The 144,179-nt window shown below is 37.4% G+C and overlaps 1 protein-coding gene and 2 pseudogenes across 3 annotated transcripts; 1 reads left to right on the top strand and 2 right to left on the bottom strand.

The window, feature by feature from the left end:
* Positions 1–6,330: 6,330 nt before the first annotated feature.
* Positions 6,331–8,483, top strand: LOC149820403 (protein IQ-domain 26 pseudogene; annotated as a pseudogene).
* A 37,977-nt stretch (positions 8,484–46,460) lies between these two features.
* LOC149820402 (putative pectinesterase 53) lies at positions 46,461–53,016 on the bottom strand (annotated as a pseudogene).
* Positions 53,017–61,889: 8,873 nt separating this feature from the next.
* VTE1 (tocopherol cyclase, chloroplast / vitamin E deficient 1 (VTE1) / sucrose export defective 1 (SXD1)) lies at positions 61,890–128,666 on the bottom strand. 3 transcript variants are annotated; one of them, XM_089982512.1, is made up of 10 exons: positions 128,190–128,659; positions 127,437–127,681; positions 126,915–126,994; positions 89,548–89,624; positions 88,808–88,980; positions 88,403–88,500; positions 73,776–73,883; positions 72,354–72,470; positions 71,796–71,945; positions 61,890–62,136 (listed from the first exon to the last, which is right to left on the bottom strand). In XM_089982512.1, the coding sequence occupies exons 1-10, from the start codon at positions 128,429–128,431 to the stop codon at positions 62,014–62,016; spliced, it is 1,413 nt and encodes a 470-aa protein (XP_089838638.1). In that variant the 5' UTR covers positions 128,432–128,659; the 3' UTR covers positions 61,890–62,013. The 3 variants fall into 3 exon arrangements, with proteins under 3 accessions (XP_089838638.1, XP_089838637.1, XP_089838636.1); XM_089982511.1 differs by lacking the exon at positions 61,890–62,136 and adding an exon at positions 62,545–63,188 and having other exon boundaries at positions 88,808–88,977; positions 128,190–128,666; XM_089982510.1 differs by lacking the exon at positions 61,890–62,136 and adding an exon at positions 62,545–63,188.
* Between the last annotated feature and the right edge of the window lie 15,513 nt (positions 128,667–144,179).

Here is a 144,179-nt window from a genome sequence, read left to right as displayed (position 1 = left end):
TTTTTTTTTTCATTTTGGAATTAAAGAATTTGTTTTTCTAAGTTTTATAATTTGGAATGTAGAGGTCTAGCCATCAAGAAGGGCCCACTAGGGTGGGTCATCCCACCCTAGGAATGCCACTTTCTAAATTACTAAATCCATAAAAATCTTGTCCCCTATTTATTTGGTTTAAGTAGTCACTTTTCATTTTTGAAAATTTTCAAATCCTAAGAGCTTTTCTATTTTGGATTTCATCCCAAATTCACACTTAATTCAAACTTAAATTAAATCTTAAATGTAATTCATTCGTACTGACTTAAATCCCACATATACTTTAAATCCAATTTAACCATGAGTTAAAATTTGATTTTAAACCTTAATTAATTTTGAACCCTTTTAATATATAAATTCAAACTCAGATTGACATTAAATAAAATTCTAATTTCATCTTATTTAAACACAAAATTCATATTTTAATTATTTATTAAAATAATTAAAATTGATAGTGAAATTTAAATTCATCTAAAACTGTAAAATTAAATCCAAATTAAGTTCAACTTAAATCAAGATTAAATCCAATTTAAAAATCAAAATATGATTCAAAATAAATTCTTAATTTGAAATTCACCTCAAATCTAAATTGGAGTTTAATTTTCAGTTAAATCCTAACTTATGTTTAAAATAATATTTTAACATTAAATTCATATTTATTTCTCATAAAAATTATAAAAAATTTATGGGTTTTACATGACCTCCTTGATTGTTTTGAAAATTTTCAAGACCTTTGCCTCTACCAAAGGAACCATCTCTTCCATGACCTCTGTTGAAAAAGAAGGTCATGGTGGATGACTCTTCTTGTAGAGATTGCTTGTTTAACATTTGTAACATCTTCTCTTGATTTAACAAGAGTTCATAAATTTTTACAAAAGTGGGCAACAAACTACGAGTAAAAATTGATGTAACAAAACTTTCAGTCTCTCAAGAGACTATTCAACGAATAGTGAACCAATTTTTTATCAGATACATAAACAACACATAACGAGTCAACAAGAAATTTGATATGGTTCAGATACTCTACCATATTCTTTTTTTTCTTTTCGTGCATCATGAAGATCTTTCTATAGTTATAGGATGCATATGCTAAACTCAGAGGTGTATGATCATTCCAATGTGATCCAAGCCTCATATGCAGATGAAATATGTATAATTTGCCCTAAGTCAGGTTTTGTGACAGTTGCACAAATCCAACTAAGAGTCAACTGATTTGCTTGTTTTTACACTATAAACTCTAGATTTGGTTTCACTTATTTTCCTTCTGTAACAAACTAGCTTGGCGCAAGGTAGGATACATCAACATACTTTATTAGATCTTAAAAAAACATAATTGACTCAATCGATAGTTGTGTCAATCAAGCTTGATTGACAATAATGAAGAAAACACATTTCACTGGATAGCCAAATTTAGCATAAGGAAAGAGAGACTCGAGAAGGACAAAGCAGAATTGGATGCCATACGGCCATGACCGAATAGATAGGATGTTACACACAAACAATCACCGAAGTTTGAAGGGCATGAAGCTCTAATACCATGTAAAGAGGGCTCACACGTTTGGAATAAAAAACACACACATAGAAACACAAATTTAACATGGTTCAATCAGTGTGACCTACGTCCATGAATAAACTCTCTCTCTCTCTTAATTCATGCAAAGAAGAGTGTGACTCCCTTTATTTATAAACCCTTTCATGTCTGAGTTACATTTCGATAAAAGAACTATTATTTTTAATCTCCTTAGAGTATTTACACATATGAGAGTTATAATTGAGGTGAATCATTTCTCTTGTAGGAGTCCTACTTAGCTCAGACTTCTTTGCACAAGCTTCTTCAACATGAAGCTTCTTGAAAGAACTCTTGTTTAGAGGCATAGACTCTTAAACGTTCCATCTTGAGGCAGACTCTTGGGTGTTTTCTTGAGATTTCTACCGAATCATGAATTTGGATATGATCTTGGATTTATTGTCTTAACAAGATATTTTAATTGATTATTTATAGTCTCATATATTAATTTTAAATATTGTTTTGATCATAGAGATTTTATTTGTGTATTTAAATTTAAATATCATAAATCATGTATAAAAGTGTATAGCTTCTATCATAAGTATAATTATTCAAATAAAAACTAAAAAATAGGTATAATTATTTCTTATATAACAAAATAATGGAATTTTATACTTAATTGCAATTTTATGTGGATATGACATACTCACTTGATAATATTTATTATACTATTTGAATTTTGTAAAGTTTATAGGTTATTTATTTTATCCTGAGAACATTCTTTAAACCTAATTTTAGCCAAAGGGGGCTCCGCTTGTCTATCAGGAGCAATTAGTGAACGTCACTTTGTGTTGGGACGTTGCAAGTTCAAATCCCAATGGTATATGGTTGTATAACTAGTAGGGGTCTGCCTACCCCCAGTTTTCTTTGTAAAAAAAAATAAAAAAAAACTTTCTTAACTAACCCAAATAAGTGTTAGATCCCGTTTAGGCCAATATCCTACTCAGGTCTCACAATAAAAGTTTTGAATCCCGTTAGAAAACGTGACCTGCAATATGGGATCTACCAAGAAAATGTAATACCTACTGATTTCCACGTGAAAAATTGGTTGGGTTAACCTAAATATATTTGTACTGGATCTGACCTACATTTGGACAATTCTTATCCAAAACTGAAATATGGACAAATATTTTGAGCCTAAGTCTGATCTGTTTCATTCATTTGTAAGTTTCTAAGATATAAAGGCCGTTGGACGTAAGTTCAAAACATGTAAGAGCGTTGGTATATGTGTATTAGAAGTGGTCACATGTTTTTAAATAATAAGGATAAAATAGGGATTTTGGAATAGCAAAGAGTTTTTTTTTCTGTTGCATGCTGAAAGGGTTAACTGAAGGTCTTTATTTGACCATTGTGAGAAAACATTAGCCGGTGATAAGAATTTCAGAAAAAGGTGTACCTGATCTGGAATAACAAGTAAAAGATTGGTCTGCATAAGGAAATTACCCATTAAGGTATTTACCTGATTTAAATAACCTCCTTGGGACTGATATGTTACTTCTTTTCTCCCCCTTTTCCCTGTTTGTTTTCTTATTGGTGTAGCAGCTGTTTTTGGGGCATAAATTATTGAGGCTGCTTTAAATTTGAAAAAGGCTTAATGGTTGGAGGGAAAGGGCTGGCCACACCATCTCTCTCTCTCACTCTGTCTCCTGCTTTTTTGAAGAGATCCTGAAATTACTGAGGTGTACTCAGGGTTCTGTGCCTTGGACATTTTTGTGGTGTTGACTGTGATGCGTCACTGTTGCGGTTTAGGGGTTTAAACTTTAAGCTGCAGTTTTCTTCAGAAAAACTGAGACCATGATATTGCAGGGTGTTTGAAAATTAAAGAGTTAATAAGATGGTATTCACATGCACCAACTTATCCATAAGAGAGAGAGAGAGATATGGTATTCACATGCACTACTTATCCATAAGAGAGAGAGAGAGAGGTTCAACTTGGAAGCCGGAGTAGCTAGATGGTGGTGGTCATTGGAAATGTCCGGATTGATCCCATCTGGATCCCATCATGATACTGATATGTCTTGTCAACACCATTTTTTAAGGCTAACCTAGCGTAGGGTATATGCCCATAGGATGCGTCAGTGCTAGGTCACTAAACCTTCTGCCAACTGGGTTAGTCCACACCAACTGTCACTGTCCCAGCACAAGCAAAGTGTGCGACTTGATTGGAGCTTGGAAAAGATGTTGAAGTTTCATCCAGCGGCCTAGTTTTTCTTGTAAGGCCAGTGTCCTTCAAAACTGTGGGGTCTTGTTGGGTATTGAAATTATGATAACGAGTGGGTGAAGGGTATTTTTGTCAACTGATGTCTCTTTCTCGAGCAGCCATGTGCTTGGTTCTGCTAGATGATAATATTATATGTACAATAATCCAAACATATATGGGAGCATAATAATAACCCTTGTGCAACCAAAAAAACAAAAACCGATAAACCCTAATTCTTCAGTGTCTCCTTCATTCATTCGGCCCTTCTTGCTTTCCTTCTGTTTTTTAAGAGAGAGAGAGAGAGAGAGTGTGTAGTAGGACTCAGCACCATTTAACCATGACCAACCATTGGCGCCACTGCCACACGGGCTCAAGCAAGTGACTCTTCAACATGTATGTGCTCTCTCTCTCTCTCTCTCTCTCTCTCTCTAGAAACCTTCATTTTTCTATCATTATCATTTCATCAAAATCATATCCAGTAGGAGACCATTTGGGGGTATTTTTCTGCAACTCATCTGCATGAATCATGAGTGGTGATTGAAAACGAAAGACTGAATGCTCTCTCTCATTTTGGGTTATGGTGGAAATGGTTTTGTGCTCATGGTTTTGAATTCCTTCTCCATTGAGGGACTCGGGAAGGTATGCAGATTCAGTGGGTAAGTGAGTCATCGTTTTGGGCTCTGCTTTTGGCAGTGGGTTTGAAGAGATGGTTTGTTTTGGTGAACCAAGTTGAGCTCAGGCTAAGGCTAGACCAAGTTAACCGAGAGCACAGTTACTCAGCTAGCCTTGCTCGAGCACAGCTCGACCCTTGGTTCTCCCATGTGGGTCCTGGTCCGGATCCATCCTTTAACTTGTTACTCTTGTCTTTTAATTAATCCTTGATGCTAACTTATGGGTGAAAATCGTTTGAAAATGTCGTAAATTGGCTTTTGGGTCCAAATCCGGTTTCACTCCACTTCCTAGTTGGCCTGGCCTTTTGAGCCTATTGACCATGTGCCCTACAGTATCGGATCAGGTTGGTTTGGATTTGGTTGAGCTCTGACCCATTGACAACCCCCAAGGGAAGTTTGGTGCCATGCATCGCTTGAGCAGATCAAGTCTGGACTTACCCGGCTAGCTTTTCATGTAGCCGAAGTACTCGTACTTGACTTGGTCTTAGTCAATCACTTGGTTCAAATCGAGCCCACCAAGTGGGTCCGTACTTTGGACCAATATGAAATACATTTTCTTCTGTTCTCGACCAATCCGCTCGCACCACCTGCTTAGAACTGGGACCTTTTTACCAAACTACTAATTTCGAAGAAAGAAATAAGAGACATGGTGGGCCCAGCTCTTTGGGCAATCTCACTCGGTAGAGTAGAGCCTTGGGCTTGGCGTTGGTTTCAAGATGGCTACATGCATGGTGCTTGCCTGATATGTGGATCATCGTCCAAATCCCATATTGAACGGCCTTGCTGCGGTTTGGGCAATTTTGTCTGCCAAAATGTGGGTCGTCCCCCACTTCATGTGATCACTGGACTGCTGTCCTTGATTAGAATTTGTTGATAAGCAAGCAGTGAGCGTCATCATACATCATTCCTTGTGCTTAATACAGTTTTAAATCATAACAAATATTAAAGATTTCACAATTTAGGAGGCACGGTTCCGTATGCTGCAGCATTGCCTTCAGCAATCCGTGTCCGTTCATCCCAAGATAGATGGTTGATAAACACTGCATAAATCTTGTTCTCTGTATTATCAACACTAACGCCACCATTTTCAGTTTAAATAGCTAGGTTCTTACTTTTCTTAACTTTGTCGTGGGGGGAGGGTGGGGGGTTTGTTGGGATGAAAAGATGAGGAGCCTTTGATTATCCATATGCTGTCAGACCTAGTTGGGCTTTGAAAATTTTTAATCCCTTGTGGGTAGTATCTTGGTGGGTCCCATTGGCTCGATTGGCCCCACAATGATGTTGGTTGATTTGAGTCATTGATCCATAAAGTTTGTATTACACCATAGGTTCATTTTTATCAATGAAAGCTTTCTTAAACTAGTGCTAGTGGATCTCAAATTCTTACAAATATTTTAATTGCTTGCATTAAAAAGAAAAAACTGAGGATGGTATGCGTGGTCCCATGCCTAGCGATACACCAAATCTTCGTTTTGTCATCTTAAAATAACTATTCAATTTCTTCTAGCTTGCTACAATCCAATGGGCACCCATCAACCACTACCATAAAAGAAATTGCACTAATTTCAAATTATTAAGGACCACTATCTTGCTTGATTACAAAAGCTAGTTAACACCACACCAGAGCATCACTTTTATAAAGTTTTAGCAACTACAAGTTTAGACTAGGCATGCCATTCACATATTATAATCTCTCTCTCTCTGTTATATATTTAAATGAACCTGTGCATACTTATCTTTCTTTTCTTTGTATTAGACTGTGAGTTCATAATTTTATTTCTTTGTCACTTAGACGTACGGCCACTGAAGATTAGTAGAATACATTCATTTGGTCCATTTTCAATTTGAATCTTGGAGTAAGGATGGGAAGAGCAACAAGGTGGCTGAGGAGTCTATGGGGAGGGAAGAAGGACCAGGAGAAGAGCACCAGTGACCTGAAAGAGAAGCGAAGATGGAGTTTCGGGAAGCCTTCGAGTAAAGGAACGGCAGCATCGTCGCCGATGGTCTCCGAGTCATGGGCTCGGTCCTACCGGGATGTGTTCTTCACCGAGGCAGAGAAGGAGCAGAGCAAGCATGCCATAGTAGTAGCAGCTGCCACTGCTGCTGCTGCTGATGCTGCTGTAGCAGCTGCTCAAGCTGCTGCAGCTGTGGTCAGGTTAACTAGCCAAGGCCGGAATACCGTACTCCCGGAGACTAGCCGTGAACAATGGGCTGCCATCAAAATTCAAACGTTGTTTCGCGGTTATTTGGTATGCAAAAAGACTCACCTATAATACAAATTGGTCTATCTAACTTCCATTTTGTTAGTTGTTGGGAAAGTTACATGCTGGTTGGAGCTAGTATATCTATATTCCCTCCAAGTATCAGCCTACAAACCCGGTAAAATTTTAACTTAATTAATGGTATCTACAAATTTTTACTGATAGAATCACCATTTATGCTTGATGGACCAAAGAAAGATGTTGGCGACTTGATCTTTCAAAGCAACCTTTTCCAAGTCGATAGAACTACCAAGATGCATTTTATATTTTGGCTAGCATGCTGAATGAGTTCGGGATGGAACTTGGAGGGAGTTTCATATGAAGTCTTTACTAAGACCAAACACCATTTTCAACTTACTAAGCATCCCTATCTTTGATTGATCCTAATTGTAACTTTTCTTTACCATGTATTTGCATTTTTCATGTTTGTATCTTCATTCTCAAAACTCTCTCTCTCTCTCTCTGGTTTAGTGTCAATCAGTGTTTGGCATTAACTTATTCCATTTTTTTTTCCAATCACCTTTGCCTGATTGTGTTGGTATCTCTTCTGCTGGTGATGGTAGGCAAAGAAGGCACTCAGAGCTTTGAAAGGCCTAGTGAAGTTGCAGGCACATGTCCGAGGCTATCTGGTCAGGAAAGAAGCAGCTGCAACACTTCACAGTATGCAGGCACTCTTCCGAGCTCAAGCTACCATTCGCATGCATCAAGCACGCTCTTCTCTCTCTAAGGACACCAAGTTTCACCATGAAGCTTGTCCTCGTCGACCGATCGTGAGTCTCTCGGTTTCTCCTCTTTAATTGTTGCGGTGGCTTGTTCAGATGAGTGATAAGATGGAATATTTGTGCTGTTAACATACTACGATTTTATGCATCCTCACACCAACTTTATTTGAATAAGTTGGGATACTGTATGAGGGAGTTGCATTGCATTGTTTGTATTCAATTTTGCTGGATAAGTGAGTGCATCTAAACATCCTCTAAACCTAGTTGAAGCTCAATTTTCTGGTTATTGATACATTGTCATGCAATGTCCAGGAGAGATTCGATGAAACCAGAATCGAAAATGCGCCAAGTATCCACAGTAGGCGCTTCTCTGCTTCAGTGGAGAACAGTCTAACTGGACCAGAGAGTCCGAAGATCGTCGAGATCGACACCTTCAGGCCAAAATCCTGGTCACGCCGAAGAAATTTGTCAGCTTCAGAGTCATTCACATTTTCCCCTCCTTCCGAGCCGTCTTCCTATCACCCTCCATTAATTATCCACGCTTCCTCGCCGTTGATGCCAGTTCCGGGACGGCTCTCTGTGCCAGATACTTGGTCCCTCAATTGGGCCATACCCGGTGATGAATGCGGCCGGTTCTCCACTGCACAGAGCACACCTCGCTTCATGAAATCCAGAATGCAAGACATACGGGCTACACCAGCAAAGAGTGTGTGCGGGGATGAGATCGGAAGAAGATACAGCAGCAGCCCCAACTACATGGCTAACACTCAGTCATCCAAGGCTAAGGTGCGGTCGCAGAGTGCACCAAAACAACGACCGGATCCGCTCGCGAAGAGAAGGCTATCTCTTCAAGAAGCAGTTGAAGCCCGGGCCAGCTTGAGTGGAGTGAGAATGCAGAGGTCTAGTTCTCAGGCTGCAGAGCCCTTCAGTTTCAAGAATGCAGTGGTCAATCGACTGGACCGGTCTACTGAGTCTGGCCCTGCTTCGGGCCTAGACCGGGACTACTTAGTCTCTCTTCAGACTCACTGGTGACAAAGAAGAGGGTAAAAAATCCATGATTGTAAATTGTGTTCTTTTCTGTTTCCCTGTTAAAATTTCCGAGCTCATGAGCTCCTTTGTTAATTACTAAGCAAGAAGAAAGTTCATTTTATGTCCATGATGGCTTTGTAGCTCACATGTTTCTTTCAATTGAATCATTAGAATTCAAAAAATAAGAATTCTGATATCTAGTGGGGTTGCTTCAATGTGGTAGACATGGCATGGCCTATTAAGGTTGTTTAAAGGGGGTCTACATCATGTGGTCATAAAAATACACCAGCTTTTCGGTTATGATCATTCAATACCATATGCTTTCTAACTGTAAGGGTCCGTCTGTTTCATGTTGGTTTTTTATAAAGAGAGAGGATCACACGTCAGAGGTGCAGTGCCCTTGGATGTCACTCATCTTAAAAATGAACGACACCCATCAAAACAGTGAATAGACTCATTGTGAGCCGCTCATCTCGATGTCATTCATCTGAAACACAAACGACATCATCGGAAAAAAGTGGGGCCCCATCCAAGTAATGGCCATCTCATTATTACAGGTTTTGGTTCATCTTGAGATCAAGGGCATCTAAAGGTGTTCTGACAGATACCCTGAGAGCAGGCTCTGACATGATCCCATCTGTTTTTTTATAAAAAATTGCTCGGCATGAAATTAAGTTTTTTCAGAAATCTGTGCTCTTAATTTCTCATGAAACACCCTCCCCTTCGGTGAAACTGAAACAAATGCTAAGCATGTTAGGGGCACTTTACTCAGTTCCTTGTGATCTTAGACTAATGATTGTTGTCCTTCTTGACTGATCTTAACAAGCAATGTGCACCATTTTTCAGTAATGGTACAAATTTTGAGATGGCCACATAGTAGCCTTTTGGTGTTGGTTTAGGGCTTGGTGTTTTGTTTTCTCAGCAATATTTGGCCTTGTTTACAATATTTTTATGAGTAAAAAGGAAGGTGTGACCAACTTTTTTGGTAGTCAAAACTTTTTGATACAATCCATATGTCGGCCACCAAATGACTGGTCTAACCACAACCGACCCATACCTTAACGTGTAATCCTTATTAAAGACTTGCACTTGACTCGAGATGCAAAGTGGCCATGGCCATTGAGCCTAAACTCAAAGTGGTGCACACACCTCATGCTATACTTCAAAGGCAAGCAAGTTAATGATATTCACCACAAAAGTAGAACATGCAATATCCTAGATTATCCCATTCGTCAGTGTATCATGTTTGAAAGCTTTTTCTATAGATGAAGTTTCTTCTTAAATCTCAGGCATTCGCATGATGTGGGGCTCTGTCTCCATTATATTCTTGCCAAAAAGATACATACGAGGCACTTAAATGTGATCTTTATGGTCCCTTTCTATTTTCACAGGGCTCCAATTGCAGAGCATGAAACAGTAATAGCGTTCTAGGATAGCTTTCTTAGGGACCTTCATTTGCATTTTATGGGACATGGTTAACAAAAAAAGAGTGGGCTTGGACTGCTTGTTTTCAAGTGTGGTGAAGGGTTCATCCTGTTAGGAAAACCACGAGCAAGAAACAACCAAAAGGAAACAAAGAACAAGAACAATCTAACGAAACACAAGAAGAACACAGATTTACGTAAAAAAACCACGGCCGCTCAGAGAGAAATCTTATTACTCTTATCAGACAGTTACAAGCTAGGGAAAGAAAAGCGAGAATATAAACAAGGCAAGGGCGACAACCCTAACCCTAACCAAATCGGGTCGGATCCACTGAAAACCGGGTCCCAAACATAAGTCCCAAAAAAATTTCTTTTTTTTTGGGGGGGGGCGGACCCCCCTTCCTGCAAGGGCAAAAACAGTGAATCAGGCTCCACAACTCATCACATCCATGCTGCTCGAGGACAATACGCGTTCTCTCTCTCTCTCTATATATATATATATATATAAAACTTGCATTGTTGTTGCTGAGTGGTATTAACAGATAGGCACTCAACATTCACTTATTATAAAACAATTGCACCTATTTCAATTAATTAGGTAACACTACCGTGCTTGATTATAAAAACTAATGAAAACAACCCTAGGTTATTATTATTTTATAAAAGTATTTTAACCCTCATCATAGGTTACTGGAGTTCGTTTATCAAATTGAAAAGCGGATTTGAATTAGTAATTCTCATTCATTAAACATGCAATGAAGTTCAATTTTTCAAAGAACATGATCCAATAAGGGTGAGTTAGTGCAAGGTCACGCAAAATAAGATTGAAGTTTTAATATAGCATTCAAAGTTTACCAAGGTTTCCCCATTGGCAGAATGTAGAATGCTCACAAAGGTTGATGTACATACATTGCGTTTTTCACACGCAACCGAATCACACCTGTTTAATGCTGCTCGTGCTGTATGGTCTAGCGATGATATCTCTTGGTTAGGATCCTCTTTTCTGGGTTCCTTCTTTTATCAGCTAGTTTGTGTCACTACCATCACTATGTAAATTCTTTGTATCCTCGACGATTTCTCTTCCTCGTTTCTGAATCTTGTTAATAATATTTTTTCTGTTCTCTCAAAAAAAAAAGTTAGCCATAAAAATGAATTTAATATATCCTCAAGTACATAAATATCATAGAAATCATTTATTGTTGCAGCATTAACAAAATGTGAGAGGTTCAGGAGATTAAATCTCCATAAATACTTGACAATGCTTTGATTGGTTAGTTAGGTTGTTTCATAATAATCTCATGATTCCGTTTGAATTCAAATTCACTGAAGCAGGTACACTTAAACTTAAATGAAAATATTTATTAATGAGGAGCAAGTGAAAAAATATGACATAGTACATGAGAACATTAATGAAATTTAATGATCTGTTTGAAAAATTCATAACTTACTAATATGCCTGAAAAAAAATTGTAAGCCATGCACACTTAGCATAACATTCAGAAATAAGCTTGCAGCAACAGCCATCCAATGTTGCCCATTGCAGCCAGCTAATATTCAACAATTTTGTGGGAAATGGAAAGTTGAATGAATCAACATTTTGCCAAGAGTAGGGTAACTACAATTTGGATTGTCCCAATGCTTCAGTTAAGACTGTTGGGGTGGAGGGACATTGGTTTAAAATGGAATGGCAGAACAATGGTGGGTGAGAAACTACTTTCATTGGTATTAAACTTCACCTTAGATGCTACGATTGAATTCAATTATGCATATTCCAGATACTAGTTTTCCTGATAGGTAGACCATCCAGATGCCATAGTGGGCATGCAGTAGTGTATATTGGTTGTCCATGTTTAAAATGTCAATACTCTGCTAGGTTTTCCTTGTGACAATTGTATCCATGCTATCTTGAGACAACTCCAAGCTGAAACAGGAGCGCCACATGCATTTCTCATTTGTGCATTTATAAGGTTATCAAACTGAGTTCACGTTGAACAATTGCCTGACCTATTGATGCAGATTGAGAGTGAGACACAAGCTGGTTCTGTAAAATCAATTCAGATCCATATTTGGTATTTACATTTTTCTTTGGTTCTTCAGTTTTTCATATTGGATCTAATATTTGATCCATATTTAAGATAGTAGAGAGTTTTAGGGAGGTTTTGAGAGAGATATTTATTATTTTCTTTCATTATTGTTATTTTCTGTTTTCCTTGAATTATTTTTTTGATAGGGACAGCTTCTGAATTTCACCAAGTTGACGGGATGTCACAAGTTCTAAATCCCTTGCTGTAAGGCTGATGCAAGTGTAGTTTCTGGTGGGCAAGGAGGACCTCAGTGTTGGGACATCGGCTGTTTTTTGAATAAGATTTGTTTCCTTATTCTTAGCCATCCGTTACCTTCTCTTGTGCTTATCCTTGGTTGGTTACTACCTTTAGCTGTATGGTAGTTATCCGCCTATTTATTCTAAGGCTGCTGTAACCACTGTATGCATGAATCTATGAGAGAAAACAAGAGTCTGTTCTCATCGTGGATGTAGGCATATGCCGAACCACATATATCGTGCTTTCTTTGTTTCTTGTGTTTTTGAATGTGCGTTAACATGGTATCAGAGCCCATAGTTGCCTGATTGCGTTCAGCCTGTGGTTGTTGCCTTCCTTGCTGTTGATCGTCCACATCCGTGAGAGCCCATCGTCACCTGATTGCGTTCAGCTTGTGGACATTGCCTTCCTTGCTGTTGATCGTCCAGATCTGTGAGGTACTCTTCTATTCCCTGTTCCTTAATGGAGTCAGCATCTCAAATACCGTCTAAAATGGTGGTTCAAGAAGCCAACCCCACGCTTAAGATTATGACTGTTCCATTAAACGAAACCAATTATATTAGCTGGTCCAAGTCGGTCAGTCTGTTTCTTAGCGAAAAAGGGAAGCTCGGCCTTGTCACTGGAAAAATCCATCGACCTGAACCTGATGACGCCCAGTATGATGATTGTGAATCAGCCAACCACCTGGTTATGTCGTGAATGCTTAACTCTATGAACCCTAGCATTGCTGAGGGTTTCCTCTTCTTAGAAACCGCTCAAGACATGTGGAACAACATTCGTGATGTATATGGAGAGCAAAACAATCTTGCTCGCATTTACCAAATTCAACAAGAAATCTCGGTTCTTGTCCAACAAGAAAAACCGTTCCATGCTTATTTGGGGGGCTCTTCGAGGTCGATGGGATGAATTGGCGCAATACCGTCCCATTACCATCAATTCTGAAATCATTAAAGCGTGTATAGAGGAAGATAAAATCTTCAAATTGTTATCATGACTCAAACCTGAATTTGAATCCCTGAGAAGCCAGATACTTATGATGACACCATTACCATCCTTCAACACTATGTGCTCCATAATTCAGCGTGAAGAAACTAGACACAAGGTGATGAATTCGGGTAACATAAACTCAATGACCACCGAATCCTCTACTGAGAAAATGGCTTTTAAGGCATCACACCTACTCAAACCCATTGCTATTGGTGATCAGAAGGATCCTCTTAAGAAATCCAGATTTTGATGCAACTATTGTAAGAAGACATGTCACACGAAGGAGAGATGTTGGGAACTTTATGGCCGTTTGTCTAAAGGCACACACCAAAGGGACTCCTATGCTACAAATTTAGCATCCATTGCCAATCTTGCAACTGCCCTGCAATAATTTAATAAAAACCACCTGGCGGCCCATACGCCCACCGATCCAACTCATGAAGACACAACATGTATTGCATGTTATCTATCTTTCAAAAATTTTCCCAAAAAGTGGATTGTGGATACCGGTGCTTCCGAGCACATGACAGGTCAAGTATTGCAACTTAGCGATATTAAAAATGCTATGGAAAAATATGTATCTATAGCTGATGGCAGCCAAGTTCTAGTTGAAGGAATCAGTACAACCCACTTTGTTGATAATCATGAATCGTCAACCATCCTTTATGTTCCTAGATTTCCTGCAAACTTGCTGTCTGTCAGCCGCATCACCAAAAGCCATGCTTGCATAGCTATTTTTTCGGCTAACAATGTGATTTTTCAGGATCAAAGGACACATATGGTGATTGGTAAATGGACCCAACACGATGGATTATATTTCTTAGATGATAATGCTAAGGCTCTAGTGGCCTACAACTCTAAGGAAATGAGCCTGTTGTGGCATACTAGACTAGGCCATCCCTCTCAAAGGGCTCAAAACAAACTTTTGCCTCATTTACCTTTTTTTTCTAATACGTGTAATGCCTGTGAATATGCCAAATCTTTCTGCCTACCATTTTCTCACCAGCATAGTAGATCTGATGACATGTTTCAATTGATTCATTCTGATGTCTGGGGACCTGCACCAGTAACATCATATTTGGGATATAATTATTTTGTTACATTTATTGATGATCACTCTCGTGCCACTTGGATTTATTTTCTTAAGAATAAAAGTGAAGCTCCAAAAGTCTTTTCAGAATTCTATCAACTTATTTTCATTCAGTTTGACAAGAAAATTAAAGTTTTGTGGTCTGACAATGGAGGTGAATTTGTCAATTCCACTATGACCAATTTCTGTGGTAAACATGGGATCTTGCCTCAACTGTCGTGTGTCAGGACTCCCCAACAAAATGGAGTCACAAAATGAAAAAACCGACAATTGCTCAATATTGCTAAAGCCATAATGTTTGAAAAGAATGTTCCAAAAATTTATTGGCTGGAAGCCATTGGGACTGCTTGTTACCTTTCAAACCGTCTGCCCAGTTCTTCTGTTGAAGGAAAAGCCCCACTGGAAATTGTTTACAATAAACACCTATCAATCTCTCACCTATAGGTTTTCGGATGCAAAGTGTTTGTTCATCTTCAAGCCCCAAGCAGGGATAAACTCGAACCACGATCCATGAAATGTGTTTTTCTGGGATATTCAACGGTAAAAAAGGGCTACCGATGTTATGACCCTCATCAAAACAAAACTTATATTTTAAGATACGTTCATTTTTTTGAACATGAATGTTTTTTTTCAAGAAACTGTTGGATACTTTGATGAACTTTAGCCTGAGGGGGAGATCAGTACGGGGATCAAAGTGGCCCTTCCAAACATTCAAAATTCTGATGAATTATCTGTCCTTGTTTTGAATAACCCATCTAATTCAAACCCCAATATCCAAATTGAGGATAATGTCATGACCAATGAACCATTGTCCACCACCAACATTGCTCCCACTAGAAGATCTAGCTGTATCTCTAGAATGTCTGAACGCCTAAATGATTTATATACCTACTTAGCCACTTCCTCACCTGAAGCTTCCACATCGCACCCCATCCAAAATTACTTCTCCCTCAAGGGTCTTTCACCATCCTACACTTCCTATGCCTTGAATGTCTATGCTCACCGTGAACCAAGTACTTTTCAAGAAGTCAGTCTTGATCCAAAATAGAGGAAAGCTATGTCTAAGGAAATTCAAGCTCTAAAAAAGAATGGCACGCGGGAGATCGTCAGTCGTCCGGAAGGGAAAAAACTTGTAGGATGTCGCTGGATCTATAAAATCAAGTACAACAACAATAGTTCCATCGAACGATACAAAGCAAGACTGGTTGCGAAAGTCTACACTCAGATAGAGGGAATCGACTATACAAAAACATTTGCTCCTGTAGCAAAAATGAATTCCGTCAGAATTCTTCTATCAGTTGCTGCTAACAAGAACTGGAAAATGTTACAATCTGATGTAACAAATGCTTTCCTACACGAAGATTTAGATAAAGAAATATACATGGAATTACCCCCAGGATATCAAGTCCAAGACAAGGAAAAACTTGCTTGCAGGTTAAAAAAGGCTCTCTATGGCTTAAAACAGTCACCTCGTGCTTGGTTCGCTAAGTTAAGCACAACTCTTACTGAAATGGGTTTCAGACGAAGTGCAGTTGACCACTCCATGTTCATCTCAGCACAAGGATCCCAAACTGTGATCATCCTTGTATATGTAGACGATATTATCATGACAGAAAACGATGAAGCCCTGATCAAACAAGTGAAGAAGCGACTGCACCAAAAATTCAAAATAAAAGATTTGGGAGTACTAAGATATTTCCTTGGCCTAGAAGTTGCCCATTCAACCAAAGGGGTATTCGTCTGTCAGAGAAAATATGTCCTGGATCTACTAAAAGATACAGGGATGCTTGGCGCAAAACCAGCATACACTACGTTCAACTTCAACAGCAAATTAAGAAAATATGATGGAAAAACCATGGAGAATATTGGTGAGTTCCAACGACTTGTAGGTCGACTTATTTATCTCACAGTCACTAAACCAGATATAACATATGCGGTCAACCTAGTGAGTCAGTTTATGCATGATCCTAAAGAATCTCACCTTGAAGCAACCTACAAAATTCTCAGGTATTTAAAAGGAACGATAGGAAAAGGGATTTTGATGAAAAGGAATGACAATTTAAACATTGTCGGATATACAGATGTAGATTGGGCCGGTGACCCAAATGATAGGCGGTCTACGTCTGGATATTGCGTGTTTGTTGGGGGCAACCTTATATCGTGGCGAAGTAAAAAACATACCGTGGTTGCACGATCTAGCGCTGAAGCCGAATACCGTGCTATGGCTCTCAGAACATGTGAACTGATTTGGATAAAATCCCTATTATTAGATATGATAATTAACGTGAATGAACCTATGTAGTTAAGGTGCGATAACCAAGCTGCAATTCACATTGGAGTCAATCCCGTGTTTCATGAAAGAACCAAGCACATCAAATTCGACTGCCACTTTGTTCGAGAAAAAATCCAGGCTAAAGCCATCAGAACTCCCTACGTCAAAAGTCAAGATCACTTGGCCGATGTTTTCACTAAAGCCTTGGGAAAGGAGAAACATGTCAATATTATAGACAAGTTGGGACAGATTGATATATGCACACCAACTTGAGGAAGAGATTGTTGGGATATCGGCTGTTTTTTGAATAAGATTTGTTTCCTTATTCTTAGCCGTCCGTTACCTTCTCTTGTGCTTATCCTTGGTTGGTTACTACTTTTAGCTGTATGGTAGTTATCCAAAAAGGTTGTGTTTGCCTATTTATTCTAAGGTTGTTGTAACCACTGTATGCATGATATCTATGAGAGAAAATAAAAGTATGTTCTCATCGTGGATGTAGGCATATGCCGAACCACACATATCATGCTTTCTTTGTTTCTTGTGTGTTCTGAATGTGCGTTAACACTCAGAGGTTTTACCAATAGGAAGGCAGCCAATGTGTGATTGGTGATGTAGGGAAATCTGTACATCACCAATCATGCACACCTATCCTGCCCATAAACACTCACGAATGCAATTGTCACACCGGCACGATCACCATAGGCATGAAAGCCTGAGCTAGAGCATCTGGGTCTTCATGCCAGATGAAATTTCTTCGTGTTATAAAAAAAAACATGAACAGTTATGCAAAAATCTTGAAATTCATGAACTTAGTCACATTTTATATGCCAGAGGTTCTTTACATGAAATGTGTTTCAGAACTTCTCTTTTGTTTAAAGGTCTACCAAACACTAACCTACATTGTTGAGATTCATTAATAACAAAATCTAAACAAATTAAAAAAAAAGAGCATTAATAGTTCTAGAAATTTGTCATGCCTATGAACAATTGGGAAGCTCTTCACTATTAAACAAGCACCCAAATGCTACCAAGTTGGCTCTTTTTTTTATTCCAACCTTCTTGTTGACTTAAACCGAATCTTTCCACTACTTGCAGTTAATGCATCTACAGATGCTATAATCTATACCGGTTTCAGGTCAACTGCTGCTTAATTTGACACTGGCCCAGTGGAAATAGTGAAAGTCTGAGTCGGAGGTAAAAAGAGTCTGGATTCAAAACAGTATAATGGTAAACATGATTTGTACCATGCTTTGATGATTCTATTCACTGACCTGCCCTGTAGCGACAAAAGTTAAGAAGGTTCAACTTGTAATGAGAGGCCACAAAGTAGTTGGATATTTGAGTCCATGAGCCTCCTTGAGCCTACAACTTGGGGCACGTTCTGTGTACTGTATAAGCGCATGCAACGCCATGCATGCATTTGTGTGTCCCAATGCGATGATGCAAAGGTGAGCTACTCTTTTCCTACAGGAAGAGGAGCTCGTTTTCAACATGTGGAAATTACTTGGTACATTCGTGTGGGTAAGAAAACTCAGTGGGAGGTTGCTTTTGTAAAAACATAATTCATGGAACACGCACATACATGCACAAAAAAATACGATTTACAGTAGTTTGGTCTAAGGTGACCTGTGTCCACTGTAGAACCTCTCTCTTTAGGGTTCACGCCCTGAGAGGAGACTCCTGCTTTATGTATATAAATTTTTGAGAGTTACAATGTGCGGACAATTCTCAAAATACAAGTAGTCTCATTGGCATACAAAGTCTTTTTGTTCTTTACATTGTCCTTGAAGAGGATGAGTCTTTGCTTTGAACAACTACTAAGATAGGACTCTTGAATTTATTTTTTTCCTTCTTAGCCTCTACATCTGTCTTCACATGCCCCCTCAAGCTAATCTTTTAGAGATTGAGCTTGTCTTTGAAATAATGAAATTTTAGTCCTGATAGGGCTTTAGTGAGGACATCAGCTGCTTGTTCCTCAGATAAAACAAAACATAATTTAATATCACTCTGTGTAGTTTTCTCTTTGACAAAGTGATATTCAATTTCAATATGTTTTGTTCTAGCATCAAATATGGGATTGGTTGTGAGATATGTAGCACCTATGTTATAAAACCACAAAATTGGAACATTAGTAAAACTGGCACCCAAATCCTTTCAAAGTTACTTAAGCCACATTAATTAAAAACCACAAAACTCCAACAATAGCTTTGTAGTTGATCCCGCAACTGTATGTGGTTTAGAAGAACTCCATGACAATAAGTCGAACCCTAAAAAAGTGACATAGCCACAGGTGGATTTCCTGTCATCAGGGTAACCTGACTAATCTACATATGAAAATGCAGTCAACATGAGATCTGTGGACCTTTTGACATGTAAGCCATAATTAATAATTTCTTTTAGATATCTTAGAATACATTTTACATGAGTCCAAATTTCCTAAGTGGGCTCATGAATCAACTGTCATACTTTATTTACCACAAAGGCAACATTTGAGCATGTGAAAGTAGCATACTGTAGAGCCCCAAGGTTTTCCAATAGCTCTCCTAAATATCTTGAAAGAGAAACATTAGGAGTTGCATGAGTAACCATACTTTTACAATCTATCATGCCTGAATTGAGTAAAATATTTGTAATATATTTTCTATGAGTTATTATATATAATACCTGGTGTGCCTTGGAGAACTTAAATACCCAAGAAATAGTGAAGGGCTCTTAAGTCTTTTATCAAGAATTCTCTACCAAGATCTTTTAATGATATTTCTGACTTCTTAATGAGAGCTTTTTGTTACAATTATGTTATTTACATATATCAAAATATACAACTTTATTTCCTTTTCAATTGGAACAAACATAAAGGAGTATGCTTTAGACTCTACAAAGTTTAATTTTTTTAAGTGCACATTTAACCTCTCGAACCATGCATGAGGATCCTGCTTTAAGCCATATAGGGCTTGATCAAGCTTGCATACATAATCATGATGACTCTTATCTACAAATCCTAGAGGTTGTGCCATATAAACTTTTTTTTTTCAGAAACCCATGCAGGAAGGCATTATTAACATCTAACCAATGAATTTTCGATCACTAGAGACAACAATAGAGAGTCATTCTGACATATGTGGATTTGACAACTGGGCAAAAAGTCTCAAAATAATCTACTCCATTATGACTGTACCTATAAAATCTAATATGTTTCTATAATTTTGTAATATCTAGATAATAAAAATTTTGAGGCATTTTTCATGACCTTTGTGTATATGGTTGTATTCTTACATATTTTTTTAGAAGAACGATCTATATTTCATTGAAAACAAAGTTAAAATAAACATGAAGTGAGCCCGACAAGTTTCAGGGGCATTGTGAAAATTTTGAGGGTATTTCAAGGGTGTTTTGGCCACCGAGATCATAATTGTTCAACCTTAAGTTGAACCAGTAGGGTCAACTGAAAACCATTTTTGGCCATTTTTGGTTGACCTAATGGCATGTGGTGTTATTTTTAAACTTATGTAAGGGTAGAACTGGGTCTAGAGGACCCATACAATTTTCTTTTGGTATGCAAGGGCAATTTAGTTCTTACAATGCCTGTGTTGCCACCAAGTTTGACCAACCTCAACAGAAATGACCCTATAAGGGTCAGCTGGGTTTATCCAAGTGACTGAACTCATCTTTGGATCTGGTCCAACTCTAGTTGGTTTAACTGGGTTGGACCAAGTTACCCAACTAGGAGGGTTTAAGGCCAATGGGGCAGGATCTGAGTGGATCCTGACCAGATCTGGGTCAGAACCATATCCACCCCCATTTTAAACCCTTTCTCTCTCTTCCCCATGACTCTACTCTATCCCCTTCCCTTTCTTTTGCCCTAGACACCCTAGCTCTCTCTCTCTCATGTTCTCCTTCACCTCCACTGTTCAGTCACCCCTCTAACCATTTTTTTGCGCTATTACCATATCCATCTTCAACCTCTCCTCCTCGTGGTGTTGTAGCTCGTGGGAGCCTTGTGGGATGTCTATTTGTGGGATTTGAAGGGAGAATGACCCTTGGTAGGCCGTTCCCTCCCCTCTTCTTTTTCATTGTATTTCATTTTTTTTCCATGTTTATTGCATTGATTTTCTGTTTTTGGTTTGGTCTTGATGTTGTTTGGGACATCCTCAAGAAGGAGAACGATCGGCGACCGTAGGTGTGCCATAGAAAATACATTTTGCACCTAGGGATTGTGTTTGTCAGATTTATGAAACAAGGTAGGAATCTGATTGTAAAGACTCAATTTGGGGCCTCTCGAGCTCGGGTTCATGGACGTTAGTTCCCAAAGAAAAAATACTCAATAATCTCAAAAACAACTCAAAACCATTGCCAAAAAAATTATTTTTTTCATTTAATAATTGAAGCTCCATACAACCAGTTGCAATCTCATAACCATCCAAAGACAAAAGCAGAATAAAAAGTAAAGGTGAACCATACTACTGATGTGGCAGAGTTGTAGTCCGGTACTAGGTCCTGTGAGTGACAGTAGTTCCTGAACCTATAGTTGTAACCAAAAGAAGTGGTGAGTCTACAACCCAGTAAGATTCTATTTACAAATAGACACGACTATTACAACTATAGTGAGCTCTAAGCTCCTAGTCTTATTTTAGTTTGCTACTTATGTACACATGTTATTTATGAGTTTTATTCCCTTTTTACCGTATCTCTATTATCATTCTCAAATACATCGTCTACTCTAATAGGCTATTCCAGACATAGCCTCCTCGGGCGTAACAACTCATGTAGACAACTTTGAGTCTATGATGTTGGTCAGACTGTAAAACTCATGATTTTTAATGATTATTAATAAATAAAGAACTTATTTTTTATCTCAAAATTAGAAATGTGTTTCTAGCTTTTGAATTTCATTTATTGATATATTACATATTCATTTGTTTATTCAAGCCAATCCGGGCATAATTTACATTTATAGAACTATTTTAGACTATAAATCACTATATATATTATATTTAAATATATTTTTTACAGAGTTTATAAATTATTGGAGTGTATTTGTGTCTTATGTGGCTCTTGGTAATGGTATATAGAGTAATTTGCTATTTTTGGCTAATCATGTTATAATTGATATTTTTTTTGAGTTTTTGGCATTTGCGATCACACACAAAGGGTTCATTATATTACTTGGGTAGCAGTCTTTGCGGACTTTAAAACCCCTCGGTCTTTTGGGTATTGATTAATTGTTCTTCACCTTAATTGAACTTATAGAGAGCATGTTTAGGCATTAATTGTGTAAGCATGATGTTGTTGCACTGAGTATCTAACTGAATTACAAATGCAAGTTATGCTCACACACTTCACTTAGTTGTGGATATCAAGGACTCTTGTGATTGTAGTTCGGAGATCATGTTTGTCATGATTATAGTTAGCGAAATATAGAGTGTGTTTGCTCCAGGTACACCTGAGTGTGGGTTTGAATGCTCGTGCACTTATGAATGCATAATATGTACGCAATGTGTGCCATCATACTTTGGTTTACTCATACTATGTTGCTTTGTGTGTTTATATGAATTTGATACATGGTGCATATATAACTACTATGAATGTGTGTAAGTCGTGTTCGATGCATACTGCGAATGTTATAAATTATTTTGAACTTGTATGTCTTGTTTGCTTGAGAAATATATGCATATAATGTACGATGAGATGGTCAATGAGATTTTGACCTGCCCTTATACAATTATATCTAAGGTAATATATCGATTCATGTAGTAAAAAATTCATATGACTTTTATCGTGTGTGCAAATCTCAAACTATGTAGGAGTTATGTATATTGAGGTTTAGTTGCTTTGTATTATGAAATGTGCATGTTCACGTATGCATGTATAGAACTCATGTTTTGTTTACGCATGCTTTGAGGTTTAATTTACGAAATTCAATATTTCTTGTGGTGATGATATGATGCATAGGATAATATGCTAATGTATGATATGATTTAAATGTCATGTGATATAAAATTATGAAGGCATGCGATAAATATTTAAGTTTAATAGTGAATTATGGTTCATAGAACCTTATTGGTTAAATGTGTGATTTTATGATTTAAGTGTCATATGAAGTGATGCATATTAATTGTATACATGCTTGTACCATGTTGGTGGCTATCGACCCTGAGAGTGGTCAATTGTATTGATATATGTATCACAATAGTTTTTATTGGATATGGTACCCGTTGAAAAATTGTTCCCAAAGGATTCTCTGTGAGGGTGTGCATGACTAGATCATGTAATCCGGCTAGAGTGGTAAGTCTCTATGAGGAAGTGCATTGTCCAAGAGCGGGTAGCCCATAAAGATGGTATATTCTTGTGAGGAAGTACATTATCCAAGACCAAGCAGACCATTCGTCTAGGTAACTCCTTGTGAGGTTGTACATTTTTCAGACCAGGTGATCCGGCGTGGATCTTGTAAATCTTTATTATGATTAAAAAAAATATTATGATGAATTATGGTGATCTTCTGAGTTGATTGACATAGCCATTTATGAATCTATAGATTTGGCTCTTCTGTTATAGCATGATTATATGTTGAATTCAGATGTGAGAATCAAATCCTTAATGATTTTAGATCTTGATATGAGGTTATGATTGTAATGTTTATGTTAGCGTATAGGTGACATGCCTACAAATGACTAGTTTTGACTTATTAGGTGAATGATACATCACGACTACATAGTTTCATTGCAAATAATTGCATTATGATTGTCTGAGTGAATATATCACACCTATGTATCATGATTGATGTGTATCATGAATATCTAACTAAATTACTTAGAATGTATATGCATGTGTTTCACGCTAGAATGGTCAAATGTGATTTGACTTCTTGTTTATAAGAATTATGAATGCATATGAAAATGATGCAATGATCTGAATGTCTTAGATGCATATATATATATATATATATATATATGATAACTTGTATGACTTGAATGCATATAGATTATGCTTTATTGCGTGAGTTAATGTTGAATAGAATATTAAGTGATGAAATGCTTTATGTTCGAATGCTTAAAAGGATGTTGTTCCTTTGTCTATCACCTGATGATTGATGAATAATATATCATGTTTTTACCTTTAAATACTTCATATGTTTTCTTTAAGTTTGAATTTAGGTTGCTTTACCAGACTTTAGCGAGTCTGACCCCGTTTTATGGGGGACAAGTAATGCAGGTAAAGTATAATGAGTAGTTGGAGCAAAGGGTTGGTCGAGCTGCATCCTCGAGGGTCCACTCTTACCTTGTGATCTTGGTATTCATGATATTTTCATTTTAAGTACTTGATAATGTAGAGACTAAAGTGTTGTTTTTATACTCCGATTTAAAATGAAATTAAAACTCTTCATATTTCAGTCTTATATTGTACGTGGTTTGAAATGTATATATCCCGTACATTTTGCTTTGATTGTTATCTTTAGTGTAACCTCGCCCAAAGTCTTAACCATTTTTTAAAATTGTTTCTGCATTATAAGATCTGATTTACTTATACTTATAAAAAAAAATTTGACCTCGAAAATTTAAAATTTGAACAATAATTAAGGTTAAAATTTTTGGGGCGTTACACAGACATATAAACTACTCACAACAACGTAGTTCAAAGCATCCCAGACTACGAACACAGGTTTTGCACCTTCTCACCCGTTGCAAGGCAAGAGCAAAGGAGCTCAATCGATAGCTAGTCAAAGAGCCAGGGTGGCTATACCTGCCCCTAAAGTGTCTCAAAGAGCTATACCTGCCCCCAAGGTGTCTCTAGAAGCTATACCTACCCCCAAGGATTTGTAGTTCATGCTACATCCTACATGTGTCTAGTGGGTAATGTTTTAACCCCTAAGGGTCACCTAAAAACGTTTGAGATATTTTCAAGTTACACATAAGGTACGCATTTCAATGTTGCTCCAGACCATGCCTCCTAGTAGAGTTCATCATATTCTATGTGGTCATCCTATACACAACTTTCTCTCAATATTCATATCTTGAATTCAATACGTTATACAATCATCAATGTATGCTCACCAACTACTTTTTAACACATGTTCACTTGTTTGAACTGTTAAGGATGACAACATACTACAAAATAATTGACGACACTTACAATGCCCCTTCTAAGGCATAAGCATGATATTTTTTAGGGTAATACCTACCTTAAAACTCTATAACTCTACATTCAATTCTCACATAACTCATCAATCTCTTACATGCAATCATGTCATGCCACAATTATATCATAAATCAGAAAATATGCATGATCAAGTTTAGGCATCACACTTGAACTTTATAGGTTCCTAGCATGCTAAACAATGTCTATTCATAATAAACAAGACTAGCATACTTAAGCACTTGGAATTACATAAAAAGATGCCTAAACTAGCTAGCATGTGTTTTAATCAATTAAGGAGGAATTTACAAATGTTCACTTACCTAGAATGCTTAAATTCCAATTCTTAGTCTCACACAACTTTTGATATGAAATCAATAAATACCTTGTATCATCATCAAAATTACTAAAATACCCTTAAACTTAATTATCAAACTTTGTCTTCATTCTTTTAAGGTTTGTCCTCACATTCCCTACTAATATATTCTACTCAAGCAGTAAAATCTAAAGACTCAAGAATCACCTAAATCTAACTTTAGGGTACCAAATTATGCCTTGTCTATTTTGTAGACATATCAAGGGTAAAATGGTCTTTTTTGCTCTTTCGACCAATCATAGCTACTTTTATGTCATTTTTACACCACTTCTTTACACCATGTCAACTTCGTACTAAATTTTAGATCCAAATTTATACTAATTTCTAAAATTGATTACTTAGGTTTTTCAGTCAAATTTCCAATTAGATCTTGGATCCGGTACGCTCGGTCCAAAACTATTTGTGATAATTTGACACATGTATGGTGTATACCCTGAACATTCTTAGATTTTGGACTAAACTACACTAACTTCACTTAGTTTTGAATCCATTTGGGTGTTCATGATCCGACTTGAGCTTTGGGTCCAAACTAGGATCCAATTTGTAATGGAAAAATCGAGTCTTCGCTATATTGATTTTTTCACCGCACCCAATCAATCACGTGTATCCATATCTTTATATACCTCACAAGTCTGATTTATCTCGGTCTGACCCATATTGGGCTCGACTTTGATCTGGACCGAATCGATCCACAAATACAAATCTGACTCGGTCTGCCCAGATCGAGACGGTCTGTCACCATACATAGACCTTGACTCGGTCTATCCAGACCAAGTCAGTCTGTTAAAATATATAAACTCAGCTTGGTTCATCCAGACCGAGTCAGTCTGTCTAATAATACAGACCTGACTCGGTCTGTCTAATAATACAAACCTGACTCAGTTTGTCTAATAATACAGACCTAACTCAGTCTGTCCAAACCGAGTCAGTCTGTCGATTTACATAGACCGACTTGATCTGTGCAGACCGAGTCGGTCTGTCAACTTCTTCTTCTTTTTTTGCTTGGTCTAGACACGCCCAGACTGAGCCTACCTGGTCTACCTTGACCCAGCTCAATTTGGGTCGTCCAAACTGATGTTCGACTTAGTCTGCAGAAAATGCAAACCGAGTTTGCCATCACAATGTACAACAATTTCGACAACCCCCATTGTCAGACTATTGCAGGTTTCCCAACCCCACCCCTTTTTGTTTTCAATGGCGGTAGCAGAAGAAAAACCCTCTCCTACCCCATTTTTCTAACTGGTAGAACATGGATGGGGTTCTCCCTGTTTCTGTTCTACGACAACTCGTCGACAACCCCCGTATCAAAACAAAAGAGAGAGAGAGTAGAGGACTTACCTTTCGTCAATGGTCGTCTCCTCTTTTTCTCCTTCTCCTGTTCTCTTTGCTTCTCTCCCTCTCTCTAGATGATCGAATGGGGAAGGGAGGAGCCCCCCCCCCCCCCCATGATTAAGTTCATGGGAGAGGAAGGGGGTGGTGGTTCCCCCTCTTCTCATAACCACCCCTTGATAGGGACAACATTACAATTCCACCTCCCTTATAAGAAGATTCATCCTGAATCTTTCTCAAAAAATAACTAAAGAAACTGTGCGTGCATATCTGCCTCATTTTCCCATGTAGCCTCATCCTTATTGTGATGCTTCCATCTCACCAAGACCATCAGAACAACTCATTTCTGAGCTTGTGCTTCTTGAATTCAAATATCTCAATTGGTTCTTCCCGAATGCTTAAATTTTCTTGGATGTCCAACATTGAATCAACTGTATCCAGTATATGTGAAGGATCTGGTATACACTTTCTTAACATGGATATATAAAATACATTATGTATCCTGGAGAGCGATGGTGGTAATGCCAATTGATAAACTGTAGACCCTATCCTTTTCAAAATCTCGAATGACCTGATATATCTTGGACTTATTTTGCCCTTCTTTTTGAACCACATTACTCCTTTAAATGGTGATATCTTCAAGAAGACATGATCGCCTAACTTGAACTCCAACTCACGCTACCTCTTATCTGCATAACTTTTCTGATAACTCTGAGCTACTTGGAGTCTTTCATGAATGAATCTGATCTGCTCCTCTATTTGAAACACCAACTCAGCTCCTAAGGTTTTTCTTTCACCTACTTGGTCCCAACATAGAGGCGTTCTACAATGTCTCCCATATAAGGCTTCATAGGGAGCTATCCCAATACTGGCTTGGAAGGTGTTGTTATAAGCAAATTCAATTAGGGGCAGAATTTTGTACCATGAGTTGTGATACTCCAGTATACAGGACCGCAACATATCCTTCAGTGTCTGAATGGTTCTTTCTGACTGCCCATCTGTCAGAGGGTGAAAAGCGATGCTCATTTCTAACTGAGTCTTCATTGATTTTTGAAAGCTTTGCCAAAACTTGGAGGTGAATTTTGAATCTCTGTCAGAAACAATGGAGTCTAGCACTCTGTGCAATCTTACTATCTCTCTTATGAAAAGATGAGCCAATTATTCAAAAAAACATATTGTTTTATACACAAGAAAATGCACAGACTTAGTCAATCTATCGACAATCACCCAAATCACGTTTAATCCCTCTCTTGTCTTAAAAAATCCTATGACAAAATCCATCATGATATCTGCCTATTTACATACAGGGATAGGTAGTGGTTGTAATAGTCCACCCAACCTCTGATTTTCAATCTTTACTTGTTGACATATTAGGCACCTACTGACAAACTCAGCAACATCCTTATTCATTCCATTCTACCAGAAATTTTCTTCAAATCCCTATACATCTTTGTACTTTCAGAGTGAATGAAATACCTGGAATGATGTGCCTCGACAATCAATTGTTTCCTAAGTTCCCTATCCTTAGGAATACATACACGATCCTGAAATATTAGCATACATTGGTCGTCTACTTTGAAATTTGGATCTTCGTCATTAATTGTTATTGATCTGATTCCTTCTAACTCTCGATCTAAGAGTTGCTTCTCTTTGATTTTGTTTCAAATTTCTGACCCTAAGGTTGTCTGGACAAACATTAACCAACTTGAAAAACATTGCACCTATGCTTTTTGTTCTACAATGCTCACAAGCAGATTTGATATGCATAGTTTTGTGACCGATTCTGCTTTTTGACTGAGTTCTGCAACTACTACATTAGCTTTTCTTGGGTGATACTTCAGTTCAAAGTCATAATCTTTGAGTAGCTTCGGCCATCGTCTCTGTGTCATATTTAATTCTTTTTTAGAAAATAAATATTTTAAACTTTAATGGTCAATGAATACTTTAAATTGTTCTCCATATAAGTAGTGTCGCCATATTTTGAGTGTGAACACTACTACAACCAACTCTAGATCATGAGTTAGATAATTTATCTCATGCACCTTTAGTTGTCGTGAGGCATATGCAATAACCCTATCTTGTTGTATCAAGACGCAACCTAATCCTTTATATGATGCATCACTATAAACAGTAAAACCTCCAGTGCAAGAAGGCTAAACTAACACTGGTGCAATGGTTAATCGCTTCTTGATCTCTTGGAAGCTTTTCTCACACTTTTCATTCCATTCGAACTTCACATCTTTCTTTATCATCTTAGTCATGGGAGTTGCCAATATTGTAAATCCTTTCACAAAGTGTCTGTAATAACCAACTAACCCTAAGAAACTTCAAAATTTTGTAGCATTCTTGGGTGTAGGCCAGTTGGTCATTGCTTTAACTTTTGTTGAGTCCACCATCACTTCTTCTTTACTAATAATATGTCCAAAAAATGAGACCTGACCAAGCCAAAATACACACTTAGAGAACTTAACATATGACTTGTGATCTCTAAGTATTTATAAAATATTTCTCAAGTGTTTTGCGTGTTGTTCTTTACTAGCCGAATATATGAGTATGTCATCTACGAACACCACCATGAACTTATCTAGGAATGGTTTGAACACTCGGTCTATTAAATCCATAAATGCAGCTGAGACATTCGTCAGCCCAAAGGGCATGACCAGAAATTCATAATGACCATATCTTGAGCGAAACGTTGTCTTGGAAATGTCCTCATCTCGAATCTTTAGCTGATGATACCTAAAACGTAGATCCAACTTAGAAAAACAAGTTGCACCTTGTAGTTGATCAAATAAATAATCTATCCTTGGCAGATAATACTTATTTTTTATTGTCACTGCATTTAATTTTCTATAGACGATACACATATGCAATGACCCATCTTTCTTTTTTACGAACAAGATTGGTGCGCCCCAAGGTGATACCGATGGTCAGATAAATCTGATATCCAGCAACTTCTGCAGCTGATCCTTGAGTTCTTTGAGTACAGCAGGTCCCATCCTATATGGAGGAATGAAAACGTGTGTTGTACCTAGAGCTAGATCTATCTGGAATTTGACTTCCCTACCCGGTGAAAGTCTTGAAAGTTCTTCGGGAAAAATATCCATAAATTCTCATACAATCTCTACCTCTGTGACTGAGAGTTTATCATCGACCTTAGTCTTCATATAAGCCAAATATCTAATACAACCCTTTTGTAGATATCGGTTGGCTTGAAGACATGAGAAGATTATCAATTTTGCAAGTTTTCTAACACCCTAAGAGGTAAAAGTAGAGGTTTTGGGGTGTTGAAAATTGATGCTTTTTCTTTGACAATCAATAGTCGCATGATGGTTAGATAACCAATCCATGCCCAAGATAACATCTACTTCCTTAAAGTCCAATATCAAGAGGTCTACCAACAATGGACGTTCATTGACTTATGCCATACATCTTTGGATGACTTCATCTATGTACACTGAATTTCCTACTGGTGTCTCTACTTGGTATTTTGTTTTTAGAGATACAGGTGAAACAGGTAATAGTACCACAAAAGTAGGGGTGATGAAAATATGTGTAGCACCCGAATCAAAGAGAGCATATGCACTAACACCAGAAATTTGGAGTGTACCTTTCACCATGTCCGGGTTAGCCAAGGCTTCCTGCAGAGTCGCTGCATAAACTCAGCCTGGAGCAACTGGTTTCTCCCTGGGTTTTGCTCATTCTCCCTGTACTGGCTGAGGATATTTCTTTGCAATATGTCCCATTTGTCTGCAATTGTAACATTTGATATTCTTTTCATCACAATGACCTTCATGCCAGAAGCCGCAAGTCCTACAATTGTTGTTGCCCTTGGAAGGTTGTCCTTGGTATCGAGGTTTCTTAGCTTCTGGTTGTTCAGGTTTCTTTTCTTGCTGCTTATTGTTGTTTTCTGCACTGCTTCCCTCATGTGGCTTCAAAAATCTGTCATTGCCTTGCCTCTTCTTGAAAAACCTTTGGGACAACGAACTAATTTGTCTATGTACTTGCTTGGGTTTCTCCTACACCTTTGGTTTTGTTGTTCAAGCATCCTAAAACTCGTACCGAGATGCCATCACCAATTTGTCGAACCTTCAAATTTGCAGAGGTCCCAACATCCTCGGAATTTCAGGCTTTAGTTTGCGCTCATATAGCTTGCATTTTTTCTTTTCAATAGATACTAAAGCCTTCGCAAATCTGGATAGTGAATTGAATTTGGCGGTGTGAACCACTACACTCATGTTTTCCTATTTGAGCTTTCTAAATTCTTCTTCTTTCTCCATCCTCTCGATCCTGGAAAAAAATTGTTTATAGAATTTATTCCTGAAGGCGATCCAGAAAACAAACTCTTCACTTCTGAGGACATCTCTGATAGATCGCCACCAATACTCAGTATCCCCAATTAAGTTGGATGTTGTGACCCATGCTTTCTGGTCCTTTGAGCATTGTATCACATCCAGTGCTTTTTCTGCTTGCATCATCCATTTCTCTGCTGCTACTCCTCTAGGAGTTTCGTCAAATATGGGCACTCTCATATTCTTGAACTTCTCAGCCCAAGAATTGCTTCCTGACGCTACTTGGTTTTGACTTTGATGCAGTGAATTTTGTAACAACAAATACAAAATTCTTTCCATGGTATAGCCGGAAGGCACACCACTACCAACTGTAGCACGTTCCTGCCAAGGTGAAACTGGTGAAGCACCTCCACCTCCTGCTCCCATGCTCCTTTAAGGCAGGTTGCCTGATGTCTGTAGAGACACACGACTAATGGGGCTTGCAGCACTTCTCCTTACAGAACCCTCATTTACATGCCTCACTTGAGAAGGGCCTGCTTGTCTCCTGCTTACTTGGGAACCTCTTGACTGATACGATGTTCCCTGACGAGTCCTCATACTGCAACATGAGTAGAGTGATTACTAAAAGATTATATTTGCTTACTCATTAACATTCTCGCAGGTTTGCAAATTTGTTGTAAGAAACTTACTATTTATTAAGAAAAAACAATGTTTTTATAACTTTTCATAGGTTCTTCTGTAATATAAACCATTATTACGAACACTAAGCCACTATAGGCCTTTATTACAAGACTTAAACAAAATGCATAATAAAAAAAAACTAAGGTGTAGGGGTACTATGGGTGTAAATAAGGTCTTCTTCTTCCTTAGAGTAAGAAGGAACCCTAACTGGTGCTGACACTGTCATGCTGTTAAAAGCATATAGGTATGCATGCCTATTCATATGCCCCCTGCCTCTTCTTAGTAAGGCCATTCCTCGAAGTGGTTGTGCAGATTCTTTTATTTGTTTCTCTTCTATGACATTAGTGCCCCTGCCTTGTTGCACCATCAACCTTTGAATTTAGTCCGACAACGAGGGTTGCCGAAACTGTTGCAAGTTTCTGCAAGTATGGGGGGGGGGGGGGGGCAGCGCCACTGGCAATGGCCGATCACTGGCGGGTGCCGACCCCACCCCTTTTTATTTTCAATATTGGTAGCAGAGGAAAAACCCTATGCTACCGCATGGTAGAACAGGGACAAAGTTCTCCATGTTCTTGTTCTATGACAACTCGTCGGCAACCATGAGGTTGTCGTCAACCCCTGTATCAAAACAAAAAAAAGAGAGTAGGGGACTTACCTTTCGCTGGCGGTCATCTCCTCTTCTTCTCCTTCTCCCGTTCTCTCTACTTCTCTCCCTCTCTTTAGATGATATAATAGGGAAGGGAGGAGGCCCCCCCTTGGCTTTTATAGCCATGGGTGGGGGCGTCAGTTACTCCCCTTCCCCATTATCGCCCTTCTCTCAATAAATGGAGGAAACCGCCCCCCCCCCCCCCCCCCTTTCCTCTCCCACGATTAAGTCCGTGGGAGAGGAAGGGGGTGGCAGTTCTCCCTCCTCCCGTAACCGCCCCATGATTGGAGCGGCGTTATACTGACCGCTTTCTCATAATGGCAGCATGTTTAGGCACATAGGTGTTCAAAAAAAATATTTTTTAAGTATATTTTGGTTATGTATATGAAATCCAAAATGTGTATCATGCTTAAATTATTTTTCTGAAATTTGGAAATGGATCTCAAGGGTGAACCAATTTTTCTGAAATTCGATTCGTGGGAGAGGAAAGGGGGTGGCGGTTCTCCCTCCTCCCGTAACCGCCCCATGATTGGGGCGGCGTTACACTGACCTCTTTCTCGTAATGGCAGCATGTTTAGGCACGTAGGTGTTCAAAAAAATTATTTTTTAAGTATATTTTGGTTATGTATATGAAACCCAAAATGTGTATCATGCTTAAATTATTTTTCTGAAATTTGGAAATGGATCTCAAGGGTGAACCAATTTTTCTGAAATTCGATTTGCATGAGATTTTGTTTAGAAAAATAAATTTTTGTATGACCTATATGCAGGATGGGAATAAAATGTTTATTTTGTATAGAATATGCATTATGAAAATGAAATATTGCATGCTATAAATTTTTGTTTTAGATTAATGTTTTGCTAAGATTTTTATATTGAAAAACAAAACTCCATGCATAGTTGACGGTTTTGAATGAAATTTGCATGTTATAAAATTTTGTTTAGCGTAATGTCTTTGCTGAGATTTTTAGGATGAAAAATCCCTGCCTAGTTAACGTTTTTGCTGAGATTTTTCGGGTTGTAAAATCCCTACGTATTTTATCGCTTTTGGCTGAGTTCTTATGTTGATTTTTTTTCCCTTCACAGTTGATGTTTTTGGCTGAGATGTTTTGTAAAAAAAAAAAAATTGTTTCAGTATACGTTTTGCTCGAGATTTTTAGGCTGAAAAAGCCTTGTTCATTTTGACGTTTTTGGTTGAGATGTCATGTTGTAAAAATTCTGTTTTAGTATATGTTTTTACTGAGATTTTTAGGTTGAAAAATCCCAGTTCATTTTGACATTTTTGGCTAAGATGTTGTGTTGTAAAAATTCTGTTTTAGTATACATTTTTGCTGAGATATTTAGGCTGAAAAAATCCCTGTTCATTTTGACGTTTTTGGTTGAGATGCTATGTTGTAAAATTCTGTTTTAGTATACATTTTGCGGAGATTTTTACGTCCAAAAAAAAAATTTGTTTTGGGCTTGACGTTTTGGCTCAGATTTCCTGTCTTAAAATTCCCTGTTGTTGGCATGTTTTTTTAGAACTACTTGTAATCAGTTCTGGGGTCAGCTGAGTGCATGTTGTTATGTGGGCTGCACTCGTGCCGACCCCAGTATGTTGTAAGCTGAGTGAGTAAAGGCTGAGGGCATACAGTTGTGCACTCTGCACTCATGTCGACCCCAGCTCTTTGGTAGGTGTATATATATATACACACACAAAAATTTGTAGGTGCATGATCACTTTCGAAGGTCATGTTCGAAAGTGATCAATCATGCACCTACGCACTACTATATATATATATTCAAAGGGCCTTTGTGCGTACAATAGGAATGTTGTCCAATGATTTTATTTAAAAAAAAAAATTTATGTACATACGTATATGAATGCTGCCATGCTTATCTTAATTTTGGAAAAATAAATCTGTCATAACTTGACTGTTGCCCTGTTCATGTTCACTTTGAAAAATATTCTGTCATAACTTGACTGCTACCACGCTCATATTTACTTAAAAAAAAAACTTTGTCATGGACTGATTTCTGCCCTGTACCTATTAAACTTGAAAAAAAACTCTGTCAAGGACTGATTTCTGCTCTATTCATATTAAACTTGAAAAAAAATTCTGACATGGACTGATTTCTGCCCTGTTCATATTAAACTTGAAAAAACATTCTGTCATGGACTGATTTTTGCCTTGTTCATATTAAACTTAGAAAAAAAAAATCTATCATGGACTTATTTCTGCCATGTTCATATTAAACTTGAAAAATCTTGTGTCATGAATTGACTGCTGCCATGTCGTATGATTATGAAAAAAGAATTTGTCATGAACCAGTTGCTGCCATGTTCATACAATTCTTGAATTTTTTTTGTCATGAATGAATTGCTGCCATGTTTGTATGATTCTTGAAAAAATTTCTATCATGAACTGATTTGTTGCCATGTTCATATGATTCTTGAATTTTTTTTTGTCATAAAGCGATTGCTGCCATGTTCATATGATTCTTAAAAAAAATTCTGTCATGAAAGGATTACTGCCATGTTCGTATGATTTTTGAAAAAAATTCTGTCATGAACTGATTGCTGCCATGTTCGTTTGATTCTTGAAAACTTTTCTGTCATGAACAGATTGCTGCCATGTTTGAATGATTCTTGAATTTTTTTTTGTCATGAATCGAGTATTGCCATATACATATATAGTTGATAAATAAAGCTTGTCATCGATATGTATGCTGCCCTCTAAGGGTTAAGAACAGAGCTCGACCTGTCAAGAGGCCAATGAGACTTGGGCCTCAGATCCCCTGGGCCAAAAAAATTTTGTGGGGCTCATTTTTAATAGGGATTCTATTTTCAATAGAGACCCCAAAAAAATTGGAGGGGCTGCCCTCGAACTCCTACTATTAATAGGGGGCTCAAAAAATTCCGAGGCGCTGCCCCCGAACTCCTATTATTAATAGGGGGCCTATTTTTAGGGCGCCAATTTTTAATAGGGCTCAAAAAATTGCAAGGCCCTGCCCCCGAACTCCTACTATTAATAAGGGGCCCATTTTTTCCCTCCACCTCAGGCCCCATAAAACACAGGTACAGCCCTGGTTAAGAATATATAAAGCTTGCCATGTGTGTGTGTGTGTGTCCAAGAGTCCAATGAGGTGATTGGACTAGTTTTGCCCTCTCTCATCACGTTTTTCTCTAGGCTAGATAAGTGTGGTTGTAGCTGCCATTGAGGGTACTGAAGGTTGTTGGGCAAAGAGTAACAGCCACTGTAGGAGCGCGAGTTTGGTTCAAGCCAACATCGTTCGGTGTTCACGGTTTCGATTTGGATTTTTGGCACCTACAAGGTAGGGGTTCTAATCCGATACCCCTACGTAGATTAAGATTCACATACACGAGCATACTCCGGGTGCCAATTAATTTAAACTTGTATATCGATCCTAGTCTAAACCGGGGTTGATATCGGTTCATACCTATTCAGCACCGAAATCAGTTGCTAAACCGATACCTAATTTCATGGACTGATCCATACATGGATCAGCCATGCATGTGGGAGTAAGATTTGAATTTGAAAACAAAAAAAACATGCGACCTCATATGGTCTTAGGATCACCTTTTCGGTAATATTTAAGTTGGAATTAAATTGTATTTGAGTTACCCATGTGAGCCCATTGGGCTTGAAGAAAAGCCATGCTCGACCTTTATAGCTGATTTCTTATGCCCTTAAAATGGGGGCTAGAGCCTCAGTTTTGAGATTTCTGTGTATCTTGAATATCCACTAAAAACTGGGAACCTGGTATTGAATGTGCTGAAGCTCTAACTTTGGACCCAAAACCAATCCATCCCATGTTGGACATGATTACCTGTTTCTCTCCTTTGGGTAGCGGTGATCTGCAACCTGAAGTTTTGACCCAATGTATCAGAGGTTTTTAGCCTCCAACAATCAAAACCGCACATTGAAACAAATGTGTTGACTAAGATCTAAAAGCCATTGTGTTATTGTCTATTGCTAATGAAATTTCTAACTGCTTGCATTTCTTTGGCTCTAGCGATTTACAATCATACATGTTAACATTATTGAAATGGACTTCAATGCTTTCTTTCATTGTTCTTGTCTTTTGATAGCTAAATGCAGAGGGTATGGGTCTTGATGTTATATAACTTGGGAACTTGGTCAAAATAGTGCATCCCTACTGATGCATCAATCAAATTTGACTTAAACCAACTGTTAATAGAAACAACCTTGCTTTGTTTGTTTACAAGAATGACAGTTATGCGGCTTGGAGTTACGTGTTACACATTATGCTAGTGTAGTAAATTGATTTCTTTATACCATAACTAAAAGACGAGTATTTATTTGATTTTCATCTCAGCATGTTATTACTTACACTAATGCTGCGTTTTAATTTTTAGAATGTTATCAATATACATCATCCTGTGCTTTATTTTTTTTAGCAAGCTATTATACCCTAAATCATGCCATGGGTTACTTCAAAGTTTTGAGTACTTTTCAATTGTTGTCATTTGTTATATATATATATATATATATATATATATAACAGCCTTGAAACGGGCTGGGCCTGTTTTGTTTAAAGGGGATGTGAATCTTTGGGTTTGATCTGGTTATGGATCATACCTGAACCAAAGCCCTCTTAGATCAAACCACATCTCTATGGGGACTAGTTCTGTCGAGACTTATGATGAAAACAAAATTCCTGAACTGATCCAGCTTGGGATAGATCTGAGTCTAATCCACTAAGAAATAGTCGACAGGGTCAAATCGGTTGGTGAGATACTATTTTCATGTGTTGTGATCTAGTTACCATGACAAAATTCCACAAATTATTATTATCTCAAGAAGCTCAATTATTTAAATCAAGGCAAGTGATTTTGTTAAATCATAAATCAAATGTACGGAGTGTATTTCATTGATCAACTCATGCATAGACTTTATCATTGGCTTTCACAAAATGGATGTTAGTCTTAATTGATGTTTGAATTCATGGAAGTATGTTCATGTATATTAGTTTTAGTTTACCTGTATTGGTTTAGTACCTCCTACTTAGACTCGAGGGAGAGTCTGAACCTCTGATATTACTATTTTACATACACTATAGAATGAGCTACGGAGCAGTTGCGGAATTGTTGCAGGGAGCCATGCGAACCATCCGACCCTTTTTCAATACTATTAACATGGGTTATTTTTAATGTTTACCACTCTAATTGTTTTACCATGAATAAATTAATCATTGAATAAATAATTTCAAGTTTTGCATGGTGTGATTCATTATTTCAAATACTTGTAACTTGCCCAACTTGTCAGACTCAAACTAAAAGAATATTTTCGTTGTGATTTTAAAAAAAAATTGACACATAATTTTAAGTTAGAATTTTGGGGAGTTACAGTTTTGGTATCAAAGCCTAGGCTCAAGTTTGGAAATAAAATTGTCTTAGTATGAAAACAAAGTTAATTTCCAAGTGTTTTAAATGAACAAATATTGCATTCTTGGTTCATAGCCCTTCCAGCACTCCAATAATGCATTGTAAGTATGTTTTGACATACTCTTTAAATTGTACTATTGTATAATTGTGTAACTGAGAACCTAGAAAGTTTCTAAGAACTACACATGATCGACTTGGCGATGAGATCCAAGTCAAATTATATTTATTTTTATCGAAAAGTTAATGTCGGCATCTAGATATGTGCAGCTACATGTAAAGATGTATGGTGTTATGCACACTTGAGTTGGATAGAGAGCTCATGTAGCACGGAAGCATGTTATAGATACTGTAGATCCAAACTTGTTCTTGGTGATGAGAACGTACATACAAATATATATACACATAACAAATTGCTCATGAGATAGTTACAATACATGTTAAATTTTGTTGTATTCAATTTTGTTAAATGTATGAAAATTTAAAATAATTCTTGTTTACTTATTCTACTTTGCATGTTTTGTATAATTCTCCCTAATGAGATAAGTTTTGTCTGACCCCATGGATTTTAATGTTTTTTAGGAAGTGAGTGAGCTCATATGCGATGGCAGGAGGTTGCAACGGGGACCGAGCCATGCCTTTTCCAATCATCGATCGTTTTGGATTGAGAGCAAATTTTAGTTGCTCAAAGACTGATAAATTAATTTAATTTGTTATGTAGATATTTATTATTAATTTAGACATGTATGGACCTTTATTTCATTTATGAATGTCTAATTCCTAAGTTTAAATGCATATATGAATGTGAATGTAAACGAGAAGTAGCGCGCCAAGTTTTAGTCCCGTTTGATTTTTCCACTACATTTTTATAAATGCATTTAAAAGTGTTTCAAAAAAAATCATGATTTTCAAAATTTAAAAATTGGGTTGTTACAATTTGGACTCGTGTTGAGCCTTGGACTTAGTTGGGGTCCAATTTGGCTTGTCGACCTATCTGTGTTCGCTATCACAAGATGGGTGGTCATGTTACTTGCTGCGACATGTTGTTTGTCTCACCTCTACTTTCTCTCTTTTTTCAGGTACCCATAGGTAGACAAGGATGGCAGCAACGGATGTGTTGAACTGGAGGATACTTGGAGCCGGATCTTGGACTCTTCTATTCCTTGGGGCTATGTGTGTGTTTTGAGAATTTTATCAAAAATATTTGTAGTATAAATTTTGTAAAGACTTATTGAAGTTCGCATTCTAATTTTGTAAACTTATCATACACATCAATCAAAACATTGTTTTCTGAAAATGTATTACTTTCGCTGTGTGATGAACTCCTTCAAAATGATTTCAAAGATTTGAAAATTTGTCAAGTCTGTTGTGTGCTCTATTTTAAAAGAAAAAAAATTAGCTCAATTTTTTGAGGTGTCATAGTGTTTGTATCAGATCCGAGTTCCTAGAATGATCCAAGATTCAATCCAGAAGCTCGAGCTTCACATCTTGCCTATTGCCTAACCCTGTTGGTGTGGGTAGTGGTTTGATTTATAATGCTTTTGTGGTTACTTGACTTTGATATTGCACTGATTGATTGTTTGCTTAGTGCATCCTAATATAGCCGATGACTCTTGTGGTGATTAGTGTACTTATTTATTTTTTTTGTAGATGTTCTGGTATTCTAGAGATTGGATGAGCCAGAGGGACTTCATCCTGGATGCCCTCACAAAGCACACCCATATTGTGCTGACCCAAACCCAGGCGCAGTCATAGACAACATAAAGAGTTATGTACAAGAGGTTTATGGACTTGGATCCCCTTCCTTTATGGGAAAGTCATACCCAGAGCTGGCCGAGTTTTGGATTCAAAAGATCAAGGGAGTATTCGAGATCTTGAGCGTGCCAGATGAGAAGTCATGTTTTTGGTTATATCAACTAGTCAATGATGCAACGAGGTGGTGGAAAACCACCAAGGAGATTCGATTTGGAGGAGTCATCATCACTCCCTAGGAAGAGTTCAGGGCAGTCTTCTTAGAGACCTACTTCCCTGACTTACCGAGGGATAACAAGGCTCAAGAGTTCTTGAAGCTGAAGTAGGGTAGTTCTACCCTGTTGCAGTACATGATCATGTTTCAATATCTGGAGCGGTACTTTCCCAATATTTTCTCCACTCAAAAGGCTCAAATGCTAAAGTTTGCATGGGAATTTTGTGATAGATTACGTAGTAAGGTCCTTGTGGAGCACCCCCAAACATTGTTGGAGGTGATCGAGGCGACCAACATCATCGATGAGGACTGAAGGTCCTCAAAGAAGAATCAGAGCAAGGTCTAGACATCCCCATAATCCTCAAGATTGAAGAAGGATTCTTAAAAGTTCTTCAAGGAACCATTTCAGAAGAACGAGTAGAGGAAGAACCAAAGGTCAGCCTCTTGTAAAACTCGTAAATTTTTTAGATTTTAAATAAATAAAGAATTAGCTTTACCTTTGAGTTAAAAATGTGTTTTTATCTTTTAAAGGTCAATTATGGGCATTTTATATGCTTAATTATACCTTTATAACCAATAAAGGTAAAATGGTTATTTCAAGATTTTTTTAGATTAAATACTATTAAAATATTTAAATTATCATGAAAATTAGTTGTTTCAGAGAGTCAAAAACTCATCTAGGTGTTTTTGAATTTAACTAGATGCATTTTGGTGGTGTTTTGGAAGAAATTCTAAAGAAGGGTATTTTGGTCACATACTAGTTAATCGACCACTTAATTTTGATGTATATATTGGTTATTATAAATATTGTCAAAATAAATATTTAATAGGGATTAGAGGTTCTAAACATATTTCAAAGATTTAAAATGCAAATGGATTTTTAATATGGACTTGAGATTCAAGTGCGTTCGGACCCAAACGTGTCGACCCAATTTAATAATAATGACAATTGTTTCTTACAATTTAAATATTTATTTGAATACAAATTTTAGTCTTGTTATTATTTCAAAAACTAAATTTCTTGTTTCTGTTATAATTATTGTTTTGTATTTTTTTTGTGGGTGTTGTGTTATGCGGTTTTGAGTGGAAAATGGACCCAAGATGTTTTGTGCACAATGCTTTGTGAAGGTTGAGTTGGGTGAGGCCCACTAGGGCACCCGATTCAATCCAACTTGACTAACACTATAAGACCCACAAAATTTTGGTATTTCTAATCAAGGATTTTTTATGTTCAGTGCAGAATATTCCATTTCTACTGTTAAATTTATAAGAATGCTTGATTTGTTCGAAAACCTAAATTCAAGATTTAACTTAGGTACTGTGGTTATTTAGTGCTCAATTAATAATTAAGTTTAAGAGTTTAAGTAACTAACAATCTCAAATGATTATTGAGTTGTTGTTAATTAAATTGATAGCTTAATGATAATCAACTATGTAGGTTAATTATACTTTTGTTGTTAATAGATAAACCCTAAGTACTAAATGAATAAAAATTCATTAGGGTTTGTGCTTGGATTGGACCCAATTAGATTCAGGTCCAATTGGGGAATATAGAATTGAAATTTAACTTAGGAATTTCAAATAAATTACTAAATTCATGAATATATAATTAAAAAGAGATATATAAATAAATAATATATATAATATATTAAGGTAACCATAGTTGGTTGGACTAGTTGGGATTGAACCAACTAGCCAATCGGGAGGGCCGAGTTTCCCATGTGGGGCCCTCCCCTATGCCATGTCATATGGGGAGGAGGGACACCTTAAGATCTGCATGAGAGGATATTTCTCTCATGCCACTCCCAAGGTGATTCCATGTGTTAAAATCCCAAGGTTTGTCCTAAAGAGGATGAAATCCTTTGAAAGGACAAAAGGCACATTTCCTTTTTTGTGAAATTAGAAAAGAGATTTTTGGATTTTGTAAAAAGGAAGTCAAGCCCAAAAATTGAGTTCTTGGACTGAAGGCTAGATTTAATCTTAGCCCTCCATCCTCCCCCATGTGCTACACCACTAATCCTAACCCATTTTCACCCTGTAAATACCCCCTAAGGCAAAGAGAGAGTTCATCCTTGGATTTTTGAAAATCCTTGTTCTCTCTCTCTCTCCACCGATTTTTTTTGGAAGATTTGGGTTTGTTCTCCACCATTTTTCATATAGGTGTACGGTGAGGTACCATTGTGGACTTCATCCTACATGTCATTGTGGTTTTTGGTGTTATTTTATTTGTTTAATTTTTCTATCAAGGGTAAGTTTAATTACACATTAGAGTTGTTTAATGCTTGTTCAATTTATCTTTTTATCATTATACACATGTATTCACGTAATACATGTGAGTATAAGTATGGACATTCAATCTTGTTGATACTTTTCCTAATCTCTTAGTGGTAGTTTCACTTTTTAATTTATGATTATGGTTACTATTGTTGTTCTTAGAATATTAATGGTGACATTGCATTTTTAATTTATGCTTATGGTTCAAAATGATATTTTTAGTTGTCTAATGAAGAATTTGTATTTTTAACCCATAGTCATGGTTAAAAATGTTGTTCTTAGAGTTTTAATGATAGCATTGCATTTTTCATTTATGCTTATTGTTCAAAAATAATATTCTTAGATTTCTAATAAAGAATTTGCATTTTTAACCCATACTCATGGTTACAAATATTGTTCTTAGAGTTTTAATAGTAGCATTGCATTTTTCAATTATGCTTATGATTCAAAAATGATATTCTTAGATTTCTAATAAAGAATTTGCATTCTTAACCCATACTCATGGTTAAAAATGTTGTTCTTAGAGTTTTAATGATAACATTGTATTTTTTTCATTTGTGCCTAAGGTTAAAAATGTGGTGTTTAGATTTTTCATAGATTTGACATTTTTAACTTTTGTCACAGTTAAAAATGTTGTTCTTCAAATCTTAAGGGTGTTTCAACATTTTTCAACCCATGCCTAAGGTTAAAAACATGGTTTTTGGATTTTCATAAGAGATTCTACATTTTTAACTCTTGCCATAGTTAAATGTGGTTCTTAGTATTTGAATGGTGTTTTCAACATTCTTTTAAACCCATGCCTATGATTAAAATATTTTGTTTGGATTTTCCATAAGAGGTTTGACATTTTTAACTCTTGCTAAAAATGTTGTTCTTCAAATCTTAAGAATGTTTCAACTGGGTTGTAACCCATGCCTAAGGTTAAAAACATGGTGTTTGGATTTTCATAAGAGGTTCTACAATTTTAACTTTTGCCGTAGTTAAAAATGTGGTTCTTAGTATTTGAATGGTGTTTTCAACATTTTTTTAAACCCATGCCTATGATTAAAATATTGTATTCAGATTTTTCATAAGAGGTTTGACATTTTTAACTCTTGCCATAGTTAAAAATGACGTTTTTCAAATCTTAAGGGTGTTTCAACATTTTTTAACCCATGCCTAAGGTTAAAAATATGTTGTTTGAATTTTCATAAGAGATTCTATATTTTTAACTCTTGTCATAGTTAAAAATATGGTTCTTAGTATTTGAATGGTGTTTTCAACATTCTTTTAAACCCATGCCTACGATTAAAATATTGTGTTTGCATTTTCATAAGAGATTTTACATTTTTAACTCTTTCTATAGTTAAAAATGTTCTTCAAATTTTAAGGATGTTTCAACAATTTCTAACACATGCTTATGATAAAAATGTTGTGTTTGAGTTTTTAATAATGATTATATATTATTTTGACTCATGTCCACGATGAAAAAGAAAATAAAGAAACAATATAAGCTCATATGATTTTAAAACACTATGGTGTTAAAATACACATTTGTGCAGTTTTAAAAATACATAATTATGTTGTTGATTTCAAAGAAAAGAAATATATACATATTAATGTATGTTTACTCGTGTGTATATATATATATACATGGTGCAATGATACACATTCATTTATGTGGACAACACTTGTTTAAAAATGCGGTTCAAAACTTATACTTGTAGTCTCAAAGGAGTAAATTGTGTTTTGGCATTCCCATATGCATATATACATATGTTCATTTAGCTTGCATGCATGAAATGAATGATGTGCACTAAAACTGTATATTTTGATTATGCTATAAGTGGTGCTTTATGCAAATGCCAAACATGAGGTTACTATGTTATGAATGCACAATGTTGGAGATTCATGCTTGTGTGATTGTTTCTTGTATAAGCGTAATTGATTTAAGGAACCTTCCAACATTTATGAATACTTGTGTGGATTTACTTATTTATGCAATTGTTACAATTACACATGTAAGTCAAAGACCCATAAGGTATACAAGGATATACCATTACAAATGCATACATCCACACTTGGTTGATCTCTCGCTCTTGTAAGTGAGATGCACATATGGGCTAAAGGCACCCGAGCATCGTGAATGGGCTGAATACATAACTGTGTCATCACATGACTATTATCCTAAGAGGGTGTTAGGACTACTGAGCCCTGTTTGCCTTATGAATATAGGTACTTAGATTGATAATTATATTAATTAAGAAATACTTATAACCCATTCGCACTAATGGTCTATTGGAGAAGATAGATTGATACGACTTTGAGTGACCTGGTTGCATGTAGATTCACCTAGATGTTGCACCTCTTGTTTGAGAGCAACAACGTTCCTTGAGTCTTCAGTCATTTGAAGTTAAGGAGGTCGAGGTTGTCCATGAGATATACCTCAACTACTGCAGATAGTTTGGATTGCAATCCGTGTTAAATGTTAGAACCTTGTGAGTTTTCTCTCGATCACCGACTTCCCACTTAAGGATGAGACTCTGTCTGTTAGGCATTACGGGCAAACAAATCATATAGCATAACCAACACCTATAGCGACCTCAACAAATTATGTGACTCACCCTTCATGTACTAAGAGGTGTAATCAAGAGAAACAAATCTTACATTGACATATCTGTTTATAATTGTTTACAATGTTGAGCTATATAGTTCCTGAAGTTCTATTCAAGGTAGATCATGATTATGTCAAATGCTATGTTTTGTGAGATCATGATTGTGTTAAATTGCTAAGCTATGATATCTTATTGTGATGAATGTTCTGACATTGTTTAAACTTTATAATATGTAGTTTATATTACCTGCTCGAAAGAGTCTGACCCCGTTTCATGGGAATGCAGGTGATGAATGAACATGTGTGATGGTACAATGTGGTGGTGAGACCGGGGACCATGTTTCTATTATTTCTTATTGAACTTTAGAACTTTTGTTTATCTCAATTAGACTGAGATAATTTTTATTTTATTTATATTATGAACATGTTATTATCATTTTGAAAATGTCTGATATATTACTTAAGTTATGTATGGTTATGATTCTTGAAAGCAGTTATTCCGTTGAGATTACTTTGGGTGAGGACCTGGATCCAAGTCTAAATATAAATTTGATTCAGTCTAGCTTAGACTTCATATTTTTGTAACTCACTAGAGTTGTTCAACTTTAAACCCCAACTAATTCTGTTGTGTTACATTTCAAAAATAAAAAAATAAATTTGGGTTGAAATTTTATGTTATTTCGAGTTAAAATTTTTGAGGTGTTACAAACACCAGGGATGAAAACATATTCCACTGCATGGCTGAATTAGGAACGAGGTTGAACGAACTTGACATGATTCATGGTTTTCTATCATGCACCCTAGATCAAACTCACAAACTCTCTAGAGTGACATGCTCTGATACCATGTAATAATGCAATTCGTGGAACACGCACATACTTGCACACAAAAAATACATGATTTATAGTGGTTCGGTCTAACGTAGGCCTACGTAGAACCTCTCTCTCTCTTTTTATGCTTCATGCCCCTGAGAGGACTTCTGCTTTGTTTATATAAATTTTCATGAGTTACAATATTGGGAGTTCCCTAAATACAAGGAGTCACATTGCATGCAAAATCCTTTTTTAGTACAAACAAGCTCAGATTTAAGAGTTTTCTTTATGGTGCCCCTTAGGGAAGGAGTCCTAGCTATGAACAACTACTAAGGTAGGAGTCTTTAATGAATCTTTCTTCTTTCTTGCACTCTACATCCATTCCAACATATGGATCCAATTAGGAGGAACCTAATTCAACATCATTTGGGTCTGGACCCTAATCTGGATTTGTCTTCACAGTTTTGACCAAATCTATCCCATAGATATGTTCAGCATGGTCAAACTAATAGGATTCACTCTTGCAACATGTCTATTTGACATAAAAATATGATTTTATGCGGATTGAAAATTTGATACAATTTAGACCATTAACTTTTCAGCTCCAGCAAAATCTTACATACACATTTGTTTTTATATTTTACTCGGAGAATCTTCCTCAGGCATAGAGACATAGTGGTGCTGGCTCAGCCTATACTGTACTTACTATCACCGTCCTGTCAACTTAAAACTCCAAGGCTTATCCCTCGACCCCAAGGAGTCACCAAACTTCGGCTTACATACACATTGGAGCAACGTGATCCATGATTTCTGCTAAACCATATATGTAGGTTACATCTAGAGGGTCACCTGTGCAAAAACACATTGAAAATTTTAAAATATTACTGTTTTTTACCAGAGGGTAGCAAACATTAACCCTTCAACACACGCCCTTTCCACAATGACGATTCCCGTAGGGGTGTGCTTGGACTTGTGTTCTGCAAATGGGCACTCCGCAGCAGGTGGTCCTGGAGCTCTGATCTTTCGCAGCACAAATGTGCCCTTAGGGCATGATTGACGCATGGTACAAACTCGTGCAGGGACAAAGCGGTCCCCATGTGGGTTGCTGTACCGTGTTTGAAACGACGGAACAAATTAAGTGGTCCTGGCGGGAACCCCACGATCCGATGTTTTTTGACAAGGGTGCATCGGATGGCGTTTGTCCCATGAATCAAACGCGCCCTTATGGTTGCAACCAGATCTGATTCCAGATTTTCACACAGCATTGAGAAAAGAGACCCAGTGGCTAAGCGCCTAATGCTTCTTCTTTCCTTTTAATGAATGATGAATAAGGTCATGAACAAATGACAATGGTGACTTTGGCACTATTTTGCAGTGTATTTTTGGTAATGCACTATCAGATCTTGATCCACTCCGTGCCATCAATGAAGCTGAGATCAATAAAAGGTTTAGCCTCCTCATCTGTCAATTCTCTTGACCAAGCAACCCTGCCTGCATAGTTTGCTCCTGGCCCCAGGCACTTGTATTGTCCATAAAAAACAGTCCTGAAAATAATCGTAAACGTGTTTGACTATATTAGGATATTATACATTTGGTTTGATTTGGTTATGATCGCATGAAACATGACCAAGTTCATGAAGCTTGGAGTTCTTGAACTTGGTCATGTTTTATGCAAAAAGAGTAGTGGTAATGTAAGAAAAGAAGGGATTAGGGGAACTATACATTTGTCTAGTGGGATCACCCCAATTGTACCACCCTTGAGGGATGATGAGGAGGTTGTCCATGTATGTGTAAGCAAAAATGACCCTTGAGAAGGCCCCTCATGCCCTCCCTAGGTACACAACACCTGAGCCTGTTACCCTACAATTCATTCACAAATGAGAAGCCTGTGTCATCAAGTAGACAAGCTGAACCCCTGTTGGTTAAAATGGACTCACTCTTGTGGACACCAAAGTACACAACCCACTAGATCAGGCCGCGTGTTTCGGGCACAACTTCCTGCAGTATGGTGGGCCCAGCCCTAAGATGAATGACAGCTTTCTAAGTAACAAAACACATTTTTTTGTGTCTTGAAGTCACAACCGGCCCCGTCACTTCAATCACCACCATCCGTTTCGAACTGAGGATATCAGCAATTTTAGTGGGCCCACTGCTTTTACAATGAATGGTGGTGATTTCAAAACACAAAAAAAATTGTTTTTTTTGTCAAATCACCTGATCTGTCCTCATAGAAAGCTGCTAAGTATTGGTCTCGATTATTGGATCTGCTCTCCTTGTGGAATGAGTTGGATTCCCATAACAAAAGAGAAGAGACCCGGTCCAAGGCACATCTAAGTTCTAGCCACTCTTTTTTTTTTTTTTCAACCTTTTGTTTTATTGGTCAGAAATGCTTTTTATGCAGGACATTTTCAACCGTTCATTGCTGATATTCTTACTCTTGGGTTTTGTTAAATATGAGATGAACGGCTGCCAGGCAGCCTCTGTACAATGACACCATGCATAAAAGCATTTCTCCCTCTTCAAGAAAATGATTCCTATGGTCACTTTGTCAACAGAAAAGGAGATTGTCAAAGATTTAAAAAAAAAAAAGATGAAAAAGAAGAAAGGCTAGCTGAGTTTTCAACTTTTTGTTCACTTTAGATCCTATGAAATGCTACCAAGCCTACCACTACCTCCACTCAAGAAAGTTGCAGTGAAAGTTGAAAAAAAGAGAGAGACTTGAATGCTAAACAATTACAAAAGCAGGCTTATCCTAAGGGGAAAAGAATAATTCTTATTTAGAGACATATTTTAGCTTATATTGTCAAATAGGGATCTTTTTTCCCTTAAAATTCCTGATCTACGTCAGAAAACAATGGGTACAACCTGAAACACGACTCGGGTCTGAATATGAGAGTTTGAAATTTCTAAAAAAAAAAAAACACACGAGGACATTTTTTTTCAAATTTTTAATAGAAACTATTTTTGATATTTTAATATAAAATATACTTTTATTAAACACTATTAAAAAGTAATAAAAACCACTAAAAGTATGCCCATATGTGTAAAGACCTGCTGTGACTTACTGTTGCCCCCAACCACTTCACCATGGTTAAATTTTGAAAATACCCTTCCCATCCAACTTTAACTTGCAGGTGTAGTTAAGTAAAAGTGGGTCTGGACAAAAAAATTTACCTGAAAAGAAAACAACCAACGTAGAATCTGTGGACTACTTTGTTGTCGATTGTCTTGTCACATAACCAAAACACAGGACTAGATTTCACGGGCTAAGCTAAAAGGAAAGAAAGACAAGCCAAGAGAGTACATGAAAGAGAGACTACCAAGTACCAATGCGTTTTATTTTTTATCAGAAAAAGAATACTTGGTACTACTTTTTGGGGTTAAAAGGAATACTTGGGAGTTCAAAATAGGCCAAGTTGGGAAGAGACTGCTAACCTCAAACAGGTTGAGCCCATTCCCAAAGATGAAATCCACAGAGCCTTCAATGTAGCAGTCCTTGTAGTAGTGCCTGCCCACTTGATCATAGAGTGTGCCTTGTGCACCTAGAAACTTGCAGCCCACAAATGCAGCTGTGTCACCTGAGATCCTAAGCGCCACTGCTTGCTTCCCAACTGCTCCGGGTGCTGGAACTGGCGTGGTATTCTGCAGAAAAACATTCATGTTCTTGAATTAGCTTATAGAATTCACATTATATGCGGTGTCAGCGACCTGCTTCACAGCCACCCATCTTGGCATTTCTACATTTCCAGAAATGTTCATCAGCAGTGGAGCTTCCACTGCAAGCTAAGCACCGCTGCATAAAAAATGACCCCTTAGCTTATATGCCTTGAGACATCAGCCTTACTAGGATTATGGCTGGTTCTTAATTGGTTAGGCACAAGAGCTTATGGGGAAGTTCTTGTGGGGTTTTACAACGTAAGGGCACCAGAAGAGGACCACCATGAACGTGGTGGCACCTCTCGTCCTGTAACAAGACGTTTGAACTATAACGGTGGTTTCTTCTCTTTGTCGATAAAAAAAGAAAACTAATTATCTTGACTAGATCAATAGTCATGACCGTGACCATCATTATCATCATCACCACCATCAAGTTTTTTGTTGTGTTGTGAGATTAGGTGCATGTAGGTGGGGAATAAGCATAAATTCATGCGGCTTATCACAATCCGAGGACATATGGATCAGTCATACTCATACCACTACATCCAACGAAGATAACAAGAGGTCTTCCATTCTTTCCACAAAAAAAAAAGGTGTCCAACTCAAGATGCCATACACTATGGCTGTCACTCCAAAGTTAGTTTGAAGCACTTATTAATAAAGGGCTACGCAACAAAATGGACTACCTAGGGTTCCTAAGCCCCTGCCAACAGTTGACTCAGGTAAAGTTGTTTGAGTCCACACCACAGTGAAGGCTTTCACATTTTAAGTAGGGATGGCAGTGGACCGGGGGACCCCGCCTCACCCGTTTGGACAGGGTATGAAATGGGGATGGAGGCGGGGTTGAAGGTTAAAATCTATCTCCGTGCAGGGATGGACTTATGCTTTCTTCCGCCCCCTCCCTCTTCCCGTCTTAATCCCCGCCCCGTCCCCAATCCTTCAAGGGATGACTATAGATCGAGAAAAAACAGGGTCTCACCCCCGTTTGGACCGGGGATGGAGGACATAAAACAAGGATGGAGGTGGTAGTGGAGGTTAAAATTCATCCCCTTGCAGAGATGGAGGCGAGATGGAGGTTCGGATTTTGAGATAGGGCAAGGGTAGAGACCTTGTCCCCGGCCGGGCCCGGCCCCAGTCCACTGCCATCCCTAATTTTAAGACAAAGTTATGTGATAAACCTAATCCTATCTCACTATTGGAAGAACAAGGCACAAGTTCCAATGGATCAAACTGCCAAAAATTTGATAACAATTAATGTCCTTGAATGCGCCTGTTTCACATGAGAAAAGGAGCCATTTTCCAGGAAATCAATCGGACTTTTATCCCAGATTTTTTTTTATAGGCAAAGCTGGGGTTGTGCAGACCCCCACCAGTTATACAATATACCATTGGGTTTTGATCTTGCAACGTCCCATCAGAAGGTGACGTACACTAACCGCTCCTACCAAACAAGCCGAGGCCCCTGTTGGTGGGACTTTTTCCCCACTGGTGAAACAACAACCATACATGCCAAGTTTCCCACGAAACTCCTCACCATCCCCCACCATGGGGAAATGTTTTCGCGAGGAAATCCCACAGATGGAGGAAATTTTTTGAAGAGGCATTTCGTACGTCTCTTGGAAAAAATGGGTCCTGGTTACTCCAAAAAAGGCCTAGGGAAATCTTTTTGATGTCAAGTGGAACCCTACCAACACTGTAAATCTTTTTCAGTTTCTGAGGAACCCTTGACTCGCAGAACGAAATGAAACATGACCAAGCTCATGAACTCTAGCATTTTGCTACCATAAAATGGAAAACTCACCATCCAAATAAGAACTGACACTGCTTCAAGTGTGCTCCATGTACTTAACAAGCTTAGCCCAACCCCAGTTTCAGCCTTCAAACACTTCAGCCCCACCATAAAATATTTTTCTTTTGAACACAAAATAACTATATATTAGAGCAGTCGTCATATTAGAAGAAGTGCACAACTGATACATGCACAAATGTTCTTTGCTCTCTTCTATTTCGGTGATGGGAAATGTCATCCCACCCATTTTATTAATAAATTATAAAAGTTAGATTTGCATTCCCAAAATTTAGATGTTATTTGGTAAAACTATGATTATATGCGTGATTACATTAGATATTCAAAGTGTCTCACCCCAAGACATAACAAGTAGTGCTGGGGCCCACATGCCTGGACCTAAACTTGTCACAGTCCGGACTCTAAAAGAGTGCTGAATCCATGATTCTAAAAACTGACCCACAAGTAGGGGACCCGACCCGCCAACCCGCTTCTTAGCCGGGTTAGGGTTTGGCTTAAACGGGTTTGTGTCGTAAACAGGTTGACCCACCTAACCCGTTTATTAAACGGGTCGTGTTCATGTTAGGGGTATGCCAACCCGCCAACCCATTTGACCCGTTTAATAAACGGGTTAGGCAGGCGGGTCAACCCGTTTACACTAAGCCGTCAACCCGCAACCCGTTTATATATATATATATATATATATATATATATATATATATATATATATATATATATATATATATATATATATATATTATATATATAACCCTAACTCCTAACTTTACACTTTAGTCACCCACCTAACTCCTTCCTATCCAGCTGCAGCCGAGAGCCCGACTCTCCAGTGGTGGTGATGGTGTCTATGTTATCGGGTTGACCCGATTAATAAATGGGTCACCGTGTCGTGTAATTGTGTCGTGTCAACCCATTTATTAAATGAGTTAACCGTGTCGTGTCGGGTTACCCGTTTAATAAATGAGTCATGTTCGTGTTTGCCACATTCGACCCATTTAATAAACGGGTCATGTTCGTGTTGAGGTATTCTGACCCGCCGACCTGACCTGATTGCCACCCCTACCCACAAGCATATATGACTAATGATATTGAATACCTTAAAAGTAATGTTCTTGGCTATGAAGGGGCATTCACAGCAAAAGTAGCAGAGTTGAATGTTCCAATAGGCTGCCTTCTTGGTCCTAGCGTTTGAGCTGTGTCACCCCATTGCACCACTGTTCTATCTGCACCTGATCCCTCTATAGTTATAAAAGACTTCAGTGGAGGAATGTTCACCTTCTCCCTAAGAGGTAAAATAAAACTCAAAGATTAGCTCAATCTTAATGTCAAAAAACAGACAGCAGAGAACGTGCTAGAACTCTTACGTGTAGATCCCTGGATTGACTCTGATTATAACTCTAACTGAATTAATGGTTGGTAAAGAATCGATGGCGTCCTGTATCTTCGTAAAGTCCCCGGCCACCGGGTTCTTGTCGACCGTGAGCACGAATGAAGGGTACACCTTGTTCATGGCAGTTGCAAAGAGGGAGTGATTTAGAGTGCCTATCCATGTTACCCACATCATGAATTGCTCTTCCAGTTGCTGATTCCTTGTGGCATTGGACGGCATCCCCTGTGAGCTCTGTGGGGAGCGGTTGGGGCGTAGGCCCTTAGTGTGAGAGTGTGTAAGGCCTGAGTTCATGATCAATGAAAGGATTAGAATGTAATGAATTTGTTGGTGTACTATTTAAAGTCTCTCTCTCTCTCTGATGGGCAGTGCATGACCCCCCTTTTGTTACGCATTTTCCCAATCTCTCTCTCTCTCTCTCTCTCTCTCTCGTTTGTACAGTCCATCTCTTTTGTAGGTGTACTCTCTCTCTCTCTCTCTCTCTCTCTCTCTCTCTCTCTCTCTCGATTGGGATTTCCCTTAATTCCCTCACAACTCTCTCTCTCTCTCTCTCGAGGAAAAGGGATGAGGATTGTTAGTGGAGGCTAGGGCAGTAGAGGTCTCTCTCGCTGCTCTCTCTCTCTCGACCCAACAGAGAGAGAGATCAGTTGATTTACTGTTGCTTTGTTGCCTGAGAATAAGCACAGATTTAATGGCTGACCGATTAAACCCTCCCACAACTTCTCATCACCTCTCTCTCTCTCTCTCTCGGTGATGCTTCCTTTCTCTGACCACCGCCGCCGGTGACCTCACGCCCTTGTCCGGCCACCTGCAGTCCCCCTATCCCGAGCACCCCATGTTCTTGTTCCTTTTCTCCCCTCTCGTTTCTCGCCTCCTACGAATCCGGCCGGCGACCCACGGCCAGACACCCCTGACCTCTTGTCCCATTCGGTTCGCCGGAGGATACCCGACATCAGAACCCTCCTCGGGTGCTCTCTTCCCCCTATCCCGAGCACCCCCTGTTCTTGCTCCTTTTCTCCCCTCTCGTTTTCTCGCCTCCTACGAATCCGGCCGGCGACCCACGGCCAGACACCCCTGACCTCTTGTCCCATTCGGTTCGTCGGAGGATACCCGACATCAGAACCCTCCTCAGGTGCTCTCTGTAAGTCCAACCTCTCTCTGCTACCCAACTCTCTCTCTCTCTCTCTCTCTCTCTCTCTCTCTCTCTCTCTCTCTCTCTCTCTCGATGCTTCCTTTTTCTGACCACCGCCGCCGGTGACCTCACGCCCACGTCCGGCCACCTGCAGTCCCCCTATCCCGAGCACCCCCTATTCTTGCTCCTTTTCTCCCCTCTCGTTTCTCGCCTCCTACGAATCCGGCCGGCGACCCACGGCCAGACACCCCTGACCCCTTGTCCCATTCGGTTCGTCGGAGGATACCCGACATCAGAACCCTCCTCGGGTGCTCTCTCTAGGAGAGCGTTCAGCCTCGACTGCACCACCAACCCCACCGTCTCCTCGCTACGACCCTCGGTGCCCAAAGAGCTCTGGTGGATTCTCGGTTCCTGTTCGAGAGAAAAAGTTTCTCGTCTACCGCCTTCAGATCCTTCCGCGCCTTCATCACGAAGGCATCCTTGTCGAAGCAGCAGGGTAACTCTCTCTATCTCTCTCATCTCTCTCTCTCTTTGCTGATGATGAGAGGCAAGTTGCGGGGGTCGGATCGATTTTGGAGTCTCTCGTGTAGTCGGTCAATTTCACACAACAAAAAAGCTCTCTTGGAGTTAGCGAAGGGTATTAATGCTTGGGCCTTCGCGGTGTCGCTCTAGAAGTGGGGAGTTTCGGTTAGGGTCCCGTTTAGGCTATCTCAGGGATTCTTCGCATCATTATCTGGGTTTTTGGTCCGCGGTTTGTGTCGACGAGCGCTTGATATAAGGGATGTTCGGTGGTTTGTCAAGTCTCTTCACAGGGAAGCTTTGGAAGAAAATGAGATTCAAGGGTCGCTCAATGCTCCTTTCTTTCGACCCTACTCTAACAAGGATGTACTAGAGGGGTGGAATCTGGTTTGGCCGACATGGCACCCTTCTTTCTGCAGCCTTAGGCGACGGGCGGATACGTGTCGGGCGAAGTCGGGAGACTGGTGGTGTACTGTATGTTTCAATCGCAACTTCCGTTCAAGACTTTTCTGTCACAGGTGTGGCTCGGATCGTTCAAAAATTCGTCATATTATTTTCCTCTCCGGCAAGTCTCGTATGCCGGAACCTTCATCACACGCCAGGCACCGGGTCCATGACCCTCGTCGACCTGCTGTATCTTTCGGTGATGTGGCGCAGGTGTGTACCATGGAGGCAGGTACCTCTTCATTTTCGGCGGTTAAGATAGGTTCGCTTTGGGTACCGTTGAAGGCATCCAGTGCCGTCTGTCCATCCCATGATGTCGGTCGTTCGTTAGAGTTATACCGCTCGTATCCTAAAGCGTCCATCGAGAAGCGTCCTTCCAAGCCGACAATCTGTCTCATCCGCCCTGATGAATTAATGAGTAAAACTGCTTTCGAGATGGAGTGTGGGTCCACTTGCGTTGAGAATTTTTCGGGCTCTATATGTTCATCTGGTTTGCCTCTTCAACTATTGGGCCGCCAGCACGATCTTGCGTCTGGGAGTTGTGCTGCATCTGTCGCCCATGATGGATCCTGGGCCCGTTCATTTTTCGATCATCATGGGAGCTTGTGTTCAGTCGATTCTACAATTCGTATTCTGACGATATTCCTACCATGCAAAGGCGTCCTGGTGTGCATGGGGTCTGCCCCAACGTGTGTTTTGGGTTTTACCTGCGTGGTCTCGTTGTCATCTTGCATGCTGCACCCAACTCACTTTTTGAGTTCGGCGGACTGCTTGCCGGATCAAGACGGGGGTTGTCCCATGAAGGGTTTCGGAGCATCGGTTCAGGGGAACTCGGGGGCCTCCTGCTTGCAACCAGTGCATCCACAACCTTGCCCAGATTCGTCAAGTTCGGGGGGTGAGTCGCAGGGGGTCGATGACTTGTTTGACATATGGGGTATGTCATTCGTCGAGGCTGTGCAGGCACTAGGAGTGCAGATTTCAATCGGGCAGCTTTCTTCGATCCAACAACAGATTGTTCCTCGAGCACGATCGGCAGTCAGGGTCACAAATAGTCTTCGTAGAGCTAAATCATTGGCACGTTCGCAAGCCCAGATTCAGGCAGATGGCTCCAGCTCAGTTCGACGCTCAGCTAGGCAAAGGCGTACTAGGGTGTTGTCTGATTATTTATCATGAAGATGTGTATTTGGAATATTAGAGGCATGAATTGCCCCCGTAAGCGGTTGTTTTTAGCTAATTGGATTAGGTATGAAAGTCCGGATGTCGTTGCAATTTGTGAAACCAAAATGGAGGATATTCCATTATCAGTGGTATCTTTCTTATGGAGAGGTGCGGCATATGCTTTTAAGCCGTCCGTTGGGTTTGCTGGGGGAATCCTGGTTCTTTGGAAAGCTTCTCTTAAGGTGGCGATAGTAGATATTGGTCTTTATTCAATCTCCCTTTCTGCAAACTTGTTGTCGTCGCTGCAAGATGTTGTTCTCACCTTTGTGTATGGTCCTGTCGTGTCTACTTCGCGACCAATGTTTTGGGCTGACTTAGATCGAGTTCTGGTTACATTTGGAGCTCTTCAGTGTTTAGGAGGGGATTTCAATTGCCTGTTGTCCACGCAGGATTCTAGTTTACCGGTTCTTCTCAACCCCTCCATTAGGGGGTTTCAGGAGTTTGTTCAGCGGAACCAACTTTACTCAGTACCTCATGTGGGGGAGAAATTCTCGTGGTCAAATATGAGGTCTCGCCCTTGCTTGCGGATACTTGATCGTGTTTTTCTCTCCCCAGAACTATTTCACGTAGTTTCGGATGTCACTGCTTGTCTGCTGCCACGGACCATGTCCGATCATGGACAAATGACTGTTTCGTGGGGCGCAGGCTTCAAGGCGTGTCGTAGGTTCTTCTTTGAGGAATGGTGGCTTCGGGTGCCAGACTTTCAGCAGTTGGTAGGTCAATCGTGGGCTCAACCTGCTACGGGATCTTGGGTGGCCATCCGCATCCATGCTAAGCTTCTTCGTCTTCAGAAACGTATTAAGGAATGACTAAGTTTTAATAACCTGAACAAGTTTAGGTTCATCGGCCAGTGGGAAGCCGAGCTCTCCGATTTGGCCCAACGTCAGGTCGATCTTGTTGGTGTACCGGAGGGTCAAGTGCTTCAGTTGCAGGAGTGTATCGTCGTACTCTCTGCTCTCGTTGCAGAATGGAGAGCACGAGATGAGCTTAGATGGAAGTTGAGGGCTAGAGTTGCATGGTTGGCTAATGGCGATGATAATACACGTTTTTTTCATATGAACGCATCAAATAAATACAGTAAGAACCGGATACTCTCGATCGAGATCGATGGATGTCAGTTTGGTCCGCACAATTGCCTGCCAGCTATTACTTCTTATTTCTCCAGGTTGTATTCGGCCGACTTAGGCGTCGGGGGTGTCATCGGCGATATGGGCTATAAGCGGTTGGCGGCAAACCAATCAGTTTCTTTGTAGGTTAGATTCACTGAAGTGGAGATTTCGAATGCTATTAGCGAATTATCGGGATGGAAGGCACCAGGCCTTGATGGTTTTCACATCGACTTCTTTAAAGCATTTTGGTCAAGTGTTAAAACTGACCTGCTCCACTTGTTCGATGAATTCTATCATAATGCGAGGTTGCCTAAACCATATCATGTGGCAGTCATCTCTTTGATTCCTAAGAGGCAAGGGGCATCAGACATATCCAACTTCAGGCCGATTTCGGTGATGGGTGCTATGTATCGCATTATATCTAAGGTGTTGGCTAATCGATTGCGCGTTGTCATTGATCAACTTGTTTCTCCGAACCAGGGTGCTTTTATTCCAAGTCGAAGTTTGCAAGGATCTTTTATTTGTGCAACTGAGCTTCTTCACTCTTTACAGTCGACTGGATCACCGCACTTCATGCTAAAATTGGATTTTCACAAGGCTTATGACAGCCTGGCATGAGATTTTCTGATTGAATCTCTAACAAATATGGGGTTTGGCAGCCGGTTTATAGCATGGGTTAAGGAGTTGGTCACAAAATCCGTATCATCAGTTTGCATCAATGGAATGAGAGGAGAAGAATTCAAGTTGGCTAGAGGTGTACGACAGGGTTGTCCTCTAGCACCTATCCTTTTTAATATCGCGGTAGATGGTTTACCTATTCTCATGAAAAGGGCAGAAGAAACAGGCTTCTTGGAATCCTTGGGCATTCCTGGTTTTGTTGGTCACACAATTCAATATGCAGACGATACTTTAATATTTGGACATGCGAATGTTAATCAAATGTCCAGGTTGTGCTTCATTATTAAAGTCTTCGCTGCAATTTCAGACCTTCGCCTGAACGAGAGTAAGTGCGCTCTGGTCTTACTCAATGCTGATCCTCTTCTCCAATCGGCTGCTGCAAGGATCTTCAACTGCCCAATATTTGACCTTCCTGTCAATTTCTTGGGTCTATCGTTGCACTCTCTGCAGCCAGCAGGAATTTCTACTTGGATGTCTACCATAGAGCGGGTGCAAGGGAGATTGCAGGCTTGGAAGGCTCGATATTTATCTTTTGCGGGACGAGTGATGCTCATTCGCCATGTTTTAGCCAGATTACCAGAGTTTCGAATGAACATGTCTATTATACCGACGATAGTAGAGCAGACGATTAACCGTTTGCTTTTGCACTTCCTTTGGTCTGGGAATGTGTCGCACAAAAAGTACCCGCTTGTTTCTTGGCAACAGATCGTTCTCCCGAGGCAGCGAGGCGGCTTGGAGATTCCAGCTTTGAGAAAGAGGAGCATCGTTTTAGTCTTGAAGTGGGCTTGGGAAGCTTCCACATCTCAATCTTCTTGGGCTATGTTTGTTAGGCAAAAATATGGTAGTCTACATGAATCTCTTCTTTCCACACCCAGTTCAGTGTGTCACTCGTCCCTCTGGCTGGAGTGGCGGAAGACACTTCGATCCTTCAATGGCAGAGATCTTAGGCCGGTCCATGACCTGTCGTGGCTTCACTGGGCCATGGCGAGCGGAGATAGGTTCTCCATTAAGCAAGTTTACCATTCCTTGTTGCCGTCCGGGATGGACTGGTTTCCCAGGGATTGTATGTGGGGTAAGGGGCCAGCTCCAAGGGCAAAAGCTTTGGCGTGGCTTGTGGCTCTGGACCGTGTTCAAACCCAAATTAATGTCAGGAAACGGGGGATTCAATTTCCAAGCATGTGCGTTCTTTGCGAGAAGGCTGTAGAGGATACGACTCACCTATTTTGGCTCTGCCCGGTCGTTCTAGACTTATTTTTTCAAACTTGGGGTGCGCCACCTGTTCAAACTCGTCCGTGCTCCGTTATTCGGGACCTCTTGCTTGGTCCCAGGATTGTACGACACAAAAAAAAATGGAGATTATTGTGGCGGGTTTGGTTGCTTTCAGCATGGTGGGTCATATGGACCGAAAGAAACGACATCTTTTTCAGAGGCATCAAATTCGATTTCGGAAGGCTTCGGCAACGGGTCATGTCTGATGTGTATCTGGCTCTTAAGTTACATAGTAGGGGGGAGGGGCTGATCGACTTGTACTCTGATCTATGCACAATCACCATCTAAATTGTGGTTGTTTTGCTCTTATGTTTCTCTTTTGTCTCTCTCATCCAATATTCTGTTGGATGTATTTTGGTAATGTTGAATGGTGAATGTTCTCTCTCTCTCTCTCTCTCTCTCTCTCTATATATATATATATATATATATAAAGGGCATAGAATAGTGGAGGTATGATCACGGGTTTTATGACATCATGCGGTTCACAGGCTAAACATATTTCCTGACAAGCCCAGCTTTATATTTTTTTCTGTACCCGTGAGGTTTCCTCGTTCTTTTCTCTCGGTATTCTTGTGTAGGGATGGCAGTGGACCTGGGGAAAGCCGGCCCCCGCCTCGCCCCCCCCCCCCCCCCCCCCGTTTGGACAGGGGATGAAGGGCATGAAACGGAGATGAAGGTTAAAATCCATCCCCGTGCGGGGACTGGGGATGGAGGACATGAAACGGGTATGGAGGTTAAAATCTATCCCCGTGGGGGGTGGGGGGGTGGAGATTCAAATTTTGAGACGCTGCAGGGGTGGAGACCTTGTCCCCCGCCCCCCCCCCCCCGGTCCATTGCCATCCCTATTCTTGTGGCAGCACTTTCAGTGGACAGTGGTATCCCAACAATTCTTTTTTCTTCCTTGTTTCAATTTTATTCTTTAATACAAAGAGATAAATTACTTAACATCCCCCCACCTAAGAAAGAAATTACCTAAGAACACCTTGAGTTTGGTCAATCCACAAAAGGATCCCCACCATTTTTAAGATTTCACCCACTTGCAGAATGACAACTGACTTCTTAATAATGGCTTAATTCCTTTCTTCGAGTAATTAATTAACATTGAAGAATTTTATTTAACTTTTATTTTTAAAGTGATTTAACATTTAGCTGAACAAACACACGCATTAAAGTAGGGAAATGCATGCATTTTATGGCCTTTCCATAACTAATACTAAGTGCATTTAGAGGTAATCGAATCAGTATGGGCATTTGTAGAACATTTGACGTAGCAATAGGAAAAATGCTAAACATAGATGGATAGCCTTGCCTTTACAAATATCCAAATCCATAGTTGTATTGGGCTAAGGCATTTAATTGGTTGTGCTAGTCTATATTTTGATAAGTAATGCCTAAATCAACATTGGTATTTATCGTACATTTTTTTTAGCAACACGAGAATGGTTTTTAGCAAAAGCATAGAACAAAACAAGAAAAGCATAAATGTATTTTAGCCGACAAATGTCAAATATAACGTGATACCCTCACCATTCACCTTTCACCTCTGTGCATCATGTACCTTCTCTGTCATTTGGCATTGGCATTGAGCATGTCAACCTCCTATTATTAAACTGCTAATGATTCTGAAATTATAGTCAATCTTATTTATTAAACTCTTAATGATTCTATAACTATAATCAATTTATTTTTGTTAAATTGTTAATGATTTTGAAACTATAGTCAACTGATATATTAAATTGTTTATGATTATGAAACTATAGTCAAACTAATTTATTAAGTTGTTAATGATTCTACAATTATAGTCAAATTATTTTTATTAAATTGTTAATGATTATGAAACTATAGTCAATCTAATTTATTATATTGTTAATGATTCTAAAATTATGGTCAATATGATTTATTAAACTGTTAATGATTTTGAATTATAGTCAATTTGTTTTTATTAAATTGTTAATGATTCTAAACTATAGTCAATCTATTTTATTAAACTATTAATAATTTTGAAACTATAGTCATTATGTTTTTATTAAATTGTTAATGATTCTAAACTATAGTCAATATTTTTATTAAATTATTAATGATTCTGAACTATAGTCAATATGTTATATTAAACTGGTAATAATTATGAACTAATAGTCAATATGTTATATTAAACTGGTAATAATAATGAACTATAGTCAATCTTTTTTATTAAATTGTTAATGATTCTGAAACTATAGTCATTTTGTTTTTATTAAACTATTAATGATTCTGAAACTATAGTGAAACTATTTTTATTAAACTGTTAATTATTCTAAACTATGGACAATCTATTTTATAAAACTATTAATGATTCTGAAACTATGATTTTTCAATTTTTATTAAACTATTAATGAAAAGCATTATAAAAAAACCAAACAAACTAATTGTGTGGATGAGTAAATCCCCTAATAAAACAGTGTTCTAATGACATGCTTATGATACAAGCTACGCAACGTATAAACAAACAAAGAACTGAAGGTAAGTAGGTTGGAGACCACTGGTTGGGGAATATTGTTTGATTTAGTAGTTAAGGATGTCGTTAAAGATGTGCTTACCAAAAAAAAAATAGTTGATGGTTCAGTCATGATGAAGTGCCATCTATGAATAGTTGTCGAAAGGAAGCAGGTTAGGGACCACAAAGAACTCTAGTTTATGTGAAAATAGCCTTGGAGTGTAGACAACGAGTTTATATAGGATTCATGAACTCCGTAAAAAATAAAAAATATCACATGTCATAAATTTGCAAATATTTAATTAAAATATTTGCAATGTTACGACATTCAATTTAAATTTAAGTGGAGTTTCGTACGTATGTTTTTGCAAATTCATGAAGTATATGTGAATAAGTAGGATATTTGCGATGCTTTGTGTTTAATTTTTACAAAAATATTTATTTGAATTCGTGAAGTATATGCAAATACATAAGATATTTACGATTTTAGTAGTTTCAATTTCACCGAATGTTCGCAAATAAATTTATGCGAGTTGACGAGGTACAATCCACATAAGAAAATGTGCAATTCAATATTTAAGTGGGGGTTTGCACTAGCCGACAAGTGGTGCAATTTTATCGCAATAACTCATCAATCAAAATTGCGAAGGTTAAAAAGATCCTAACGAGATTAGGTAATTGTGATTTTGGACATCGGAACGATAACAAAAATTTGTAGGATTTTTAAGAAAACGTGTTGAATTAGTCACATTACCCTCATTTTCCATTTTTTTTATGGTCAATCAGCATTGAAATCTAGCATATCTGAAAATCATAGCAACGAGACCATCAGATCAGGAACATCCCGTGTCAAACATTTGACTACTATCCTACTTTCATTTGGTTACTGTGCTACAATAATTTCTTTCCAGCAAATCCACTCCCATCTGGTAGTCGCTGTTTTTTATCACTCATCCTACGTATGTGAATGATCCGTGAGGAACTCTAATAGAGAACTCCATGTGGAATTTGTAATAACAAAGGCTTTACATATTAATGTTGCTTTGTCCATTGTTCAGTGGAATCCATTTGTTTGTGCATAGCCATTTACGCTTAATAGGATGAGTAATCTCTTTGCATATACTTGGTTCTATGAATCTGCAAGGTTCTGTTATTTCTGGAAAAAATAAAGGTCCAACTGGCCCAATTCTGATATGCCTCAAGCCGGAGGGCTCAGGTCATATGCAATCAGGACAGTCTAAGGCCATCAAATGGACACAGTGCACACTAAGCCCAGAACCGATGCAACCACCAACCTGGCAAAATCTAGGCCTGGAACAACTGGCACAACTTGGCATGTCTTATCAGCTGAAACTTTCCAGACTAGTAACTGAAACAAGGTGAGAATAAGAATTAGTGGTTTTGATCAAACTAAACTGGGGAAATTGACAAGAGACAAGATGCAGCAAATACTTGTATAAAACATGCATGGAATCCTGGTGATCTTTTTCAAAGACAATTAGAAACCAAAAAAGTTCAAACGTGTAAAGATGTCAATTATTTCACCGGATTGTGGCTTTGAAAGTTCAGAAAGGGTTCCAAGTTTGAACTAGGATAGCAAATGGATCAGCTCCGGTTGGACATCTGATCTGAGTCTGACATGATTCTCGAACATTAATCTTATATCCGAATGTGAGTGCAGAATCAAATCCCCTTACAGCGCTTTTCAATAAAATGCTGAATCCTTTAATCTAACCAGGTGAGAATACCACAGATTCAAGTATCTCTCAAGCAATTGTAATTTGACGGATCATGTCCAGTAATCAGGACACTCTTTTATAGATCCCTTTGATAATGTAAAAACACATATAAGGAGAATTCCTTTATACAAATATACGAGCTCGAAGCTTCCTTCATTGTAACAAGCAGTTGATACAAGATCCCTATGTGTATCACTAGTTTGAACCCTTACATCAATAGCATTTGTCTTCTCTTTGTAGTCAAGAATAATGCCAAACATTAGCAGGAATCAGAAGACTGCAACGACTGAGCACATGCACATTAGATGGGCTTTTGACCCCCATTTCTGATAAGTTCCCAATTTCTCACTTTTAAATGTTTGATAAATGATGACAAGATTCTGAAAAATAGGCACACAAGCATCTTTGCTCGTGTAGCTAAGCCCAGATCAGCTTCGAGATTTTCCAAGTTTAACAAGCGAGGCAATGAGTCCACTCTAAATGTAGCTAAATATCTCCAAAAAAATTAAAGGCCAGGGGGTTTGAGTATTGGAACCAGATCAAAGAACCCATCCACGTCAACTGGCATTCTGAGCATTTGCTTGATAAGTTCAGGAGAAGAGCTTGTACTCTTCCATGTGGTGTACCATGGTCCACCACCCACCTCCATCGCCGACATATCACTTGTAACATCAAGTATGACCTGTATTGTGGAAGCATAGCCAAAATACTCCAAGAAGTCAGCAAGGCGCTAGTGCCATCAAGTGTGGTGCTTCAAAGATGATTTAACACAGATTTGTAAAACATATTTTTAAATCCACTTGCTCGAGCTTAAAGTTGCAACATTTGCTTTAAAATGCTGATTAACAGAGGCCAATCTCAAATAGTCACCATGTCTAATCCTTGAAAAATGATTTCACAACACATGACATGTTACAACCTATGTCACAAGGATACTCCATATGGGGTGAGGTACCCGTGTCGACACAGCAGGACACGGGTACGAGTACAGTATGGCGTGTGGGTACCCTAACCCGATCCAACAAAAAAGTTGGTTGTGTTTGACTTGTGGTCAAAGGGGTGGAACTATTTTGGTACCTCCTCACCACGATAAACCTCTCTCTCTCTCTCTCTCTCTTTGTAACCCCCCCCCCCCCCTTTCGCTCTCTTGTTACCCCATCCCTCTGGTTTACCCCGCGTGGTTTTTTTTTTTTGGCATTGACCTGGGTAGGGGGAAACGAGAGAGAGAGGGGGGCGTAAACGAGAGGGGGAACCAAAAGGAAGGGGGGAAACGAGAGAGAGACGTGGGTAACTACCTCATCCTGTCTTCTTCTTTGTATACACACATATATAGAGATAGAGAAGGAGAGAATATATATGTATATGTATATAGAGAGAGAGGCGGTGGGAACAGGGTTACAAAGTACCCCTTCCTTTTATAATAAAAGGAAAACACCCTTTTAGTTTTAAGAAATTTTATTTCTCTTTTTTTTACACTTTTTATGTTTTAAAATATTTTATTTTACCCTTTTTTTTCTTATACATTTAAAATATGCACACATCACACACACATATATATATAACATTTTTTGAACTTACTGTGTCGTACCCGTACCCGCACCCATACCCGCATGACATAGGTTACAACTATACGACAGTCAAGTAATGCTATAAAAAAATTGTTCGGAAGCAAAAGATCTATCTCAAATAATTCAATTATTCATAAAAAAGATCTTAAATAATAGCTGTATACATATTTTTGGCACGCACATGATCATGTAAGAACTACCTGACAGTGAAATCATATTACATGCTACCAAAAGATATGGTATGCAGAGCCTTTTTTCCCAAAAAGATGCATCATTTACTCGCATAAACCAACAGATTCTTTTCACCACTACACACCCCAATAAAAAATAGAACATCTCAAATAAATATCGAAAATGTGATATTAACATGTAAAAGTAACATTAATGCAACTTGTTCTAATATCACAAACATGCACAATTTCAAGGCACCAACAGATCTGGATTTAAATTGAAAAAAGGTGAAAAGTGGAAAAATCGGATAAAATATTCACGAATAGTAGTAGGACAAAATCTTTACAAAAATCAACACATACACATCCATAATCACATGCACAGTCAATTAATTGCACAGAGGAAGAATAACAACAAAGGAACAAGAAGAAGAATAAGAAGAAAAGGAGGGAAGAAGAATAAGAAAAGAGGAGGAAAGAAGACCCATCAGCAGAGGAAAGGAAGAAGAAAAAGGAGGGAAGAAGAAAAAGAGGAGGCAAGAAGAACAGGAAGGGAAGAAAAAGAAGAGAAGAGGAAGAAGGAGGAGGAGGAGGAGGAAGGAACAAGAAGAAAAAGGGAGGAAAGAAGAAGAAGCGAAAGCAGGAAGAAAAAGGGAGGGAAAAAGAAGAAGAAAAGGAGAGAAGAAAAAAGAAGAGGAGAAAAGAAGAAGAATGAGCAGAAGAAGAGACGAACAAGAAGAGGGAGAGAAATTACATACCTGGTGGTGGTTGTTGCTGTGGTGGCTGCTGCCAGTTGTGAGGAGGGTGGGGGTTGTGGAGCAAAAGGGAGTAGGGACGAAAGGGGGAGGGGTGCCCTAACATCGGGTCTCCATCCCCTTTTTTTATTTTATAATTGAGGTGTGTGCCTCACCTTGAGACACGCCTCGCTATAAGGCGTACGCCTCAAGAGGTATGAGGTGCACGCCTTGTAATATCTCACAAATTTGTCTGATATTTTCAAGTTCAAAAATACAATTTTTAATTAAATAATTATATTTAATATCTAAAATTGAAAATAATAAATTATTATATATAGGATAACGTCGATATAGGTCTGGACATGGTCCAAGGCCCATTGACAAGATCTATTTATGAAATGTAACACCTGCAAATTTTATTCATTTTAACTTTTAAATTAGAGTAAAATTCGAGCAAAATTCAAGTTAAAATCAAGTAAAATTCAAGAGTTTAAGTTGAATTAGGACTCTAGTTAGATCCGTTATAAGTCGTAAATCTAATAGAAAATCCGATTGGCGATTTTGGATATAGGTTCATTCAGAAAATGTGTTTTTCAAATTAGACCGGCCTCTATTTTGGTTTTTTTCTTTCACTTGGATCAAAGTCGACCAGCCTATATATATATATATATATATATATATATATATATATATATATATATATATATATATATATATATATATATATATATATAGGTTGACATCAATATGGATTTGGACATGGTTCAAGATCCATCTTGACTAGTGCCCATGAATGGGATAAAATCCAAATGGTTATGGATTTGGGTCATGGGTCCAACCCAAACCCATATCACATCCATAAATTTTTTAAATAAAGAGGAATTTAAAACTTCAATTTAAAATAAATATATATATAAGTATATATATATTAAAAAGTAATAATGATAGGGGTAGAGTTCTAACTCTACCTCAAGCCTAATTAGAATGGGGGTGTCACCCGCTCACACAATCAATATAAAGAGAGGACAAGCCTCCTTCTAAAAAAAACACCAAGTAGAGAGAGAAAGAGAGGGAAGAAAAGAGAAAAAAGAAGAGCGAGAACGAGAGTGAGAAAGAAAAAAAAAAGAGAAAAAGAGGATGTCACCTTCTCCGCCTCCTTTTTCTTCTTCTATTTTTTTCCTGTTTTTGCTGCAGTAAGGTACGGGTTCCTCTCTTTTTTCGATAGAACGAGGGTTTAGCATGTCTTAAATCGTATGGGTTTAAGGGTTGATCATGTCTGAAAATTTTGGCATGCATACCATGTATATTTTTAGTGTTCTTGACACTTAAAATTGATTTTTTGTATCCTTAAACATGTCTACAAATTTTTGCATGCATATTCTATATATTTTTGGTGTTCTTGATGCTTAAAATTGACTTTCTACGTCCTTGAACATGTGTGAAAATTTCTGCATGCATATTTCATGTATTTTTTGTGTTCTTGATGCTTAAAACTGACTTTCTGCATCCCTGAACATGTCTGTAAATTTTTGCATGTATATACTATGTGTTTTTTGTGTTCTTGACGCTTAAAATTGACTTTCTGCATCCATGAACATGTTTACAAATTTATGTATGTATATACTATGTATTTTTTATGTTCTTCATGCTTAAAATTGGTTTTCTGCATCCCTGAATATGTTTGCAAATTTTTGCATGCATATTCCATATATTTTTGTTATTATTATGGATGCTTACAACTCTGTTTATTTGTGATGGCAATCTATTGTTTGAAACTATGGTGTTTCAAAAAATTGAAAATTTTGATATTCTTTTCTGTGACATTAGTATATTCCTATTACAAGTTTTCTTACCTCGTGTGTCTTCTCCTCTTTATGCATTTTATTTGTCACTTTATGTAGACAAGAGATATTGCCCATCGGTGTGGTGAGGTAAGTGCACTCGTTGAAACTGATATCATTTATAAGAGACTTCGGAATATTAGTGTGGTGAGTTATGTGCACCAGTTGAAAGTGATGTTTACAGTTTTAAAATCATTTGTAAGGTGAGTCATGTGCACCTCTTGTGGATTATAGCTGATTTGTATTGTTAGGGAGCCTTGTATTGCTTGTGCATGGTTACATATGATTGTTGCTGACATTTATGATTGATCTCTTAATTTGTAGTGTGAGGGAGCCCTGTATTGTCTGTGCATAGTCACAGAGATGATTGTTGCAGACATTTGTAATTGTGATCTTGTTTTAGCAGTTGATACACTAAAATTTTGAGGTTTGGAGGTCTAGTGAGATGATTGCTTATGGTGGTCAAACTAGTCTTTTGATTTGCAAAATTCATTCATTATGATATATAAGATTTTCTAAATCTTTTCGTAATTTTTCTAAACTCATTTGCTATTTTATGAGAAATGATTGTTTTTGTGCATTTTTTGCACAAGTTTAATTAATGTCTTTCTAATCATTTTATTAGTAAAATCTTTTTTGTGTTGTATTGTGTACGCCCATAGTGGCTATTGTGAGCATTTGATTGCCCTTGAGATTGTTCACACTTTGTATTACTTTTGACAAACTAGTGCTTTTGCACTCCTGTTGTATTTGTGTGGATCCTCATTGGGATCCCTTTTTGTATTTTTGCTTGTTTCTAAGAAGGGGTTCTTGAAAGTTTGTTTATTGTTATCTCTTAAAATTTGTTCATAAGTAACATTTTTTGTTGTATGACTGATATTGCTTACAAAATGTAATTGATCTTTATGTATTTGACTTCTCTTAATTAAATGATAGAAATCATTTCTTGAGTCTTCTATTGTGTGAAAATGATTTGTAATCCTTTGTGATTTATTTCTTCATGATATCGATGATGTTGATATGCATTAATATGACTTTTTGTGATAGATATATATGTGCATGATTTTCATAAAATAACTTTATCATTGTTTTCATCTCTCTTAATATTATTCTACTATGGTCTCTTGTGAATTAAAAACTTTTGATTATCTATTAAGTTGAGTTTATCAATGACTATCATGTTTGATAGTTAATGACTCTTCAAAATCATTTCTTACTTTAAATGATTTTGAAAATGTTAAATTGACTTATTAAATATTTTCTACATATTGTATATTTGTGTGCTTGGCCATCCTCTCCATAATTTATATAAGTATAGTTATTTCTTGTTAGATTGCTCTTGTTAGATCTTTATGCAGGTTTTTTTTTCAAGCAATAGTGATATTGAAGATCCCATATGTAATGAAGTGTATGATTGAACACCTTTTAAAGAAAAACCAAATGGAAGAACTGTATAAAGTCTGCAAAGACATTTTATGTGATGGGGTTCTTTGTAATTTCAAACTTACAGTGAATCATTGTAGGTTTGAAGGGGGTGTTAAAATGGATGCAATCTTTATATATATATATATATATATATATATATATATATATATATATATATAACCGTGGGAGAGGCTCCGACGACTATATTTCAAGCCGTTGGATCCTCTCCAATGGCTAGAAGGGTTCTCTCCTTTCTCCCTTTCTCTCCTTATTCCCTATAAATAAGGGTGGGTGTGTAAATTGTAAAGTGGGAGAGTGATGGGTAGTATTAAGTATTTTTTATATGTTTTGAGAGTTATGTAATGAGGAATTTATGTAGTTTTTTTTAGTTTATTTATGTTCTTTATTAACGAAGATATTCATTCATATTCATTATGATTCACCTTTGTTGTTACGGTCTTGTCCAAATGCATTATGTTTAAACACTTAGAGCTATTTTTTAAAATAAGATGAGAGAGAAACGTTTACGGTGGTTTGGGCATATTCGGCGAAGGCCTAATGATGCTCCAGTTAGAAGGATGGAGAAATGGGAAAATATATTAGTTAAAAGAGGTCGGGGTAGGCCTAGGAAGACATGGATGGAGATGATAGGAAAGGATATGAATGCTTTAAACCTCACCGAGGACATGACATTGGATAGAAATGATTGGAGGAGTAGGATTCATGTGGAAGACCCAGAATGATTTTCTTTTTTGGTTCATATCGCCGACCCCAATTGTTTTGAGATGAATGTGTAGTTGTTGTTGTTGTTGTTGTTATCGGGATCTGCACTATTTTGTGACACCTCGAGCCCATCCCCTCATTAAAAAAATAAAGGGGTACCTCGAGGCCCCCTCTCCTCATTAAAAAAAGAATAGGTATCCATTAAAAATAATAAGGGATACCTCGAGATGGGGTAAAAATCTTATTTATATATATATACACCCTCCTGCACCCCCGCACCCAAGTTTTTTTAAAGTGCCACATTGCCGCACCCATACCCACACCCGCACCTATGCGACAGCTTCCCAACCATGCCAATATCATCTCTGATCTCCTACACCCTATGTCACATGGGTATATGTACGAGTACGACACGACAATTCCAAAAAATGTGGGTACGCAAACACGTCTATATATATATATATATATATATATATATATATATATATATATATATATATATATATATATATATATATATATATATATATATACAACAAACAAACAACAACAACTACGCCTTCATCCCAAAACAATTGGGGTCGGCGATATGAACCAACAAAGAAAATCATTATGGGTCTTCCACATGAATCCTTCTCCTCCATTCATTTCTATCCAATGCAATGTCCTCGGTGAGGTTCAAAGCATTCATATCCTTTCTTATCACCTCCATCCATGTCTTCTTAGGCCATTAACTCCGCCTGCGTATAACTGTTTAGTTATACACTGCCGGTCCCAAGCCCGGATAAAGGAGGAGGGTTGTGGTAGGCTTGTGACAGCCAGCATAAAAACTTAGTCATACCCTATGAATATGAACCAATATATATATATATATATATATATATAAAATTCAAAATAAAGTAAATCTAATATAAATATATATGCTATATCTAAAATATATATTATATACTGAAAAAATAAAGTTATAAGCTGAAAATATAATTATAAATTATAAATTAAATACAAACTTGCATGTAAAGAGGGTAAAATAGCGTGTCCGAGTCTCGACACGGGTACAGAGAAAAAAATGGAGTGTTTGGGTACCATAGCCTCCACCATTACTCAACAAAGGATCAAGGACAAGCTCTACTGGCCCAAAATGAAAGAGCACGTGATAAAGCTCATCAAGGAATGCCTCGCTTGCCAAGCCAACAAATACAAGGCCATCAAGTCCATCGGCACCTTATGGAATGGGATGTTGAGGGAGCACCAACTTGGGAGTTCGACTATAACCTCCGAAATCAGTATATTGAATTCTTGCCTAGTGGACTAGGCAAAACTCAAGGGGGGAGGGAATGATAAAGATCAGGTAGAACCAGTTCTAGGAACCCAGTAAGCTAGGTAACAGGGATTGGTGGGGCTCACACTTGGGGTGTCCCCTTAATTTTTGCCATACTAGAAGGGCATGGAAATAAGGGATCTTGGCTATTTTTGGAGATTAAGATTCCAGAAATAGCTGGAATGAAATGGTAGGCTCCACGAATGCACTTGAATCTACTCGAAAGGAAGTATCTAAAAGATAGTTTAGACAAGACCCATAAAAAGGTATAAATGGAAAAGCATAAAAATAAATAACACTTGGTCCTTGAGGTTTGAGTAAGTCTGAATTTCCCTTCCCTCATCTCCCAGCTATGATTAAACTCGTTGTGTCCCAATTAAGCTTACCTAAAACCTGTTGTCCATATAAAACTTGTCAAACTTCAAAAAAAATCCCTAGACCAAAACGTGAAGTGTCCGGTCCTGATTTTTTGACCTAAGGTATTTCAGAGTGTCCTTAATCAGCTCTCCAATTTTCAGGGCTAATTGAGTCTCCAGTGTAGAAAAGTAAATTTTTTAGTCTGGACTGCCAGAACCATAACCAGCTTGTCCTTGTCCAGACCTGAATATTCCAGCCACTTTAAAAATCTACAACTCCCTGTTCCCGCGTCCTCTGAACCAAAAATTTAGACAAAACCTACCTTAAGGTATCAAGAACCACCTCACAAAATTTCAGATTTTTCTGTTGTGCCATTAGGGAGAATCAAATTTTCTCCCAAACCCAGTTTGAACCCAGCCACCCTGTCTACCCGAGTTAACCAACTTTAGTCTTGATCCGTCCTGTGTCCGAACCCTTGGCTCACGCTCGCAACATAGTGCATGGTCCATGCTGATGCTTTGGAAATGGTGTTGCATTTTTTATGTCATTGGATTCCTAAGCAGTATAACTATGTTCCTTACTACCTAACTCAATTAGGGAACCTTGGTGTTGACCACATCCGGAAGGATAAACCACCAGATTGGTTTCCCTCTTTTTTGGATATATGTAGTTTTTATATATTTGTAATCTGGTAGAAGTCTGTCTTACCCCCAGCTTGGCCATCCAAAAAATAAATAGCCTAAAAATTCAAAAAATGTTTGTGATCAAAATGTGATGCTTTCAGCAATCACTATACTGAAGATATCAGGCACTGCAAACATAGATATCTATCCAACTTTCGTAGCTTAGCCATCTTTTCCTGTTTACTATGTTTTTAAGATCACTTTCCAACTATATTACACAAAATGCAAGCACACACATACACATGCATGCACACACATTTATTTATTTACTTATTTTCAGATGAACAACTCAATCAGAATAGAAAAACAAAGTATCAATACCTTTTCCTCAGTCCCGCTGTATGTCTTTTCCAACTATATTAACACAAAATGTCAGCACACACACATATACACATGCTTGCACACATTTATTTATTTATTCTCACTTGAACAACTGAATCAGAATAAAAAAGCCAAAATATCAATACCTTTCCCTCAGTCCCGTTGTATGTCTTTTCCCATATTCTTAACCTTAGATCACCCAGACAAGTGTCTTTGCAGTATGGAGTAAGTCCAGCCTCTATGGTTGGTGCCCTCAGCACGGTACCAGGAAACTTTGTAGTTCCCTCTAATTGAACCTACTCCAACACTAATTGTTCAGAAACAGCATAGCATAAAAAAACAAAATATAAGTCACAAAATCAAGAAATTATGCAACAGGTGAAGATGAAGCAATGAAAAAGCAGAGATTCAGAGATGGACATGTTGCATCAATAATCCTGACAGATCCAAATAAGGTTGTCAATTTTCTGCAGGTCAGAGTATTTGACAGCAACTGGATCCGCTCAGAAAGCAGCAGAAATTCTAATTGTATAATGGCACCATTTTTAGGTGTCAATGACACTACAGTAATAACCTAATCCCTGATTGAAAAATGCACAATTAAAAACTCTTCGATGCAGTTTTTATACAGATTATATATATACTACACAATATGTGCTTCCATTTTGGAGAGGAAGAAAGAGAAGGAAACTTAGACAACTTACTTTATATGCTTCATTTTCACCAAATATATGCCAATAACCCCATGGAGCAATCTCCCATGAAACAACACCAGTCCATGGTATAAATTCATAGAATGTCCCATTGTAGTGAATTCCAATCTGCACCGAAGGAGTCCAACATATCAAAAATACATAACACAGCAGAAGGTGATGCATCAGATTCTTTCTAGGTAGAGGACTTCAAGCACAATAAATTGATAAGTACACATAAAAGGAAAGACAAATTGTGAGTAAATTTGACTTGCAAAAGTTACCTCTACCGCCTTTTCTGGAACACTAAATATTTGAAATGCAGACTGAAACATTAATAATAATGGAAAGAAGGCTTTATGTATGCATTTTTTAACAAAACTACCATAACTTGGCCTAAAATATAACATCCAAAACTAAATAATGCAAACTTACTCTGCAGCTATCAGATTGGATCCATGTGAAAATGGCAATCTTATAACATGATACTTATTGGAGATGATCACAGGATTATTGCAAGTATAATGTAGAAGTTAATGAGGCTTCCAAGACTAACACTAACCAGGGAACCTAGAGTGCAAAGTAGATTTCTTTTTCATATCCAATTTCTTGGGCATGTAAGCAAGCAAACTTTGAGAATAATTAAGAAAAGATAGCTTCGGCCCAATACAAATCTTGAGCTCAATAGCAAAATCATTTTCTAATGCACCCACCCCCACATCTTCAGCTTTGTACATATTTATATTCTTTAATGTGCTCTTTTGCACATCCATTGGGTAGAGAAAGTTGCTTCTCAAGTAGTATCAATCAGCTCCAAATGGTGCACCTAATGGTCTACTTGATCCAAAGTACTCTGATACATGACTTTTGAAATGTTTAGGTAAATGAATGAAGAAATGTTCAAATCACAATAACCCATCTGAAGGACAAAGAAACAAGTGTACATCTATCTGTAATCCTAATCCTAAATAATATAAAGGTCAAGACAAGGGCAGTCGATGGCAAAATTTCAATTCTTTATAACTTCTAAAATGACAGTTTTGAATTGTATTCTGGGGACGCAATTTAAATTTTTTTGGGGGCATGTGTATATTTTCTCTCAAACTAAAAAATGCTACTTTCATGTCATACCTAACTATTCTGGATTTCTACTTTTATATTTAGGACTGTAAAATTAACAAACTTCAACTTAAACCACCTAAATTATAATCTTTCTTTATCTGCACAACTTTTTTACCAAAAAAGAAAGCATTCATAAGATTACATGACACACCAAATCATGAAATTCAATCAAGTAATGAAAATTATCTTGTCAGACAAAAGGCAGACAAGTAACTTTGCAAGATAGATAATGACACAATTCATAAAGTGAAGAATTATGACCCATCAAACTCTACTGCAATAGTAATAAAAGTTCCACTTGATTTCACAAACCATGGCCACATCCTCGTATGTGTCAGAAAGTCCAGATATCTTCCTCCTTCCACCACCTGCAGTCAATGCAACTTCACCAATTGCACCTTCAAAGACATTACATTGAACCTGAAACAGCCAATTGAGCATTGATTCACATAAAGCATAAAATTTACTTGATAAATAAAACTTTAGCCACTAAATATCTACCAACAGCTGAAAAATCAAAGCATCCACAACTCTAGAATTTGATAGAAATGATGGCCGAGAAAGGGTGTATTCCATTAGTTCAATACTGATGCAGAGCAGGACTGGGTCCAGCTTACACGAAATGACCCAGGCAAGGGACCGGGTCTGCACATGGGGATTGATGATCGGATCCAGGTGGTGGATCTGATCCAGATGGTGGTACCAAGGCGCCAGAATGGAGCACTCCTGACGAGCACGAGGAACGTAGGCCCAGACAACCCAGATCCAGCAGCAAACGGATGTTGCCTCGGGTCCGGGACCGAACCCGAGACCCAGATCCAGCAGGACTTTTAAAAACCCCTCTAGCGTTGCGTGCGCAAGGCAGAGAACATTGAAAAAATCGCAGTAGCCTTTTAATTTTTTTTTTGAGCAGTTTTCCTTCTCTTTGTTTCCTCTGTCAGTATTTTTCATTGATTTAGATTCTTGTACTGCCGTTATTCATTTTCAACCCCCTTCATTAAGGTTCAGTTCTTTGTTCAACTGAAAGTTCTTGGAATAAAAACTATACAACAGCGTTTCTGTGGTTGTCGTTTGCTATTTCTGTGCCTTGCACGACGTGGGAGCTGAGTTCTTCCATTCAGCATCCAAGTGCCGCAACAGTCAACGTCCCCCTGCATCAAATGGTATCAGACCCCCGGGTGTCCTCCATCGCCGGCAGCATGCCACCAAATGTGAGGAACGATCTGGTAACCTGAAAGGAGAGGGAGGACACCGGTAGGGAAGACAAATGGCGCAGCTGATGGCCATGATGATCAATGTTCAAGAGGGTATGACGCGAGTAAGTAAAGACGTCGCCGGCCTGTCGAAGTGAATGGACGGGGTCGAGGCACGGTTGGGAGCGCTTAAGTCCAAGGAGGACGCACACACGGTGCAACTGAATCTGTTAGGCGCGCACGCGATCCATCCTGTTGATGCTACTGCCATCGACCCAGCCCCGATGACGCTCCAGCAAACATCGCGACATGAAGCCGTTGAAGAAACCCTGCGCAGGGATGCAGATTGCGGCAGCCCTCCCCATCGGGTACACCCCCTCCAACTTGAGTCTACAGCGACAGTGGGTCGCCCGTGTCCGAGTACCCTCCAACTGAACCGCCAAGGTGCGCAGCGGGTCCCTGCGACTACGTCGCAGGCCGGGCCTGAGTTGCAGGACCACAGCATTGCGTTGGGTCCTGTCCCAGGCCTGGGCTCATGGTCACGCACCCTGGGTGTCGCACCCCTGAAAGAAAGTGAAAAATACGCTACAACAAATGTCTCTCAACAAGTTCTCACAAATACATCATAAGAACCACAAAGGTTCACAAAGAGAACTTAAGAATACACACAACCCGAAACGGGTATAAAAATGAAAAATAAACAATTTTATTGATTTGAGATAAAAACCCAAAACAAGAGTAAGTATTTACAAGGGGAATAGCCCCATATTTATAGAGAGGTAGAGAGAAGCCTTAAGAGAGCTGTTGGACTCTCCAATGGCTCTAATAGAGCTGTTGGGGAGTCCAACAGCTCTTTTTGGATTTACCTTTTTGACTTGGTCAAAAAGGTACCTTTTTGACTAGTCAAAAAGGCAAAGGCCAAATCAGTCCAATGATGGACTGGTTTGGCTAATTCTAGTTGTATTTTAACTAGAATTAATTAAACGAAAAATCCTAACTAGAAAGGAGATAAAACATTACATGTCTATGAGATTACATATGAGATATTATATGAGATTACATATTTTAACAACCCCAGGCTCGGTCGGACCTGCAGGGTCCCGGCTCGTGGTCACGCACCCTGGGTATCGCACCCCATGCTGGGTCAGACCTGCAGGGTCCCGGCGTCCCACCGAGACATGCTGGGGACCCGGGTTCCTCTGTCCGACCCGAGAAGGCCGCGATTTTCCCCCTTGAGCCCGCACGTGGGAACCATAATACCGTAAACCCACGAGCGGGAGCAGTGGGACCCGTGTGGACAAATCTGGACCCAAGAGGGTCCAAACCCGAGTTCGCGAGAATAGGGCCCGGGCTCGGATCTCGAGGACCATCCTTTGGGCCCCCGGGAGTAGGTCTGAGTCCTGAACCTACCCACCCGACCTACCCAGTTGGGTTTGGTTCACGGTTCCTCTCGAACCAAATCCAACCCTTTAGTTTTGACCCACAAAATGGATCCAGTGCCGACCCAAACCCATATCGGACCCGAACGGAGCCCCAGTTTGAATTTGAGCCAGGTCAAAACTGAAAAGACGTGTACCTCTTGTAATGGGTCACGGGTCAGGGGATCCAGACCCGTAGTCATTGCTATTTCATTAATGGCAGTATGTAATTTCTTCTTGCTGTAATAGGGGTATTTTAGTACCCTAAATTTGTATTAGTACGTAACTATAAATGAATTAGAAGAGCAGCCGATCTTATGATTGGAATCGGGTTTTCCTGCAGCTCCTTCTCTCTCTCTTTGTTCCTCACCCTTCACGTGTGGAAGAACACGAGTATTGCAAACTTAACATGGTATTAGAGACACGCTACAGCTGGATCTGGGATTGACTCCAAAGGTATGTCTAAAAAGATCTGAATCTCATCGTTTTACTCTTCCAAGTCAACAAAATTTCTTTTCTCAATATTCTTTCTATCTGCCTCCTCATCTCGTCCAATATTTCTCTTGGTATCTCGATCTTGATCAATTCTGATTAAAATCATATCTGATCAAGTTTTCTTTTCTGATAAAACTGAATCGTCTCGGTCTAGGTATCTTGATCCTAAGCATTCTCAAGCCTGCCTTCTTATCCTTCAATATGTTTTAAATATATCTTGTTGATTACTTTCGATCAGAGCATGATCTAGTCACGTATTCGGGTGTCAATTGATCCAATCATATCCTTCCTTGATCAGATCTGACCAGACTCAGATCTGGATTCTTCTTCCTTTTGACGTCCTCCTTACCTTTATTTCTTTTCATACTTGAAAGGCACTACATTAATATCGGATGTGATTTTCTATTCATATGTTTTTTTGTGGTTTTCATATTCAGTGATTAATTATTTATTCCTTTCTGAAAATCAAAAATTTGATCAGAATTCAATATTTAGTTTTAAATCAGATATTGATTTTGAATTAGATATTGAATCGGTTTTCTTCTCTTAATCTCTATCTAGTGCCATTTACATAGCCCGATATAGTCCTCTCTGCAAAAAAAAGAGAAGAGGTTGCAGTAGTTACATTAGTCAGGTGTGTGACCTTTCATCAAAAAAAAAGGAGGATTGCAGAAATTTACGGGTTGTGTGCTGGACACATTCTTAATATTGTGAAACATGGATTCATTTCCTACTCAGTCTGGTCTTTCTTCAAGATTCCTCAGTCAACTCATGTCTGAAAAATTAAACAATTCTAACTTCTTGAGTTGGAAGAGGCAAATCATTCCTTTCATTAGGAGTTAGGATCTTTCTGGACATCTGGAAGGATCTATTCCAGTTCCTCCAGAGTTCATATCACGAGAAGAAAGGGACAGTGAAGGAGCATCTACTATGGTATATGTTAGAAATCCTGAATTTATAGCCTAGATGAAAAGAGACAAGGCGCTAGTTGCTTATATCACATCTACGTTGTCACAAGAGGTGCTTGACGACTGTACTACCATGCAACTTTGGGACAGACTTGTTCAGACATATTCACAGGTTTCTCAGGCCAGGATTATGTTTCTTAAAAGAGAGTTACAGATGTTAAGAAAGGATTCCATGACTATCATGGAATACTTGAACAAAATGAAGATCATCACAGATCAACTAGCAATTGTTGGGTGTGCAGTAACTGATAAAGATTTGGTACAACAAACTCTCAGTGGATTGGGACCTGACTACCATATGATTGTTACTTCCTTGTTATGTTTACCTGAGCTGCCCAACTTTGAAGATCTGCGCGCAAAATTATTTCAATATGAAATGAACTTAAAGGGATTTTCTGAAGAATCATCTATGCATACAAGGACGCAAGACGTTCTTGCTACAGGGATGGCTTATGCACGAGGACGAGGAAGTTATGATATTAAGGGAAAGGGAGGACAAGGGAGAAGTGGACAAGAAGGCCGTGGATTATTGCCTACACCCAACACATATACCAATCCACAACGACAGAGACCAATTCCTACTTGTTTTCTATGCAATAAAAAGGGGCACATCAAAGCTAATTGTTGGTTCAATCCCCTAAATAAAAGAAAATCAACACAAACTGAAACAAAAAGAGGTACAGACAATACAAGGACCAGCGGAGAAGTAAAGGAGTTGTTGTTGTCAGCTTTAGCAGGATTGAATCTGAAACAGAATGAGCAAGGTACTTGGTACGTGGACTCTGGTGCAGCGACTCATGTTACTGGTGATGTTGTTAAGCTCCTAAACCTTGTTCCTTACATTGGTAGAAGTAGTATAGTTATTGTGGATGGATCCCACCATTCTATCTCTCATATTGGAAACTATGTTATACCTTTGTCAAAATCCTCTCTCAACCTTTCAAAAGTTCTTTATGCCCCTAACATCAAGAAAAACATTGTTTCGGTTTCTAAACTTGATGATAGCAATGCCTCAGTTGAATTTACTCTCTTTTGTTCTTGTCAAGGAACTTTGCACAAAGGATACGTTCACTAAAGGAAAACGGCAAGGCAATATGTATGTTTTTCAAGAAAATCCTTTAGTACATATTCGTCCTGTAGATCCAAACTTGAAGCTCTCCTCATCGTTGCCTTCTAAAAATCCTACATGTGTCTTTAGTGTTTCTGAAATCAATAAGCCAAATCTTTGGCACGGTCGTCTAGGTCATTGCAGTAGTAGTTTCATTGAGAAGCTTGTCTCAAAGAACCTCATTCCCAAGTCAAGTTTAGGAATAAATGTCAATGACAACAAATGTTCTAGTTGTCTCTTATGTAAGAGTCATGTTTTACCTTTTTATTATATAAATAAAAGAGCTTCAAGACCTTTTGAGATTATCTATTCTGATGTTTGGGGGTTTGCCCCAGTTGCTGTCATATCTGGAACTAGATATTATCTTATATTTGTTGACAGTTATTCTCGTTATACTTGGATTTTCTTCATAAAACACAAATCTGAGACCTTCAAGTTATTCCAAAGTTTTTATTCCTTTGTCAAGAATCAATTTTGTGAAAACATTCTTTGTTTTCAATGTGACGGAGGAGGTGAATTTTCTTCCATTGACTTTACTTTCTTCAAAGTAATGGGATAAGGAAAAGGGTGTCTTGCCCTCACACACCTCAGCAGAATGGGATTGCTGAAAGGAAGCATCACCATATTGTTGAGAGTGCGATGAGCATGATGCATGATAGTAATCTTCTGATTACTTTATGGACAGAAGCCTTTCATTCTGCAGTCCATGTGATAAATCGATTGCCCATGACTATTTTGGAAAACAAGTCTTCTTACTTTTCTCTATTTGGAGTTCATCCCAACTATCATGATTTGCGTGTATTTGGTTGTTTATGCTATGCTCATATTGATAGTTCAATGAGACATAAGTTTCAGGACAAGGCCTTGAAGTGCAGGTTTGTCGGCTATGCCGATGACTATAAAGGATACAGGTGCTATGACCTTATGAGCAAGCGCATCAAAATACCAAGAAATGTTATCTTCGATGAATTGAATTTTGATTGTCGATGCATTAGCCCTTCATAATCAAATTCCAGAATTGAGGTTTATTATCCTTGGTTGAATTCTGAACTTTTCTCCGGAACTAGTGATGTTTGTCCTTCAAATTGTGTTCAAAAGGATAAGGAATCTATGTCTGTTGATGAGATAATTGCACATGAAAATAGAGAGCCATCTTTGGATCCCAAAAGGTATAAAGGTCTTGTTTACACCCGACGAGGAAGAGAGGCGCCCACTATTGTTAATTCAGAAATGGACACATCCTCTACATCCACTTTTACCTTTGATGCTAGAAGATCCACTCGTTCTCGGCATCCGATTGAAAGATGGGTTAGTTATGAAAATTTCTCACTGGATTTTCAACTTTTTCTAACAGCCTTGAGCAAGGAAGATGAACCCACAACGTTTTCTCAAGCATCAAATTCTAGAAGATGGATTGAAGCAATGAATGAAGAAATGGAAGCTCTACATGAATGTGGTACGTGGGATGTTGTACCAAGACCACCTGACAGAAATGTTGTTGGGTCGAAATGGGTGTACAAAATAAAGTATAAACTAGATGGGACTATAGAGCGATACAAGGCAAGGCTTGTAGCCAAAGGATTTACACAGGAGCAAGGACGGGATTATGATGAGACCTTTAGTCCAGTGGTGAAAATGGGGACAATCAGAGTCATACTTTCTTTAGCTATTGAACATCAATGGACTATTAGTCAACTTGATGTGAAGAATGTTTTTTCTTCATGGAAATTTGAAAAAAGAAGTATACATGGAACAACCCACTGGTTATGCATAAGGGAATCCTACAAAATATGTATGCAGATTAAAAAGGGCGATATACGGATTGAAGCAGGCATCTCGTTCTTGGTTTGATAGTTTCTCTCTTGAAATACAAAAAATATGGTTTTAGGAAATCTCTTCTTGACCATTCCTTATTTATATTCAAGAACCAAGACACAGTTATTGTTGTTGATATATGTAGATGATATTATCATCACTGGTAATTCCAATGAGCATATCGAGGAGGTCAAACATCTCTTGAATCAGAGATTCAAAATGAAGGACCTTGGTAAACTACGATACTTTCTTGGAGTTGAAGTCGACAGTACCCCTGAAGAAATGACTCTCACTCAACATAAGTATACCATTGATGTCCTCAATAAAGCAGGTATGAAAGATTGCAAGCCCTTGGGAACTCCTAGTGTTCTTCACCAGAAGCTCAGTTCTCAAGATGGAGACCCATACGAGAATCCCAATTGTAACATGATAGCACTAAATCTATCATACCGAGCCTTAGGAGTTTGTTTAAGGCCATATAAAGCTTTTAATAATCGAAGAGTTTGACCTTGATCAACACTAATTCCCGGCGGAGAGTCCATATATACTTCTTCATTCAATTGACCATTAAGAAAGGCATTTTTAACATCTAACTAAAAGATAAGCCATTTCTTAGATGATGTTACGGCAATTAAAGTTCTAACACTTGTCATGCGAGCCACGGGGGCAAAAGTCTCCTCATAATCAATGTCATATTCTTGTGAGTATCCCTTAGCAATTAATCTAGCTTTATAACGTTCTAGGGAACCATCACTTTTTGTTTTGACTTTGTAAACCCACCGACATCCTATAGCTTTTTTATTTGGAGGAAGTTAAACTATTTCCCAAGTTTTAGCCTTATTTAAAGCATCTAGTTCAACTTTCATTGCTTCAACCCAATGAGAAATATTTTTTCCTTGATTATAATGGGAAGGTTCATAGTAAGAATGCAAGGCTATTAGACAAGCTCTATAGTTAGGTGAGAGAGTTTTATAAGAGACAAACCTATTAGGTGGAATTGATTCTCTAGAAGATCGCCTAAGGGAGGTTTCTTCTAGGGGTTCATTAAGCCGCAAGAATTTTTCTAAAGCACTAATAGGTTGCGCTTGCTCACGCCGAGTGTATACTTGGAGATTGTCACCATTAGTTGGTGATACCTCAATATCATGAGAATCATTATTATGAGTATTTTCTAAACATTGGGGATGACTTAAAGAGGTATCATTTGAATCTTCTAAAAGATCATTGATAAACATATAATCAATTTCATTTGGTTTTTCCAATATTTCAAATCCATTTTCATCTTCTAAAAAAGTCACATCTTTGGAAACAAATAACTTATTGTTTTTATAGTCAAAGCATCTATAGCCCTTTTGATTTTCACCATATCCTAAAAATACGCATTCAATTGCTTTTGGTGACAATTTATCTTTTTTATGCAAAAGAACAAAGCATTTACACCGAAAAATACGAAGACGATTGCAATCGGGTGTTATATTAAAAAGTTTTTCATAAGAAGAGATATTGTTCAATTTTGAAGATGGCATTCTATTGATTAAATAGGTGGAGGTTAACACGGCTTCGGCCCAAAAAAATTTAGGAACATCTTTAGAAATGAGTAATGATCTAGTGGTTTCTAAAATATGTCTATGTTTTCTTTCCGCTAGACCGTTTTGTTGAGGAGTTCTTGGGCATGATTTTTTATGACAAATGTCATGTTGCTTTAAATATGATTGAAACTCATTTGATAAGTATTATCCACCCTAATCGAATCTAACAGTGGATATGCGGCCTTGAAATTGATTTTGAACTTTTGCATGAAATTCTTTGAAAAAGTTAAAACTTCTGATTTAAGTTTAAGAAAATAGATCCATACATATCTAGTATAATCATCAATAAAGGTAACATAATATGAATAACCACCTTTAGATAGGACCGGAGATGGTCCTCATACATCTGAATGCACCAATTCAAAAGGTTTTGTTGACACAAAGGTTCTTATAGGAAAAGGAATAGACTCCATTTTTTCAAAAATGCAATCCTTGCAATTGATATCTTTTTCTTTACAAAACTTGTTTCCAAAAGGAAAAAGATACATTTTAGAGTAACTTGGATGTTCAAGCCTTTTATGCCAAGTTTCAATATTTTCATCTTGGACATAAGTACAAAAAGAGGTATTAGGAAGCGTTAAGTGATCCATAAAATAAAGATCTCCCTTCCTATGGCCTTGCCCAATCCGCTTCCCGGACCGAAGATCCTGCACAAAGCACCCTTGAGATGAGAAATATATTTCACATCCATGGTCGGCAATTTGGAAAACGGAAAAAAGGTTAAGATTTAGTTTATGAACTATTCTTACTTTTGAAACAAGGAAATTTTGAATATTTTTAGAATCAAGAGTTCCAATACCATTTATTTTGAGAAAAGTTTCATCAACCGTAGAGACACAAGATATTTTTGAATTGGTGCTCACGTTGGTTAATGCATTTTAATGAGGAGTCATATGAAAAGAGGCTTAGGAATCTAAAATCCAAGAGTACGTACAGGGAGGTGATGATGAGGCAATGGCGACACCGGAGGTGGAAGAAGTGGCCTTTAGAATTTGTTGGAGAGCCATGAAAATTTGACCAAGAGTATCCTTGAGATCCCTGTTTTTGCTTTCATCTTCTTTGGTGGAGGATTCCTTAACGGAAGCCACCTTTGGCTTGAATATCCCATTTAGCTTTGGGCAAACGGGTTTAATATGTCCCGGCTCATAACAATGATGACATATATTATCTTTTCTTCCACCACTCCCTTACTTACCAAAATGAGGTGGCTTGTATGTTTTAACATGGTTTTCGAGTTTAGATACGGCAAGAACTTCATCTATGCTTTTACTCATGTTATGCCTAGTCTCTTCTTGAGTGATTTCGGCAATAGCCTCCTCTAAAGGAGGAAACGTAGATCTATGGAGGAGTGAGGATCTAACTTGTTCAAATTCGGGACAAAGCCCAAATAAAAATTGAAACAATCTATCTTGTTCCATTTACTTTTGTCTTAGTTCCACATCCTCCGTAGCCATCCATTTAGGCTCTAAAAGAGCCAATTCATCCCACAAAGGATTTAGAGCACTATAGTAGTCTTGTATGCTCATGTCGCCTTGTTTTGTGGTTCTCACTTTTTCTTGCAAGAAGTAAGCTTTTGCAAGATCCTTTTGGGTATACATACCCTTCATAAAAAACCAAGCTTCATTTGCCCGGCAGAATTTTGCAATATTTGCATATACCTTAAGTTCAAGGTTATTCATAAACCATGTTAGGATTTTTGCATGGTTACTCTCCCAATCTTCCATTTGGTGATGATAATCTTAAATTGCCCTGAGACGAGCATCACCTTCAAGCGCTTTCTCTTGATCTTCTTCCATCTTTGTGAGCTTATGTTGGGGTTCCGGAACGGTTCCCATTACATAACCTCAAAGCTTCTTGCCTTTGAAATTATTCTCCATTGTGGATGCCCACATCATATAATTTTTCCCATTAAGCTTGAATGATAGGTCGATCTTGACTTCCATTGCCACAAAATGAAGATGTGAGATAGAAAGGAAGTAGAGAGAGACAAGATTTCACCTTAGAGAATCGTATGGCTCTGATACCATGTAATGAAGTATGCGGAAGAATTCAAGAATGTCAATGCATTTACTATGTCCAACATCGGACAAAAGAAACAAGCATAAGAGAGGAAATCCACTAAGGGATATACGAAAGGCCTTACAACAAGGCTACACACATAAAATAAATACCCCTTTTATTGGAGAGGAGTTCTCTAAGAAGCAATACAAGATACAAGGGGGTTCCCCCTATTTATAAGTCAAGGGAGACTAAAGGGGGCTCCCAATAGAGTCGTTGGGGGCCCCAACGACTCCATTGTGAGGCCCCTTTTAGTATCTCAAATAAAGTTCAAAAAAATAAAAAATAAAAATAAAAACAGAAAAATAAAAGAAACAAAACAAGTACCCCTATCGGGTACTTGTGAAAAGACCATAATACCCCTATCATGTATTATGGTGAATACATCTATATATATTTATATATATATAGATGTATTATTACATATGTTTTAACATGATGATGTAGACGCAATGGCCACACCCGAAGTGGAGGAAGTGGCTTTGAAAATTTGTTGTAGAGCCATAGATATTTGGCCAAGTGTTTCTTTGAGGTCTTCACTCTTGCCTTCATCTTCTTTGTTGGTGGTAGATTCTTCAAGAGAAGCCACATTAGGCTTGAATGTTTCATTTAGATTTGTGCAAACGGGTTTGATGTAACCCAGATCATAACAATGATGACGTACAATCATCTTTCTTCCTCCACTATAGTTTTCTTGTTTTCCAAAGTGTGGTGTTTATAGGTTTTGACATTGTTGCCGGGTTTGGATACGGCAAGCACTTCATCAATGTTTTTACTCATGCCAAGCCTAGTTTCCTCTTGTGTGATTTCGGCTATGGCATCTTCTATTGGAGGAAAAATAGATCTATGGAGAAGTGATGACCTCACTTGCTCAAATTTGGAACGTAGTCCAAATAAAAATTAGAACAATTGATTGTGTTCCATTTGTTTTTGTCTTAATTCAACATCTTCCATAGCTACCCATTTTGGCTCTAAAAGAGCCAACTCATCCCATAGTGGGTTTAAAGCACTATAGTAGTCTTGTATACTTGAATCACCTTGTTTGGTGGTTCTAATTTTTTCTTGTAAAAAGTACGCTCTTGCAAGGTCTTTTTGGGTATACATACCCTTCGTAAAGAACCAAGTTTCATTGGCTCAACGAAATTTAGCTATGTTAGCGCATACCTTGAGTTCAACATTGTTCATGAACCATGCAAGGATTTTGGCGTGATTGCCTTCCCAATGTTCAACTTTCTTTTGGTGGTCTTCAATGACTTTGAGGCGAGCATCTCCCTCAAAAGCCTTTTCTTGGCCTCCTTCAATCTTGGTGAGCTCCAATTGGGGTTCTGAAATAGAACCCATAACATAACCCCAAAGTTTCTTACCTTTGAGGTTGTTCTCCATTGTCGATGCCCACATAATGTAGTTCTTTCCATTGACCTTGAAGGATAGGTCAATTTTGGATTCTATGATGTTACCAAAAAGTGTGTGAAGAATAGAGACAATATATGTGAAAATGAATATCACGTTTCTTCCTCTGAGAACCGAATGGCTCTGATACCATGTAATGAAGTATGTGGAAAAGTAAAGAATGCTAAGAGCATTCACAATGTCCAACAATGGACAAAAATAAAAGAGATAATAGCCGAGTCCACTATGGGAATATAAAATCTCTTTATTGAGAGAGAGCACTAAAGCTTAAAAGATACAAATGGGTTCACCCCTATTTATACAAAAAGAATAGCCTCAAAAGAGGAGCCAAAAGGAGGGCCAAAAAGGGGGCTCCCATAGTGTCGTTGGGAGCCCCGAATGACTCTATGGTGGGGCTCCTTTTTGGCATGTGTGGAATAAAATAAAAAAATGAAAAATAAAAATAAAGAAAAACCTAATCTAATAAAATAGTTGTTTATTAAAACAACTATGTGAAAAGACATAAATGCCCTATCAGGTATTATATATATATATATATATATATATATATATATATATATATATATATATATATATATATACACACACACACACATATGTATGGATACATATTTTCACAAAAACCATAGGTACAGATGATAATAAAAAAGATGATATCACATGACAAATCACGTGCAGGAAACGATAATAAGCAAAAACAATGTCACATGATAACTGATAAGCCACAAAATTTTTTTTCGGGATCAGATTAAACCAAAACTCAACGATTAGATTACCAGTAATCACCAAGAATAATTTTCAACAAACCAACATATCGATATCGATGTTGGGTTGTAATCGCACCATAGTCGTATATCAAATATTGTGTAATGCAAAGGAATCAGATTCGATCAGAAAGAAATAGAATAGGAAGCAATAATACCAAACACATTTTTTTATTTAGAGAAAAACGTGACCCAAGCACGTTTTGAGAGAGAGGAACGTGTTAGGAAGATAAAGATCCAAACACTTTTTTTAGAGGAACGTGACCCAAGAATTCAAGAGAGGAAAAAAACAAGTAATATTTATGGGAATCAAGAATAACAAGAGGAAATAAACGCATGTTTGAGAAGAAAGGTCTGATTTGAAGACTTTGAAGAAGAAGTTGAAGAGAATAGATGATTACCAAGAGAAAGGAGAATCAGATCTTGAGGGTCACAAAGATTTGCCTGCCCTGCTCAGGATCACGGCTATGATACCATGTTAGAATTAGGGTTTCTGAGTTCCCTGCAAAGAGAAAAGAAAACAACAGCATATGGGGCTGAAAACACACGATTCCCAATATGGGAAATTGTGCCTCTTGCTTTTCTTTTATATTAACCTATGATAAGTTACATACCAGAAATACCCCCATTTACATATGATACAAAGAATACTAAGGAAGGGCATTTAGGTCAAGAAGAAAAATAATAATAAACATGTCCCAGAATGGTGTCTAACACGGATCTGGATCCCCTCATGCTAATAATGGTATGATGAGTCTGTGACTCTGTATACAAAACCTTTTCTTTATACATGTTATGATACACTTTTCTATAACAGTGATTTACACAGGTGGCACAAACTATTCGATGGGACCATTTTTGTCTTTCTACAGCTATGGCTATTACATTGCCACTTTGACAGATATTGGGTCTCTTACCACAATATTCACGTTAATTTATGTAACTCTTGCACGTAATATGTTTGGTGCAGTTTAATGAATAGTCATTCTTTGTCTTGCCCTAGTTTTCTGTTTCCCATTCTTCTTCTCCTCTTACTAAAATCTACCAGTTAGATGGCCTGCCTGGTGGAAAAATATTTCCTGGAAATCACCTTGTTGGAACATCAAATGTTGCTGAGATCTCTTTTCACATTTATTTATGGGTCAGTAATCCAGGGGCCCTTGCAGGCAAATCAAAACTATGTCATGCTTTTCTCTGGCATAAATAAAAGAAAAGAGAGGACCAACTTAGGAGGCTGTGTACAAATGACATGTTCTAAGAAAAAATCATCAAATTCTGAGAGAGTGCCCCTAATTAAATTAGAGAAAAAACTAAAAAGGCCTATTGTGGGAAAACAAAAGAAAAGTGGGTCCCTCCATGCACTATGAAAAAGTCATTCTAATCCTAAAACACATCTAGAGACTTAAATGACTGATAAGGAACAAAGTCAACATATCATAACTAGAAAATCAAAGATCCATATTTTACTCCTTACTCCAAATTTTCCCAATTAAAACAGTAATTCAGTCAACCAAAACATTGAAGCCCAGACAGGGAATGAGCTGGTATAAAGTATACGCACCAAAAAAGAATTATCAATGAGAGTGCTACTAGTAAATTAAGTAATAAAAACATTTTATCCAGAAAATAATTAACAAGGAAAATAGAACTGGTCAACCATCAAACCCCACTTTATATTGTAGTGAAGCATGTGCCATGAGAGGGTTAAGCCTACAAGTCGCACAAGGTATCTACATCTTGAGATATGTTCAAAAGCTATGTATATTAACAGTAAACAACAAGTTTACACATTATCATTTTAAATCATGTTGTAGGGTGATAACATCAATTTAAAGAAAAAATCATTGTGTACACCAAATTTCCATATAAGGCAATCCAATGCATCAATGTCTTGATTGAAAACAGTACTGCAAATAAACAATTCAATGTGGAGACAAAGAAGCTAGTCTTTTGGTGGATTGAAAGAAAACCAAGGAATGTAAGTGAAAATAATAACCTGCACATAAACAATATATGTCCCATGAACTGATGTAAGAGAAAGTTGATACCATCTATACAGAAGATAGTAAAGCCAGCAACACTAGCATGAATAGAAAAGGATAAACAAAGAAAGAAATATACCCAAAACCATTTTTTAGGAAATGAATCACCCCAGTTCTTTTCAGAATACGATGGTGCATTCTCAAATTCGAACAGCTCACCGCCCCACTCAATCCAGCCTGTTACAGAAAACAGTTGCATAAGAATGACTATCAAAAGGACATGATAGTCTTGAAGTAAGTTCATGAACTGTTTAAGTTAATAGAAAGAGTTTCTCCATGGATAGGTTCATTACATATATATATAGAGAAACAGATCCTTTTATTGACCCATAAGGTTCCACACCAAACTAATTGAGGGTACGAAGAAAAAAAAACGAACCGTGTGAAGTCTAAGCAAAATACCACTCAGGGTCTGTTCAAAAGAGGATCATAAAACTTGGGTGATTTTGTCTTTGAACCACAAAGGAAATTAAATCTTACTTGCCTGTAGACAAACCACCTGCCATGCAGATTTGCCAATGGGGCTCAAATATAGGGAATGCTGCAAGCCAACCAGCTGTTGATTTTTGTTTTGAGGTAACATCCCCCCAACCATACACAGGACGCGTGCTATATGCCCAACGTGCAGTCTGAACAGTCTCCACATATGTTGACCTGCTGCAAAAACTTAGTATGTGATGCTATTACCTAGAAGAAAAAAAGACAAATCTGCATTGAATGCAACATAATTAAAATGACTAGATAAAATCATCATTTCTTGAAAATTATCAACACTGAGAGAGTACACAAAGATACATATCAAAAAGCGTACAAAGATTGCCTAAATTTTTTTTAGGAACTAAACTCAAATATATGCATAGTAGCAAACATTTACATGATTACCAAGACAATTTCTTGAGAATTTCAAAATTGAAAGTTCTTCAACAGATTTGGGAAGAGTTTCAGCAAGTTTGAAAGGAAAGAATAAAAGCTAAAAAATTGAAAAGTTATGACCATATGACAAAAGTATCATGATGAATTTAAATAGGCAAAACTAATCATATGAACTCAACACATAGCAAGGATAGTGCAGTAAAATGAAAATATGTCTGATAATGACAACTACAAGCAAAAGTAGTGGAACAGTATTTCAATTGCAACCTTCCCCACATCATATCAATCCCTTTATCTTAAACCAGCTAAAGCTTAAAGAACTCTTAGTTTTAAGGAAACAAAGTAACCAGCCTTCCATCATCACGTATAGATCCTTGATGCCAGAGCGGACTAACTTGAAATCCCTCCTCGACACGCCTGCCAAACTCCTATAAAAAGTAACCCACATAAGTTTGGTGAACTTCCATGTATTAATATAGGAATATTAACATCAAAGCAAAGATTAAAGCATGGTCAGAATAAAAAGGAAAATAAGGAGGATAAGTCCAAGATATTTATGACTTGTAATCAACACAAAGTATATATGTGAAAATTTAAAATGTAATATACCACCCTCCTTTCCCCAGTTATAGGCATTAATTTTACTACAAATATTACAATTTATACAAAAGTCAAACCTAGGTCCTTATTTATCCAAGTGTTGTGAAAGGTGCCAAAACAAGAAAATATTTTTTAATAATTAAATTATGAAATATTTTCTCCTAGACTTTTGTCACAAAGTAACAATATGAAAAGACAGTTTTTAAAAAAGACCAAAGAAATACTTAAGATTTTGAGAGGTGAAATTTGGACCCATCTGCAAAATTCTTAATTCTGAAATTTGTACTAAAACACTGAAGTTGACTTTTTATTCTTTTAACTAATTTTAAAGAATTCAAATAGGGGTGTATTTGCTTATTTACATGTAATATCTTAAGTAAATGGGGAATAAAAATAAATAAGAACATTTAAGATAAAAGAGCAAGGGCAAAAAGGTAATTTTTCCATGGCCCAATTCACTTTGTAACCTCTTTATAAATGCCCCTAGGGGTTATGGAAAAGGAGAAAAGAAGGGAGAGAGGGGCTAAGGCACGGTGGTACGAGAACAACCTGAGGAGTTGCATAGTTGATAAGCGATTAATTATGGTTTTAATAATTAGGATTAGCCTTAGTTATTTATGAGTAATTAGCTATAGGTTTCATAATCAAAGTTAGGTTTTCTTAAAATTAGTTGTTTAGCCATGTAGTTATGGCTTCTGCAAATTAGTGTTGTATTAGTTTTGTAAGTAATTATGGTTTTGATTATTAAGTTTTGAGTCATGATCAGGGTTACCGGAAGCTTCTTAAGTAGGTGGGAAGTGCACTTCCCGGAAACTCGCTTCGGAAGCACGATACTCCTTCCGAAATTTTATGGGAATCTCAATTCCCCCATGCTTGTTCTATGCTTCCTATATGTTTTTCTCACGTTTCTTTTCATGTTTTTCATGTATTTCCTCTCATGCTTCCACTCACTTTCCACGTACTTTCGCTAAATTGGTAGATTTTGACAAAATTTTAACTTTTATTGAAAAATCATGAAATATAAGAATGATCAATTTTATTTTAGTTTTTATTTGTTTTTTGTTTGATTCCTATTCAGTTACCATATTGCTTCATTTTTTATTCATATTTCACTTTCAAATTGATACTTCGCTTCCTATAAATTTTAAAATGCCTTGCTTCTCGCTTTTGTTTCCCTTATTGTTTCCCGCTTTTGTTTCCTAGTTTGGCAACCTTGGTCATGATTAGTTCGACCATGGAATTATTTTGTTTTGATTAGTCATAGTTTTTCATAATTAGACATAGATTTTCTTGAGTAAACTTCATTAGACGATTGCTATAATTCTCTAATTATAGTTAAGGTCATAATTATTGCTTGTTGTTAAGGCCTTGAATTTAGGTTACTTCTATTTTGAATAATTTAAGAGTTGATCTTTTGCTTAAGTAGCTTTTGGTAATTATCCCAGTAAAACTCAATAATTGATTTTCAACTTTCATATCTTTTTTAAATTACTGATTTTTCACAAATTACGAAGTTTTATTGTTATTGAATGTGGTTTAACAACCACTTTCAAGATAAACTGGTTTTCTAAATTGTTTTGAAAAACCATCGGATTTCCTCAATTGCTTCAAAAGTGATTAGCTACATCTCTTATAAAGCTAATTATTGTTGTAATGCCTCGAAATTTTAACCCAAATTTATGAGGAATTTTTTTTTATATATAACAGCGAAAACAAGTAATATTATGGGGTTAAGCATTCCGGAACATTACAGTGAAGAGCAAGCCAAAACGTTTATTTCATTTCACTATCAATGAATAATGACATCAGAGCTTTAAAAATATAAAATGAACTCAAACTATCCCTGAAACAATAAATCCAAAAATCTCGATCCGATGCTTTATCCCGCAACCGCTCATAAACCTTATTCTTTACCTGAAAAATAGTAAATTGATTGGAATTGGACTACAACTGTCTAAGTAGAAATTACTGTAATTTTTTTCTTGCAGGTATATCATGTGTCAAGTATGTGATGTGGGTGTCGTGAGTGATTTTCAGCCTATACAAGATCAAATAAAGAAATTACACAACAACAGTAACATGTATATCATTTAACTAACGACCACAACATTAGCATAGATAACATTTAGCTAATAAATGCACATCAACAGGATTCAAACATCTCACATGTTACAATTTCTAAAGTATGCTAAAAGTAAAGAGATACATTCTGAAATGACTGTTTAACTATGAAACTACAATCCAGTAATTCAACTCAGTGTGATACCTAAAATGTTCTAATTGATGTTTATCTTTTCTTATCCCGCGGGTACACGCGGGCCGAATCACCCGTAACGGAAGAGAACATTCGGGGGTTTATTATTCATGGGTGTTTTATTAACCCGAACGTTCTAACCGAAACTTTAAATCCTAAGGGAGCGGCCAGTGACCGAGAGAACCTCCCAAAGGCCAAAACTAAAACAGGATGCATCCATAACTTCAGCAGAAGAACAAAGAGCTACCACCTATGACATATTGGTAGTCCGGGTCCCCCCAACTCCAAGGACTGGAGACCAATGAGTCACTTTAGCTCGAAACAGGAAAACACGTCCCCGAAGTTTTGTACCACCTACCCTCTCCAAGGTAAGCCTGAATCTGAGTGGGTTAATCTTTTCATTTATTTAAATTACCCAAACTACAAGGGCATTTCCCCAAACTACATCCTACTATCATAGTAGTAAGTCTCCAACCTTAGTCATTTTACCAAGACATACACCTCCCTAAATTTTCTTTTCATATTGATTGCACAAACCCACTCAGAGTGCTCCAGTACCTTTAAACCAGTCAAGCACACAAGCCCCGATACCTTTAAACCAGTCAGGCTACAGAATTTAAATTTAAGTTTTTCATCAGTATTATGGTTATTACCCAGAGTGTTTCGGTACCTTTAAACCGGTAAGCATCGATGCCCCGGTACCTTTAAACCAATCAGGCACACAACACTTAAGATTAAGTTTTTCATCGGTTTCATTGCCATAGGACACAAGCTAACACTCCAAGTACCCACATCGGGTATTTAACCCATATTGCCCATTAGGCAGGGTTTCCCAACAACTCAAGACATATTCTTATACCAACCCTGAAATGGACATGTATTCACAGATATTTATTTATATGTTGGTCACTAACCAAGGTTAAACATAATAAGCATGAACTATGGCATAATCAAAACCCCTGTATGTGCATGACATAATATAACTCGTAACTAGAAACATTCACATGCATGTGGGTCTTTTTAATAAAACATAATTGGCACATCGGCATATGCTAAACATAATGTACATGGTATTGTCAACTACAAATGCTCTTAAAATAACGAACACATAGAGGCTACATACATGCAGTCCTGATATAGTCAATCTATTGTGCGTGTGTGGTACAACAAGTTGCGGGTGTACAGTGATGAATGCAATGATGGTTACAGCAACTATAAAGCAGATTGCAAATTTCAGAGCTACTCAAGCATGTAACCACATTGAACTGGTGAGTACAAGTGCATACGACAATAAAACTGAGAATCCCTCTTCTCACCTTTTTTTTTATAACACACTCATATCAGAATTATGGATATAGTATACCATGGCATAATGTCCAAGTTGAGCATGCAGATTAAGGGTTCAAGTATTGAATTCAATTCTGAGCATTCCGAGCAACGTTTAATATGTATACGTATTTCAAAATGTAAGGCATGCCTCAGGAATTATATGTACCAGAAAATATGCTTAAACACTCCCAGCTTTCACCCGTGAGCTGACTCAAAAGGAAATCTATATTCTGTTGTAGTTCACACCGATTAGGAAGTGTACGCAATAAACGTGGAACAACTATTCAAATTATAAGGTTGATTGTGTATAAGACTCATGCATTCAGGCAGACTCTGACATGACAGTGCAAGATTGACAGGCTATATTGATAAAACAGTTAACATGAATATCACAGGATGTGTACACTTGCAAGCAGTGTGACACATTAAGTTATCATGTATTAATCATACCCGACATAAGATCTACACATAAAGCTAACAGTAAGGGACTGAACATCACCATAGAGAGAAAATCAACCAACACAATTACGTTTTTAAGTCAACACAATCTGGCCAATCTAAATGAATGTTGAGGGATTTACAATAGGGCAACACAATGCTTATTACCACAACTGATAACAATATAGCTTTCAGGAAAGTCAGAGTACCCGCATAACTGATTTAATAGAGGCATCACGTCTAAATCTCAGGAAATGCTAAGAAGACCTTTACATCCGAATCTACCATATGGCTACCAAATGAAAACTAAAATTTATAACAGGAATCAAATTACTGATCATGAGTTGAAATCTGCAAGCATTTACGTATACGAAATTCATTCATTTTATATATATATATATATATATAGAGAGAGAGAGAGAGAGAGAGAGATATGTGTATATATATATATATATCCATATATCGTGGCAGTCGAGAATCCAAAACCAAACCCTTCTACCCTTCTTATACTTCTTTGACAGACTTACAAAACCCCCAAATCAACGATTTGGGGTTTCGGTTTGGGGGTTCACCGTGAAATCCTGAATTTTAAACTCACAACAGACATAGCAACTCGATTCCCCCAGATTTAAATCCATGCCTATCACTCTATCTCTTTACTATTGAAATTCCAAAATCCCCAAATCGAAGATTCTGGGTATTCGGTAGCTTAAACCCTAAATCCCCAAAATTTCTTGTCGGATTTGGGATTCATTGCACCCGTAAATCCCTGTTCACTGCACCCGCACCCCATGCTCGACCCACAGAATACCCAAAAGAAAAAAAAATAGGAAAACCTACATGTTCCGACGACGAGGAGGTGGCTGTCGCGGTCAGGGAGATCGCCGGCGTCGGTTGCTCCTGCTGGCAAGCTCAGGTCGAGAGGGACAGGGAGGCAGAGAGGCAAAGACAGAGAGAGAGAGAGAAAGAGGTTGATGATGCGAGAGACGAGTCCGCCAACCTCGGTTTCTCCGTTGTCGAGCAAGGGTTCGAGAGGGACAGGGAGACAGTGAGTGCGGGAGGAGAAAGAAGAGGCGAGTGGGAGGAAGAGAGGTGTGAGAGGAGAGTAAATAGGGAGGGTGGCCCTGAAACGGAAGGAGGCGGTTACCTTCCTCGCTTCGCCCGGCGGCTGTGCACACAAAACCTTCCCCTTTTTCCCTATTTGCTGCGTTATGGTTCTCTCAGAACCCTAACACCCATTTTATCGGGTAGGGCCTCTCTTTTTTTTTTTAAACGCATAGTGAGTTGTGGGGCATGGATCAACCGGATCCATAACCCGCGATCTAGCCACGGTTTGGATATGCGGCCCATCGATGGTTTGGGTCCGATATTTGGACCCATACGGATCCATATATATTTATTTATACTTAGTATTATTATTACTATCTTATTTATATATATTACATCCCAATTGTGTATGGTTTCGGTTTGGCCACCACCGAGACCCGCGCCCCAAATCTTTAATGAAACCACCTAGTTGGGCAATTTGGATCTGTCTGAGGATTCAAAATATTACAAGCTTTAAAATACTATATTCTTAATACATTTGGTTTATTCTTCGATATGATCTTGTGGGTCTTTCATAGGTTAATATAGATCCATTTACGTTAACCAAAAATTGACATAACTTATTATGGGTCTAGGATCCATTGTGCTTCGTAAACCCTTTTAATAAATTCAAATCTAGGAATCCGAAGTTTTGATCATACTCTGATTTGGAACTATGGATCCAAATTAATTATTATGGATCAAACTAAATGTACATTGATCCTTATGGTTTCGATACAAGGATCCAGATTAATATTGAAGTTCTGATATCGAAGATCCAAATGCAATATTGTGGATCCGAACATCACCTTAAGTTGTACCAGCGATCCGATATCCAAGATCTGAATGGGATATTGGGGTTCTAAACAGGATATTAGGAATCCAACATTGAAGATCCAAATAGGTTATCTGCGATCCAAATACGAATAAACAATTAAAACAACACAAATAACCTCGTACCAGCTTAACGACCTAAATTTCAAGTTTATTTGTCTGATAAAATTCACGGGTATTACAATTGTTTTAAGCAGAGTTACCGGAAATGCCTATGGAATAGGGGAAGCGCGCTTCCGAAACGCGAGGAGAAGCGCAGGTTCAATTGAGGAAGTGTGTCCCCCTTTAAAGGGAAGCGTGTACCCCTTTAAAGGAGGGCGTGTTTCCTATTAAAGGGGTATGTGTCCCCCTTTAATGGGGGACGCGTTCCCCGATAAAGGGGGGACGCGTACCCCTTTAATGGGGGACGTGTACCCCTTATAAGGGGGATGCGTGCCCCTTTAAAGGGGGGCGCTATTGTGGAAAGAATGAATTTGCCCTTAAAAAAAATTTACACATGAATTTGTTTTTTACTAAGGATAAAATGGGTATTTTACAAAACTCGTGAAAAAACAAAACTGAAAGGGGCTTAGGGTTTTGTTTTTTCACGTATCATCTCTCTCTCTCTCTCTCTCTCGAGTTTTCGGCGACCTCCGAGTTCCGATGACCTCAAAAAATTCCAGTGACCTCCACAGACTTCCATCGATGAAGATGTTCAGGACCTTCAGGTACGCTATATCTTCTCTCACCCTCTCTCTCTCACGCTCTCTCACTCTCTCTATCTCGAATCTGTTTAGCCTCTCGACTTTTTTTTTCCTTTTTTTTATGAGTTCTGGATCCGCTGGGTCCTCGGTGAAAAGGGGATGGCAAGAAGCAAGGGTTAGGTTGGAGGGATCGACCAATCCCAACACGAAGCAAGGGCACACTAGGCACGGGGTGACCTCCGGCCACAAAGATGCAAAGGGAGAGGTGAAGAGTTGATGGCGGTTGGGTTATGGCAGATGCGAACTAGGGAGAGGAGGACCTCTGACCACATGTCGCATGGCAAGTGGCGGTGTTGGGCATGGGGGTGGCTCGACAGAGACACATAAAGAGGGAGAAGGTTGGGGGAGGAGGCTCCAACAGGGAGCACCACCGGTGGGTTGGGGCTCGCTGGAGGTAGAGATGGTGGTGTGTGAGGCATGCACGCCGAGGGGGGTGAACCAAGAGGGTGAGAGAGGGAGAAGAAGAAAGCAGAGAGAGGGTAAAAAAAACACAGAGAGTGGGGGTTATAGATGATGGTGGGTGCCTTATTGTATGGGTTGGATCCAACCAACTGAGATTGGGTATAAATGGGGGTTAGAGTGGTTTGGGGTTGGATCCTTATGGGTCCAACCCAAACCGAGTAGGTGAGAGGATGGTTTGGTGGAGGCTTTTGGTTTGGGTTGGATTCTTATGGATCCAACCCAAACTAGGTATTTAAGAGGCATAGTGGGTTGGGTCCAAATGATGTTTATTTTTTTGTTTTAGTAATTGGTAAATTATGAGAGCAATGATTTCATTGATTTGTGTTCTTCACTCTCCATCATTTGCTGTTAATAATAGTTTGTTTTTTGTTTTAGGCTGATTCCATGTGGTGAAGCATAATTCTTTTGACTCTTGAAATTTCAAAAGTTGAATTATTTCCGTATTACATGGAGTTATTCACTCTAAATGATAACCACTGCTTAGTTTTTTAGTGTGTCTAGATTTCTAGATTAGCAAAAATGTATTTGTTGAGCCATCTGAGTTTTCACTTTCTGTGTTTAGAATAAAAAATGACTTCAAATTAATTACTACAAGTATTAGGCTGAAGGTAACTTGCCCATGGGTAGTAAGAACTGGTACTTGATGTGCTGCATAATCAAGCTCTTTTGTTATCTACATTCTTTTTTATTGTCATCCATTTGTCCGTGTGAACTTGTCTCAGTATAAAGACAACCATATATGTTTTAATGGTCTTAATCTATTGAGAGTTGAGAATCTGAAATGCATATTTATGTCTCAGATTACATTTACCTCACCCAATTCCCATTCATTGTCAATCTGAATTTTGTCTTTCTTCATTGTAATGTTGTCTTTGTTTAACAATTTTTCATAAATGCAATCTTTTGAAAGAACTTCCTTTCTTTTTCTCTTTTTCTTTTTTTATTTTTGTCTGCTTCATCATAGTATATTATAGATAGATCTTTCATCTTTATGAACGATGCTTATTTAAAATTTTAAAGTGTTTTAGGTTGATTCATATACTTTTATGATGTAGGTATATTTGTCTCTTCTTTGCTTCATTAATGCCATCAGAAGCTGTGATCACGACAATTATGATGACGATGATGATTATTTGTACAAATTGGACTTGGAGCATGAAATCGTCTAGTGGTGTTGGGAATGACAATGCAAGAAAGGGCAAGGGGTCTTCTGATTGTCCACAGTTTGAGGACAAAAAAGAAAATTGTCTTGACGAGGAAGATGAAAGAAAATTGTTTTGACGAGGAAGATGAAGAAGAATATGACTTTAATGACTATTATTCTGAAGATGACAAAAACGATGAACCACCTAGCATGCATAAAACAATTGTCCTATGGCGTCATGTATTGAAACAAAAGAAGAGTGGGCAAGGAAAGCAAGGTTGAACCCACAGGCACTGCAAAAATATTTATCATGGGTCATATACTCGAGTTTTTGCACATCTCATGGGATCTCCAAAGAGACAAAGTGTTGGGATTGCCTTTTGCCCTGTAGTTGCAAAAAATGTAGAATTGGCAAGAAAAATTAAGAGGCAAGTTCGCTGAGTCGAGGTTTCATCAAGTGCATTTGAGTTGAGGAGATCAAGAATTGATAATCCGAAGAAGCTTATTAGTATGACTACATCATCTAGTGGAAGCCGAAAAACAATTAGATATTTGTGATACCTTTAAAAAAGTAGAAAGAGATGATGTAGATCACAAAATTATCAGATTTTTGTGTGCAAATGGCATACCTTTCAATGTGTTTCGATCACCATATTGGGAAAAGATGATATCTGCAGTTAGTAAATTGTCTGGATATAAACCCCCATCATATGAAAAGCGCAAACAACGTTGCGTGACAGTGAGAAAGAGTGTGTTCAAAGGGAGTTAAATAAATTTTGAGAAAAGTTTGAGTTTAGAGTTTTCATTGTCTCCGACGGTTAGCCAAATATCAAGAACAAACACTTGATAAATATACTTGCATAAAACTGTTTTGGCTCGATGTTCTTACATGCAAGCGATGCAGCAAATTGCAAGTTAGCAGGTGAAGAATTAAAACAAACGTACAAGTATATTTTTTGGTTACTTTGTGTTGTGCACACTTAATTTGATCTTTAAGGATTTGGCACATGAGTTTCATTAGTTGGGAGAAACATATTTGCAAAGTAAAGTATATCACAAATCATTCAAAAGCACTAGCAATCTTTAGAAGCAATGAAAAATTAGAGCTAATAAAGATTGTAAAAACAAGGTTTGCTTCACATTATACTACTTTAAAGCGCTTGATTGATGTGAGGGAGAGCTTAAGGCTCACAGTAATTTCAGATAGATGGAGCGAATGGAAGCAGTCATGCACGGATGAAACTATGAAAAAAGGGTTGTTACAACAGAAACAATTGTTCTTGATGAAGAATATTGGGATTCTATACATTTAGCATTATTGATTACAAAACCCATATATAAGATGATTAAATTTTGTGATTAGGAAGGCCTTATAATTGGTGAAGTATATGAAGGCATGGACAACATGTTGGGGGAAATCAAAGACAATCTAAAAGGACAACCAGATTTGTATGAAAAGATTCATCAGATTGTCTCAAATAGATGGGATAGAATGAATGTGCATCTCCATAGTCTAGCCCACATGCTAACTCCAAAATATTACGAGTCAGAGTATCTCAAAATCCCAGCAGCGGGGGGGGGTCAAACGAGTTTCTCCTGGTAAAAATTTTATTCTATCTATTTAATAAACTTTAAAGTTTAATTATTTTATTATTTCATTTGTATTTTCTTGTTATAGTTATTAAATTTTTTTTTTTTGCAGAAAAGGATAATGATATCTTAGACGATGCCATTTTCGCGCTTGAAGTCATATCTGCTGGAAATGAAAAGCTATCTACACTTTATAGGTCACAACTTGTGGCTTTTGCATCAAGAGGTGGAAGATTTAGCCGAAATGCAGCAAGAATAGATGCATTGAATCCTACAATGTCGGTGCCTAATTGGTGGCGTTTTTATGGTGGCGATACACCTGAGTTGAGAGCATTAGCCATTAAGGTTTTATCTCAACCTATTAACACATCTTCTGCAAAAAGAGTTTGGAGCACCTATAGTTATATTCACAATGTTAAAAGAAATAGGCTCAATGAAGATCGTGTTGATACCTTGGTATATATTCATTCCAATCTTCGATTGATTGACAGGTATAATTAAATTGTGTTGTAATTTTGTTTTGGTGTTTTTTTTCTCTTTTTCTATCATTGATTGTTTATTAGCATTCTTATTTTATATTCTTGTTATAAAAAGGTGCAACAATCGCTACCAAGAAGGACCTAGTCGAAAATGAGATATCAATCCAGAACTTTCTATTGTAGAAGAAAATACGTTGAGATTAGAGGTCATGCGTTGGAAAGATTTGGATGACAGTGCACAACAATCAAGCACTATTTCCAAATCCAAAGATGCACAACCAAGAGCTCAATTACCTCCAATAATCATACGTACAAAGGAAGTTGAAGAATATACAAATCAATCCAACTCAGCTAGTAGAACTATAGATATACAAGAGCGATCATCAATTCCTTAAGGCCGGATTGATCATTTCTTTAGCAAGAGACCTAGGCAAAGTATGTCTTGTGCTTTTTATTTTTACTTTTTTCTATATATGTATTTTTTATATTTTAAATTAAGGTTTTTGAATATTTTCATTTTTTAACATATTCATTATAGAAAATGAAGGAAGGAGCAGAAAGCATGGTCGTGGAGGACAAAAAGCACGCAATGATGCAGAAAGTTCTCGATCTATTGCTGACTTGAAGGGAAAGAAAAAGATGACAGATTAATGAACTATTGAATTTTTAATTATTTTTTTGATGATGTAGTTGGAGTAGTCCAACTTAGAAACTTTTATGTTACTTTTTTTGTTATGGTCTTGTAATATTTTGTTGGTTTGATATGTATTTTTATTTTGAACCTTACATGATGAAGCGAAGTAGTGAATTATGTTAATTTTAAATTTATAGTTTAGAACTTTATAGCTTATAATTTATAGTTTAGATCTTTATAGCTTAAAAATTTAACCATATCTTCATGTAATCTTTGAGTTTATTGATTTCTCATTTTCTATGTTGCAGAGATCACAAGATTTACAACAATCACAACATCAAATAACAAGTCATTTGGTTCTTTCGTTGAAAAATGTATGCTTTTTAATCAAAATTATTTATTTTCTTAATGCATTATTTAGTGCTTGCATGCATTTGTTAAATGGTTGCAACAAAAATGTGAATTATGATCTTCTCTTGATATATTCTTTTTTAAATGTTTGACGGTTGCAATATGATGCATTTGTTAGATAATTGCAACTTATATTATTTAGTCTTAGATACATGTTTTATTTTGTCAATGATGATATAAATCTTATTTTTTTTATAAAATAAAAATATATAATTACATTTTCGCTTCACTTTCGATTCTTATTCGTTTTCCTTTCGCTTCTCACTCGAATCCTGTGTCGCTTCTTTTTTTGCTTCCCTTTCGCTTCTCACTCGAATCCTATCGCTTCTTTTTTTGCTTCCTAGGTCGCTTCCGGTTTGCTTCCTAGGTCGCTTCCGAGACGCTTCCTGGTTCGCTCCTAAGTCGTCCCGCGCTTCCCGCTTCCTAAAATTTTAGAAGTTCCTCGCTTCCCGCTTCTCGTATCGCTTCCTGCTCCCGCTTCCTCGATTGGCAACTTTGGTTTTAAGTGTCATTTTAGCTTTATTTTATCTTAATTGAGTTGATTGAAAGTGTGTTATTGTAGGTGCGGGTGCCACACTTTAAAAAAACTTGGGTGCGTGGGTGCAGGGAGGGTATATATATTAACAGTTTTAAGTTAACATTATGTGTATGTGCATGCATTTATGTATATATATATATATATATATATATATATATAATTGGACTTGGTTAGGGTTAATTGAATCTACTTTTGGACAAAAATGAACCTCAGTGTGGTTGACTTCACCTGACATAAAGGAAGTCATGTCAAAGTGTCGCACCAGCACCCGCAACAAAAATGTGATGTCTTGTTAAAAGAGTCGGTGTTACATGGTTTGAAAATCTTTGATTCTAAATTAATTTTTTTATTGAATTAAAGTATTTATATTTAAGTATTTGTTCTTACAAATGCAAGTGGATTGTCGACCGAATAGTGTATTTTTAACGCCCCCAAAATCATCGACTTGTAACTTTTAAAAAAAATTCAAAGCCTTGTAATCATTACTTTATCAAAGTTTAAAATAGCAGTTCAGCGAAAAATAGCATTTGAAATAACAAGTGCACGGACCTTAGGCGCATTACGGATGAACCTTTAACATTACACAACGAATTTTTGTAACTCTATACATTCATTGAAACCAAATAGATTCAAAACAAGGTTTTAAATAATTAAAGTTTATACGACAAGTGGAATCTCAAAGAAACCCTTATTTCAAATTACAAAAAATGTCCTTAAGAATGAAACGTAAGGGAAATAGTCTCATCTTGATATCATCACGTCATCGTGACATTGCTTACCGCACTGGCCTAATCACCACATGTACCTATGAAACGAGGTCAGATTGATGAAAATCTAGTAGGTGCATAGATATAACAATTCAGAATAAGATTAATACATGCATAGTTTCATTCGTGATATATAGTTCAGAATAATTAAAAATGAGCAAGATAATATTGTTTCAATATTAGTTGTCCTGAGGGTACGCACAGGAAAGAACGTAGAAACAACTCAGACTGCTCGGAGGTTTGTTATGTTATGTATTTTGATACCCCGAACCACTAACTTAGTCTGTTCCTAATGGGACGGTCAGTGACCGAAAGAGGATTCCCCAGAGGAATTCGTGGCAAGGGATGCATCCAACTTCTGCAGAACTGCATGAGAACTACCACCTAGCATATTTTTTGGTAATCTCGTCCCCTAACTCCGATGACGGTCGACACCGAGTCATTTGCTCGAGGAGTGTAATTAACTACCTGTCTATCAGAGTTTTTGTACCATCTCATCATCTCTCTTGACGAAATCAAGAGACGAATGGGAACGTCAGGTTCTATTTTAACTGACGACTCATTCTGCATACTTTGGTCTTTCAAACCAAATCGAGCATCTTACCTGTGAAGGCGATGATCACCATTTATGTGATTTTCTTTTTTATCATTGTGTATTTGCACGCCACGAGGTTACCATAAACCTCTCATATAATCGTCGTAGTACTAGCATGTTGTGCATGTCTGATAGTACTACTACGATGAAAAAAGTATCGGTTTCTTAGAAAGAAACCTCAACTTTATTGTGTTATGAAAAAAACGATGTAACCATTTTAGTTTAATTCGACATGTTCTGGTCTTTCAAACCAACTTGAGCATCTTACCTGTGAAGGCGATCATCACTATTTATATAATTTTCCTTTTTAACATTATGCAATTGCATGTTACGAGGTCACCATGAACCTCTCATCCATTTATCGTAGTACCCACATGTCGTGCATGTCTAATGGTACCGCTATGATAAAAAGGGGTATTGGTTTCTTAAAAGAAACCCCAAACTTTGATTAGAAAGTCTCAACTCCCCGTACTCTTGGCAGGGGTATCCGAGTTATTCGAATATCGAACAAAGTCTGTATGTACATCTTCCTGCCATGCAGGTTCGAGAAAAAAGCTTGGTTGCGAATAAGCAACCGTCAGGTATTCGTTTTTGCTTTTCAAAATCACGCACATTTCAAGTACTGAAATCCCACAAAAAATCCTTTTCCTTTAAAGATTTGGTGTACATGCGCAAATCCACGTCTTTAAAAGCAAACGTAGTGCAGGGTAGGAAAGAGTATGCAACACTACGTACCTTACAAGGTTATATATATATATATATATATATATATATATATATATATATATATATATATATATATATATATATAATACATATATCACAAAGTGTAAGCCCGTACACATTACAGCAGAGTGGCAATGTAAATGACATAAAGCAAAACTCAATGTGTGAAACCAACATCAAGCTAAATAAATTACATAATCAATACACGAGGTATAAAACTGTACCTCGACTAAATAAATTGAATAAGTAGTGCACGAGGTACGAAACCGTACCTCAACTAAATAAATTGCATAAACAGTGCATGATGTACAAAACCATACATCAGCCAAATAAATTGCGTAAGCAGAAGCCTGTGCACGTAATAGCGTGTCGGTAATGTAAATGACATAAAGCAAGACTAAATATGCGAAACTACGCATCGAGCTAAATAAATTATGCAAGCAGAGGCCTTTGCACTTAATAACGTGGTGACAAAGTAAATGACATGAATTTAAATGGACAAGGATATGCAAAATTGCATCCTTGAGTTAAAAGCATATATAGGCATATATTTAATATATATATATATATATGTTAGAAGTGTTCTGCCATTGTCCTTATATGCAACTTTCCCCTACCTCAGAGATTGTCGAATTCGCTGACGATTCTGAGCATAGGTTATCAAGGGCTCGTGCCTCGGTGCGTGTGTCAAGTTTGTTGCGTTGATGGGGTGCGCTAAAAGTATTTATCATAATACAAAATTAACGAGGGAATTCTTTTCAAAACTATACAAGCATGCCTTGTTTGCGTCGCAGGGGTCTAACCCGACCCTTATTCGAGTTAACCGGCTACATCGGGTCCAAAATCGAGGTGAACCGAGTTGGGACCTAATGTTAGTCGAGCTTGACTTGGCTGAAGTTAACTGGCCAGAGGCAAGGACCGAGTTGTGATCGGTAAAGACCGAGCTCAACCCGATTAAGTCTACCCAACATGGTTGGGCTACTGCCACAAGCCACAGGCCACCATCGAGCCAGACTCAGTTGGGCCCAACTGAGCCTGGCTCGTTTTCGGTCGGTTGAGGAAAACAAAAAGAAGGGGAGGAGGTGGGCTCAACAGTCAGGCCAAGCCTGGCCCCTTTACCTAGACGGTACTGAGCCTAAGCTCGGTCCTCCAGTGTAGAGAACCGGGCTGGGCACAGTTCAGACCGAGCCCAGCTCAGTACGTTCCTTCCTCTGGGCGAATCAAGCTGGGCTCAGTTCAAACCGAGCCCAGCTCGGTAGGTCCCTTCAGTTTGCAGTTAAAGGGGCTCAAAGAAAGGATAGGGGACAGGAGGGCCGCCCCTCTTAAATGTGCAAACAGAGAGAGAAAGGAGGCAAGAGGGTCGGTGCCCTCCTGCAAGCATCGTTCCAAAAAAAAAAACACAAAGGTCTACTTACAGTGCGGTGGAATGCTCGATGGTCGAGCCTCAACCCTTCTCGTTCTGGCTCTGATACTAAAAGTTGTAACGCCCCAAAAGTTCAACTTGAGATAAGAAAATTTGAATAAAATTCTCTTTGAAAGTCAGAGTTTGCAGCGAAGATTTTAAGTGATACAAAAGGTTTTCAATAAAAAGCACAAGTCGATTCTTCTTAGTACGTTAGCCAAAAGATCCAACAAAACCCCATTTCCCAACTCAATCCGACAGTGAACAAAAAGATAGAAAAGATTTTATCTGAAAAAGGTTTAGCTTGTACAGAACATGGGTCATCCACCCTAAAAACAAAAGTACAAAACCCGAAGCAAAATAGCCAGAACGCCAACAAGAGAGGTGAGGCCTTGATCATATAGCATTGCACCACCGCCTGTGAAGAGAGCCTACCCATCACCTATACCCATAAAAATGGGGTCAGACCTGTAAAAACTGGTAGGTGTGCAAAAAGAACAAGAAGAACAACTAATCTAAAGCATGCTCATATCTAAGCAGATAGAACCTTACGATAGAAACCGATGCAACAGGCAGAAGGAAGTGACTAACCAAGATTGTGGCAAAGCTAACATAAGTATCATCATGAGCATAATCAGGCTAATCGCACACTGATAACCAATCTAACTATAATCAATTGCAACAAGGTTAATCATGCATACTTTTTAACTATAACAAGTAGCAAAACAGTAGCACGGTAAAACATGCAATCAGTCTCAAAAGCAAAGAACTACTGTGACATCACCAAGGTGTCAATCAAATAATATTGTGAGCATGTCATATTTTGTTCTGATTATTAATTGGTCATTGTGGGTACGCATAAGGCATGAAACGTAGAAACAAACGAGATCGATTCGGGGGTCCATTATGCTATGTATTTTATTATACCCCGAATTAATGACTGAGTCCGCTTTTAAGGGGACGGCCAGTAGCCAAGAGAGTAAGTCCCCAAAGGCGAACAGGGCCTATGGATGAATTCAACTTCTGCAGAAGTGTCAGGCGACTACCACCTAGGATACTTATGGTAGCCCCATTTTCCCTACCTTCGATGACTGAGAAAAACCGAGCATTGCTCGAAATAGCCATTATTGGCCTGACCATCGAAGTTTTTGTACCATCCATCATCTCCCTTGATGAACCATCGCGAATAAGTACGACAAGGGGTTTTTCTTTATCGTTGTCTTATTCTATATGCCCTGATCTATTCGACTCACTCAAGCATCTTATCTGTGAAGGCGCATGATTACTATTTAATGAATGTCCACAATTATGCTTTAGTGCATACCATGAGGTTTATCCACCTTGTGTTACTCATCGCAGTATCACACATCATCGCCAAGGGATGCGACTACGATGATAGCCAAGGGCCATAAGGAGGTACCCAAAACACGCTCAAACATATCAGCATTCTCGAGAAAAACCTGGGCAACAGAAGCAACGGTATAACCGCAATTTATATGACATAGGCAAGAAATAAAGCAGTAAGAGCGTAAACAAGCAAATCAAGAACAAAGCCAAGGCGCGTAAAGCGCAGGGCAACAGAAAGTAAAGTGTTGAAAAGTAAATAGCCAAGGCGCATAAAGCGCGGGGCGACAGAAAGTAAAGTGTTGAAAAGTAAATAGCCACAGCACATAAAGCGCAGGGCAACAGAAAGTAAAGTGTTGAAAAGTAAATAGTCAAGGCGCATAAAGCGAAGGGCGACATAAAGTAAAGTGTTGAAAAGCAAATAGGACAAGGATCAAGAAACCGCGTCATTGAGTTAAAGGCAGAAAATCAAGCCTAGGCACATAAAGATAAAGTGCAGAAAGATAAAGAGGACAAGGATCGCGAAACCGCGTTCTTGAGTTAAAGAACGTACATATATAACTTATATGTATACGTATATAATCGTCCTCTTATTCGATTATCTTTTCTTTAGTTAGTTTTGTTCATTCAAGGTCCTTTTATGCAACTTTCCCCTACCTTGGGGGGTCGCGAGTTCCCGAACGCCTGCGGGCGTAGGTGCGAATGGTCTCGGGTCATGGGACACGAGTGTGTATAGTCGTGCAACCTGCAAGCGCAAAAAGGTTAGCGTGAAAGCCAAAGTCAAAAACGGGTTTGGCAACACCTGCAACGGTACCGAACCACTAAGACAGGCAGGGAGCTCTGCTCCCTACGAGAAGGCAATGGAGGGAGCAAGACAAGAGGAACAGGGGAGCAGAGCCCCCTGTCAACAAAAAAAGAGGGACAAGGGGAACAGAGCCCCCTGTCGACACAACAGATGGCAGGGGGCTCCGCCCCCCTGCCGGCAACCAAAGAGGGACAGGGGGAACAGAGCCCCCTGTCGACAGAGCAGATGGCAGGGGGCTCCGCCCCACTGCCGGCAACCAAAGAGGGACAAGAGGAACGGAGCCCCCTTGTCAACACAGCAGATGGCAGGAGGCTCCGCCCCTGTGCCGGCAACCAAAGAGGGACAAGGGTAACGGAGCCCCCTGTCGACACAACAGATGGCAGGGGACTCCGCACCCCTGCCGGCAACCAAAGAGGGATAGGGGGAACGGAGCCCCCTTCTCGACACAGCAGATGGTAAGGGGCTCCGCCCCCCTGCCGGCAACCAAAGAGGGACAAGGGGAACGGAGCCCCCTGTCGACACAGCAGATGGCAAGGGGGGCGAATCCCCCCTGCCGACACAACAAAACGAGAAGGGATAGGGGTTTTACCTGGGAGCTACCGACGACGACTCTGGTGTCACCGACAGACGCAGAGGAAAAAGGGGTGGCGTCGGGGACGTCGGCCGAGGTCGTTGGAACGAAAGGTGGATGTGGTTGGTCGCTGGCGCCCACGTTGTAGGGAAAGGAAGAAGGTGGTGGCCGACGGCTTCAGTCGTCGGCGCTCGCTCGGAGGGGTTGACGACCACACCTAGGAGGACGGCGGTTGGAGGCTGTCAGCGCGGTCGTCGGAGAGAAGAGGTGGCCGACGAGTTCGATCGCTGGCAACTGAGGTTGGTGGCCGCAGCGGGGGAGACGGGAGGAGCAGAGAGGAGAGAGAATGGGCAAGGGCTTTTGCCCCTCGCCCGAGGCGCCTAAGCCTTTTTTAAGGCACAGGCTTCTCGAATAATCGAGAAGTCAGGTCCAGGTTGGGCTCAGGTCCAGGTTGGGCTCAGGTCCAGGTTGGGCTCAGATCCAGGTCCAGCTCAGATCCGACACCGCAGACCGACCGAGGCACGTGTCCGACACGTGTGAGACTCATTTTTTTTAAGTGGACTTTACACCAGCACCCAGACTTTGCTCATGCGATCCTATCCTGCTGAGCTTGCCTAGCCTAGTATAAGTCTAGATCCCTTGTCTCACACGTCTTTCAAAGTTCATGCTTAGCCAAAGTGTTGTTGGATTCTCATTGTGATCTTCATCGTCATAGAAAATGGCTACCTAAGCCTAACGTGAGATTCAGTTTTCTTGCACTTTTTGTTTAATTTATTTTGTTCATTTGTTATAAAAAGTGTGGATTTTTCTAACGTTTACTATATTTGTTGTGTTTTTGTGTTTTTGTGTTTTTGTGTTTGTATTTTTGTGTTTGTCGAGCGTTGGTGGTGCTCTACACCATCAACCTCACTTTTTTGTAGGATTCGTGTATAAGATATGATCCCTTGAAAGCTAAAGCCTAGACATCAAAGATTTTAAAGTTCCTGGAGTGGCTAATCCCTGCTCAACAGAGGAGGAAAGGCATGCTACTTGAAGAGCAGACCCCATAGCTCTTATGTCGTAAATTTGGATCCAATTTTTGAATCTAAACTTTTCCTTTCGGACTTACTCTTGTTTTTTCTTTCAAAATTTGGGGTTCCACACTAACATGTCCCAACTGTTAAATTGTATCTCATATATATATATATATATATATATATATATATACACACACACACACACACTTTGTAATACCCTCTAGGGGTAAAATTGTCTTTTCACATGTAACACACATTCACTTGAATATGTGTCTTTTCTTTTCTTTTTTCTTTTTTTGTTTTTTAAATCTTGGAAGGGTCCACATTATAGACGTTGGGCCCCTCCAATGGTCATAAATATGACCATTGGAGGGGCTCCAATGTCTATATGGGAGCCCCTCCTTGGGTTCCTTGTAGCCTATAAATAAGGGGTGTTTCCCCATTGTATGGTTATGCTTTATAGTGCTCTCTCTCAATAAAAGTTTATTTTTTTATGCATTTGTGCTCCTTTGTGAGTGTTTCCTTGTGTCTTTGTGAATCTTGTGGGTTATTCAAGTCATCTTTGAACTTTATTTTCTTGAAGATACTTTTACACCAACATCCTAAGAAACATGATGTGGGACATTAGGACACCCTTTCAAATGAAGTAGTTAGTCTTTCAACTTAACCTAAATTTTAGGGAAAAAGTAGGGATGAATGTGGTTGAAAGGAGATGAGTATAACTAAGGTTTTGAAGGCTCGTGTGAGGAAGAAATGGGGTAGAGCCTAAGTTCAGTATTTGTGAATCGATAATTAAATTAGTAAAGGTGGTAGGCAAAATTGGGGCATTTTGATTTTCCCTCAGATTAACAAAATGTAATGAAGTAGAGTTTTTTTCTTTATAGGCAAGCTGACGTTAGGTAGACCACCACCAGTTTATTAATCAAAAATCAATTACAATGATTTTAAAGGAAGCTAGTCCAAAAATACACAAAACGTCTTATTTCTTTGTTCCAATCAAGTATCTCATGAGTGTGTTGGGATAGGGAATCCTGCCTATTAGGAGGAATGTTTTTTCTGTCATATTAGTTTTAATTCTGTCAACTTCCCATCTTGACCCCTCACCAGGTACATGTATAGGCAATACGCATATTTCTTACACCTGCATGATCAACCTGACCTTTACTTACCAGTTCCTACCTTCCAACAGACTTCCCTGATTGTTGGGGTCGATGCAGAGGGAAGAATCGTCCTCTACTGGGAGGGAAATCCAATCCTCTTCTCTCAGTTCACCACCCCTGGGTATAGAAGACCAGAAACTTTTTTCGAAGAGCTGTTTTGTCTTGTTCTTCCGATTTTTTCGGTCTCCTATACCAATATACAACACACCTGGGGGTGGTCCCCCAAGGTGGCAGCCGAAATAAACAACTTCACTCTTTGGAGTCTGGTCAGATCCTGCCGAAATCAACAACTTCACTCCTTGGAGTCTGGTCAGATCCTACTTGATAACATCATAGGTAAAACCCTTAACCGGTATCATGAACATGGATTCATACAACAACAACAACAACTATGCCTTCATCCCAAAACAATTGGGGTCGGCGATATGAACCAACAAAGAAAATCAGTTTGTGGTCTTCCACATGAATCTTTCTCCTCCAATCATTTCTATCCAATGTCATGTCCTCGGTGAGGTTCAAAGCATTCATATCCTTTCCTATCATCTTCATCCAAGTCTTCCTAAGCCTACCCCGACCTCTTTTAACTAATATATTTTCCCATTTCTCCATCCTTCTAACTGGCGCATCATTAGGCCATCGCCGAATATGTCCAAACCACCGTAAACGATTCTCTCTCATCTTATTTTTAATGGGTACAACGCCTAGCTTCTTATGTATGTCCTCGTTCTGAATCTTATCTTTTATTGTATTTTCACACATCCATCTAAGCATACGCATCTCAGTTACACTCATTTTTTGAATATGATGTCTCTTGGCAGCCCAACATTCCGTACCATATAGTAAAGCGGGCCTAATTGTCGTCCTATAAAACTTTCCCTTCAACCGCAATGGCATTCTATGATCGCACAACACTCCAGTTGCACTTTTCCATTTCATCCACCGAACCTTTAACCTATGATTTAGGTCTCCATCAATTTCTCCATACTTTTGAATGATAGATCCCAAATATTTGAAACAATCATCCACCGGTATTTCTTGCTCACCAAGCTTCACTACACTCTCATCACTACTTCGTTGCTTACTAAACCGACATTCCATATATTTTGTCTTACTCTTACTCAACTTAAAACCTCTTGCTTCCAAAGTTTGTCTCCATAATTCTAACTTAGCATTAACCCCAGCTGTAGACTGATCAATCAAAACAATATCATCAGCAAACAACATACACCACGGCACATTTTCTTGAATTGATCTCGTAAGTTCATCCATCACTATAGCAAATAGGAAAGGGCTTAAAGCAGATCATTGATGTAACCCAACCGTTATAGGAAAATTGGTTGTCACCCCTCCACAAGTGCGGACATTGGTTACTACTCCTTCATACATATCCTTAATTATACTAATGTACTTGAGAGAAACACCTTTCTTCATCATTGTCCACCAGAGAACGTCCTTAGGTACTCTATCGTATGCCTTCTCTAAATCAATAAAAATCATATGCAAATCTTTGTTCCTCTCTCTATTTCTCTCAATAAGTTGTCTAAGAAGATGTATAGCTTCCATAGATGATCTTCCAGGCATAAAACCAAATTGATTCTCCAATATCATGACAACCTTCCTCAACCTAGACGCAATCACCCTCTCCCAAAGTTTCATAGTATGACTCATGAGTTTTATACCACGATAGTTTGTGCAATCTTGTATATCACCCTTATTCTTATATAGAGGCACCAGAGTACTCTTCCTCCACTCATTAGGCATCTTATTTGTCCGTCAAATCTTGTTAAAAAGATTTGTCAATCATTCTAAACCTTTCTCTCCCAAGCATTTTCAAGTCTCGATAGGTATACTATCTGGGCCAACTGTCCTTCTTGATTTCATTTTCTTCAAAGCCTCTGTAATTTCTTTCTTTTGAATCTTGCACATGAAGTCATGATTCATCTCATGAAAAGGAATGGACAAGTCTCCAAGATCCTGGGCATGACTTTCATTAAATAGCTTATCAAAATAATCTTTCCATCTCTCCTTATCTTTGACTAAAACCCTTTGTGTTTCTTTTTTTATACATATAATCATACCCAGATCCCTCGATTTCCTATCTCTCATCTTTACAAGCCTATAAATATTCTTCTAGCCCTCTTTGGTATCCAACTTGTCATAAACCTCCTTATATACCTTATCCGTCGTGTTTCGAACTACTTTTTTAGCTTCCTTTTTTGCTATCATATACTTCTCCAAATTTTCATTATCACGACTCTTACTTAGATTTCTATAACACTATCTTTTAACCTTAATAGCTAATTTGACATCCTCGTTCCACCATGATATATTCTTACCTAGTGGTACACCGCCTTTAGACTCACCCAATACCTCCTTAGCCACCTTTCTCATGCCACCCGCTATCTTATTCCACATTGATTCTGAATCCTCCTCGAGACACTAATCAGCTTCCTTAACTACCTGCTCTACAAACATTCCTTGTTTAGCGCCTTTCAGTGCCCACCACTTAATTCTAGGATCTATCCTATGTCTATCCCTTTTGCGGCATTTTCTAATTCTAAGATCTAAAATTAAGACTCTATGTTGTCTAGCTATACTTTCTCCCGGTATAACCTTACAATCGATGCAACAACCCCTATTTGTCTTTCTAAGTAGAAAAAAATCTATCTGACTCGTATTAACCCCACTTTTAAATGTTACTAGGTGAGACTCCATCTTCCTAAACCAAGTGTTTGCTAAGATCATATCATAGGACAAACCAAAATCTAAAATCATTTCTCCACTTTCGTTTCTTTCTCCTATACCATAGCCTCCATGGATACTCTCAAATCCATCTCTACTAATGCCTACATGTCCATTAAGGTCACCGCCGATGAAAAGTTTTTCTCCATAAGATATCCCTTGTACTACTTCATCTAAATCTTCCCAAAATTGACGCTTAATGGAATCCTCTAAACCTACTTGAGGTGCATAAATACTATTAATATTAATAATATTCGTACCTAATACTAATTTAATAAGTAAAATCCTATCACCCTTCCTACGGACCTCAACTACATTATCTATAAACTCAGAGACTCATAACAATCCCTACTCCATTCCTATTTCTATTTATTCCTGTATACCAAATCTTATATTCCTGAGGTTCTATCATTTTTGCCTTCTCGCCTACTCATTTGGTCTCTTGTAGACATAAAATATCAATCTTTCTCCTACACATAATATCTACTAACTCTACCAACTTACCAGCTAAATGTTAGAAAGTGACTTGGAATACATTGGGTTCAATAATGAACCCATACTTATGCACGTGGAGTGCAAATATACCTATTAAAGGGAAACAACATAAGCACATAATGTGCTAACACATAAAACCCATTAAAAGGGAAAAATATGACATAAAGTCATAAGTTGCATATCATTGAAGAATAATGGAGAAGGGGTAAAAACCCCATTACAATGGAGCATAAGCTCCCCCAAGAATACGAAATACAAAGGGGAAATCCCCTATTTATAAGCATGAAAAGGGACCACCTTGGGGGCTCCCAAAGGGGACGTTAGAGAGCCCCCAACGGTCACATTTGTGACCGTTGGGGGCTCCCAACGTCACTTTTGGGAGGCCCCCAATGTGGTACGAAATCCAAAAAATATAAAAAACAAAAATTACAATGCATATTCCAATTGGAATATGCGTAAAATGCTAATTTACAAGAATACCCTTGAGGGTATTTTAGGAAGATAAAATATATATATTTATATATATATAAATAGAGATATGTATACATATATATATATATATGTATACGTATCTTTATATATATATATATATATATATATAAATATATATATGTACATTTAAGGATCAACATATTTTAACACCCCCCTCAATCTTTGCGGGGAAACGAAAAGATTGAACAAAGGGCAAGACTCCAAGAGGCTCCGGCAAGGATGCAATGGAACTTGAAAAGGCCTTCCTCCTATTGTCTTCAAATTTCCCGAACTATCCAGGGTACTTCTCTTTGTCCTATCTCCAAGATCCTGTGAAATAACAACAAAGAAACAAGTAAAACAAATCTTTGTACTTTTATTCAAATGGAACATTTCTAACTAGCACAGGTTAGAAGAGATGCAAATTATGCAAAAATGACACCAAAGTTTCAAAATCATATATCATGTTTAAAACAAAATGAGCGGAAGCAAATTATGCAGAAATAAATTGCAAGAATGCATAATGCATTCCTAAGGTCCAACGTTGGACAATAACCTCATAATGGGGAATAACAAAATGGTCCACTAAGGGACACCACAATAAGCCTACGAAGAGGCATGATATACATAAACATTATTGAATGAGGGCCCAAAAAGGCCATAAAGAGCATATGCATATACTTATCATGAAATGAATTAATACTCAAAGAACTCATTAATGAACATGCTTCAAACATGTAATGAAGTGTCAAACAAGAGAAACAAAGTCTCCAAGCATACTTTAGGCAAAATAAACTCAAGAGTTCACAAGGTTTTAAAATCATTTATGAAAGACATACTTAATACACATTTTGCATATAAGGGTGGCAAAAACCATAAGCACTTAATATATAGATTAAATGCTAAGAAATCAACTTGATATGCATATCAAAAATATGATTTGCTTGAAAAACACAAGTCATGAATGAAATTTTGCAAATTTCAACAATAGTTTATCCATTACAAACATCTTCCTCATTAGTCCTCCAAAACCCATAAATCAAGTGTATAAGCTACTAGATCAAGAATATAAAGTTATTAAAGGCCAAAGACACACACAAAGATGTGTAAAAGAACCTCTTGTCTACATATAATAATACTTGAAATAAGTGCATCTACGACAAGAACAAGAGAATACATGCCAACATGGACTAAAAAGTATCGCTTGTCTACGTAAAAAATACACTTAAAACCAAGTATGTTCAGCTACTAGAACAAGAGTAATAAGCCAACCATGGGCTAAAACATAATACATCTCTTGTCTACATATGATAGCACTTGAAATGAGTGAAATAAGCCAACCATGGGCATACATCTTAAGCGACTAGAACAAGGACACAAACGCCAACATAGGCTAAAAATCAAACACCATGGTGTGAATCAACGTGCCTTGTCTACATATAAAAACACTCAAGACAAGTGTGTTCAGCTACTAGACCAAGAGAGCAAAAGCCAACAAAGGGCTAAAAACACACGAAGGTGTAATAAAATTCTTGTCTACATATGATGACACTTAGATAATGGGCATAAAAGGAAAAGACTTTTGAGGCAATAAACTTGTAATGAAAAAAAACCTCGAATAAAACAATACTCCTTTTAAAATGAATTCTCATAACAATAACATGCATGTAAAAAATATCTTCAACAAGATACTATAATCGATAAAATAAAATTCTTGAGAACAAATGTGTGAACATACACACACCAAGAACACTTAGAATACTTGTGCAAAATCACAAGAACACAAAATCATAAATGTGCAAATGCACTCATAAGATTCATAAACAAGAAAAGGTTGAGCAATAATCCCAAAACCCTTGATTTTTAATATACCTTAAAACATTTAAGGTTTTAAAACACCATATGTCCATCACATTTACATAGAAGCATCCATAATGTCAATGGCCACAAGAGAAAAAATGAGTGACACACTCATAATTAGAGATCATACAACAAATCATTTTAGAGTCCCAAGGTGCCCATAACTCACCTCAACAACCATCTATAATATGGAAGGTGGACAAACAAAAATGATATAACACGAGGTGCCCATAACTCACCTCAACAAACATCTCTAATATAACAATAATAAGGCCAAATAAAAGATGCATTAAATAACATGTGATGGACAAATATAAATGCCACAAAAAGGCAATAAACACTTAAGGAATCATTTTTCAAAGAAAAGAGGACCGATTAAAAAATTGAATCAAAAGGTCCAATAATCAATAATGTGCTTTATAACAACAATTTTGCATAAACACAAATTATGCTTAATCTTCAAACAAGTCATTTATACCAAAAAGGACTTATTAAGCAATAACCACAACAACATAAAGAATTCATCAAGACAATCAAGCTTTTAATCAAAGAAATCATAAGAACCGTAATGGTTCACAAAGAAGGCTTTAACACAATACTCAAAGAATGAATATTTAAAACACTTGAAAATTTATAAATTTGGGATTAAATTCCATACAACAATTTTTAAAAAACCTTTGATTGTGATGAGATATGCGGAAACATTCAAAGTGCTAAAAGCACTTACAATGATTTAAAAAGGACTCAATATCTAAATTCATTATATTTTTCACAAAAATAAATGTGCATAAAGGCTCCATAATGCAAAAATGTCTACGAAGAGACAATACACATGTGAGCACAAAAGGCTTTATAAAAGATGTGCACGAAGGCACTCATACAATACTTGAACAAATACACACCAAGGTGTAAACAAACATGCACTAAGGCATGTATTTCATAAAAAAAAGAGGGAATGCATACAAGCGCAAATATTTGAGAAACAAATGTGCACAAAACACAAAAATACACAAAAGTGAGCAAGTATGCACTTTATAAAAAGAGCAATGCTTGAAATTCTCAAACTTTAACAATTGCAATTGAGGACAAAGAAAACCATATTATGGCCAATGTAGGCATTTTTAAAAGATATTATTAAGAGGTTTCGAAACCTTATGAAAAATACAAACCAACAAGTTTATAAAGATGAAAAATGAAATCATTTATACCAAAAGGATGCAAAAGATGAACTATGCACTCTATGTAGCGTGAGAAATTCCTTTTAAAAAATCTTTCCTAATGGTTTATCATAAACAATTTTTCAAAAAAGAAACATTGAAAAAATTTTAGGAGTTCTTATAAGTTATCATTAACAAGAACTACTTTAGGATTCAACAAAGATTTTTAGATGTGAGAGATTTTCATATAAGGATTATATCAAATTTTTCAAAAAATGCACTAAAATTCATAATCAAAAGAGGAACTCAAATCAAATTAGGGTTCATATGAGAGTTAAGAAATTTTAAGCAAAGATCATTACTTTAGCAAGAAATCATATATATAATTTTAAAAATTAACTTATAGGTCAATCATGAGATAGTTATGTAAGAATTATAAATCTCACATAATTGAAGGTAATTTTAAAAAAAAAAACATAAATTGCTATTATATGCGATGAGCAGTTCGATAAACATAAATTATATATTTGAACAACAAACAAGTTCACCAAATTTGAGGGAGATAATTTTAAAATATACGAGCACACGAAATGTGAAAAGACATAATTCAACTATCATAACCATTAAACGAACAAACTATATGCAAAAAACATATTTTCAAATGCATAATACTTTAAGAAAAGGGATACATACCGAATAACTTCAAAGCAAAAAAGGAAGAGCAATGAATACTTCACCATTTCTTGAGCAACACGCTTTCCGTTGCACCAAAGGACAATCCCATCGTGACCTCGCTCTGATACCATGTTAGAAAGTGACTTGGAATACATTGGGTTCAATAATGAACCCATACTTATGCACGTGGAGTGCAAATATACCCATTAAAGGGAAACAACATAAGCACATAATGTGCTAACACATAAAACCCATAAAAAGGGAAAAATATGACATAAAGTCATAAGTTGCATATCATTGAAGAATAATGGAGAAGGGGTAAAAACCCCATTACAATGGAGCATAAGCTCCCCCAAGAATACGAAATACAAAGGGGAAATCCCATATTTATAAGCATGAAAAGGGACCACCTTGGGGGCTCCCAAAGGAGACGTTGGAGAGCCCCCAACGGTCACATTTGTGACCGTTGGGGGCTCCCAACGTCGCTTTTGGGAGGCCCCCAATGTGGTACGAAATCCAAAAAATATAAAAAACAAAAAATAAAAATAAAACAAAAATTACAATGCATATTCCAATTGGAATATGCGTAAAATGCTAATTTACAAGAATACCCTTGAGGGTATTTTAGGAAGATAAAATATATATATTTATATATATAAATAGAGATATGTATACATATATATATATATACGTATCTTTATATATATATATAAATATATATATGTACATTTAAGGATCAACATATTTTAACACTAAAGACCCTATGTTCCAAGTGGCTAACCTAATTTTATGGTCATGGACTAACTTATTTACCCCCACCCGTCCAACAAAGTGAGGGAACCCTTGCCTATTTGACACCACACCCGGGGGCCGGTGTGACGCGTCGCTTCCGGGCGACGACCTAGCAACCCTTGCCCATTTATCACTGCCTCCAAGCCTATAGAGTACAGTGGGTCGCTCAGTAGGGAACGCCCCAACGAAATTCTCATATTGGTTCATATTCATAGGGTATGACTAAGTTTTTTATGTCGGCTGTCACTGGCCTACCGCAACCCTCCTCCTTTTTATGGATTCATACCCTAAACATAAAAATAAAAACAGAATTATTTGGCTTGAATTTTTTGTGACAACTCTAGATCTAATCTAAGGTTAATAGATCCAAACCCCAACATCAGATTCTCCAAAATGCCCTCTTCAACTAGAATAGCCTTCTTAGGACGTTAGGAGGATTGGGAGTAAGGAAACCCTTCTTAATAAGCAACTTCTTAATACCCTCTTTCCTAACAACAGGATTTCCAATAATTGACTCCTCATTGGGAATGAATGCAGATTAATCTCCCCCTCCTTCCTATAAGAATCTTTAACCGAATTTTCCTTTATTAGAAGTCAGAAATAGGATTCACTAAATGGTTTTCTTCATGACTTGCCGCAATTGAGGCCTTTCAATTCTTACCAAAATTGTCAACTTCTACCACCTTGGACACCTCGGGAATACCAATTGGTTTATCTTATAAGGTAACTTCCTCAATTACCGCAGATGAATTAGCCAACAGTTCCACATTAGCCAACTCAGCAACATCCCATTAGGACTCTTCACCTCAGAAGAATCCTCATCTGATTCAGCCAATTCAGAAACAACTTGCCTAAAATTTTGATTGGCACTAGGAAACTTTCCTAGCCAGCAGGTGCACCAGAACTGGACGTCACAGCAAAATCAATATTCCCAATACTGCTCTTACTGGAAATCATCTCCTCTACTCTGTCGGTTACACCATAAGATGTCAGAATAATGCTGGACTTGGCAAAATTAATCTGATTAATCGCATTAACTAATATAGCAATTCAGTTTGGGACAATAAAGAAACATTAGACCTTGACGAATTGGATAATCCCAAAATTGAAACAATAGAATCATTACTGTAACATTTACGATTTTGCTTTAATTTAACTTTTAAATTCATGTCAAAATCGGTTTTAAATTCACGCAAAATTTGAGAATCTAAGTTGACGAAGCAGTGCTTTGGATTCAAACCAAGGTCAATGAGAAGCTCAGAGGGGTCACGCCTAGCCTAGTAGGGTGCCAGGTACGATTAGAGTGGCTCTCAGAAGTTCAGGGGTGACTCAGGGTTATTTGGATCTTGGATGGGTTAGGTTCGAATCCAAACCTGAGTTCGGATCAAGTGTTGTTTTGCATCTTATGTTTGGATATGAATCTTTAATTTGGTTTTGGATTTGGAACTTTTTGTTTGGTTCATAGATCCAACCCAACTGAAGATTAGATTTTGATTGGGTTTTGGATCTGGATTGGATTTTTAGATCTGGATCACTTTCGAATTTGGATCGTTTTCGGATTTGAACCCAAGTGAGATGCATTCCAAGTTCTAGAGACCTCATTAAGAGGGTCTTTAAACCCTAGAGGACTCTAGAGAGGGTGAGACCCCCCCCAGTGGACCCCATAACTAATTAGATTAATTAGCGGTTAATTAAGATTAAAATAGTAGTAAATTAAATTAATAACTTAATTAATTAAGAGATTAGTTAGAATATATTTGGAATAGGGCTCTTAGGGATCAACCTAGCTAGTACAACATTAGGGTTGGACTCTAAGGAGGGGATGCCCCCCTTGGTGGTTTTCCTTGTATAAAAAGAAAAAAAAAAAAGAAGCCTCTCTCTTATTCTTATTCTTATTCTTATTCTTATTCTTCTTATTCTTCTTCTTCTTCTTCTTCTTCTTCTTCTTCTTCTTCTTCTTCTTCTTCTTCTTCTTCTTTCTTTCTTTCTTTCTTCTTGGAGCTTTTCCAGCAGCCATTAAAGCTCCTCTAAGGTTTAAAGACGGAAGACGAACATTGGTCTATGTCTGAGAACCCGATTAAAGTAAGTACATCAATCGCATAGGCATAGATTTTTTCAAATGCATGAAATATGCATGGGACGATTTTCAAATCTGAACCAATAATGGATCAAACCATGAAACACCTCTCTAAGATTGATTTTCAATATGAAGAACACGTTTTTATGGATCGTTGTTACCATGAAATAAAAAAGAGAAACAATTTTTTAAACAAGATGATTTTCGGGCTTCTTTTGTGAAAAACGATTTAAGGAAAACTTCTTTTTTGTTATTTGTTACATCTTATTTGTTCTAGTATATTTAATATGTTAATCTTACGTTATATTGATGAAATATAAGTTTTATAAGTTCTAGAAATTCGTTATATACCTGAATTCATGTTTTTTTATGCGAAAAATCGTTTTAAAGAAGGTTTTGGCAAAAACATTTTTAGGGTTTTGATGTTTTTGATAAAGAAAGTTGATCAGAGCATGTATAATAGATTATTTCATGTTTAGCATGATTAAACAACTTGTTATTACATAAGGAATCTATGTTTTCATGATTATTTAGGATTTCATATGATTATTCATAAATATAATCATATTTGAGATATTTCTTGAAGGTTTTGTGATTATTGGATGATGTATATTATTGTTTTAACAAGATTAGCATGAATCTGAGCAAATATGTATTGTATAATGATGTAAATATGTTTAGAGTATCAAAAATCGTGATTATATGAATTTTTACCATAAATCTTATTCTTGCTTAATGGATCTTGCATGAATTTGAATCTGGGCCTTTCTGTCCTCATTTTTTATTCTGACATGTTTCAAAAAAAAACGATATCTCCATGAAAACGAAGTCAATAAATTAAAATAAAAATACTAAAGTATTCTACACATCCAGGGCTTGAATTATAATCTTATTTCGTTTAGATCAATATTGAGACCCAAACGTCTTTTGCAATAGAGCACAGGTTTTCTGTCATGTCTGCAGGACTGTTCCAAGACAACGATTTTAATGATTATAAAAACTCAACCAAGACTGATCAAAATAAATTGAGAAAAATCTGAGTAAGAGGTAACATGTATAAGAATATCTTGTAAAAAAGGTTTTGTCAAAACATTTTTCTGTTGGTCTAGAGAAATTCCCCAAACCAGGATAAATTTCTGCAGTTGATAGGATCTGTCTTATATTTTTTCCTGAATAGGGTTTAGTCTCATAATTTTTCTAATTTTATTATAACGAATTTTTCAGTTTTGTTTCTTGAACTGTATTTCTGATATATGGGTGAAATTTTAGTAAAATTGAGAAAATATAATTTGATTCCTGTGATTTTCAGTGGGTTTTAAAAAAATGAGTTAATAGGGATCTGAATTTACACACTATGACATGTATGGATGCTTAAGTATATTTTAAATTATGCAGCATGGTTATGGATGTTTATCTTGAAATTTGAGTTGATATGCATGTAAACTGAATGTATTTCATGTTATTCTTGATTTATAACCATTCATATAACATGCATGTTAATGAACATTGAATATCATAAGGCATAATCAGTGTAAAGTAAATTGTTACACATGTTATTGCTTATTTAACCATGATCATGAATTGCATATGGTTGTAGCATTTATTTATGCATGTGAGCATATGACATGGTGATAATGATGTGAAATATAAACGTGTGTGGCTTGGTGTGAGCCTGGGTTCGGTGGAACCTATGGGTGCCTGTGGTATACCAGAGAAAGAAAAGATATACATACACATAATCACATAATTGTCTTGTAGAAGCCAAGCTCACAGTGTGAACTGTGGGTATCTGGATGGGTCAAATGGACTTGCTTATGAAATCTCCAGCGGAGAGATTGGGCTTGTGAGCCCGGGTGCATGTGCTGTGAGCACATGTAATTTAATTTATACAACAACTACGCCTTCATCCCAAAACAATTGGGGTCGGCGATATGAACCAAAAAAGAAAATCATTTTGGGTGTTCCATATGAATCCTTCTCCTCCAATCATTTTTATTCAATGCCATGTCCTCGGTGAGGTTCAAAGCATTAATATCATTTCCTATCATCTCCATCCAAGTCTTCTTAGGCCTACCCCGACCTCTTTTAACTAATATATTTCTCATTTCTCCATCCTTCTAACTGGAGCATCATTAGGCCTTCGCCGAATATGTCCAAACCACCATAAACGATTCTCTCTCATCTTATTTTCAATGGGTGCAACGCCTACCTTACGTATCTCCTCGTTCCGAATCTTATCTTTTATTGTATTTCCACACATCCATCTCAGCATACGCATCTCAGCTACACTCATTTTTTGAATATGATGTCTCTTGGCAGTCCAACATTCCGTACCATATAGTAAAGCGGGCCTAATAGTCGTCCTATAAAACTTTCCCTTCAACCGCAATAGCATTCTACGATCGCACAACACTCCAGTTGCACTTTTCCATTTCATCCACCCAACCTTTATCCTATGATTTACATCTCCATCAATTTCTCCATACTTTTGAATGATAGATCCCAAATATTTGAAACAATTATCCACCGGTATTTCTTGCTCACCAAGCTTCACTACACTCCCATCACTACTTCGTTGCTTACTAAACCGACATTCCATGTATTCTGTCTTACTCTTACTCAACTTAAAACCTCGTGCTTCCAAAGTCTGTCTCCATAATTCTAACTTAACATTAACCCTAGATCTAGACTCATCAATCAAAACAATATCATCAGCAAACAACATACACCACAGCACATTTTCTTGAATTGATCTCGTAAGCTCATCCATCACTATAGCAAATAGGAAAGGGCTTAAAGCAGATCCTTGATGTAACCCAACAGTTATAGGAAAATTGGTTGTCACTCCTCCACAAGTGCGGACATTGGTTACTACTCCTTCATACATATCCTTAATTATACTAATGTACTTGAGAGAAACACATTTCTTCATCATTGTCCACCAGAGAACGTCCCTAGGTACTCTATCGTATGCCTTCTCCAAATCAATAAAAATCATATGCAAATCTTTGTTCCTCTCTCTATTTCTCTCAATAAGTTGTCTAAGAAGATATATAGCAGTGTTGTTAAAAACGCGGCTCAAGGCGCAAAAAGCGTGCCTCGCCTCGAGGCGAGGGCCTTTTTGCCTTGAAGTGCACTTAAAAGGCATACTTTGGAGAGACTGGGGGTACACGCAACCAGTTGACCATTGTTTTGTTTTGGAGAGCAACAACATCTCCTAATCCCCTGTCTCCAGTTGTAGGGGGCCTGGATTACTGGGTGTCATAGGTGGTATGTCTAAAATCTTTGCAGAATAGGAATCGATTTCTCGCAAGACCACTGAGATTTTTCCTCAGTTACAGACTGCTCCAATAGAACCTCGACCTGAGGTTGCAGATTCTTCAATTCAATGAGGTTAATAAAATACATGGGATAATATACTCCTAATTGAATTGGTTGAATCGAAGTTAGGAATCTGAGAGTGTACCATCGGGCAGGAGAAAAAGTGAAACATAAGAAATCAAAATAGAATCATTGAAATATTTCAGTTTGTGCATAAATTGTTATTTCATTGGCATGATGCATTGTAACATGTTAATCCTTTAATATGAATGCAAGCATAATTAGTTGTGTAAATGTGAGTTATGCTTAATTTTGATATTGTACCAATCCGGACCCACGAAATTTAAGGAACCCCAAACAATCCTGCCATTCCATTAAAAGAGTGTCTAGCTAGGTACCATGGGTCGTTCTTACACAAATAGAACTTTGGCTTCCTCTCCAACTTCTAAAGTTTCAAGCACTCGGCCACATAGAATGGCCTTTCCATAGATCGTCCATCCCATCTGCACACTAGGGAAAATTGAAAGACCTTCTTTCTTTGTAAAACTCCTTAGGAAAGTGATTAGATATTTTTCCTGCACCTTCCATAAGCAGAGGTAAACTCGAGTTAGTACGGGTTATTAAGAGGCAAAGAAGGCACTCCTACTATCTGCGCCCATGATGTGGATGAGAGATTTGCATCATCTCTCACATCATCATGATCAGCAGCAGCATCTTCTGCACCAGTAGAAGCAGCCATAGTCTGCTCAAAACAATATTTTCAAAAATCGAAGTAGAGAAGAACTTAGAGAAGCAAAAATCACCAAGAAAAGAGATTGAGTGATGTCAACACAGGTATCAGCTGATGTCAGCAGTACTACCAGAGGAATCAGCTGAGGTAGAAGGATGTCAATTCTAAATATCTCAGCAATTAGATGTGCAAGGAAGAAGATAATGATCAGAAAAGGTAGAGATATGGGGTTTCTTTGGGAATTAAAAAAGGGAAAATAAAGAGGAAATGATGAGAAAGAAATAGGAGGAGAAAATAGGAGGCTTGGCTCTAATACCACAATATTCTTTGATATTGATGTAAAGAGGAAGAGGGTTTCTTGAGAGGAGAGAACTCTAGTCCCAAATTGTTCCTTAGTGTGGACTCTGTGGAGGTTGTACTCTTTCCTTTAATAAAGAGAGTCCCTAGTTGGGGAGGTACAGAACATAATACAAATGTTGTTCTTGGCAATTTCTCCGCCATGAAATATCTCGAAAGATTTTGAAAAATAATTATTTTATCGAAAAAATCTTGAGAAAATATCGGTCTTCTAAAAAACAAAAATAATGTAAAAATTTATGATAGGATTATAAGATTTTACAATAATATGAGCTCATAAATACAAAAACAAAGCATCGCGCTTTGAAAGGAGAGGGACTTGTATACATGGTTTATAAGAGCATTATTATAGTTTAGAGTGCAGGGGGATGAAAAGTTAGCCCCACATCAAAGAGGAGGGGAAAGAAGTTCCCCTCCCATCTCTTACTTAAGAGGGTGCTTGCCTCCTCTCTTGTGCATAAAAAAAAAGGCTGATGTTCGCATGGGTGTAGTCCTCGTCTTTTGTATTTTTTAAGTGGGGCTTAAAAATGCCCATACTTTCTTTTTAAATAAAAGTTTCTTTTCATTTTGCTTGCTAATAGTTGCGACAAAGTCGTGATATTATTATGAGATATTGAAAGTAAGCAAGATTTTGAAAATCTTGCAATATTATCAGGATTCTCACGTTTTGTGATTATATTGCGATAATGTCATGAGATTTTCAAAATCTTGGCGATATTTGTGACTATGGTACAGAAAAGTCAAAATAAAGCAAAAAATTACAACAATGTCCTACTAACTAATATCATACAAGCTATGTGCATCAAAGAGAATAAAATCAAATAATACATATATGATTAACTAAAATACAATAATAAGATGCACAAAAGCATCATGATGCACCCATCATGCTTCTGAAAAATGAGGATATTTCCCTTTTTCATTAGGGATGACACCCATGGACCAATATCATCTCTTATCATTAACACTTTGTTGAGCTGCCAGTCAACTATTTTTCACTACAGCTTGGTAAATACTCTATGTACCATTTATTTGTTTGCAGTTAAAATGTGGTAACCCACAATGAACACAAATGCTGGGATACATCTCACCGCAGATTATGTTGTCACTACATTTTCTTGGGTCAATTCAGATGAATCAGCATGTATATGTAATAATATTTTAAAACCTAGTACTGAAGTATAATTATAAAGGTTTTTGGAGACTTGGATCAAGTACAATGAAAATTGATGTCTAACCTGTGTTAGATATGGTTGTAATATTTACAGCATTTAATGGCCAGAGCTTACAAGCTTATAGGTACCATAGTCTTGAATGAAGATAAGCCATGTGAGAAACAAAGGAGTGTTTCAGTGGAGGGCCAAGATTATTCAGAGAGTTAAATTTCTTTTTATGTCAACAGTAGATTATTCTTGCCTTCTTGGAATTTGTCTCCATAATGGTAGCCTAGTTCCAGGGAATCAATATGTTCAGAGCATAGTTATCTCGTTCTTGGCTATTCCTCAATGAGGCAATTGCCTGGGTAATATAGTATTTTCTATATATCTTGTGAAAATCTTGGCACTTGAAAATGAAAAAATAACCAACCAATGCAAAAAGAAAGGAAAGAATAGGTTTGTGTGTTTTTCTTCAAAAAAGGTGAAGTAAAAGATTTTGTAAATATAAACAAAATAAGAAATAACATAATCAAAGCATAGAAAAATTAAAAAAACATTGAAAATATCAGAATAATATCATTAGCATCATGATATATTCAGAATATTTGCAATAGCTCTGATAATGTTTCTGAACTGCTGCAGCATGTTGGTTTTGTTATACCACCTCTGCATCAATTGAAAGTTGGCCTTTACCTATTTCTCAAGGCAAATAGATGTGTCACTACCTGTATGTGCACTCTATATTTTTTCCACCAAGTATGTTGGACCCGAAAAGAGTTACACATCTGCTTAACCAAAAACATATATCATACATAGATAACAACATCCTTAACACAGATTTGATCATGCATATACCATTCAGAATTCCAAAATATGTCACATTGTGCAACAGTCAAATAGATCAACTTTCAGACTTCCTATGTCAGGTAGATAAGTATCAAAGGAAGTGTATGGACCTGTGGTGGAACCTCTCCACTTGGAGGCGGCAAACCTTTCCTCCGTAAGAAAGTGTTTCCTAACATAAGCTCGTGTCTACCTATGCACAAGTAAAGCATAAACCAGTTAATGACCAATTATTAAATACAAAACCCAGAGAAACATGTGAATTCTTTTAAAAAATGATCATTTCATACAAAAAAGGGATCTACGTTCATTGAAATTTTTCTCATAAAATTACTACAAACCTTAAAATAAATATAAAAAGAGATGTAAAACCTAACAAGTGTTCCAATGTTCAAATCCAAATTCATTTTGTCATAAACTAGATATAGTAGGCACAATCCAAAGGATATCATAGCAGTTGGATTCCAAATGCCTGAAAAGGGTTGTTTAGGCCTATCGATCGAATCGAAAGTAACTGTATGACGTGAAGATTGAAAGACATAAAAGGCACTGCATAAATGAAAATTGCACGGATTCACAAAGATAGCATTAAATGAAAGAAGATCAGACAGATCAAATTTCACTAGGTAACTTACTTCCCCAAAAATATTTAGACTCCTCCGAGAACTGGCAAATATACTTTTCATCTGCACCAAGAATTTGAGCACCAACTCCAGTAAATCGGGGCCCATACATGATTTCCTCTAGCATTCCCAACCCAGTTCGAAACGATGGATCCTCCACTGAGTACATAAAGCAGAAGCTCTGCTTCTGCTCTGGAAGGGAGACCTTGAAGTACCAACCCTCAAAAAATCGTCGTGCACTTCCATCAAAGTGATACCTGATTTAAGATGAACAGAAGGTCTGACCATAATTATGCTTACACTGGCAATGCCATCAATATTCACTTCAAATTCTTTCTCGAAATCAATTTTTACCCCGAATGAGCACTCGCAAAGGATGGACTGTAAAGCAGCATGTAACCAACGCAAAGCAAAACCACGCTGAATATGACTAAATAAGCACACCATGAAAGGGAATTTAAAATTGCAACAAAAATTAGACTTTTCAAATATGAACAGCAATCCATCATTTGGAGCATAAGGTAGAACAGTTCCATTTCTCGTTTTCTTCCTGAAATGTGATTTATGAAGCACACATGTAGGAACAGATAATGTAGAGACATTTGATTTTTTTTTAAAACTACAAAATACGAAGAAACAAAAAGTTGAACCATATCAATTTTCAGCACCAAGATTTTAAAAAAAAAAAACACTAATACGAAAAGTTTCAGCTTGGAAACAAAAAAAAATCAAACAAGTCCTGAAAGGGGGTCTCGAGAGATTCACCCGCTGTGAGGCGTCCGAAGATCACGATCGGGAGGGGTCGGTGTGTAGATGGGATCCACGGAGGCTTTGCAGTAGGCCCTACGCGGTTTCCCGCAGGGATGCCCGCTGCTTCCCTTCCTCGTCGGCGAAACCCTAGAATTCCCAAGTCCCCACAGAAACCCCACAGACAAAGAAGAAGGAAGAGTGGGCCTGGGAAACGGGTTCCCACTCAAACAGGCATAGGAGGAGACTTGGAGTTTCATGGCGTTTCAGCCCGCGCGCATGGCGGAACCTCTAGCAAGTGAAAAGATGAAAAAGAGAGCAAAACTGGTGGGTGGGGATCTTGTGTGCCACCACCACCGCTCGGTGCAGGAGGGCGACGGCGACAGGAAACCGAAGGAATGAAGGTGGATTTATTTAGACCAACCGCTGGAGCGCCAGTGAGCAGCGGTGGGTGGAGTGGAGGAGACGAGACGTGGCACGATCACCCTGAGGAATGAACGGGTGACAAGTGCGTGGTCCTTTCGCTATTTTCTTCGAGCTCACCTTTTGGTTTTGGCGGGTAACGTCAGAACGAGAAAGCCAACCCGAATTCTGTCTCCACCTTGTGGAACGTGTTCAGATGAACACCCAAAAGCCTCATCATCACGATACGATACTAGTCGATAGAAGTACGTGTACAAGCTTTATGTAACTGAATCTTTGGGTGAACCTATCAAGTTGTCAACCATCATAACGTGGAACCCTGACCTCATTAAGGGGATCAACTAAAAGTGTTCGCCAAAACCCATGAAATTTAATGACCACTCTTGGATACAACGTGTCGTGAATCAATGTATAGATGAGGTTTGTGTGGTGCTTATGAGTTTAGCACACTCAAAGAGTGAGGTTGTTTTTTACGAAATCTATCCTCATGGATGTGTTCATAGTCAAAATAGTAAGAATGGACCTTTAGATCATAGTTTTTCAGCGTTAAAATATGTTTTTTTTATGTGTGTAAATTTGATACATTTTAGGATATTGATTTTTAAACCTTTTATAAAAGCTGACATATAAAAAAACATGACTCAAAGGTTAGTTTCTACTAAACTTAACATGTACATATATGGCGGGTACAAAAAAAAAAAACTAAAAAACAAATACATTTTTCAATTAAAGGTTGTTTACCCACGAGTGTAGCAAACATTGAGCCACGAGTTTATATTTCCACTTGTTCAATATGTACAACATTTTACTATTTACTATTGACTATTGTCATTGGATCGGATCTAACATGACCTGCTCCAGCTAATTATTCCGTGCAAACACTTAAATATGATTCAGGTGGAGCTGACCCATGTTATTTTGTGACATGTTTGGGCATGTATGTTGCATTTAAAAATGTTTTATCTCACACGCTTAATTATGTGACATGTATGTGTGGGTTTGGGAAGCTTATTTATTTGAATGTAGTTAAAAATTCTCAAATCTGATTAACTAATCATATCGGAATAGTGACCAGTGATGCCTTCCCAGCAATGTGAGAGCCAACCACGAGACCGATTTTTTTTTTACATAAAAATTCTTTTTTTATTGAAAAAAATGCATCACGAGCTAGTGCTAGTAAAATCTACTCTTAAGTAAAATATCACCTAGGCAAGAGACCGTCTCAAGTCAATATAATCGAACTCAAGGATTTATGAGAGAAGTAAAACTCAATAAAGATACCTACATGATGAGACCCAACTTTGTTGCTATTGTGGAGCTTCGCCGAAGGATAACATTTTGCCGAGTCCTAAGAGCACTGAGGTCTTGGGGTCTCTCTCTAGTTGATGATATTGAATGGCTCTCCTTGCCGGATCAAGTCCTTTGACAAATGACCACGAATCTCATCTGACAATCATGGCCATTCAATCTTGGTGTCAGAATCGTAACATGTGGCTTGTCACCTCTTCCGCCCAAAACGCTTAACGGTGCTCAAGCAGTGATTGACGAAGTTGCAAGGTTAGAAAGGTATTTTAACGAGTGGTGGAGTCAACTTGTAAGGATGGCATTGGACCCAGGGAAAATGGGCTTTGCCTTGTTTGAACCGGGGATGGAGGACATGAAATGGGGATGGAGGTTAAAATCATAACCCGTGCGGGGATGGAGGCAGGGATGAACTTACCCTTTTTCCCGCCCCGCCGCACCCTGTCCCCAATCTCAGTTATTAAAATAATTAAAATACCTTTAGAGATGGCAATGAACCGGGAAAAAATGGGGCACCGTTCCACTTTGCCCCAGTTGGACCAAGGATGGAGGACATGAAACAGGAATGGAGGCGGGGATGGATGTTAAAATCAAAACTCGTGCCGGGATAAAGGCATAGATGGAGGGTAAAATTTTGAGACAACGCGGGGGTGGAGACTTCGTCCCCCATCTTTGCCCCAGTCCACTACCATCCCTAGAAAGGAGTGTTGATTAAGGTCTACTTGCAAACATTCATAAGAGGCTAATAAAGGTTAACCATTACGAAGAAGATGAATATCAAGTAAATTAGTGTATCTTCTTTTTAATTGAATGATGGAATCTTTGTGTCACAGGCTAAAAGTGAAGGCCCCGTGACGTGCCCCGGTATATCCCAACATCGAAACGACCTTTCAAGCGTACAACGAAAATCGAGCTAAATGTCAGTCATCAAGCACGCAGGCGCAATAGCACAAGCATACGCACACACAATCACATAACCGGAGTGGGGAGGCAAGAGAGCATAGAATAAGGCAACAAAGTAGAGACTTCTATTAGCAAGTTAACGAGTACCGAGGGACCCAAAAATTACCTTGTACTTAGGGTTTTTTAGACCAAAGGCCATTACAAGCACTACAAGACAACAAAAGAGGAACTACATCAAGCAATAAAATAAAAAACTTGGCGATTCTGAACACTCTCTCCCTCCTATGTTGGCATCATCCTCGACGACAATCGTGAGTAGTACTCTCCCACATGTTGATGATGCTTCCACATATTGACTGCTTTCTCCCAAGAGGCTTCACTCTCTGGTAAACATTTTCACTGCACTCGGTACTTCACCCTACTAAGATAATTGTTGTAATGGTTGTTGATGACTTTTGGTTCTCTACCTCAGATGTTGGTTGTTGAAGCTGTGCGCTGAATGATTGGAGCACGCAGAGATGTGCTTCACTGAAGGCAACAAGGATCTCCTTCATCTTCATGTAATGGCTTCAGGTTGGATAAATGGAAGACAGGATGTAGTATCCGGATTTTTTTTACCATTATTTAAATGAAGATGATTTATTATTTTAAATATGGCTTTTATTTATTTAAGTATGCATGTGAATTAGTATTTATGTAGTACATTATTTTGAAATGTAATCCTAAGTGAATTAAAATTTTAACTAAGGTTAAAATGCATTTAAAATTAAACTCAGGAATAATTTCAAATAAATTTGAATTTAAAAGGAGTTTATCATAAATTGGGTTTGGATTTAAATTCAATCAAATTTGGATTTGGTATATTGATTTAGATCCAATTTAGGTTTGAATTTAATTTGAGTGAAATTGAGATTTTATTTAATGTCAATTTCAAATTGAATTTATGTTTTAAATTGAATCACATGTTAAAATTTAAATTTTATTCAAGGTTAATTTTATGTAAATTAGGACAAAAATAAATTTTGAATGAAATGTAGATGAATTAGAAGTAGATTTGAATTTCAAACAAATTTGAATTTTAAATTTGGGTTTGGTTTGCATTTGAACTTAATTTGAAATTTTAAAACCTCATAAGGATGATTTAGGGTTTGGGGGAATTAATTAATAATTAATTCAATAATTAGGATGTAAGGGGTGGGACATCTCTTAGGTGGACCACACCTTTGCTCGGCAAACTTTCCATAAATCAAGTCCAAGTCAAATTCAAGAAGAAGAAAATTTCTAAAAGAAAATTTTTAAAAAAATGACTAAGTCAAAACTTACCAAAACACATGGTAAGCATTGGCTTGGTTTGAACCAAAGGACTAGGGACCACATGGGGGCATCCCTACTTTTGGCTCAAGCTAGAAAACAAAAATGATACAGTAAAATAAATGCAATGAATGCACACTCAGTTTCTTCTGTTCTTGGACAAGATAACAGCAAGAGAAAACCCCTTTGATTTTTTGAATAATGCTGGGCAAAGAGTAAAATTTAGCAGCAATAGTCAGTATGTTTTCACTGCTGCCTGTGTGCATCAGAAAACTGGAACCATGGAGACAAGCCCTACCTGATATCCATCTGTCAAAATCTAGATCTTCTTCTCAAGGCGATCTGCTTTCTTCGTCTCATCTTTCACCCAATTTTTAACAGTTTCAAACTCACTCTGCAATGCAGCAAGCTTGTCACTGTTGCTGGCAACACTAACATGACCACAACTGTTCCGTGCTGGGAAGTACACAAGGTCTTCTTGACATGAATAATGTGCTTCAGAAAAGTCATCGAGAGAAGCATTTTCATGTCCCATTGCCACACGAAGAAGTGAGATCTCTTGTTCAATTAGAGAGTTAGCCTGGAAAAAGAAAATCCCAATAAATTGCACAGATAGTAATATCATGCCATCATCATAAATTTTATGCATTGTCTTGCTAAAAAAGAAATGAAATCATCGACCGACTACCACAAAAGCTGTCTAAAAAATTGTCATCCCTGTAAGATGCAATTAGCAAACAGCAGAAGTGCCATTACCGATAAAATTACCACATAAAATCATATTAAAAATTACAATTTGCTAAACTTTTTGAGGCAAAAGATTATCTAGGACAACTGCAGCCAGTGTTTTTAGGAACACTTGACCATGAGGAAACATGTTTCCCAAGAAATCATTTCCGAAATGTGAAACACTGTTTCAACATCAATAACATATAGGGAAACAAGTTTCTCACCAATGTGAAATATGTTTTCCTAAGGGCCATTTGTTGCAAGGGATAAGTAAGGGGACGAAAAGGGCCAACATAAGAAAAAGGCTTGGCTTTCGAAAAAAAAGCCTGCCATGCTGGCTTCATCATGCAACACCTTTCCCACGGGGCAAGGTATGAATCGATTTGCATGAAACGAGGAAGGAGGTGGCAAGCGCTGGGGCCCACAATTGCCAGCATGGACTTTTCCCTTGATAATGTTTGGGTGTTTGTTTTGCTGGTGGTGGGAACGGCTGCCAGCGTGAACTTTTCATATGAAAAGACCCCATATTCCCTTGCAACAAACAGGCCCTAAGCAGAAAATAAGTTTCCCAATGTGTGGGGAAATGCTAGGATTTTTACAACACCAAAATTTTATTTTTTAGCGACATGTATTTGGAAAACAAGCTCATATAAATCTTAGTTTTTACATAACATTAAATGAGAAAATGAATGCAATATATTATATAAGAGAGGGAATGTAATTTGAATTCCAGTCAGTTTTAACTTTGTGAAAACCTAAAAATCCTTTAGTTTTGAACAATTGCTATATATGTAAAAGTTGATTTCTATGATGGCATATTTATTAAAAGTTACGTCAGGGAATACTAACATAATGTATTGTACTATTGTCTCTTTGAACCTCAAACATTTGATATTTAAAATAAAAATTCATATTTGCTTCCCCAAAATTTTCTCCACTCTCTTCCCCTTTTGACTTTTGCTTCCGATTTCTTTTCCAACTCATTTCCCACTTCCCATTTCATCAGGCCTTATTTCCTATTTTTGTTTCTCATAATGCTTCCCATTTCCATTTGCCTTCCTCGGAACTTAAGTGAAACAGATGGAGTGGAAGACATCATGGTCATATGTCACATTCAATTGTTTGTACCTCATTATTACTCATCAATTATCTTCATTTATAACAAAACAGAGTTGATAAGAGTAATGATCTGAAGAACAAAAAAATTCAATAAACAAAGGGACACCCACTTAAGAGGGGAAATTCAATAATCATCATAAAATGAAACCCACTAACACACTGATCCTGGACATCTGAATTACTACCAAGCAAAAGTGGGAGCCATATCTCTTGACGTTAAAGAGTGGATGTGCATGTATTGCAATTATACATTACAGGGTGTATACAAATACCACAACAGTTCCACCGAACCTTGGATCATTCTCGAGCTATGCGCATGTAGGGTCTCTCATGACCCATGTCCCATCTCACATGCTTTATATATATCTTTCAACACAATGCATCATGCTCATGCTTATACGTAAATCATTTGTGTATCATTTATGAAATTTATCTTCATACATGGATTGTCTCGTCATGATTCATCACATCAAGTAACATGACATTCATCATAATAATCATGCATACACTTATACTATTGTCACATATCAATTTTACACTTTTCATAAACTGCACATGGATTCATACATTGTCAATGTGCATATGAGCATGATAGGCATTGAATCACATATGATTATAAAGCATACTTAAAACAATAATTAGCAGAAATCACCCTATTGTTACAGGTTCTGCCATGACTCATACAACTTTTGACAGTCAATCAAAACTTCTGGGTAACATATACAAGTGTCCCCTAACATCTTCAATTTACAAATCCGAAAAAGCTCTTATATTTTTACTGTAGTAATTCCCGGACTGAAACTGTTTTTTTTTTGTCAATAGTTATAGGTGTAGAATTTTGTTTCTTGAAAAAATAGTGATTTGATACGCTTCTGTGAGGCTCATAATTTTCTTAATTTTTATAAAAAAAATATTTACATGTTACTTTTCTACCAAATCCATTCTTCCTGCAAAACTCCTTACCAATATTTTTAAATTTATTTTAGACTGAACCCCTGTCAGGGAAATACACAGGTCCTAACTTCCTTACTTATTAGCAAGAGCTATAATTTTTTCCTTATTTTGTACAGGATGTTCAAGATGTTTGATAATGCATGAAATGCATATCATATTGTCATAAAAGCATGCATTTATGTGAGCTTTTATAGATTAAGTACCTGTGTTTATATTGTTTTAGGTGCGAAGAAGCTACGGTTCGAATTTCATCAGAATCAGAGTTAAAATGAGGAAATTAGAGCATTTTTTGGAAAATCAAATTTGTAAAGTGGATCCAAACCCGATCCAAAAATCGTAGAGCTTGAGTTCAAATATAAACGACACGTTAATCTGAACCAAAGTCCAAAATCCATTTTTGAAAAATATCCAAAAAGCCCCTCTAAAAGTGATGCAGGGTAGTTTTTAGCAAATATAGATAGTTTAGGTATTGTTTTGTAAATAGTCTAAAATAGGCCTTGATTTATAATTTTGTAAAATATTTTTCTACATATAGGGGACGTTCAACATTACTGCAACGGTCTTTGCCTAGGGTTTCACGCCACCCTCTCCATCCCCTTGTTTCCCTTTTGCTTTACAAATTTCTTCTTCTTCACCCTTGTTCTTACTCGTTTGCGATCTCTAGCTTTCTTTCCCTATATCGTATTATGTATTTTTTTTTATTATATAGCTTAATTTTTGCTGCAGGTACCCATGGCTGGAGACTTTCAACTCAGATTTGGTGCGAGCCACCATCTACCTTCATGATCGATAGTCGAGAAATCTCTCCGTGCAACAGACCGATATCTTTTCTTCCACCACTGATCTCCCTCTTCGTTAACTTGGTCTCCAATGTGTTGCGGCCAAAAATGGATTCCAATAACAAAAAAGATATTTGTGTCATAAAAAATAAGGTACAAGTCTGCCCCTTTCTACCCCAACATTCATTTGGGAGCCCTTGAGGTCCGCCTTTCTCCCCCTCTTTACTTTTCGGTCTTTAACCCCTTATTTTTTAAAGAACCAGAGTCTTGGCCCCTTTTCTTTTTTGTTTGTTTTGGGTTTCAAATATTTTATACTATTTTGTGTTTAGAATCTGATTCTACGGTCTGTTCGCTTTCTTGACGATGTTTTTGTTGAGTCTTGAGTCATTTTTTATTAAAATCCTACCCAAAAAATTCAAGCCAGCTAGAGGTATTTTGCGAAAATCGTGTATGTGTCTTGATCAGACTTTTATTTTTATTTATTTTTAGTTAGTTTAATGTATTGAGTCTCAGATCTGATTAGTTTTAGTTTTTATATTTTTAGATTCATATTTTTAGAAAAATAAAAATAGATTAAATTAGTATTTGCCAATTTTCTTGATTTTTGTGAATAATAGTCTTCTTTTAGTTAAATCAGTGCATATAGTTGGATTAAAATTTTACTATTCTTGTTATTTTAGTTCAAATTAGGTAGATTTAGTTTAAATTTAATTTACAATAGGTTTAATATTCGATTTTGGCTTAGTTATTTATTATATGGGAAATATAAAATAGTCGAGTAGGATTTCTTGCTCTCTTTTCAAAAAAAAATTATATCATAGTGTAGAACTTGTTTCACTTGTTTATTCTTGTTAATAGGTTAGTTTATTTCTTGATTAATTAACATCTTTTATTGTTTTTAGTAGATTAGCTAACATTTTTATTAATTTCAATTAGCTCTTATTCAGTTAGTTTAGATTAAATAAATCAGTAGGTAAATAACTAGTTGTTTTAGTTTTATAGTTCAACGGAATAGGTTAGATTTATTTGATTTTTATTCTTTATCATTAGTTAAATTGTTGTTCTTTTAATCTCAGAATTTACTCCTAGCACTTAGATTAGAATTAGTTGTTTAAGTTGTGATTATCGTTTTTAGATACATTGAATATTTTAGCTGAATTAGAGATTAATTGTTATTTTAGTTTTAATCATTAATTTCAATTCACGTCAATTTCTTTTACAGTAATTAGATCAGTCATAGTTAGTTTACTTCTAGTAGACCAATTAGATTAATTAAAAATAATTTAGCTGATTTTTTTTTCTTTATTCAATTATCGGTTTTAGCACAGTCAATAATATTTTTTGTTAAATCGTATTAGTTGTAGAAAGTAAGATATTAATTCAGTTAGCCGGCCTTAGTTTTGTTTAATTCATGTCAATATTAGTTTAGTTATTAATTTGATTGTCCAATTCAAAATAGCTTAGTTAAATAAAATAATGATAGTCGAGTCTTGTTTCATGTTTCAATTCATTAAGTTAGTTTTTTTTTTCAGATTGTTATTAGTAGATTTGTTATTTCGTATAGTAGCTCAGTTAATTAGTTGTTAGTTTGTTATTTATTTTTGTCATTTAGTGAGTATATTAGTTATTCTCAATTCTTGTTATTCGGTTAGCTTAGATTTCTTGATCTTTCTTTTTGTTAGTTGTTTCCTGATTCTTTGTTAGTTAGATTAGATAGTTCGTTCTTGATTTCACATTAGCATAGTTTCTTAGTTTATTTGAATTATTAATTATATTTAGTTAATTTAAATATTTAGTTTATTTTCTTTTTAGTCAATACTTAATTTCAATGGTGTAGTTAAATTAGAATAATCGATTTTCTTAGTTATTAATTGCCCTATTTGTTTCAGATTTTAGTTTAGTTAATTAATTCTTTATTTTTTTCTTTTAATTTAGTTTTCTTTAATTAATTACATTATCCCATATTTAGTTAGAATATTTGATTTTTGTTTAGAATATGGTAGGTTCTCATTTATTTTTCTTATATTACAGGTCCTTATACTGTGCCAAAATAAGGAGAAGGGTGGGATGAGGTGGATGTAAAAGAATATGGTCATAAAGCTCCCTGAATTTTGTTAGAAGGCCCGAGCTTAGTTTAGAATTCTTATTGTTTTTGTCCCTTTTTATTTTCATTAGCATTGTAATTAAAGGTAGTATAATTTTCTTTTTCAGTTATTAATAAAGTGAAGTTCAATGAATTGTTTTGCCTAAGTTTCATTCTCTATGGAGACGATCCGACTTGTTATTTCGCAACGAGTGCAAAAACTATATTTTAAATTATTATTTGTCGTGCAGTTATTGATTTAAAAATATTGTTTTAAGAAATTGCATCAAATTTTTGGCACCGTTGTCGGGAAACTTTGAAAAGCAATAGTTCACTTCTTGCTTTATTAATATCTCCGTTAGTTAGTTTATACATAGATAGTTAGTATATGTTTGAACATAGTTAGTAAATACATGTTTACTTTCTTTTGTATTATGTAGTTAGGTTTTTATATTAGATTACGTTCATTGTGCATACCTGGTCTACACACCAATGTACGCAAGGGCGTACAACTTTGGGTAACCCACTGCATCCCTTTGTCGAAGATCCTAAGAGAATTATTAATTCTCCTCAAGGTCTAAGAGAAATGGGTGACATGGAGCCTGCTACTCCCACGCGCTCTTTGAGGGAGTACTTTTTTGCCCACACAGTACACCCAAGTGTCCTGCATCAGGAGACCTGTTGTAGGGGCGCCGCAATATAAGATTAAGGCTAGCGTGATTTAGATGTTACTATAATTTCATGGCCTTAGTCATGAGGATCTCGATAGGCACTTAAACAAGTTCCTTGAAATATGCTCTACCATAAAAATCTAAAATTTTGAAGATGATGCTTTAAAGGTGACACTTTTTCCATTTTCATTGAATAACAAAGCCAAATATTGGTTAAAGTTCTTAGATACCACATAATATGAATTGAGCAGGGATCTTGTATCATATGTATAGAGTAAGAGTAGAATTTAATTTTTCATTTATCTTTCATTCTTTTTTTACTTTGCTTTTGATTTAGATTTTGTCATGCATATATGCTGAGATCTTTTGTGCTTTAGTGTTATGAGTTACAGGTTACAGGACACAAAGCACTTTTACAAGTGCATATCATTTGCCTGACCAATAGAGAATCATGCATTTGAATATACATGATGGTGGTGCAAGGACAAGGCGACAATCAACCCATGAAGCTTTGTATAAAAACATGTTGTATCTTTCCTTCCTCCCATAGTTATTTTCTTTATGTCCTTAGGTGAGCATCAACATCTACATGTTTACATTATTATATGTCACTAAGGACAGTGTCATTTAAGCATGGAGGAGGGTATGAGATGCACACCCATTTTTTTTCTATGTATCTTTTTTTTATAAATACTCATATAAATTCGTCTTTTAAGAAACAAGTCTTAAGCATTTACAAATGTTTTTACATAATTTGACATTTAAGAGATTTGTATACCCCATGTGATCTTTTTTTTGCTGAAACTAATCTAATTGGAGTGATTATTTATGTGGATTTCAAAGAAAATATTGTATATGAATGTTATAGTTTGTTTTGAATTACAAGTATGAATATGCACAATCTTGTTTTTTATTGAAAAAGTAAGCAAATAAAAAATATAAACAAATAAGTGCTTAAAAGAAAAAGACTATATGTTTAGTTTGCTTGATGTCTTGGTTATTTCATAGAAACTGGGTTGAGATACAAGCTGAAGTGTTTGTTTTTCATGTTGCAAAGGACAACTAAGGAGATCACTTTCTTTTCTAGTTGACATATGTGGCCTATTTGGTTCCAGCAAGTAGAGTCTAAAGAGTATTTACACGGGTGCCCTAAAGCCATTTGGTTTGGGAGCCACCGTCCCGAAAGCCCGTTACATGGACTTAATAGAGAGCTTAAGAGATGTCGACATTGTACAAGACAAAAAGAAGACTATACATAACTATGAAAATCCAAGGTTTAGTGACTCGAGCAATTAAGTCTGAGGGATACTCTATATTTGTTGCCCTAAGGTCGTCTGGCCTAAGAGTCACTAACCCAAAGCTCGTTACATGAGTCACGAAAACCGAAATTGATATAATGCTCAACTGAAAAAAAGAGAGAGAAAAAGTGTGAAAATTTGAAAAAGAAAAAAGAACAAGAGCTTAATAAAAGATCATTGCTTAGAAATAGTTTTGAAAAACTGTAAACAAAACATATAAGTGATGAAGAATGGGCAATAGCATGATTGTACTTGATTTTTCTAAGAAAAAAACATAGATAATTGTAATTTTTTAGAAAAGTTAAAGGATTTTTTTTTATGGAAGCATGTTAAAACATTAAATATGTTGTGAGAATATAATTGCATAAAATATTTGTTTAAACTAATCTATAATGGTAATTTCAAACCAAAAATACTAGGATTTTTTTATATAAGGTTGAATCTATTTTTTTTTTAAATGTAATATTGCAACAGTCTCATCAACAGACTCGTTCCAACCATACTAAGTACTAGACGGCCAACCTGAGCGCAAGCACGAGCATGTCTTAGCCTCCTAGTACCAGATTCAGTACGGAATCGTCCATTAAAGAATCTGATTGAATCATCACACAACAGAAATCGTTAATCCAAGCTTTTCATCATTGGCATCGCCTTTATCGAATCAAGCTCTAGGGAGTCAGCCTGTGCATGCACCAACATTTAATAACTCCATAGAATAAGGTTCGAAGTTAAGGCATCTAAATGACAAAATCCTTATATTATTATTAGGTGAGTAAAAAAAACTAAACAGTATTATTTGTTGAAATCAATTTCATAAACTTGTTTTTTGGTTAAATCTCCGGACACATTACATTACGAGAACTACTACCTCACATACCCGAATAAAAGTTGAATGTGCATAAAGTAAATGAAATTCAAAATTTAACTAATAATCAAATGACTAATTAAATAGTCTTTTTGTCATTCAGAAATGATTAAAATTTAAATTAAATAAGAAGTTGTTGGGATCATGGAAAACATCAGTGTGCACAACCCCCTCTAGCCTTTTATACCCACTCCAGCTTCACATATCTCCTAAAAATCATTTTATTTTGAAAGAATGAGACTTTGGAAAGTTCTAGTAGCATCAACTATCAACAAGGTAGATATAAAATTTATATAAGCTATTCATGAATTCAAAATTCATAAGCAAGTGTGGAATAACAGCCTTAAGCATTATCACATTAACTCTGGATGAGAACAAGATATATATCAATGAGCATGAATTTATCAAATTTCATAAAACAAGAATAATTTGCACTAACATAAAGTAAAGTAAAACAAAGTTCAGTAAAGTAATGTGAGCAAGTATTTTATGTTTCATCTTGATTACCTAGTCTACCTAGGTATGACGTAGACCAACCCAAAATAGGTTGACAACTCAGATGTTTATTATGCCGTGTATTTTTTCTGCTCAAGAAGCCCCCTGAGTCGTAACCCCTTAAGGACAGAAGCTAAGAGTGGTTGTTTTGATAGAATTATAATCAAAAGAGTGATGCCACACCATACGATGATCATGACCAGTCACTTTTTGAAAGCGTAATCCATACACATTCAAGACATACAAGTTATCACATAAATATATAATATATATATACCTCTAAGACATTTAGATCATTGCATCATTTTCATATGCATTCATAATTCTTGTAAACAATAGGTCAAATCATATATGACCATCCCAGTGTAAAACACACACATATACTTTATGAGTAAATCAGTTAGATATTTATGATACACATCTATCATAATACATAGGTGTGATATATTCACTCAGACAATCATAATGTAATCATTTACAACAAAAACTATGTAGGGGTGATATGTCATTCACCTAATAAGTCAACCTAGTTATTTGCAGGTGTGATGTGTCATTCACCTATACGCTAACATAAACATCACAATCATAACTTCATATAAAGATCTGAAATCAATAAGGATCTAATTCTCACATATGAGTTCAACATATAATCATGCTATAACAGGAAAACTAAATCTATATATTCATAATTTGCAATCTCCACTAACTCAGAAGATCATCACAATTTATCATAACATTTCATTTAATTATTTAAATATTCACAAGATTCATGCTGGATCGCCTGGTCTGGGAAATGTATAACCTCACAAGGAGTTACTGCTCTAGACAGATAGTCTGCTTGGTCTTGTATAACACACTTTCTTGCAGAAATATACCATCTTTGCAGGCTACCTGCTCTTGGACAATGCACTTCTTCATAGAGACTTACCATTATAGCCGAATTACTCGATCTGGTCATACACACCCTCACAGTGAACCCTTTGAAAACAATTCATCAACGGGTACCATATTTAGTGAAAACTATTATCATATATGCATAAATACAATTGACCACTTTCAGGGTCGATAGCCACCAACACAGACACAAGTATGTATACAATCAATAAGCATCACATCATACATTACTTCATATGATATTAAAATCATAAAATCACACATTTAACCAAATAAGATTCCACAAACCATAGTTCACTATTTAACTTAAACATTTATCATATGCATTCATAATTTCACATCATGTGGCATTTAATCATATCATACAGAATAATATTATCCTACACATCAATCATCATCAGAAGGAATATTGTATTTTTATAAATTGAACATCGAAGCATGCGTAAACAAAACACGAGTTCTATGCATGCATACGTGAACATGCACAATTCATAATACGAAGCCACTAAATCTCAACATATGTAACTTTTACGTAGTTCAAGTTATGCACACAAGATGAAAGTCATATATACATTTTTCACCACATGAATTGACATATCACCTTAGATATAATTATGTAAGAAAGGTAGATCAAATCTCATTGACCAACATATGACACACTAATAGTAGTTATATGTGCACCATGTATCAAATTTATACAAACATACAAAACAACATAGTACACCCAAACCAATGTACGATGACACACATTTTGTACATATTACACATTCATAAGTGCACGGGCACTCAAACCTACACACAGGTGTACCTGCAATAAATACACTTCATATTATGCTAACTACAATCATGACAAACATAAACTACAAACTATAATCACAAGAGTCCTAGATATCCACAACTAAGTGAAGTATGTGAGCATCAAGGTATTACATACAATAAAAAATTTATTGTGTGATGCATTTGCATTACGTATACTTACTACGGGTGTTTACCCGATATACATTTCTCATTGCATTGCATTCAATGCATACTTGCTTATAGGGGTGGCAAAATCTGACACGACCCGCCAACCCGCTTCTTAGTCGGGTTCGGGTTTGGCTTAAACAGGTTCATGTCGTAAATGGGTCGACCCACCTAACCCGTTTATTAAACGGGTCAGGTTCATGTTAGGGGTATGCCAACCCGCCAACTCGGCTGACCCGTTTAATAAATGGGTTTGGCAGGCGGGTCAACCCGTTTACCCGACCCGCCAACCCGTTTACTTGAATCTGACCCGTTTACCCATTTACCTGAACCCAACCCGCTAACCCGCCAAACCGTTTACCCGACCCGTTTATTAAATGGGTTAACTATGTCGTGTCGGGTTACCCGTTTAATAAATGGGTCGGGTTCGTGTTTGCCACAGCCGCCCTATTTAATAAACGGGTCGGGTTCGTGTTGAGGTATGCTGACCTCCCAACCCATCGACCCGACCCGATTGCCACCCCTACTTGCTTATAACAAGTTTGATACATAGCATAAGTACCGCATTTTAGTATGTCCTGCACTTAAATTAGTTAAACATATAGGCAGTCATAGCACCCTTAAATATCTACAACTACGTGTGGTGTGTGCGTATAATTTACATTTGCAATTCAGTTAAGAATTTAACGTCACACATCATGCTTACAAGATGAATACACATAACTTATCTCAAATCATGTTGTAAAAACTTGTAAACAAATCATATTTCATTTAAGTATGCCTTTAGAACCAATCAAGATAATTTATTTGCAAAATAATGTAAATTGAGTCATATCTTACACATACAACTTACATAAACCTTTATTCAGATCTTTTCACATGTCAAATACTTTTCTTATTGCAATATGATTAATAACCACTAATAATGTGCAATACATGTCAGAAATATATTAAACTCCTATATCTCTAACATGTTACTAATCAAATACAAGCATAAGTTTTTAGGATAAATTTGGATATCTGTTGATCCATTTTTATAAATTTTGTCAAGAATAACAGAGCTCATATAAATTCATGATATTTTTATCATAGTTATCTGTACTCTCAAGAACACAATCCAATAAACTTATCTAAAAAATAATGCATATAAAAATAATTAAAAATCTTTTACTGAACCCTGTTTTGATCGAGAATCGGTAATCTTTAATATTTTTATTAG

Source organism: Nuphar pumila, chromosome 12 (genome assembly GCF_984573655.1).
Source record: "Nuphar pumila chromosome 12, dmNupPumi1.hap1.1, whole genome shotgun sequence".
Taxonomy (NCBI): domain Eukaryota; kingdom Viridiplantae; phylum Streptophyta; class Magnoliopsida; order Nymphaeales; family Nymphaeaceae; genus Nuphar; species Nuphar pumila.
This window is presented reverse-complemented; position numbering and strand designations above follow the sequence as displayed.

Coding starts and splice junctions, on each gene's coding strand:
- VTE1 (XM_089982510.1), bottom strand. CDS start 128,431: ATGAAACTCCAAGTCTCCTCCTATGCCTGTTTGAGTGGGAACCCGTTT. Junction 88,981..89,547: donor TCTATACGTGATGATGGAAG/GCTGGTTACTTT, acceptor AAGTTTTTGCAG/CAGGTCAACATATGTGGAGA. Junction 88,501..88,807: donor GGCAGGTGGTTTGTCTACAG/GCAAGTAAGATT, acceptor TTTCTGTAACAG/GCTGGATTGAGTGGGGCGGT.